Genomic DNA, 103,861 nt, shown 5'->3' on the forward strand with positions numbered 1-103,861 from the left:
CTCCTTGTTGAGGCCGGACAATAGCTTAAATACTCGTTTGGTCTCAACGATCTTGTTGTAGAGTGTGAAATCTTCAGGGCATGTCCACTGATGGTTGTCATAAAGGTCGAGTTTCCTGCCATAACCGAGTCAGAGTGCTGAAATAATGGGTGACCGTAGACTCACCTTGTCGTAACTCATGAAGGATGCTTTCTGTCTCAAATAGTTCCGAGGTATTTTCGGTACTAGAGTAGGTTATTTTAGCGGCTTCCCAAATGTCTGCAGCCGTGGCAAAGAGTAAGAAGTTCTCTCCGATCTCGGTTGTCATAGAGCTGATGAGCCATGACTGGACCATGCTGTTGTTGGTCTTCCAGGTTCTGTAGTTCGGATCGTCTTCCTTAGGAGCCTTTGCTGTTCCAGTGAGGTGATCATCTTTGCCTTTGCCGCATACGAACATCAAGACGGATTGAGACCACGCAAGGTAATTGTGGCCATTGAGTTTGTGATTCGTCACAAATTGGGAAAAGGAATCAGCTGTGTTTGAGTTGGTCATGGTAGATGATTGCGTATCAGATGTGGTGGTATATGCGTGAGCTTGGCCAATTTTGGTCATGGTGTTTGGGTTTTATTTCCCTGCTCTGATACCATGAAGAAATGCTTGAGAAAAAAATTCTACCCATATTATTGATAATTCACCTATATATATACAGGAGTAACACACAAAAGAAGGAACAAACACAAAACCAAGAACTGAAGATCCGAAAAACAAGCTCAGAGAACAACTGACTACACAAATTCAGCTAACAAATTCTACTCATAAAGGACTATCAATTCCACGTTGGAGATGCTTCTGGATAGATTTAGCTTCTGGATAGATTTTCTACATATCCTGAATTAAAGCAACAAGATTCTTCATCAAGTGTGTGGGTTATGAGAATATTTTGTTTAACATAAAATGTAGAAGGTTTAAATAATTGTGTGTATCAGATTTAAATTTTTTCCCAAAATGTTATAATACCTAGTGATAATACGCAGTGGAATATTGTAACACACAAATAAATAACTTAAAACCAAATAACTTAGGATTAATTGTATGCAAGTATTCATGGCAAAATAATCACTAGAGAACAACTTTCAGTTTACAAAAATCGATCACTAGTGTTTTAAAGAAAATCAATTTTCTCAACTATTTGATAAAATAAACTGTTTTTTAAAACAACTACCAACACTAAACGTGCAAGAAAGCAAAAACATGATGTCACTGCATTAACATAACGTGATCTTCAGCCAACACTTTCACGCGTGTTATCTACAGATGTCTCCAACAATTATGGCAACACGTGAAACAAAACTCTTCAAAATAGCAACGTCCTTGTGAATTATCTTCTCTGAGTTTCACAATGTGCAAAAGCGCAACAGTAAGCGGCCACGAAAACTTCCAAGAGAAGAGTCGAAAGCAGAATAATCGAAGAAGCCCTTTCCTTAGCTTACTTATCTTATTTATAGTTTCCTCATCTTTTATGATTTTTTTTTCAAACAGAAGTCTACAAGATATGAAAATCAAGAGTTCTATTAGAAATAATCTCCTTTTAAAACAATAATATCATATCATAAAAATCTTATCATAAATATCATATCTAGAAAGGCAAAACCCTTAATTCAATATTTCATAAAATCTTATCAATAAGGAAATTATATTTAGGGAAAAATTATTTCAAGGAATAAATTATATCTCGGAATCCAAGATTATTTTTCCTTTCAATCTCCCCTTTTTTGCCTTTTTGGACAAAATCAACAAACGCCATTTTTCATATTGATTTCATTTGTTCTCCCCGTGTATATGAGAATCTTTCTCCCCCTGAAAGTGATAACACATATGTGTTGTCAAAATTGTTAGCAACACATGAGGCAATACAAGAGAGAAACAAACATTCACCGCATAACTTTCATGTAGAGCATGAATACATAACATCAACACAAAATATCAAAAACAGAGAAAATTGGTCACAGATAATTATGAGAAATCACTGATCACTATCAGTGTCATCTCCTTCTCGTGTTCCGGAAGGACCAGCCTCATCAGTTTGTGCTCCAGTGTGATCTCTCTTTTTTTGTCCAGAATGGACAACAACCTCCAAGGCAAACCTATAATCTGCAACGAGATTCTCATAGTAGGCCAGATCAGCCTTGGCTCGAACAATCTTTGCAAGGGCATGATCGATTTGGGCTTGGATGGCAGCAGTGGAAATCATCACATATCCCATATGTGCAGTAGTATCCGGAGTGGCTTGAGGGATGTCAGAGACAGTAGATACAGCACGAGACTCGAACCAAGGTAGGTCTATCTTTCGATTGCCTTTGAGAAGGGCAGGAGCTCTTCAGTAGCTCACCTGCATCAGACAGGTGTTCTTCAATGTCTATAATGAAACCTTGAGACTCAAGGATCCCGTAAATCAGTGAGGGGAACGGTAGCATAGACATTTTGAGTCCTTCTTCAACAAATTGAAGTACTGTCTTGAAGACAAGTTTGCCAAAATTGAAGGTACTAGGTGTACCAATGGCAAAAAGATTCAGTGCTTGCTGTCTAGTGACGATGGTGGAATTCGTGGAGGGGTTCAAGTTCCGAAAAACAATTTTATGGAAAACCGAGTAAAAAGATGTCAGATTTGAGGCAGACAACCGATTTGGATTGCCGGAAATTTATTGACGAGGCCTCCTGTAATTATTGACGCTTCATGGATGTCCAGTTGGAGTCCCTCTTCTACATCTGCAGGGGTGTGATAGAAGTTGTTAATCACACTTGGATTGAATTCATACACCCTGTTACAAACGAACATCTTTCCGCACTTCCCAGACCTTTCGTCAGCAACACTTTGTGAGTGATTCGTATAAAATTCAAGCACCGGTTTGCGGAAATATGGCACCACAGCAGACACTGTTAAAAATAGCTTATGAATTTTGAAAAAGGTTACCAGGTTCTATCTGAAAAATGCATCTATATCCGCGTTCTTTTCTTCAAGAAACTCTCTGTTGGCATAGAGAGCCCATTGTGACAGAGCCTGCTCAGTATAGAACTTTGTACTGAAGGCTCTGTCCAAATCATAGTCACTGAAGTCGGTATTGTCCGGGATGTTTTCAACATCTGGCACAACACTTGTACTATCAGAGGAAGCTTCTATGCCTTCCTCAATCATTTCATCAGTTCTCTTTGAGGAGGAATCAATGGAACCTCTGGGGAAATTATCTTCAAATTCTTCCATCATCTCAGGATCAGGCTCTTCATCAGAAATTTGAGGAGCATATGCAGGGGCATAGTGCTTGGCCTTCTTCAAATTGGCTAGCACTTGAGCCAAATAGACTTTGTCCTCATCAGATGAACTGGGCGCCTTTGGTTGAACTTCTGTTTCTTCATCAGTAGAACTTGAGAATTTCTCATCAGAGGAGGAGGATGAGAATGGGTTTTTCACAGTTTTTGTTGTGGTCTTTTTACGGGCCACCAGCTCATAGTCTGCATCGTCTGAATCGTCTCTAGAAGTATTGTAAGGATCAGCAAGTGAGGGTCGAGCTGAGGGCTCACCCTTGTGGTGAAACCTTTTGTTGGGTGTGAGGTCTGAGTTGTAACCATCTTGTCTCTTCGATCGTCTAACAATTGGGGCCGATGGAAATACTTGGTTTATAGCAGCATAATCTGGAGGATTTTCCACATCAAATTCATTCCGCGGCGAGATTATTTCATCAGTTGTTGTGGGAACATGAGCAACATCCTCCATATGTCTCATCTTGCTTCGGATCTCCAGTGGATTGTAATTGTGTCCTGCCATTGTAGAATTCAGAGGTGATTGGACGAAAGAAAAATGTATTTGCGAAAGAATTCAGATAGAATAGCAGGCAATATTTCCGTAAAAATTCAGAGAACATGAATAAGAATAGGGGTGGGTACGGTACGGTATACTACCGTACCGAACTACGGTACCGTATACCGTACTGAAAATATCGGTATGGAATTTTTCCATACTGATACCGATACCGAAAATTTGGTATACCGCACATTCGGTATACCGAATTTTCGGTATGGAAAAATTTCATATCGGTACCGTATCGACACCGAAAATTTTGTCGATATACCGACATTTTTTCGGTATACCGAACTTAAATTTAAAAAAATAATAATAATAAATTATTTTCGGTATTTCGGTATATACCGAAATATCAAAAAAAAATATTTCATACCGATACCGATATCGAAAATTTCGGTACGGTATGATACTGTACTGAAATGTTCGGTATACCGATTTTTTTCGGTAAGTTCGGTACTTTTTCGGTACGATTTTTCGGTATTTCGTTATTTCGGTATTTTTTCCCACCCCTAAATAAGAATGTTAGGTGTTATGGGTTAAAAATAATTCCACACACTCAGTACAACAGTAACAAAATTAAACACCCATCAAATCCTAACAAATTGCTTGATTAATTTCCAACAGTAAAAATTTTAATGGGTGAAAATCTTTCCGAAAATCTTGCTACGTGATTTCATCCAACATAATTGTTTTCAAAAATTAATTCCAGATTTAAACTTCCCATCAGTCAACCCACTAAACCATCGGAAATTATAAAAATTATATTTCTAGCAAAATTGTGTTCTTTACCGAATTTTTTTTGTATAAATACTCATACCCTCTTGATTCAACAATGTTCACAGTAATATGTATATGCATGTCCTAATTATGCCTAACAACAGAATGTAACAGAATTAGAAACATGAAAACAAGTATGTGATATGTTTACGAATGAAGTATTTTTCACTGATGTTGGTAACATCTTGCGACAACAAGTCTAATTCCTAAAACAGTTTTGATTTTTCTACACATTCAGAGACTTGTGAAGTTTCTGAATATAGAAGTGGTAGTTCCCACACTATAGGAACGGTCTTCTTAGGACTCCTCTAGGTAGCTTTTTTCGTTTTCTTTTATTTTGATTTCTGTATTTAATTTAGAAGTGGTAGCTCCCACACTAAAAGAACAGTCTTCATTGGACTCTTTTAGGTAGCTTTTTACGTTCTTTATCTTCTGACACAGAACATATTATAATATCTTTTATTTTTATAAACTTTTCAAATCACTTTTCACGTGAGACAAGGTCATGAAGTACACAAACATCCATCAATTACTTTGTGACCTAATCAGAGTATATAATAACCAAATGTGTTGATGAAACTAAAGGTAAGGAATTGTCAGCACATCGGAAGATTATGTAACATAGTGAAAAACACAACATATAACAGTATGCATGAAAATGTAGAATTTTTAAGTCCTAAGAATGCACATGCATATTAGGTGTTGTCCGAGATGTTACATCCAAGACAACATCCATGAATGATGAGATTGCACACATGCTGAGAAATTTTCTAAGATTGGAGAATATCTCAAAGTCTAATACTTTAGTGAATATGTCAGTCAATTGGTTATTTGTACCAACAAATTCATGTTGATTAAACCTTTTCGACTAGGCCTCGAATAAAACGATGTCGGATGTCAATGTGTTTTATTCGAGAGTGTTGTACTGGATTTTTTGAAATGTCATTTGCACTAGAATTGTCACAGTACACAAATAAGATTTCACTCTTAAATCCATAATCTTCTACCATTTAATTCATCCAACAGAGTTTGGAGCAACAACTTACAGCGGCCACATATTCGGATTCAGCAGTTGAAAGAGATACACAATTTTGCTTCCGACAATACCATGAGACCAAGTTATTGTCAAGTTAGAAACATCCTCCAGTTGTGCTCTTCCAATCAACTAAATCTCTAGCCCAATCGACATCTGAGAAGCCTATCAGGTTGGTGTTAATTTCTTGGGTATACCATAGTCCTAAGTCTATAGTTCCAGCTATGTAGCGGAGGATACGCTTCACAAATTTTAGATGTGAAATTTTAGGATTTGATTGGTAACGAGCACACAAACTGACGCTAAACATTATGTCAGGTTGACTAGCAGTCAAATACAAGAGGCTTCTTATGATGATGCGGTATAAGGTGTTGTCAACATTTTCGGCAACATCATCATTGCACAATTTTTCACTGAGCATATAGGTGTTCTAATGTTTTTTAGCATTTTCATTTGCAAATTTCTTGATCAGATTCTTGTCACATTTACTTTGGCACACAAAAATACCATTATGCATTTGTTTAATTTGCAAATCAAGAAAAAAACTTAACTCACCAATCATGCCCATTTCAAAGGTAGATGACATACACTCAATGAAATTATCAACATGTTTTTGAGAAGATTCACCAAAAATGGTGTCATCCACATAAACTTGACAGATAAGAATTTTACCTTTAGACTTTTAAATAAAAAGAGTTTTGTCTGCTTCAACTCGTTTGAAGCCAATTTCGAGTAAATACTCGGTCAGTCTACCGTACCATGCACGAGGTGCTTGCTTCAATCCATAGAGAATCTTTTTTAACTTGTAAACGTGATCCAAGTGATGTGGATATTCGAATTCTTTAGGTTGTCTAACATATATCTCTTCACACAGACTGCCATTTAAAAAGCACTTTTGACGTCCATTTCATAGAGTTTGATTTTCATATAGCATGCAATGACTAGCAATAGTCGGACTTGCAATAGTCAGACTGACTCAATACGAGCTACATCAGCGAATGTCTCATAAAAGTCAACGCCCTCTACCTTTGTGTACCCTTGAGCAATCAGCCTTGTTTTGTTTCAAATGATGTTTTCTAACTCATCAGTTTTATTCTTAAAAATCTATTTTGTACTAATTATGTTACCATTGTCATGAGGTGGAACTAAATATCACACATCATTTCGAACAAACTTCTCAAGCTCATCATGCATCGCATTTGTCCAAAGCTCATCTTGTAATGCTTCATCGACATTTTTGAGTTCAAATTAAGATACAAAACATGAATTTCTAACCTGGGAGTACATAGAACTCATGCATAGTAACCTGATCATCTTGCGGTAATCAACCTTTTCTTTCTTCTGGGTTTGTATATCTCGATGCACATTTTCAATAATTTGAGATGATGGATGATTTTTCTTGATTTTGTTTGGAGTATTTATTCCATCTTCGATTGCAACATCTGGGGCAACACCTGAATTTTCCAGTGAGATGAAAATTCCAGCAGGTCATCTACGTCATCCTCGACAGTTTTATTTTGCAGGTCTGCATGATCATCAAAAACGAGATTAATAGATTTCATAATAGTCCTAGTTCTAAGATTAAACATCTGATAAGCACGATTATTAATGGCAAATCCAAGGAATAAACATTTATCACTTTTCGAGTCAAATTTTGTAAGGTGATCTCTATCATTCAAAACACAGCACACACAACCGAAAACATGAAAATATTTAATATTTGGTTTATTTCCGATGATTATCTCACAGGATGTCATTGTTGATCCGCTCCTTAAATACAAACGGTTTGTTATGTGACATGCAGTCTTTAGGGCCTCAGGCCAAAAAAATTTGAAATGTTCTTCGAGCTTAGCATTACACTAGCCATTTCTTGAAGTGTTTTATTCTTGCGTTTGGTTATCCCATTTTGTTGTGGAGTTTTCGGAGCAGAAAATTCATGTGACATTCCTTTCCTATCACAAAAGGATGAGAATATGAAGTTTTCAAATTCCTTACCATGATCAGTCCTGATTCTCCCTACCTTCAAATTACGGAGATCAGTAATTCTTGTGACTAAATGTTTAAATGCATCAAAGGTGTCTGACTTTTCTCTAATAAAACTTATCCATGAAAATTGTGAAAAGTCATCGACACACACAAAAGAATATTTCTGTAATGTCCGGTTACTCGTACAAATGATAATAATACGCTCATGTCATTTATTATGTAGTTATTTAGCTCATTAGATTTCATGTGATGATTGAGGTATCAATATTGAGATTGAACGTGATTTTTATATTGTCCATGATGTATTGAGAATGAATATGTGTTTAAATAATGATAGTAAGATGCGTAGATAAAGTAGTGTAATGAAAGTTGGTATGGGACTGCAGGAAATGAGAGGAAAATATGGTACTTCTTACGAGTTTTAGCATAATCATTTGAATATTGATCCACATTGTGTGAGGCCATAACCATTAGAAAGCTAAGATATAATGCTACAACTTTCATGTTTTGGGTTTTGTCCAAATCATTGTGGAAGACAAGCCAAAAGTGCCCCGAAGTGTGTCGTGTATACCGTCATTCCCACACTGACACATGTTAGGAAGATACGCATAACTTTTTACTCCGACCCCAAATGACATGAAACTAGTTGGAGATTCAAGCCAAGCCATAGGGATACAACTTTCATGTTTACCACATTTTCAAATTATGAAGGGAAGAACTGTTTCTAGAGCGATCTTTGATGAAGCAGTGCGCAGAGGCAGAACATGTGGCGCCCGAGCGGTAGAAAATGACTGCCCGAGCGCCGGTGCACTACAAGCCTAGTATTTTTACAGAACATTCCGCCCCCGGGCAGTAGAAAATGACCGCCCAAGCGTCACATTTCATAGGAAAAGATAAGTATCGATTTTCCAAGCCATTTCAACAACACTTCTTCAGCAAGAACTCGAGAGAAACTCATAGAAATCTTCCTCCAAAGCTCCATTCTTCATTTCTTTCATCATTTTGAAGTTAGAATTAAGTTCTCCATCACAAGGAGTTTCTAAGGGTGCAAGTTTTCTTCTCTTTTAGTTGTTCTACATGTAGAGGGATAACTTTCACCTAGTATAAGCAATAGTGACTGAATTATTGATATATTTGATAGTATAGGAGCGAGAAACATCGTCTCAAACCAGTATTCGTACGCTTGGACTGTAAGTTGGCATGTTCTTGAAGTAATGCATGAGTAATATTATGAATTTCAAATGCTTCCCATTGTTTATTGATATATGTACATAGTTAGTATGTTTATTGATGAAAACATAGCATCATATTCCATTGTTATGTATAAATAAGAAAAAAACTCATGAATATTGATGATGAGTGCTATGTTATGAACATGAACATGAACATGAAAGGAAAATGACTGATTTTTACATGATATAGAGCTTGTTGACATCATGGATGGTTTTAAGTCCACAAAACCTATTGGTCAATATATGTTCATGGGGGCGTGGGGTTGCCAAAGGTTGCTCCCTGACGTCCAACACAGTAGTAGCTATATAATAAAGCAAGCACGATAGTACAGGTCAACTAATGAGGCTCAAGTACAAAAATGAATATGAATATATGTTATGATATGACATGGTTTAAAGATTCATTGTTATTCACGACTAGATATGTATGTTCCTTCTACGCATATTGATACGTATAAGTGCCAACTTATTGAGTTTTATAAACTCACGTAGCTCATGTATTATAGGATCAGCTAATGAAGATACATAGGATGTCGGTTCGCCAATGGATGCTTGTAACGTGCCTTACCTCGACAAGAACCTGGACGTCTTATTGTATAGCTTCCGCATATGTATTATTGTAATGCCCGAGATTCTTGGTGATATGTCTGAAATGATATATATATAGTATGAATAAGAAATGCAAGATCAGAAGGGGAGAAATGACGTTGCAAAACTTGAGTTTATTGACAAACTGCCACCGCACCCGCGGTAAGAAACGGACCGCACCCGCGGTTGTAGTTCATGAAATGTGGAAGAGTTACAGTAGCATGAGCGCACCCGCGCTAGGAAGCTACTGCACCCGCGGTTGATGGACAGAGAGTTGGGCATTTTTACAGTAGGGTCACCGCACCCGCGGTCCCAGAGGCAGCGCACCCGCGGTGTATGGCCAGTAGGGTATGAGATTTGCTGCTGGAGGGTAACCGCACCCGCGGTGCTAGACAGACCGCAACCGCGGTGTTGCTACAGTGAGGTCACCGCACCCGCGGTATAAAAGTGAGCGCACCCGCGGTCCAAGCTTCTGGAAAAATTGATGTATATCCGTACACTGAGCGCACCCGCGGTGCAAAAGTGAGCGCACCCGCGGTGTGACGTGCATCATGAAAAATAAGCCACGTTTCCTGGTGTTGCATGCAATATATATATAAGAATTACACGTCTTCCCCTCACAAATTCAGAAATGGGTCGAAGCTTTTGAGAAGAAAATCCTTGCGCCTTTTAGATTGTGATTGTGAAAGATCCGTCCGTTAGAATTTTAATCCGACTTCAGTACTGCGTTCCTATCGATGTAGGCTACAACTGGACGTAAGTTTTGTTACGTTTAAATACGATTTGAAATTACGATATTGTAAGAATTGAACATGAATCATATATGGTGTTTTTGATACAGTAGACATCGTATATTTGAAGTCAGATTAAAGAACAGACTGCTTATGTAATTGTTATGATTTTCAGAGTCGATTTGATTGAGATTCGGTATTAGATTTGTATTATCGTTGAAATTACGAGTTGTATTGATATTGATTATGAGCTCTGGTATTATATCTGTGATGTTGAGATTGACGGGGTTAGCGAGACTGTATTGTTATGCCGTCGAGACATCAGTTGATTTAGATTTATCAGATTCAGTAATGAATTCGATTGTATCATGATATCGTTGATATGGATCAGATTATGTTTGATTTGAGTATTGATCAGAACAGGTTTTGAATTGAGTTGTGTATTGATATATATACTCCTCGATATTGTCATTTCAGATTGATTGACATTGACAGATTCAGATTCCAGACTTTGACTTCGACAGACCGACGAAAGAAAGGTATAAATCAATGTGAATTGGGAGATCGACTGGAGATAGATTTAACTCGAGTTTCCCTAAACCACATACTTGTATGTTATTGTTTTCATACCTATGTATGCTTTGTTTGAGTATGCTGATTTTATTGATGTGTGTAAAAGCAGTGGATAGCAGATAGCTATTGAAGGAGAGTCACTGACAGAGGGGCTAGGTTTTGACAGAGCGATCACTGGCCCATTGCACATTGTCATAATAGGATTGGCAGACATGCCAAGTCTTTGGCAGATCTGCCAAGACATTGGACGTTTGGTGTATCGATGTGCTTAAGAGACAGAGCAGCCTTTATTGCAGACTATTCGATACAGATCAGACCAAAGTCCAGGAATAGGGACGTATCAATTACAACCACCGCGAATATAAGAGATAGGTGGGAGACTTGTTACGTTCTTATTCAGACCGGGATCCCTAGATGAGAGATGAGTCGAGTCTGAGCGATTGAGTCAGAATCTTAGAATCATAGAGTGTGATTCAGAGTCTATATTGATTCATATTTCTTATGTGATACATGTTCAGAGTATGAATTACTGTTTGATATCAATTTATGATTTCAGATTATGATACATGTCTTGATATCTATTTCATGCTTTTATATATGTTGTTATATGAAATGCATGTATACATGATTTATACTGGGATTTATTCTCACCGGAGTATCCGGCTGTTGTCTTGTTTGTATGTGTGCATGACAACAGGTGGGACAGGATCGGGGTCAAGAAGATGATGAGAGAAGATGAGTTAGAGTGGTGATTCCCGACTTATTGTAGACTTGGTTTAATACTTGAAACTTAGTAGTTGAACCTTAGACTAGTTTGAATAATTGTTGTACATGATTGTACTTTTATACTGAGATGTATATTAGTTAAATTCCATTACGTTCCGCACTTACAATTTTAAAAAAAAAAGAAAAATTTTTAGACCATGTTTTATCTTAGTTGATAATTAAATCCCAAAGATGATTAAGAAGATGATTAGCGTCCGGGTCCCCACAACAGGTGGTATCAGAGCGATAGATCCTTTAGATTGAGATAGAAGATAGAATGAGCGGGGTAGATTGAGTTTTCTTTCCTTGCTCGTGATTGCTAGCATGATTTATTGCTTTAATACTTGATTTCCTGAATATCTGAATTAATTTGATAATATATATGATTGAGAATGAATCAGACCCGATTCTTGATCAGCTGTAAGATGATCGGAGGAGGATTGAAACAGAACTGTTATATCTGGTTACTGATGATTTTGATAATCAGATCTATCTCCTCAAGGAATCACAGAACAGAGAAGTATCTTGATTGATCAGATGGATGTGTCAGAAACTCTGATGGAAACGCAGTTACAGAGGTTCCAGTCATTTCAACCACCGATTTTAAGGGGTACTGAGACGTTTATTGATTGCGAAAGTTGGCTAGATGATATAGAGATACTGTTTGATTCACTTGAGTATCCAGAGGAACAAAGAGTTAAACTGATTGGACATCAGTTACGGGAAGTCGCAAAGAGCTGGTGGATTGCAACCAAGGAAGTCTTAGAACAGCGTGGTACAGTGATTTCTTGGAAGATCTTCAAAGTTGAATTATATCGAAGGTTTTTCCCAGCTTCGTACCGAGAGGACAAGAAGGCAGAATTTGAAAATTTGAAACAGGGTCAACTAAACATTGCAGAATATGTTGCCCACTTTTCTACTTTGCTACGTTTTGCTCCTCACGTGGCTGAGAATGATGAAGCTGTGATTGATCGTTTCATCAGGGGATTGAATCCTGAGATATTGACATTGATAAGTGTGAGTCGACCCTATACTTTTATTGATATGTTGAGTAAAGCTAAGAGAGCCGAAGCTAGTCTGATGAGACGGAAAGGAGCTTCGTTTGTACTTCCAACATTGAGACCACATCAACCACCTCTCAGACTTGAGATTGGTGGCATCAGTGGTGGAAAGAAAGATTATTTGGAAGCCAGAGGAAGATAGTTCAAGAGGTCTGGCAGCAGTTTGTCTGATTCCAGTGGTTCTAGCCAGAGTTATACTGGAAGTTTATTGCAGCGCTTGCGGAGGGAGACATCCCACAGAGCAATGCCAAGGAGTACTTGGTAGTTGCAACATTTGCAAACAGCAATGACACTTTGCTAGAGTATGTCCACAAAGAGATTCCCGAAGAATCCAGGGAACAGAAGCATCTGGTGACAGTGACCGAAGAACAGACCCCGGATGCACTTGATGATATAGTGACAGGTAGTTGTTCTTTATGATTATCCTGTATTGGGATTGATAGATACTAGTGCATCCTATACGTTATTTTTGAACGAATTGCATTGATTTATGTATTATTTGTTGAGTACTTATCTGCTGTAGTAGTTTATCTCTTCAGTTGTGGGAAGCGATGTGATATCAGTAAATTCTGTAAGCATCGTATACTACAGTGAGGTGAGAATGAGATTGAGTTAGCTGGTATTGTACTTGTGTGTCTGAGTATGACTGCATTACTGATATGGCTATGCTGATCAAGTACAGAGTTACCATAAACGGATTTTAGAAGATGGTAAGATTCGGACCTGAAATGGCCGAAGAATGAATATAGTACGGTAAGGATTCTAGATTTAAAATTCCTTTGATATCCGTGTTATTTATGATTTGAGTATTTCCGAAAGGAGCAGAGGGACTCCTTATGTATTCAGTTGTTGAATATTTGAAGACGGTATTGAATATTTTGAAAACTGAGATATGGTATACAGAAACTGTTAAAATGTGAATCTTGATTGAGACAAGTTATATTCAAGGCTTGTTATATTCAAAGATGATATATATGTTGATCTTAGCGGAGTGAGATCGTGATTAATTGGTCAAAATTGACGTCAGTGTTAGATATTGGCAGTTCTAGGAGTATTAGCAGGCTATTATCTATCACTGATGTTCTGAATTTGATTTGATATTTCGGTTGTTCAGAATGAATATTTGAAACAGATGGTAGACTGTAGAAATTTGATATTGTGCCAGTTGAATCAGAACTGATTTTGAGAATTAAAGCGACTCAGAAAGTTAATCAGAATGTTCAGAAATTGATATCGATAGTTGGAGCGGGGTATCAATCAGAATATCAGGTATGTGGTACTGTATAGTATGAGAATGATTATCGTATGATGTCAAATGTGTCAGATTTGCACGATAGAATTTGATATCGATAGGCAGAACCGGATACCAGGTAGGTATTTTTTTAATTTATATTATTAACTGATTTTTTTGTACCAAATAGTTCGAATCTGAAATGACAGATAGTGTCAAAAACACACAATAGTGGATTCAGTTTTCATGTTGGTGAATGAGAATGTATGATATTCGAACAGATAGTTTTGACATAGACAGATTAAATCAGTGGTGACAGAATTTGTACTGAAATGTTGACAGAATTTGTACTGAAATGTCTGAATCGCCAATAAATGAAGATAGAAAGATAGAAATCAGAAGAGTTATTACAGAATTGGTATATTTCTGACTAGACATGGGGAGTATAATTCGATGAATTTCGTAAGGAGATCACTATAATACTTTCCAGATTGTGATATAATATGATTGTGATTGACAGATTTTTCAATCTATATCTATTAGTTTGTACAAGATGACGTACAAACATGATCAGATGACAAAGATCGATGTCAAAGAAATGGTCAGATTGACCAGAATGTGAAATATATTATATCAGATTGTGAATTTTGATTGAGTTTGTAATTGTGGCAGAACATACCATGAACTCATTCATATATTATCCACCGACTGACAGATAGCCAGGGTGTACTATACGGATATTGAGAGATATCCAGAGAGCTGCAGTGCTGGATGCTAGCACTAGTTGATATGACATATTGTCGCTGTGTGAATTATTGTACGATAATAGTTATCAGATAACCAGATGGATAATGAAATAGTTACATACGATATATTGTACAGTGAATACTGCAGATGTCTTTGATATAAGAATAATATCTTGGAGATACCTGAGATAGGATCTGATACGGTCAGAGATATGACAAAGAAAATGTAGCTAATTCAGAAGAGAATAAAGATAGCTCAGACCAGACAGACTTAATATGCCAACGTCGGATGGTGACGATTGGTATTTGGGGCCGAAGATTTAATATATCCTTGACTGGGATAAACAGATTTGATAACAGCTGATGATATTGATTTGGTATGAGCTGTTGATTGGTATATACGGATGTTGTATAGCCAGTATTTTGCGATTGATTCGATTAAAATGATTTCGAGTGGTATTATGATTTTATGCTTCTTGAATGACTACTCCGGTCTGGAATTAGAGATCCGTGAAAGGAAGAAAATTTAGAACGAAGAATATTCTACTGTTGCATATACAGTAAAGTCGTCGGGCATTAGAAATATTCCTTGAAAGACAGAATCTGATATGAGATTGAGATTTCAGGATGATTTCATTGAGATTAATTTTACCTCTTTTATATGTTTCGTTTTGATAGCTGAAGTGAATACCTGTGATTTCGAGGACGAAATCGTACCTAAGAGGGGGAGAAATGTAATGTCCGAGATTCTTGGTGATATGTCTGAAATGATATATATGTAGTATGAATAAGAAATGCAAGATCAGAAGGGGAGAAACGACGTTGCAAAACTTGAGTTTATTGGCAAAGTGCCACCGCACCCGCGGTTGTAGTTCATGAAATGTGGAAGAGTTACAGTAGCATGAGCGCACCTGCGCTAGGAAGCTACTGCACCCGCGGTTGATGGACAGAGAGTTGGGCATTTTTACAGTAGGGTCACCGCACCCGCGGTCCCAGAGGCAGCGCACCCACGGTGTATGGCCAGTAGGGTATGAGATTTGCTGCTGGAGGGTAACCGCACCCGCGGTGCTAGACAGACCGCAACCGCGGTGTTGCTACAGTGAGGTCACCGCACCCGCGGTATAAAAGTTAGCGCAGCCGCGGTCCAAGCTTCTGGAAAAATTGATGTATATCCGTACACTGAGCGCACCCGCGGTGCAAAAGTGAGCGCACCCGCGGTGTGACGTGCAGCATGAAAAATAAGCCACGTTTCCTGGTGTTGCATGCAATATATATATAAGAATTACACGTCTTCCCCTCACAAATTCAGAAAAGGGTCGAAGCTTTTGAGAAGAAAATCCTTGCGCCTTTTAGATTGTGATTGTGAAAGATCCGTCCGTTAGAATTTTAATCCGACTTCAGTACTGCGTTCCTATCGACGTAGGCTACAACTGGACGTAAGTTTTGTTACGTTTAAATACGATTTGAAATTACGATATTGTAAGAATTGAACATGAATCATATATGGTGTTTTTGATACAGTAGACATCGTATATTTGAAGTCAGATTAAAGAACAGACTGCTTATGTAATTGTTATGATTTTCAGAGTCGATTTGATTGAGATTCGGTATTAGATTTGTATTATCGTTGAAATTACGAGTTGTATTGATATTGATTATGAGCTCTGGTATTATATCTGTGATGTTGAGATTGACGGGGTTAGCGAGACTGTATTGTTATGCCGTCGAGACATCAGTTGATTTAGATTTATCAGATTCAGTATTGAATTCGATTGTATCATGATATCGTTGATATGGATCAGATTATGTTTGATTTGAGTATTGATCAGAACAGGTTTTGAATTGAGTTGTGTATTGATATATATACTCCTCGATATTGTCATTTCAGATTGATTGACATTGACAGATTCAGATTCCAGACTTTGACTTCGACAGACCGACGGAAAGAAAGGTATAAATCAATGTGAATTGGGAGATCGACTGGAGTTAGATTTAACTCGAGTTTCCCTAAACCACATACTTGTATGTTATTGTTTTCATACCTTTGTATGCTTTGTTTGAGTATGCTGATTTTATTGATGTGTGTAAAAGCAGTGGATAGCAGATAGCTATTGAAGGAGAGTCACTGACAGAGGGGCTAGGTTTTGACAGAGCGATCACTGGCCCATTGCACATTGTCATAATAGGATTGGCAGACATGCCAAGTCTTTGGCAGATCTGCCAAGACATTGGACGTTTGGTGTATCGATGTGCTTAAGAGACAGAGCAGCCTTTATTGCAGACTATTCGATACAGATCAGACCAAAGTCCAGGAATAGGGACGTATCAATTACAACCACCGCGAATGTAAGAGATAGGTGGGAGACTTGTTACGTTCTTATTCAGACCGGGATCCCTAGATGAGAGATGAGTCGAGTCTGAGCGATTGAGTCAGAATCTTAGAATCATAGAGTGTGATTCATATTTCTTATGTGATACATGTTCAGAGTATGAATTACTGTTTGATATCAATTTATGATTTCAGATTATGATACATGTCTTGATATCTATTTCATGCTTTTATATATGTTGTTATATGAAATGCATGTATACATGATTTATACTGGGATTTATTCTCACCGGAGTATCCGGCTGTTGTCTTGTTTGTATGTGTGCATGACAACAGGTGGGACAGGATCGGGGTCAAGAAGATGATGAGAGAAGATGAGTTAGAGTGGTGATTCCCGACTTATTGTAGACTTGGTTTAATACTTGAAACTTAGTAGTTGAACCTTAGACTAGTTTGAATAATTGTTGTACATGATTGTACTTTTATACTGAGATGTATATTAGTTAAATTCCATTACGTTCCGCACTTACAATTTTAAAAAAAAAGAAAAATTTTTAGACCATGTTTTATCTTAGTTGATAATTAAATCCCAAAGATGATTAAGAAGATGATTAGCGTCCGGATCCCCACAATTATAGTGGATTGTATGTCAGGGCAGGGTTTGAAACAAGTTTCACGACGTTTATGATTATATGTATAATGATACAGTGTATATTTGAGTATGATTATATGTATGTATAGATATTGTTGCTTGATTTTGGATTTTACAAAATGTAGGGACATCATGCCCAAAATTTTTATACACTGTCAAGTGATGCCCCTTGTTTGAATTGGTTCATACTATAGGTATATCATTCAAATCCTATTTTGATTACAAGTATAAGTATCATTAATCATGTTAAGATTAGAAGAAGGGTGTGACAATTTCTTACCTCCAAAACTTTCAGCTTTCATAGGATCCATCAGGTCCATGTATAACAACTCAAGACAACGTTTTGTTCCGAAATGTGGCAACACGGGATGTGACACGTGAATTTTCTTACCTTTTTGGCAATCTCCGCACACATATGATATACCAGATCAAGTTAGGCATACCTCTCATGGAATCATACTTGCTCAGATTTTTCAAGGTTTTGAAATTTGCATGCCCCAATTTTTGATGCCAGAGGTCCAGTTCACTTATCTTTGCATGTTTGCAGGCAAGTTCTTCTCCTAATTGATAGCAGTTGTCAAGAGATCTCGTACCTATCATTACGCAAAAAAACTTCACATGTATGTTTATTAAACTTAACATGTAAATTGTAATCACACAATTGCCTAATGCTTATTAAATTCAAATTTAATCCCTCGACATGTACCATATTGTGGAGCTTCGGCAGTCCTTCAACATTCGGTGTTCTTTTTCAATAATCTTTCCTTTTGCTCCCTTTCCATAGGTTACTCTACCGCCCTTTTGTTCAATGTAGTCCGTCAGATGTTCACGTGAACCTATAATGTGGCGTAAGATTCCTTTATCATAGTATCGGTGATCTGCAGTGTTAGTTTTTAATGATGTATACATAAAATTACAACGAATGTTTACCTTTGGTACCCAAACTTTCCTTACTGTAGGTCGATAGTTGGAGGCGTTGCGATAGATGTTGGGCAACACGTTGGACAACATGCGATTTGCTTTGTTGTTCATGCAGTCATCTCTAAGCTTAAAATAGTAGTGTCTGATATGTCCAGGCTTAAAGTAGTAGTAACAAACAAACTTGTGTTTCCTTGTCTTCGGCTTATGAGCAGTAGTTTGTCCTTTTGGTGGAGATTTCGTCATAGGAGTTGTAACTTGAGGTCGTTTAGTTGTGTCAACTTTTTCTTTTACAAAAACAGTAGATTTAGACGATTCTCCAATTTCAAAGATACTGTTTTTGAAATCTAATCCAGCCTTATCATCTTTTCCCATAATCAGCATTGAATCCAGTTTAGATGTACTCGTGTTGAACTTGGTAAGAGTTTCAGTTGCCTTCTTGAGCTCTTCTTTGGTTTTGTACAATTCTAAATCCTTCTTGCTCAAAATCTCCTCGAGTTTGGCAACTACGGACTTCAGCTCTGAGTTCTCCTTTGTGTGTTTAACTTATTTCTTTTAATCCAATCAGCATACAACTCGTTACAAAGTTTTTGCACACTCTCCAGAGTGATTTCATCATCATCAGCGTCGACATCTTCATCTGATCTCAGGGTTTCAGAAGTTATTGAGTTGAAGTAGAATGATTTTGGCAGATGTTGTTGACAAGTATGGCAACACCCAAGTCAACACCTAATGGATTAACTTGTAACAAACATTTTTCTTCCAGGAGTTCAGTCAGGGAGATGTTATTATCTTCTTCATTTGATTCCTCCTCCTCATCATATTTCTCGTCACTCAGGGAAACATTAAGTCCTTTGTTCTTACGGGATTTATTTGCGCATTTGTTGTCAAAGTTTCCAAAACCATGACACTCTCTGCATTGCACAGAGTCATATCTCTTCGGATTAAGCTGGCTCTTTTCTTCATTCTTTTGCTGAAACTGTCCTTCCACTTCAAACTTCTGATGTTTTTTTGGAGCAGTGATGCTAGGGAATTTGGATGGCTGTCCAGTCTTCTTTTTGTCTCTGATCCTCTTCAAATAGTCTTCAAACCTCTTTGTAATATATGAAATAGAGTCCTCACAAAGATCCGACTCATTTTGTAACGATTATGGGCCATTAGGCTGAACCACCATGGGCCTTCCCCAACACTTGAACCCAAGAACTCCAGGCATAAGTACCTAGATTCTTAAAGTGTTGGTACCAGTTGAGACCAGTTGGGCTAGTAGCTCAACTGGTACCAACACTTTAAGAATCTAGGTAATTATGCCTGGAGGTCCTGGGTTCAAGTTTTGGGGAAGGCGAAAGAAACCACTTTCCAGGAGTGGGATATTCTATGAGTGGCGGTGCATGAGCATGGGCCGAGGCTCATGCTAGACTATCCTAATGACCCATGATCAGTAGTGGTGCATGGGTATGGGCCGAGACCTATGTTGATTCAGCCTAATGGCTCATGATCGTTACACATTTACTTCTTGTGACAATTGAAGAAGATCATTATAGGATTCATTTGATACCTGGAAAGCAATAGTCTTACCCTTGTCCTTCTTCTGCATATACATGTTCATTTCAAATGTGCGAAGAGAGCTTATCAGATCTTCCAATGCAAGTTGAGTTTTGTCTTTTGCTTCATCAATTGCACAAATTTTAATATTGAACCGTTCGGGCAGTGATCTGAGAACTTTGCTGACCAACCTTCCATTTGAGATTGGATCACCTAGACTGAAAGATTCATTGGCAATCACTCTGAGACATCAGTCACACTCGATGATAGTTTCAGTTTCTTTCATCCTCAGATTCTCGAATTTTGATGTCAGTATTTTTAATTTTGTTCTCTTCACACTTTCAGAACCTTCACGGTGCTTCTGAAGGATTTCCCAAGAATCCTTAGCCGATACACAGTTTTTAGTCAGGCTGAACATATTAAGATCGCTTGAGGTGAAAATATCATTTAAGACTCAGCAGTCCACTCATTTTCAGGCTTTATCAAGGTATCACCATCTTCATCTATTCTTTTCGGTGGACTCCAACCGCTGACTACACGTTGCCACACTCGTTCATCTATGGATTTAATGTATATTCTGATCTTAGCCTTCCATAGACTGTAGTTGGATCCATCCAAGACAGGTGGTCGAAGTGCTGCGTTTGCAAGTAACGCGTCCATTGAAAAGAAAGTCTGTTAAAAAAATAATCAGGATCAACACTTAGTATATCAAGAGACCGCTCTGATACCACTTGTGGGTTACATGTAATATTTTGTATAACATAAAATGTAGAAGGTTTAAACGATTGTGTGTATCATATTTAAATATTGTCTCAAATTTTATAACACCTAGTGACAAGACGCAGCAGAATATTGTACCACACAAATAAACAACTTAAAACCAAATAACTCAAGATTAATTGTGCACAAGTATAAATATTTGCGCAATATCCCGGGGTAAAATAATCACTAGAAAACAACTTTTAGTTTACAAAATCAATCACCTGGTGATTTTAAAGAAATCAATTTTCTCAACCTTTTGAGAAAATAAACTGTTTTCTAAAACAATTACCAACACTAAAACGTATTAAAGAAAGCAAAAACATGATGCCAAAAATTACAGTAACAAAACGTGATCTTCAGTCAACACTTCCACGTTTGTTGCCTGCAGATGTCTCCAACAATCACGGTAACACGTGAAATAGAACTCTTCAAAATAACAACGTCCTTGTGAATTATTTTCTCTGAGTTTCACAACGTGCAAAAGTGCAATAGTGAGCGGTCACGAAAACTTCCAAGCGAAGAGTCAAAAGCAAAATATTCGAAGAAGCCATTTCCTTACTTGTTTATCTTATTTATAGTTTCCTTATCTTCTAGGGTTTATCTTCAAAAGGAAGTCTACAAGATATGAAAATGAAGAGTTCTATTAGAAAAAATCTCCTTTTTAAACAATAATTTCATATCATAAATATCACATTAGAAAGGCAAAACCCTTAATTCAACATTTCATAAATCTTATCAATAAAGAAATTATATTTAGAGAAAAATTAATTCAAAGAATAAATTATATATTTGAATGCAAGATTATTTTTTCTTTCACCGAGGAAAGCTGGAAAGAGCAATTATTCCCTCAAATGATGAAAATTATACTTTTATATTGAATTTACGTATCAAGTTTAAATATATATTTTGTTTCAGAGATCATGCTGCCCTGTTTTCATATTGAAGTAAAAGCTTTAAACCGGAAAAAAAAAATTTGCATGATAAATTTCAGCATCATATGGCTAAGATATTGGTTGAAAATAAATTAACCAAAACTTTAAAACTTCAACATATAAAATTCGACAATTTCATCTTTGCTAACATGGAAATATAAGTAGTCTTTCACTAGTACAAATAATATTATTTTTAAACTAATACTCTTTTTTTATTACAACACGCGAGGAGGGGGGATCGAATCCGGAGAGAAGAGCAAGCTAATACTCATTTAAAAATAAGAAGTTACTCATTTAAAAATATAAAGTATTCAATAACATTAAACAAATGTGCATCAAACATCGTCATCACAATCAATAACATTAATCAAAGTAGCATACTATTTATCCCTCCATACTTGAATTGAACCTTTAATTTTCATTGGCAAACAAATAAAACGTCAAATATAATTTGTAAACTTAATACTTAAATGTGAAAATATTAGAATGTCTCGGAAAAGTACTCCCCACCACGAACCGCCCATTTTTGTCAGCTTATCTCACCTCAGTCTTTCTCAACTGCATCGATGAAAACTAATGAGTTTAGAGGCTGATCAAGTAATTTTAGATATATTAAATCAATCATAATAAAATAAGACTTGCACTAACTGTTTTCCTTAAAACTTTTGCATGCAAAATATATTTTTCCTCTCATCTTCATATAATAAAATAAGACATACATTATACATTTTTCCTCAAAATTTCAACAGATAAAAAGATATTTTCTTCACTTTTATTTTATTTTTGAAATTAACTCAACACATTTTCTAAAATATATATCATTCAAACCGTCAACTTTTCTTCAAATATTTTTGCAAAATGTTGCTCATAACTTTTCCGTCATGGTCATAAATCTTATAGCCTAACTCCTTATAATGAATCTTCATATTTTCTGGTATAATCACTAGAATATGGGTCTTAAATTTCTACCTTAACTTCACATAATAGATAGTTTTTCTGGTTTAACTCCCCGAAACGGATCTTATTTTCTGGTTTAACCTCCCATAATGGATCTTAAAGTTTGGCTGGGCACCCGACCCAAAGGAAGACATCTACACAATCGTAAACTTTATCAAAACTTTGCCATGAGTCATTAAAAATCCTTTCAGTTTTCTTGTTAAAAGTGTAGGTACATGCTGCTCAATTTTTATTTACACATGCAGTCCCCTTTCAAAATAATTCATGCATGCTACTCAAAAACGTTAAAATTTACACACGATACCTCAAATATCTAATTCACCTATATTTTTGAAAATAATATTTTTCTTTAAAATTCTACAAACGATTTCTTCTTTCACAAAAATTCAACTCGGTATCTCGAAAGTAATGCACTCTTTTAGAAATGTTTTATTTATGAAAATTTATTGCACTCATTAGAAATAAAACTTTCCAGCACGCCACGTTGCAGGGACTGAACCGTGACTTGACAGGAAGACGAGCTCGGCGCCACGGGCGAACCACTTTCGCACTTCCGACCCTCCCCAACTCACGAGGTAGCCTCTCCCCTTCCTGCGCACTGCCCCCTTGCGCGAGCCAGTCAGTACCTGTGCATCACTTCCTCGTACATCAAAGAACCCACGCACACACACCCGAAAACTTTATGCACACATCCATACATATATACTCACATACACAGAAATATGTATGCACTGGAGATGCTTCCAAACACAGATTTAAACCCTTAATGATTCTCACAGATCGTATATATCTTTTAAACAAAACACGATCCATCGAAACGTAATATGTTTCCATCCATACGTCAAAGGAACAGGGAAAACTTGTTTTTAGAACTTCAGTAGATGCTGGGGGATGATCTCGATGAGGAGACGATACCATGAACATTATCAAATGCTTCAAAATTGCTAAAAAGTTTGCATGAAGGGGATGTTCGGGAGGTTTTCTATAATTTATTTTGTAGAATTAAAGAGCTAGGTTTTCTATAATTTATTTCTATAATTTAGTTTGCACGAATAATAATTGTAGTTCGATCCATATATAAAAACTCAAACCAAAGAACACAAGATGAAGAGTTTCTTCACCAAGATTAGTCGGACAAAACTTGGATACCCGAGATATCAAAAACCCAGAAAAAAAGCGATCGTCTGAGTAAAAAAGTTGCATGAAACTCAAATTCAAACTCAAATGCAGACGAAATTAAATTGATTTTATGTTGTGCAGAGAAGCATACAAGAGTGATATTGATTCGGCTCATGGGATATCTCAAATGAAAGGGAATGGGATGAGCATATGTGAGCCAGAAACAATATCACACCATGTTTACTTCTCTGAATGGATTGAATTAATTAAGACTGCTGCATTGTATCCTTATTTATAGGGAAAAAAGGGATAAATGGCGAGCTTCCATGCCAAATAAACGTAAGGCAAAAACTTGTGTGATACGGTCACACTTATCGTATTTTATGAGACGAATCTCTTATTTGTGTCATCCAACCCTTCTCACAGATACATGTTCGAGATGCCGTCTCAAGAGAACTATTCTAAACGTAAAGAAAATATTTTAATTTTTACATGTTAATTAATGATCTTTAATTAATTATCCTATACTTTATTTATTATTTATACCAATTTTACACGCGCACATATGAATCACGACACATTTTTTTAATTACAATGAAATTAAGGTTCTTCGTTGGATATAAATTTAATTTTTAGAATATGTTATAGTAGTCTCATAGTTTAAACTCAAGTTATTTATATAAAATAATTTTACAAAGATCTAATTAATTAACAATTACAATTAAATATATTGTTAATCAAATTTAATAAATGGTATTTTGGCTAAAGAAGTTTTATGTGTAATAATTATCTCTGGTGAGAAGAGCAACTGAAACATGACATTTAAAGTGTTGTACAATTAAAAAAATATTTGGATTATACCAATAATATCAGTTATAACTTTTAATGAAACAACAAGTATTCGATCATATAATAAATATTATTTTTTTACTTTTCCAGTAGGAAAAAATAAGAAGTTTTGTGATAGATAAAATAAGTATTTTCAGGATATATAGTTAAACTTAAATTTTCTAAATACCGACAGCTTGATTGGCTTAAATCTTTCCCTCACATAGGAAAGGCGTGGACCCATGTTAAACAAATTAGACAACCCGCCCCACCACAAGTTGTAATACTTTTTTTAAAAAAAATCTAAATCTTCCGTACGAAAATGTTCACATTTTTCTTCTCCACTGGTTGACACTTGACATTGACAGGATTTGGTGGGTCGCATTTGGAAGTTTTTGTTATTTTAAGCAGATAATAATTTGGTGGTTTGAGCAAATTAGCATCGATTAATTATCTAATCCATATATCCAGGAAGCTGATCGCTTCTGATTCATATCTAGTGCCAACATCCATAATCAGGGACGAAATATCATGTTAGAACATTTTTTTTCATAATTTATTTAATTTGTTGATAACGAACAAAATTTATCGCTGTGAAAATTACGAGGATCGACATGCCCGATCAGGTTGTGGAGGCTTGGGGGCAACGCCCCAAAAGCTAATCAGAAATCACACAATCTTTCGCAAGGGATAAGACAACTTTTTTGGAAACAACACCTTGTTTCATGATTAGTTTTCATGAAAAGTGCATTGTTTCATGAAGAGTCACATCTGTTCTGAATCAAAATTTTGTTTCTATATATATGGAATCATTAGTTCAAGAAATACATTCAGATTCTGATTTGATTTAGTCACCCACAAATATAGAATATCTTCATTGTATCCTGAAAGAAATTTTTTTATATACAGAATATTTCCATTATATCATAAGAGAACTTTTTTTATATCCCTGCGACTAAAGCGAGAGAGAAAAACATTTCTTAAAAGAAAAGGTTGTAAACGTGCCTTGAAGTTTATTTATTTAGATTCAAAATATTCTCTCAACATATCAAACTTGAGACTCAAAATATAAGAAACACTTCTCGAACAAAAAACCGAAAAAAAAAATCAAATTATTGAAGAAATATGTAATCATCACCACAAGATATTTACACGAACATAGTATGAAATATCACATAAATCATCTTCCGACACACTTTATCTGAGTGATTAATGTTTTTTTTTTAAATAAAAAGCTTAAAAACTATTAACCTAAATAAAGAAGAATGAAAAAGAATGGACATAAAATTGACACTTTCACAATTATTATAGCTAGCCTATGAATTGGAAAACATATATATAGGTAAGAATATTTGCAAATTTGAGTATCATTAATTAGTGGTTATTGCATGCAGTCCCCATGTGCCACTATTTTTACCCCATTACAGATTTATCGAATCCAATCAACACACTATAATCTATTAAAATAATACATAGGGTAAATCTTGTCACGTTATTTAAAGATGATCGCAATCTTCTTCCTCAAAAACATAAATTCCATTTCTTGTTTAAATATTTTTACTTTATCCCAACAGTACTATAAATGGGACATATCTTTTGCAACAGTAAATAAAAGTTGTATTGGTCATATATTTTTAATTGTTTTTATGGAGTTTAAAAATTTAGATTTTATGGAGTTTAAAAATTTAGAAGTATTCAGTTTAGATTTTTATATGTTATATAAAGTTTATCGATATTCAATGTAAACTTTTGTATAATTTTAAAAACACAAAAAAAATTTCATTGTAAGCTACCAAAATAAAATGTCAAAAAATGTCTCTGATTTCATCTAAAGATTTAGATGTACATTTAATTGAGAAATCTCACAAACTCACATACTCAATACAGACTTTAAAAAATAAATTTCATTTTTTATCATTGTAATACCCGAGATTTAATATCGTGTTAAATTACGATTATTGATTTTAATCGAGACACAAAAGGAGATTTTATGTGGGAATTGTTGGTGCGAGGACCGAAGGTCTCGCGCATATGCGCGAAGAGTAGGCGCGCATATGCGCGAGCTGTGCGAAAGCCATAATGAGAGACCGAGCATTGGGCGCACATGCGCGACCTCAATACGCGCACATGCGCGAGAGGTCCAGAGAGTTGGGCGCACATGCGCGACTTAGATTCGCGCATATGCGCGAGGGTACCCGAGAGTTGGGCAAAATGAATAAGGGCCTCGCGCATATGCGCCGAGTAAGGGCGCGCATATGCGCGAGCTGCCGTGAGCCAAACGCGCCGAGACATATTGTCTCGCGCATATGCGCCGAGACAGGTCGCGCATATGCGCGAGACGTGTTGCGTCAAGGAATGAGCCACCCGTCCTATGCATGCAACGATAAATATATATATATATATATATATATATATATATATATATATATATATATGTTACATTTCAGAATTCAGAAACAAAGAAACGAGAAAAGGTTTCTGAGAAGTTGTGAAAAATCCTTACGCCTTTTGTGAGAAATCCGTCCGTCCGATTTTAAATCCGACTTCATTACTGTGTTCCTATCGACGTAGGCTCCAACTGGACGTAAGTTTTACTACGTTTTGATATGTTTTGAAATTATGATTTTGTCAGAATTGAATGTAATTCATATATGATGTTCTTGACATGTTAGACATCATAGAATCGAAGTCAGATTAAGAAACGGACTGATTATGGAATTGTTATGATTTTCTGATTATATTGATCTGAAATCAGACAGATTTGGATTATGGATGGATTACAAATTGTATCGGATATGAGTTATGATTTGTAATTGATGTCTGTTGATATGGTATTGACGGGGATACTGAGATTATGCTGTTATGCTGTGATTGGAATTAAATCCGGATTAATCAGATTCAGTGTTGAATTGAGAATGGAATATTGATATTATGATTCTCAATATGTCGTTTCAGATTTACAGAGACAGTCTTGAGTTCAGAACTGATATTGCTGCAGACCGAGACTACAAACGAAAGGTATAAGTCAATGTGGTATTGGGAGATCGACTTGAGTCGGTTCAGACTGGAGTTTCCCTAAATCACATACTTTACTTTATTGCATTGATATTTGCATTGATTTGATTGATGTACTTGTTCTCTTGAATTATAGATAGCAGGTATTAGACGAGTAATCTTGTGACAGAAGTGCCTGATAGTGGCGGGATCGCCACGGGCACATTGCACGATGTCACAAGATAGGATATTGGCGATAGGGCCACAGTCCATGACGGTTAGGTCAGGACACTGGATGTTTGGTTATATCGACGTGGATAGAACTGGAGTCTTTTCTATTACTGTTGGTCAATATAGGAATACCCACATCTGGAAACCGGGATCCCTAGACTAGGATTGAGTCTAGTCTGAGTCGTGGAGTCACGAGCATTGTCGACAGTTTGATATTGATTATGTTTCAGCTTTTGATATATATTGCTGTTATCTATCCATGTTTTTATGTTTAGCATATGATTGCATGTTTCGTTGATTTATACTGGGATTATATTCTCACCGGATTTATCCGGCTGTTGTCTTGTTTGTATGTGTACATGACAACAGGTGGGACATGATCAGGGTCCAGGAGATGAGGAGAGATCGTGATAGAGTGGAGACTTCGGACTTTGATGTATATAGGGTTTTGGCACTTGATAATTAGATGTTGAACCTTAGTCTTTACTGATTTGTAGACGGTACAGGACTTGTACTTTATTTTATATTGAGTTGTATATTAGTTTGATCTCACTACTTTCCGCATTAAAAAGAAAAAAATTTTATGACCCTAATTACTTGATTAGTAAATTGATCCTGATGACGATTAAGACTTGATTAGCGTCCGGGTCCCCACAATCATTTATATATTTTTCTTTTTATTTGTACTTTTTAAAATCATATTTTTCTTATTGCTAACAATAGTTTAAAATCAAAATTATTAGTATAGTTCTTTTTTTTTTTTTTGGAGTTTCAGTTATATTTATTAAAAATTCAAAAAAAATATAATATTTTATTGACCTATAAATTGAAAATAATAATTATTTTTAATAAATAAATTTTAATTTTTTTATTAATTATTATATATCATTTGATGTTTAATTATTTTACATAATTTTAGTTAATTTCTATCTTGATTTTGATTATAACTCAAAATTCTGTCACATGAAATTTTTTCATTAACTTGAATATCTATATGTGTGCGTATGTAATGCATTGTTTTAGAAGTTTATCCACACATATATAAAAATAACTATAATAAATTAAATATATTAACATTTTATAAAGTTACACTAATTACAAATATTTTAACATGCTTATTATTTATTTTCAGATACAAATAATTGTCTTGTTTATTTTTTTATTAACGTTGAAAATTATTTTTATGTATTTTTTAAAAATATTAATTATTTAAATAAACATGTTGAATTGACTTGAATAAGTGAAGTTTAATTGCAATAAATTTATTACTCTTATTTATTGTCGGCAATAAGCAAAAAATATTATATTGAGAGAGAGAAATATTTGAAATAAATAAAAGTTATTCACGTTCAATTGTTAATTCAATTTTTTTAAAAAAAAAATCACAATATTAAGTTAAAAAATTCATAGAGTTCTATGAAAAAATTTACAAATCTTAGTAAAAGTTATGCAAAATAAATTTACAAGATTATATGAAAATCTTTAAAAATCTGTGAAATTTTGCAAAAGTTGGTAGAAATCTAAAGTCTGTTATTTAAAAAAAAATCAACAAATATCTGCAATGAATACACCCCTAAAGTTTATTAGCTCAAGCTGATTTGTTTACTTAAATTTGATTCAAAAAATTGAACTCAATTATAATTTAAAAAACAGTAAAATTGTAATTTTAGTCATATATAGTTTTCGTTATCTGTTTTGACAAATTTTTTATTTTTGATATTTTTATTCATTTTTCATATGAATGCTAATGTGATATTATATACATCAGTTGTGGGAACCCGGACGCTAATCAGTTCTTAATCGTCATCAGGATCAATTTACTAATCAAGTAATTCGGGTCATAAATTTTTTTTCTTTTTATTGCGGAATGTAGTGAAATCAAACTAATATACAAATCAGTATAAAATAAAGTACAAGTCATGTACCGTCTACAAATCAGTAAAAACTAAGGTTCAACATCTAATTATTAAGTGTCAAAACTCTATATACATCAAAGTCCGAAGTCTCCACTCTATCACGATCTCTCCTCATCTCCTGGACCCTGATCCTGTCCCACCTGTTGTCATGTACATATACAAACAAGACAACAGCCGGATAATTCCGGTGAGAATATAATCCCAGTATAAATCAACGAAACATGCAATCATATAAACAAATATAAAGCATGTAACAGATAACAGCAACATGTATCAAAATCTGAAACATAATCAATATCAGGCTGTCGACAATACTCGTAACTCTACAATTCAGACTAGACTCAATCCTAGTCTAGGGATCCCGGTTTCCAGAAGTTGGCATTCCCATATCGACCAGCAGTAATAGAAAAGACTCCAATTCTATCCACGTCGATAGGGTATCGATCACCAGTAATAGAAGAAGCTCTGATTCTATCCACATCGATATAGTATCGATCACCAGTAATAGAAGAAACTCTTATTCTATCCACATCGATATGATATCGATCATCAGTAATAGAAGAGTTACGATTCTATCCACATCGATACAGTACCGATCACCAGTAATAGAAAAAGCCACATTTCTATCCACATCGATAGCCAATCATCCAGTGACAGACTTTGGTACTATCGCCCATACACTATCTTGTGACATCGTGCAATGTGCCCGTGGCGATCCCGCCACTATCAGGCACTTCTGTCACAAGATTACTCGTCTAATACCTGTTATCTATAAATCAAGAAAACAAGTACATCAATCAAATCAATGCAAATATCAATGCAATAAAGTAAAGTATGTGATTTAGGGAAACTCAAGTCTAAACCGACTTAAGTCGATCTCCCGATACCACATTGACTTATACCTTCCGTTTGTAGTCCCGGTCTGAAGCAATATCAGTTCTGAACTCAAGACTGTCTCTGTAAATCTGAAATGACATATTGATAATCATAATATCAATGTTCCATTCTCACTTCAACACTGAATCTGATTAATCTGGATTTAATTCAAAATCAACGGCATAGTGGTACCATCTCAGTATCCCCGTCAATACAACATCACCAGATAACAGTTACAATCCATAACCCATATCCAATACATTCTATAATCATCTATAATTCAAATATGTCCAATATCAACCGATATATGTCTGAAAATTCATAATAATTCCATAATCAAGCTGTTTCTTACTCTGACTTCGATTCTACGATGTCTAACATATCAAGAACATCATATATGAATCCTATTCAATTCTGACAATGACATAATTTCAAAGCATGTCAAAACGTAGCAAAACTTACGTCAAGTTGTAGCCTACGTTGATAGGATTACAGTACTGAAGTCAGATTACAATTCGGACGGACGGATTTCTCACAAAAGGCGTAAGGATTTTCAACACATATACAGGAACCTTTTCTCGATTCTTCTCTTTTCTTTCTACTGAAGGAAACAAACGTATATATGTATATATATATATCCTAAGTTGCATGTTTCAGCAACGTGTCATTTTTTTCATGAATCTCGGTTGGCGCTCGGGCGGTCATATATTTCCGTCCGGGCGCTTGCTCGGCGCCCGGGCGGTTGAAACTTACCGCCCGGGCGCGAGGGGTTCTGCCTCCCGATTATCCCTTGGCGCTCGGGCGGTCAAAAACTACCGCCCGGACGCGAGGGGTTCTGCCTCCCGATTATCCCTTGGCGTTCGGGCGGTCAAAAACTACCGCCCGGGCGCCACATCTTCTGTCCGAAGCATACACTTGTTGCATAATGGCGCTCGGGCGGTCAAACACTACCGCTCGGGCACCACTAGTTCTGTCCACCACTTGTGTAACTCCATATGCATTGCTCAATCTGGTCTCGGGATAGCCCGGATATAATCACATCAATTCATAATTAATAAATCATATCAGATTAATAGAATCAAAATCTAGGGCATTACATCAGTGTTACATCACCATCATGTGGTAACTAAATTATTAATTAGACAACATAATAAATTGAAACTTGATAATATAGAGAATCGTAAATGCAAAATAAATAAATAAATAAATAAAGACATTATCAAAATTGTAGATAAAAAAAAAAGAATTCTAGCTAGCACAAAATAATGTATTTTGTCCTTGTCAAAAAATTGGAATTTGAAAAATCAAATAAAAATGGTTTATTTTGCATCCTCAAGCTAATTACATATTTGTTGGATGCATTAAATATTTTTAATGGATAGAGCAATAGAAACATGTTGTTCGAGCAACTATATTAGATATAGTTTAAAATATTTAAGTTGTACCATTATCACTAGTTATAACTTCAAAAAATCATGTGAGACGGTCTCACTGGTCAATTTTGTTATACAAATATTCTAATTAGGTCATCCATTAAAATATATTACTTTTTATGCCAAAATTATATTTTTTTATTGTAAATATTACATGGTGACTAGTCTTACGAATTAAGATCCGTGAAACAGTCTCACAAGAGACCTACCCCACAACTTTTGGTAAAACCACAATCACTTTAAGTAGTGTTTGGGAGACTTCTATGAAGCACTTTCTAGATTCTAGCTGCATGAAATGATTTTTGAGTGTCTGTGAATGTCAACATCAGCTTCAACTTTTATAACTTTTATATCAAAAGCTAGAAACAAAAATGTGATGTTTTTTCTTGCTTCTGCCATTTATATTATTAAAATACTTATTATATTACATTTATTTTTAAAATTTTTTTTGCATTTCCATGAATTTTTTTATACATATTCTGTGGATTTATACAAATTTTATCATTTTTTATTTTTATTAATATTTTTTTTTCAAACATTCATGTAATAAAAAATATATTAATTTTGATACAATATTCATAATGTAATAATGATTATATAAAAATTTTCTCGAAAAACTCAAAACTTTAGCCTGCATTAGCTTTAAACTTCTATTTCCAAATATTCTCTACTTTAATTTCTCGCTAAAGTCAAAATAATCTCTATAATTAATAACTTTTAAATAAATAAAATCTCTCCAAAACACTACATTAGTCCCACAATATCTAAATCATCTAGCTCACCTTGGGCTATTTTAGGTGGATAAAATTCAATTCAATACATTTTAATTAAACATATAATTAATTTAATTTTATAGGATAAAGAAAAACAGCAACCATCCCTGCTTTTATTCCCCATCGGTCCGTTCTGAACTTAAATCCGCTCTTTCGAAGAGAAAGGAAAGCAGTAGCACATACGTATGGAAGATATATATGAGAAATTGCAAAAACTCACAAAACTCACACAATCTGTTTCATAGTTGAATTTTTTAGATGAATTTCATACCCGAAAAAATATTATTTCTATATCGAAAAATTATTTTTCGCTCTAAATATGGATCAGACGGCCACTGATATATATTCATGAGACCATCTTATAAGAGTCCTACTCATAATAAATATCTGCCTTAGATGGAGAGAATATATATATGTCATGTTTATCGGTAATTCTTATGTCTCAATCAATTCACACATGAAACACAATTATTTTTTATTTATCATGATTTTATGAGATGATTGGTTGTTTTCGATTTATACAAAAATTATATTCATATATAGATTTATACACGATGAGGAACACAAAGAACGTCTTCGTGAATGGACCACGAATAATGTCTCATATCGGCTAATTGCAAACTGCATACTTCGGTCGATAATGTTTGTAATATAATACATAAATTTTTTTTATACAAAAATTACCAAAATATATGTATAAATAAGACCAACATGAAAATTGCATACAATTTCTTTGTAAAATATCAAAATCACTGATAATTTCTGCGAAAAATAAATATGTGTTTAACCCCTATGTTTCTTAAAAAAAAGTTCAAATAACATCAATTTCATAATTTTAGATGTACTCATTTTTCACACTTCCAATATTGCGTAATTCACGTTTTATGTGATCGAATGCATGAAATTTTTTTATTAAAATTGTACGATAAATTTTTTTACAATTAAAATATAAATTTTTTGCAACATTATTTTATGAAAAATGATCAAAGAAATAAATTAAAACACGACTTGGCTAAAAAAAATAAAACAGAAAAGTAATATGATTTATATTCATTTATACTAATTATATTTTGTAGTATATGAGAAAATATGATGAAAAAAATTTTGTATACAAAAGGGGTTACAATTGTATTAATATTTTTATAGGGAGATTATGAGCATTTTTTTAAAAAAATTATAGGAAATTAATCGCCTGTTTATTTCACATGGAGTTTTTTGTTTTTGTTTTTTTTTTTTAAATAAATTTCACAAGAAAGTAACTAAGTAGCACTTCACATACAACTAGCCAGAATGAGGTGCGAGAGGTGATGTTTTTGTTTGTGTTTGAAATTCAATTAATTATACACCATCCGGTTAGCTAATACAAAGAAAAATAAAACATGCGAAAGAAAGAAAACAAAAACATGTGTGAGACGGTCTCACGGGACGTATTTTGTGAAACGAATATCTTATTTGGATCATCCATGAAAAATTATTACTTTTTATTGTGAATATCGATAATGTTGACCCGTTTCACAGATAAAGATTTGTGAGATCGTCTCACAAGAGACCTACTCAAGAAATAAATATAAGGATCCTTATATTTATTTGGTCGAGTAAACAAACCTATAAAATCGTCTCACAGAAAACTTAATCAGTTATTGCAAACTTCACTTCGAATTTAACTTTGCATTTGAGTTGATAGATTTTATTTGGAGTGTGAGATCTAATTTAATGGTAAATTTCAAATGACACTATTTTAGATGTATTTGAAATCCACCATATTTATTATTGAAATCGCATAACTAAATATCAAAATGGATTTGAAATTCCCTCCAATTTTTCACATCCAAGCAAGTCAAAAAAATTTAAATTGATTGATTTGAAATTTATAGTATCAAATACATAAATTCAAGCATAACCTTAGCGAAGTAACAAAATCAAATTCAGACTTCATCAACCAGCCTTGGATTTGCATTTTGCTGGTAAAAGCCCAAACTACGAAACTTGTGGGCCAATAAAATAGAATTTATACGGCATGAAGTCGTGATTAAAGTCGATGCGCTTCTATGTTCTAATCTTCACACGACTATTGATCTGCCCTACAGTGTTCTGCAGTTCCGTCCGATTTTCCGGCATGAGAATTTAGATCGAGGCGAAACGACTGAAATTTAGCTGTAGCTTTGTTTCACATATACGAGTAGGTTCAAAATTATTGCGTTGCATTCGTGTAAATAACATGGAGGATACGGTACAGGAAGCGCTCTTCGAGACGCGCCGCCACGCTTCGAGACCGTTCTGTTCCAATTATCCTCCGCAGCAACAGGTACTATCTGTAGTCGCTTGTGAGTACCGAATTATCTTGATTTCGATAAGATTATCTTCCAATTTAATCGGTTGAAATTTGATTGCTCAAGCTAAATGAAGATGCTAGCAGAGGGAGTTTACTTTCGTTCCTCCCGTTCCGAGGTGAATTCCATTTTCTTCGGGTTCAAGAATTTATTGATTTGATCTATTATGATTTAGTTAAGAAAAAATTCCGTGCCTGAATTGAATTTTGCAAGATTGACATGTTTTTTTTTATCTACACTATCAGACGTCATTGCATTTTAATATATCATAGAACGCTCAATTAAGTACAGCCAGTTTGCAATCAGTTAAAAAGGGTCATTCATATGTCAATTTAAACAATCCCAGCAGCAATAATAAAATCTAACACCTCGTCGCTCGTCATGTAGGAAAATTGATGGCTTAGTTAAAATGCATGTCTGTGGAGTTTGATGACCGGCCTATGATTTTATTTCTTTTCCCGTTTCGATAATCTATTAAAGGTATTATTGTGGGGATGTGTTAAGTCCTAAGAAGTTGCTTTAAGTTATGGAGTTGTTTGAACTCTGCTTCTGAATGTTAATCCTGATGGAAGACTTGTGCTTCAGCATGAAAAGATGTTGGAAAATACACAAGTGAGTTGCTATTGCTGAGACAAGGATGAATATAGTATAAGTGAGTTATTCTTTGAATAACTTGCTTATGGGGGGGGGGGGATGAATATGGTATAAATTTTTCTGCCTTGTACAGATCTCAGCATCAAAATGTGCAGTTGTTCCAATGACTTCATTGTCATAGTCCTTGTCAACAGAACAAAGAGTTCTTAATGGTGCCTTTTCTTTCGACTGAATAAACTATTTGAGTATGACCGGGTGCTGAAGATGAATGAAAATCTGAAATAATAAAATCATGTAATCTTTTCCCGTTTGGTTCACGTTCCCTTAACTGGTACACACTACAAGTGACAAGATCCTTTACACATTGATTAGTTTCAATGTGTTTATCTGATCAGCTGTTGGACCACATCTATTCTTCATTGTGCGATAAAAGTTGCATTATTTGTGTCTTTGTGGTGCTTTTGTTAGTCCTTATTCTGTTGCATTTATTTTCTTATATTTTACTAAGGCATTACACAACTTAAAGAGAAATGGAGCGACTATAAGCAACCGAGAAGACCAAGAAGATTAGCGTCCTTGTTTGTGTCTGAAGAAGGTGATTATGTTGCTGTAGCTTCCAGAAATCAAATTACAATTTTGCAGAAGGATGATGATTACCAGGAGCCGGTGGGAATTTTCCATTGTAAGTTATACTGGTCTCTTGAATAAATGTTGAATGGTTGTAATTTCACGATAAAAGTTCTAGATGTATGCCAGTTTTACTTCAATTTCTCTTTAAAAATAGAAAAAAGTGTATTTTAGCTATTATACCAAAACAGTATGGTACTTTTGTTCCATCTGAAAAGAGCTTTAAAAATCCTTAATTTAGTATTTTTTCAAACTAAATAACTTTATTTCGAACTAATCTTTTCAAACTAAATACCTTTATATCCAAACTCTCCCATGATATACAGGAGTGACTAGCGAGAGTGAGTGAAGTCATGGAATTTAATGAGGTGTACTTGAAAAATCTTCAAATGGATAAAAAATTGTAGCGTGATTTTTGTATCTTGTGCTATGTTACATCCGTTGGAATGATTTCACCTTTTTTTTTAATATTTTGCATGCATCGTACTTTTGATGTTGAAAAGTAAAGTCCAGACGTTTAATTAATAGTTTATTTTCCCAACCAGACTCATAGTCATTTCTCAGGTTGGAGGAATCTTTTAGGGCCGTACTTCTGTATAATCTTAATACCTTAAATTCAATCACGATGAACTTGAGATGAATATGTGTTTTTTTTTTCACAATGAAGTTGGATCTCTTTGTGCTTAATGAACCTTCTTCTCAATCTGATTATAATCAACACCAAAAGCAGTCTATCTTCCTGAAAAATCTCTAGTTTTATGTGCTATCATTGAGGGCTATGAAGGGTCAAAATTTTCCTTGAATTCTAAGTCCTCTTCAAACTCATGTTACCGCATTAGCCTCTCCATGCAATGGCAGAGCCAGACTTTTAAATAAAATATTTTTAAATAAAAATAAATAACAGTGTGTGAAATTTATAAAAGTTTTGACGGTATCTATGTAACTAAAAATGTTAATTTACTTTTTTTATACATAAAAATTACACAATGAAACAAATCACAGCATAACTACTCGTATATTGTAACAAATCTTATCGTTTAATAAAATTTTATTTATATAACCATATCATTCATATACAAAATAAAAGTATATTTTATAAATAAACATACCATAAACACATTATTGTGCGGAGGATATCTGTTTAGTAATAATGAATTTGTTTGTAATTACGCATATGATTTGATAAAAGATGTATGCCTTTTGTTAATCATTTAAAAATCTTCCATTGTTGCTTGTGCATATTAAGTTTTATTTACATTCTAAGATAATTTATGTAATAAGTTAGATAAATTTGTAGTATTATTCTATCGAAGTAATACAACGTTCCTGATTTTTCAATTGTGTTATTATTTCAATCACATTTTTACATCCATACAATTTTTTGGGGGGTGTAAAATAATACATAATAGGATTATGAAACAAGAAATTAAAATTCGAAAGGTGGGCATTTGCACACCACACGATAGACTGGCTCCATCATTGTCTCCATGAAATCATTGTAGGATGATCTTTGCAGACCTCCAATGGTTTTTTATCTGTCTGGAAAATATTTAATATGTGTGCTGGTTTTCCATGTGCAGGTGGGAGTGCTGGCACATTTACATGCGGAACTTGGTCCGAATCTCATGAATTACTAGGTGTCGTGGATGATATGAATACAATCTACATTATCAAAACAAATGGAGAGGAAATAACTAGAATTTCCAAGAGGCATTTGCATATCACCTTGCCTATTGTTGGTTTGATAGTGAAGGATGATACTTATGAGAAATCGTCCCCCTTGTGAGCTTATTTAACTGGATATCTTTTCATATTATTCATTACATTCAAATTTGCAACTTGCAACTGATAAACCTTCCCATGAGTTCTTGCATTTGAGCAACATAATATTTTTTCAGGTGCTCCTTCACTATTTTTCTTTTGGATGGTTCATTTCATGATATTGAGATCTCTAAGGATCCAAGTGCATCCATTTTCTCAGCACAGGCCTTGAACAACACATCGATGCTAAGGCGTCTTCCGGATGTCTACTGCTGCGATTGTTGCCCAAAACTGTCTTTGCTTGCGGTAGTCAGCAGCACTGGAGATATCCAATCTACATCTAACAAGAGCTCTGGTATTATTTTCACTCCTTTTCTCCACTCCTTGTCCTTATGACATCTCACAATTTTTATTTTCGTTTGTTTATTTCAATAAGATACTGGACTTTTGGCAAGCAATTGTTCAAGGTAGAACTGGAGAATTCTACACAATATCTCAAGGTTTAAGAAATTATTATGGCACTATTTTTTCTGATTGTTTCGAATTATAGACACTTAGCTGTTAGAGGAACTTTGAACCATCAGAAAGAGTTGCTCATAGTTTGTGTACCGTCAATGGCTTTGACATGGTAAAAAGCAAGGCTCTAAAAAGTGTGAAGCGTGACGATCAAGCTTTACAAATTCAAGCGGATTTAGTACGAGGTCTAGTCAATTAATAGATTAAATAACATATACACACATAAATTTTAAGAATAAATGCATAAATTTTCATGTTATCAAAATCATAAGTTTCTAAATGTCAAAGTGTGGGAAGTAAAACATTTTCCGATCGTTGTTAGGTCAAGTATTGTCTCTTCATGGAAGGATTCGACACAAATTTTATTTCGATGTATATAGGGTTTTTTTTTAAAAAAAAATCAATATTACTAAATATTTATTATTTAAAAGAAGTTTAAAAGTTAAAATTGCGTTTTTTCACGCTTTATACGCTTAATTAATATGGTCAAACAAAGGGGTTACTGTTTTTTTCACGCTTTTGTTCGAAGTGAAGCTTTTCCCCCACACTTTGCACTTAATCACGCTTTTTAGAACACCGGTAAAAAGTGACAGTCACTAGTTATGTTTGTCTGGAAATAGATTTAGTACAATTTTTGAACCCTCAGAAATTCTTGGTTAAAGTCCTTGTGGAACTTAGGTACCATTCCCCCCTCCCATATCATGTGCTCTTTCTTTGGAGAAAAAGCAATGTCGTTAATGTTATATATATGAATATATATGTATATATATATGTGTGTGTATTTAACTTATCTCACCTTTTCTTTTAGGATCTTGCACTCTTTCTCTATGGCGAAGGGAAAAAAATTTACAAATGGAGCCATTAGTGTTTTTGAATTTTGAAGGATCATATTCCATACCTGAAATATACCATGCTCAACTAACTTATCCAAAGATACTATTTTCACCGCACAGAAAATTTGTTGCTACCCTGGACACGGAAGGATGCTTGTTTACTTTTAAATTTGACGAAAAAAGTTGTTCTCTATCAAAATTTTTTGTTGGTGAGAGCCACGACTTAAAGGTGATGACTGAAACATCAAGCAGCGGGGCAGAATTTTTTCCTGATGTTGCGGATTTTACCTGGTGGACTGATGATATAGTTATGGTTGCAAAAAGAAATGGCACCATTGCCATGGTTGGCATTCTCAGTTGTGTAACTGCATCAGAAGAGGATTCTGTGTATTCAATGCCCATTTTAGAAAGAACAAAGCACTACCCTGGACTTGTTTTTCTTTTAGATATTACCTCGCGAGAAGATAGCTTTAGATCATCTGATGCAAAGGGTGCTAGCCTTTTTGAGAATGCCGTGCTTGTGAGGCCTAATCAATTTGATGTTTCCAAGCTAGAATGGAGCTTAGTGTCATTGGTAAAAAGATCTGTTTTCGAAATCTATGATAAGATGATTAATGACCACAAGTATCAGTCTGCTGTTGATTTTGCTGATAGTCATGGACTGGACAAAGATAAAGTGCTGAAGTCACAATGGTTATCTTCCATCCAAGGACTACATGAGATAAATACTATATTGTCCACGATTAAGGACCAAGTTTTCATACTTTCTCAATGTGTAGACAAAGTGGGACCAACAGAAGATGCAGTGAGGAATCTACTTTCCTTTGGACTCCGCATAACAGACTACTACAGATTTTCTGAGTCAGAAGATAATGAGTGTAGGCAAGCTTGGGAGTTTCGTCTTGTGAGGCTTAAGTTATTACAGTTCAGAGACAGGCTAGAGACATTTCTTGGGATAAACATGGGCAGGTGATAATATGTGGTCACAAATTACCTTTATCTTATGTTTTGTAATTCATTTGTATAATTTTTTATCTGTGGTGCGAGAAACTTCATTCGCTATGTTAAGGTTTAGTTTTCTCAAGCAGGAATTTGTTTTGCTTGTAATATGGCTTACATAATCTGTTTTCATATATGCAAAATGTAATTCAAAATCATTTGGTTAGGATTTTGTCATATCATTAGTGATTGGGGTCTAAATTTTCACATTGTCAGCTGAAACATATGGATAAATCCTGAGAATTTGGGGGAGTCTGACACAGTCTCCTTATGAACCTCAGATAATTTTCCCTTAATGTGTTTCTGAAAATGTGATTGTCATGGAGTAGCATTTAATTCTTGGGCTACTTGTCCTTTTCATCCTTTTAACTTGTCAATTGGCTTGGTTATGACTTATGAAATGAAAGAACCAGGTCTTGCATCATTGAAGTTTTCTTTTCAATTATTACATCAAGAATAAAGATGAACACGTTGCTGTTTTTCATCCACCATTCATTCTATATGGTTTACAGCATTCTTGTGTTTTCACTGACTTGCAGTTTAATGACTTAGCTTTGCAGGTTCTCTATGCAGGAGTATGACAGATTCCGTGATTTGCCTATTAATAAGGTTGCTTTAGTACTTGCAGAAAGTGGGAAGATTGGTGCCTTGAATCTTTTATTTAAACGACATCCTTATTCTTTGATTCCCTCCATATTAGAAGTTTTAGCTGCTATACCTGAAACAATTCCAATTCAATCATATGCACAACTGCTTCCAGGAATTTCTGCTCCTTCAACTGTTATCCTTCGTGATGAGGATTGGGTTGAATGTGAGAAGATGGTATCATTTATCAACATTTCTCGTAGTAAGCATGAGACTATCCAGATCATGACTGAACCCATTCTTATGAAATACGCAACGTATCAATGGCCGTCCATTTCTGAACTTTCTTCTTGGTACAAGAAAAGAGCTAGAGAAATTGACGAGTTCAGTGGTCAGATAGACAGTTGTATGCATTTGGTTGATTTTGCGATTGATAAGGGGATCCCTGAATTGCAGCAATTTCGTTGGGATATCTTTTACTTGCAGCAACTTATATACTCTGATGAAATTGAAGATGAAAGAAACTTTTCTTTGAGCCTTGCTGCTTGGGAACAATTACCAGATTATGAAAAATTCAAGTTGATGCTAATGGGTGTCAGAGAAGATAATGTAATTTCTAGATTAGACAAAATGGCACTTCCATTTTTGCACAAGGTTCTCTCATTGAACACATTTTCTGAAGATGAAGGTTCATCTGGTTGTCTGGTGCTAGATAGGGATGTAGATTCATTTTTGAACAGATGGCTGAAGGAAGTTGCTGCACAAAATAAATTAGAATTGTGCTTAATAATAGTTGAAGAAGCATGCAGGGGCTTTGTAAACAATCATTTTTTCAAAAACGAGACACAATTGGTGGACTGTTCTCTCGAATGCATATATTTATGCACTGATGTAAATCGGTGGAGTACCATGTCTGCCATTCTGTCTAAACTTCCACAGATGCAAGGTAAATTTCTAAGGAAAACACTCTTTAATGGTTAATCACGTATAACATTTTACTTATAGTCTTGACCGGGTGTATGCATGTCAATCTCAAATATATGTGCCTTCCGTGTGTGCATTTGAGTACTTCAGTGGGAATTACCAAGTACTTAAGATGACCCTAGGCTGGTATTGTGGTCAATTACTCCAACCCTTTTCTAGAATAAGTTATTTTGGACAATAGCTTGAGACTTTATCTAAATTAAAAATAATGATATAACTTCTGGCAGGATGAGCTGTGACTTTCCTGGTTTTTCTTATTTCTTTAACTCAATTAATCCCAGTTTACCAAATGAACAAAGTAGAAGGTTTAGTTTAATCCTCTAGTTGATAACAATGAGAAATTAAGGGGCGATGAAAGTAGAAAATCTTATTTTGATCTGTGAAAATATATGGGAAATATAGCATTTCATTTGTTTGCAAAAAATTCTGAATCGGTAGTTTTGGATTGTCTTAATATAGTGCTATAATATTTAAGTTTTGATTGAATGTTGAAGTGCTGAATATCACTGAATGTGTTGACAGATCTTGCAGGTGAAGATATCAAGCAAAGACTCAAACTTGCGGAAGGCCATGTTGAAGCAGGGAGACTTTTGGCGTACTATCAAGTAGTTCTGTTGCTTGATGTCGATTAATTTTTTCTTGGTGTTTTTGTCTGTCAGTGTTAATAATTTTTCCTCTCTTTTTGATATTCTTTTTTTTTTTTGTGGATACTGAAAAAGGCCAATGTCATTTATGTGTCTTATGTTGTCTGCACTCTTATGTAGTGATGCCTTAAATGGATTCTCTCTTTCTAACCTGTAAAATAAATTGTTCTGCTCCATATCACCAAAGAAAAATATTGACATCTATTGGTATTGAAGGGAGTGATGGAACATGGAATGCCTTAGACGGTCTTTTCTGTTACAACGAGGAAAATTTGAAGTGAAAAGAGGAATATACAGTGTTGTCTTGATTGTGGTGCATGTTTATTACTGATCTTCATATCTTAATACAGGAAAACTGGACTACGAAGTGAGTTTTATGCTTCACTCGGCATATTTAGATCTGCTCTTTAAGAAAATTTTTGCAATGCTGACCTTTATAAAGAGAATACCTTTGTAGAGATGTTCATGCCTGGGGACAATCGGTTTATTCATTTTTACATGTCATTATATCAAGTGCATGTTTTTAAAGAATTTTTTTTTATTCGTGATCAGGTTCCAAAGCCCATAAGTTTTTTCCTGGATGGATGCATAGATGAAAAGAGTGCAAAACAAATTATTCGGCTCGCACTTTCCAAATTTTCTCGTTCACAGCCAGGTCGAACGGACCATGATTGGGCGAACATGTGGCGTGATTTACAATCCCTGCAAGAAAAGGCATTTCCTTTTCTAGACTTGGAGTACATGTTGATCGAGTTCTGCAGGGCTTTGCTTAAAGCTGGAAAATTTTCGCTAGCAAGGAATTATTTGAAAGGAACCAGTTCTGTTGCGTTGGGAACAGAGAAGGGAGAAAATCTAGTTATCCAAGCAGCGAGAGAGTATTTTTATTCAGCACCGAGCCTTTCTTGTCCTGAGGTAAGTCTTAATATTGCTTCCTATTAACTGGAAAGTACCATGGGATGGATTTAGTTGTAGATTATTTGTTAAACAATTTAACATTGTTGTGTAAATTAATTTCATTAGTCTTATCTGGAGTGAACTGCTTGTATGAGGCATAAAAGCAGCACACTTTATAGTGTTGGCTGGTGGGATCTTGTTGAGCACCTTCAACTGTTTATCATAAAACTTTACGAAATTATTGCAATAATCAGGGTGTTCTGGGTTTCTCATATAGCTAATTAGCACAAAAATTCAACTTAAACCAATGTGTTCTTGCTAGTGCTGCTATTTGCTACTCTTCTGGCTGCTCCAGTCATGCATTATTTATTTACTGAATTTTAATTTATTCCATGATACAACATTTCCTTTAAGCCTCTTCTTTTGCAACCTCCGAGAGTTAAAATTGCCTATATTGTCTATTCCTACACCTGCTTTTAAAATAATTGACCGAATCTTCTGGAATTTATATCCAGATCTGGAAGGCCAAGGAGTGTCTTAATATTTTTCCTGGCAGCAGAATTGTCAGGGTAGAGGTTGATGTCATTGATGCTGTTACCGTAAGACTTCCAAATCTCGGAGTCAACCTTCTCCCAATGGCATTCAGGCAAATCAAAGACCCTATGGAAATCATTAAGTTGGCAGTCACAGGTAAAACTGGAGCTTATCTAAATGTTGATGACCTTATTGAAATTGCGAAACTTCTTGGACTGAGCGCACAGGAAGATATCTCAAATGTTCAAGAATTGATTGCAAGAGAAGCGGCATTTGCTGGAGATGTACAGCTGGCTTTTGATCTATGCCTTGTGCTGGCCAAAAAGGGTCATGGTTCCGTTTGGGATTTGTGTGCTGCAATTGCCAGAAGTCAAGTCCTTGAGAGTATGGATTCAAAATCCCAAAAACTGCTGTTAGGTTTTGCTTTGAGCCATTGTGATGAAGAATCGATAGGGGAGCTACTCCATGAGTGGAAAGATCTCGACATGCAGGATCGCTGTGAAACTTTGATTACGTTAACTGGAAGAGAACCTTCGGAATTTTCAGAACAGGTTTCCTCCCTATAGTGGTAGTTTCTCGGGAACAGTTGATGCCAGTTTTGAGGATCAGGAAGCACAGTTTGCTAAGGTGAAGAATTTTATTTCAATGATGGCTGAAAATATTTTCTCGGAAAATGGATTGGATTGGGAGTCTTTTTTTAGAGAGAAAGGGAAACTTGTATCGTTTGCTGCATCATGGCTCCCATTATTGCATGAGTTGAGCGAGGAGGCAGAATTCGGGAAAAAAATTGCTTCAGATTCAGTTTCTTCATACCAAAATGTTAGCACAAGGACAAGAGCAGTGGCGACTATTTTATCGTGGTTGACAAGGAATGATTTTACCCCAAGAGATGATTTAATTGCCTCACTGGCTAAATCAATCATGGAACCACCTGTTTCTGATGTGGATGATGTTATAGGGTGTTCTATTCTCTTAAATCTTATAGATGCCGTCCGTGGAGTTGAAATAATTGAGGAACAACTGAGTTTTAGGGGAAGCTATTATGAATTTTCCAGCCTAATGAACATGGGGATGATATATAGTTTGTTGCACAATTATGGCATGGAATGTGAGAATCCTTCTCAAAGGAGAGAGCTGCTGATGAGCAAGTTCAAAGAGAGACACAAATCACTCAATTCAGGTGATCTTACTGCCTATAAAACCAGTGAAAGACTTTATTGTAGAAGAATTTTTTTGGTGATAAGTTTTCATTTATCTTCTAAATACTTTTCTTTTGAAATTTATTATAATTAACCTCTCTTTATATCAAATACAGATGAATGGAATAATGTGCATGAAGCACAATCAACATTTTGGAATGAGTGGAGGGTCAAATTAGAACAACAGAAGCATCTAGCAGATGAATCGAGAGTCCTGGAGAAAATAATTCCTGGTGTGGAAACCTCTAGATTTTTTTCTGGAGACTTGGATTATATACAGGGTTCTGTGTTCTCACTTATTGACTCGGTTAAACTGGAGAAGAAGCATATATTGAAGGATGCTTTAATTCTAGCTCATACCTATGGCTTGGATCACAACAAGGTTTGCTTATGTGCTGTGTAGTAAGTATAAGCAGTTAAAAACTTTAATATTTTGACATCTTGAATTTTTTTTTGGTCATTGTTGATTTCAGATGCTTCTGTATTACCTGGGTACTATACTTGTTTCTGAGGTTTGGAGTGTTGATGACATCATGGAGGAAGTTTCACATTTTAGGGAAGAAATACTTACTTCTGCTGGAGCGGCCATTAAAGTTATTACATTGTCTGTCTACCCTGCATTGGATGGGCGCGACAAGCAGAGGCTTGCATTAATTTACAGTCTCCTCTCTGACTGCTATTTGCGGCTTCAAGAGTCGCTAGAATTACCTTCTGCCATTGAGCGAAATCAACCAAGTGCCTTTGGGCTTGCTCAGTTTTGTAAAATTGTTGAGCAGGAATGCACTAAGGTCTCTTTTATCAAGGACTTAAATTTTAAAAACATTGCTGGATTGCAAGATCTGAACTTGGGTTGCTTAAATAGTGAAGTTTGTTCTCAAATTGATGAAAATAACTTGGATGTATTAGCTACAATGGTTCAGAACCTTGCTCATATATATGGTGATACAGCACCTGAGGGTCTTTTATCATGGAAATATGTCTACGTGCATTATATATCGAGCTCGTTGGCAAATCTAGAAGCTATAGCAGAGAGGGAAACTCATTTTCAGTCGGCTGAAGATTTGCTCATCTTCATAAATGAAATTGAGCTGACATATGATGCTTGTGGAAAGCATATTAGATTGGTTGAACATCCAGGTGTCTTGGACATAGTGAAGCGCTTTTTTACTGCCATCTTCCCTGCCCATAAAAAAATCTGGAACTTTCCTTTCGACTCAACTGGGAAAGTGTGTCTCGTTAAACTTATAAATTTCTGGCTCAGATTGATGAATGATATGGAGAAGTTGGCACTGTCGGATATTTCAGGCCAAAGGTTTTGTTCTAAATGTTTAGCGATGTGTCTTGAAGTTTTCTTGAGTTTGCTGGACGAGGAGATGGTATCTCCTAATATCGGTTGGGCCACTGTGCTTAACTATGTGGGTTATGGTGTTATATGTAATGTTGCTGTTGAAATCTTTAATTTCTGCAGAGCGATGATTTTTGGAGGCTGCGAATTTGAATCCATCGATCGCTTGTTTACTGAAGTCGTAGCACAACTCCCACCTGGATCAGAGTTGACAGAAACGGCTCCCAAAAGTTTTCTTAATGTTCGAGATCTTCCAAACCTGTATCTGAGTATATTGAAACTATTTTGCAAGAATTAACCATTGGGTCCAGCGAAAATCGGAGTCTACATTACTTGCTATCGTCTCTTAGTAAACTCAAAGGAGACTTGGGCAACCTAAGGAACGTTAGGCTTGCAGTTTGGGATAGATTGTCGATTTTCTCCGACAACTTGCAGCTACCTAGTCATCTTCGAGTGCATGCCTTGGTGCTCATGCAATTTATCTCCGGTAGAAAAAAAAATCTCGAATTGCGGTCTTTCGAATGGCCAGCATATCTTTTGCCTTGGGAAGGATGGGATGATATGCAGGATCGAACTGCAAATCCTGAGAATTCTGCTGACGAACCAAACGCGAAAGACGTTTCGATTACCCTGGTGGCCCTTAAATCTTCACAGTTGGTTGCAACGATCTCGCCTAACCTGGATATTGTTCCAGAAAATATCCTTTCCGTGGATTCTGCTGTTTCCTGCTTCGTAAGAGTGTCAGAATCAGCCACTACTGCATTGCATGTAAACGCATTGTTGGATGTGTTGGCCGAGTTGGAAGGGCTCTTTACGACTCAAATAGATGAAGGTGCTTCTGCTGAGGTGGCTGATGCTGCAGATAACTGGACCAACGATGACTGGGACGAAGGCTGGGAAAGCTTTCAAGATGAATCGACAGATAAAGAGACAGAGAGAAGCAACACTTTATCGATCCATCCCCTGCATATTTGTTGGTTGACGATTACAAGGAAAATGATTACGTTGTCCAGCCATAACGGCTTATTGAGATTGCTCGATCAAAATTCAACAAAAAGTCATGTCATGTTACTGGATGAAGATGATACTCGTAATCTGACCGAAACTGCAAGAGAGGTGGATTGCGTTCTGGCTCTTAAATTGGCGTTAATGCTTCCATACAAAGCAATACAGCTGCAGTGCTTGGATGTCGTCGAGAACAAGCTCAAAGGAGGCATACCAGATAATTTTACTCGGGACCATTTCTTCTTTGTTCTCGTATTATCTTCTGGAATTTTATCCACTATAATCACCAAAACCTCGTACGGTACCACCTTTTCTTTCCTTTGCTATATGGTTGGCAACTTTTGTCATCGGTATCAGGAGACTCGATCATCAAGTACCAGACATGATGGCATCATCTTAGGTGAGAAAAACAAAGAAAATTTCGATTCTTTGTTCGTGAAAATTCTCTTCCCATGGTTTTTATCCGAGCTTGTGAAGGCAGATCAGTCGTTTCTAGCAGGAATGATCATCACACGATTCATGAACACAAATGCTTCCCTTAGTTTAATCAACATTTCGGATGCCTGTCTTAGAACATATTTGGCCAAGAACTCCAAGAATGGGAATCGACCTGGGAGCAAACGAGCTCATGTGATCCGTTGTCGAATACTATTGCCGGTTTGGGAAGCAATTTAGGGAATTTGATCCAATCTGCACTTTCTTTACTTCCAACTTAGACTAGAACTAGATAAGCTTTGTGCATGACACATTTTTTGACAAGTTCTGCCTAGAAAACGTTGCTATTTATTTATTTGTGGTGTAGACCATGGGTCTTGTACAAAGATGAGTTTGTATTTTCATCGAGCTTGAGGGGTATAAAATTTGGTGGTTAATTCAGACATTTAAGATTGTGTTTTTAAAATAACATAAAATCGGTTTTCCGTTTAATTTGGTTAACCGAGCTTTAAAAAACCGAACCTTGGTTAAAAATTCAAAAACCAAAAATCATCGGTTCACACTGAGTTTTTTGTTTCGGGACGGTTAACCGGTTAACACCTCATTATTAATCATTGCTTCATTATATAGTAAAATACTTTTCTTAAAACAGACAACCGAAATAAGATATATGTCTCACAAAATACGATCCGTAAAACCGTCTAACACGAATTTTTGTCATAAGATTTTATAAATACCTTGAAAAATTAAAAATTCTTTGATCTTAAAACGTCATCCAGCTAAAGAGAAAATAGGTTAATGTTCACTAATATATGAGATTTTGTCTTGTTTTATTTGAGAAGAAAATGATTTTATTTATTTTTAGATAATTTTTTTTTTAAAAAAAGATTTTATCCAACGATCCAGATATTTGTAATAAAGGGCTAAGATGGCGAGTGATGTAGACTCATAATTTATATTTTCATGTTAAAATTAACCACCGCAATACCGCAAATAGATTGCTTCATTCCTCTACCACTTCAAATTCTTTTAGAAACCAATGCAAAATAATCAAGAAATGGAGAGATTGCCAGCAGATCTTTGTATCAAGATTTTAAGTTTGCTGGATCATCAAAATCTCGCAACTGCTCAATTGGGTTAGTGTTATAATTCTCTCTTCTTTCTTGAACTGTTAACTTTTCCTTGTTCTTCTGGATTAATTTGGGGAAATTTTTTTACTTGAATTCTTGTTAAGATCTGATCTGGGTTTCTTGTCCCATGCATATTTTGTAACAGTTGATCATTTTGATTCTTGTTTGTTTTCATGAATTGGAGTAACAGAATCTTTTGATCCAACTCACAGAGAGCTTAGATTCTTTGATAAAAGTCAAAGTGGATAAAATTCTATCGATTTATGTGGAAAAACAGGTCCAATGGATTAACGGTTCCTGTACATTTTTTATATTCAATTTGTATGCTGAGCACACAATTCATGGCTTTTAAGGATAGAAAAAGTTTTGTTTCCCAGTTTTGTGGATTTGCTCCACTCCTCAACCTGACTAAGAACTCCTCGAAAAGATAGTAAAATCCAACCAATTAAATAATGTGTGTTATATACATGCATACGTTTGTCAAAATCACTTGATTCTTGATACCTATAAAATAATTTTCTATCAGTAAAATGATTCAAGGAAGAAGTTTGGTTTGTGGTCTAAGTGTGCAGGAAATGGAGAGACTTGTCTATGGACGACAAGCTATGGTCTAACCTCTTTAAGGAAAGATGGGGGATTGATCGTGCCACTTTTTATGAGCCCATAGATTCAAAGTCTTGGAAAGATGTCTACATTGTCCAAGATCGTTGCGACCGAATAGGATTGTAAGCAAAGATTATAAGTCTGATTAGCTCATTTAGTTTGCACACTAAATCGCATTTGCATCAGGGGAATAAAAATATCTTGTTTTTTCAGGGGATTGAAAATTATAAGGGAAGGAAGCAATTATTTTTTAGTTCATCAAGGTGAAATTCAACGACATTTGGGTTCTAGACGAAAAGGGTCACGGGAACTTGAATGGTTTGATCTGGAGGATGGCTATGGAGGACGAGAGGAGGAACCATGTTCAAGTATCTTGGACAGGATCCTTTTTTTCATTGGGGACTTGGAAGCTGCTTCAGTTGATTTAAAAAGAAGCCGGTTGATATAAAAATTGCTGATTTTGGTATATGATTCTTTTGTTCAAATTTGTATTGGTTATCTCTAAAACATCTAATGTTTTTTTTAAAAAATCCCTAAATTACCACTTAATTACTCCTTTTACTACTGTAATTATCAATTCTTCTATATGTTGAGTTTTGTTACAAATTGTTGATACCAGAGTATGTATTTTAAGCTAGTGTGGTTGTTTTGGTATAATATTATGGTGCATTTGAATAGAGGGATTTGACACAGTACTTGAATTTTGCTTCAGTTGTGAGACTTAATTGCCCCAGCGACCATATCTCTCGGATTAAGTTAGGTTTTTTTTTTTTAATCAACAATGGTACTTTCGATGAATTTACAGAGATTTAGAGAACTCCAACCTGTGTATATAAATCTGAAACACAATATTCAAAGAGGTATAGCTTCGATATTTTTTTTTTATAAAAAATATTGATGAAAAAGTAAAGAATCACCAAGAAAAGACCGTCCACCAACTTACAACAAAACCCGCAAGACAAACACAATAAGATAGTTTGTCGAATCAGCTACCATGCGTAAGAAGATAAGATTGATCTTTTTAAGACAAAAACACAAACATTGATGTAATCAGCTAGAGGACACGATGAATTAATGGAAGGGGACGAAAAGCACCAAAAAAACAGCCACCTAGCCCCCTCCCGTGGGTCTTCAAGGAGACTACAAAAGCAACGAGAAGTGCATATTTCTAACAGGAGTTAAAATGAAAAACATGCAAAGTTACGTAATTTTGCTAAGATGAAAGCAATCTACAAGTTATCTAATGATACGACGAATCGAAAGCAACACTATGATCACATATCTGCTAATATGACAGCCATTAACCAACCTGTATATGTTGTCCCTTGCATAATCAACAATCAGACATCGGTTGGCTAGTTTTAAATGGAACGAACGAATGCACCTAAAATTACAACTACGAAGATTCGTAATACAAGTTGTGCTCTTGCACATGCCAATCAATGAATAAATCCCATCCCAAGCTAAAAAAATATATATTCAATTATGAATCCAAAAACCCGACTACATCTACGTTGTATTCAAATCGGAGTTCTCCCTCTCATTCATATACATGTCCAATTTCTCCATAGAAGCCTTCCTACTACTCCTTGCCCTCAATAGTCCATACAAGTTCTTGATCTCCTTCATTGGATGTATACCATTTTGACCATCTTTTGCCACCACGCCGGAATCCAACAACTCCTCCGAATCCCTACCCGAGGCCGACCCGCTCAGTCTTCTCCCGACCCGACTCGCCAAGTTGCCCTGCAAAGCCGTGATAACAGTTTTCAAAGCACGGGTCGGTGAGCCTCGGTTCGAGACCATGATCTCTCCTATCTCAGCTGGGCTCAATGTCGCCCCAATCTGAAAATTTTCCTCCACTTGTGAGAACAATTTGTGATCTTTGAGCCCTAAATGGCTACTAGCCAAGGATTTAAATGCAGTGAAATCGCAGAGGGGGAAATGAATGTGAACGTCGATTCTGCCGGGCCGGAGAAAGCTGGCGTCGATGTTTTCTTTGCTGTTCATCGTGAAAATCATGACCCTTTCTTCTCCACAGGAAGAAATGATCCCATCCATGAAGTTAAGGATCCCAGATAAGCTCAGGGCCGCCGATTTCTCGCCCAAATAACGGTCCAGGTCCTCTACCACGAGCAGAGACTTGTTCGTCGTTTGCAGCAAGAGGTATTTTAGATCCGAATCGCTTGTGATTCTATGCAGATCGATTTCGTAGATATCGTAGCCCAATAATTTGGCCATGGCGGCTACGAACGTGGATTTTCCCGTACCCGCTGACCCGTAGAGTAGGTAGCTTCGCTTCCATACCTTGCCCGCACGATGATAATGCTGCTTGGATTTCAGAAAATTATCCAAATCAGACTTGATTCTGGTTTTCAGATCCGAATCCATCACGATCGTCTCCATGGTGGCGGGATGCGTGAAAGATGTTGATCTCCACCGTCCGTTTCTGTGAACTTCGGTATCCACGTTGACGAACAATCTCACCTCTTTCCTCTTCTGCTCGATCTCATCGAACACTTGATGAATATGCTGGAAGTAAGGGACCAAAATCCTGCGCTTATCGTTCCTCCGCATCTTCAAATCGAGAGATTTCGAGCCACCTTTCTCGGAGTTCCCCACTTTCCAGTAAACTCTGGCGCCGAGAAAGTTGTCGGTGATTGTTTGATTATCGTCCAGAATCACACTGATTTCGGTGGATTTGGAACTCGAAAAAAGGTTGGCGTAATCGGAATCTTCAACAGCGGGGAGAGAATTCAGGTACGTGTATACCTTCCTGTACAGCTGATTTTCCTGCATGTTTTCGTTGAATTTGGGCACCCTGTAGAACTGGTAAACATAGCACCTATCCTCCAAAATTCGCCACAGTTTCTTCAGGGCGTAGATTAAGCTTGTTTTGAACAAGAATCTGAGACCCACGCCCAGTAAAATAATCGAAATCAACAAAATTCCAAGATTTGCGAGTAACATGGTTGCCAATTTGAATGAATGAATGGCGAAAAAACCCCAGATTTTGGGTTAAACCAAGAAATTGGAGAGAATAATCCAAATCAAAATTTAATATGACGAGACTTGGTGGAAGAGAATAACTATATACTTGAAAGATTTGGAGGAAATTAGGTTTGAAAAATCTGGAGAATCAATATAGCCGGCAGGCAGTTGCTGTGGTCAATCTATGTGAAAACGCGACTGCAGCTGTTTTTATACGACTAGGATGAGGATTTATTGGGGATACTACAAATCCATTCTTTTTCCCAATTTACTCCTGCCTACCCTACTCAGGCAAATATCTAAATAATGTATTCAATGATTATAAATAAACAGAGTATGTTTTTTGTGAGACAGTCTCATAAATATTTATTCATGAGATGAGTCAAACATGTTTATATTTACAATATAAAATAATATTTTTGACATAAAAAATAATATTTTTCATCGATAACTCAAATAGAATATTCATATCATAAAATTGACATGTGTATGTAAGTCAGGAGATATAGCCCCTTTATCTGTTCCGTCAAAAAGAGTTACCTGAGCTAAATGAGTAACTACTGGATGAGTTTTTGTGAATAGATTATATATATTTTTCATGTTGTTCCATATATTGCATCACATTAGAAAATGACGTACATTAATTTTTTGACTCGTGTCATGACATGATAAAAGATAAGATGATATATCGAAATATAAGAGTAACTTACATATTTTCTAACTCACATTGTGTAAAACTTAGCCTAATACGAGACAATAACACGAGAGATTAAATATATTGACGAGTTTGAATGATTTATGGTTGTTGATATTTATTGTAATATTTTTTTTCAACTTAATTTTACTCCCCAAAATGGAAATTTTTGCTCGATCAAAGGGCACAAAAAATAAACGCTAAAAACTATGGGGACAGCATAAGCCATTTTCGGCTGAGTTAGTTAGTTCAAAAAAAAGATCGATCGAATGTCACCATGTTGGGTGAGTGGAAACAAATGAGTCATGACATCCGATGCTACTTTTACATAAAAAAAAAAAAAAAAGATAATCGATGATTTCAATATTCTGCCTCCAAAGGAAAAGTGTCCATACGGTGGATCCAAAGGTGCAGTGCATTCGGGTTCGTGGGATCCACAGCCCTTCACTCTCGGGGGACGGACTAATTTTTGGGTTAGGGTGAGCTCCGATGTAATCTATTTTTTTTTTTTTTTTGAAGAAAAAAAAAACTAGTTTTAATGTTATTTTTTTAATAGTTTCACAAATCACATTTCATTCTCATCTATTGGTTGATTTAGTAGATTCCAAAAAGTGATGCGATTTTGAGGTAAAATTCGATAACGCTAAAATTATGGCGAATATTTAGTTGTGATTATCTGAGTTGCGATAATATTGACTCATGATATGTATGAATTTTTGAGTTAAGATATTTAATTTAAAAATATTTTGTTGCGGATTTTGAGAAAAATAATTAATTAATTGAAATATTTGAGAATTATTGATATTGTAATTAGTATTGTGCTTGCATTGTGAATTTTTTAGTTAGAATAACATAACTTTTGAATAATTATGAGATTTGAAAAAAAAAATTCTTTGTTGAAATTTTTTGAAATAATTGAATTTTTCTTGTTAGATAATTCAGGGAATTTAAAAATAAAACCTATAAAATTATTTTTAAATCAAAGGAGCACATATCGACAAGTAAGGAATATGGATCAATTACAATCTATGGTTAGTAAGATATTGATTTCAACCACAATAACTGACCAAACTGAATTAATTTGAAAAATCGATTCAGTTTATTCGGAAGTTCGATTTTAGTTTTTGAGTAAGTCTCTCGTGAGACGATCTCACAACTCCTTATATGTGAGACGTGTCAACCCTACCGATATTCACAATAAAAAGTAATACACTTTGCATAAAAAGTAATATTTTTTCATGGATGACCCAAATAAGATATCCGTCTCACAAATACGACTCGTGAGACCGTCTCACACAAGTTTTTGCCTTAGTTTTTATAATATTGATTAATTCGATTCAATTTTGATTTTTAATATAAAACGTTAGTTAACTAAACCAATCGAACTTTTATTTTAAAAAAAAAATTAATATCATTAAATTTTCTAAGAATATAAATATTACAAATTTCTAATAAAATTTTATTGGATGATAGAATTAAAAATAAAAATATAATTTTTTTTTCGCTCGAAATAATCGCTTTTTTCAATTTGATTCGATTTTTTGAAAAAAAATCTGATTAATTTGATTTTAAAAAATTGGTAAATTTTAACGAACACTCACACCTCTATAACTGTCTAACACGAAAACAGAACCAACCTCAAATATTTTTCCTGACTCAGTCCCAGCTCCCCCGTCTACCACGGTCAAAGTTGCAGAAAATTACAAATATTGATTGGGGAATGGCGAAGGTCAGGCGGAATTCATTTATGTCAGCGAATAATAATCAGTTAATTATCAAATACAGAAAATATTTCACGGATAATTTTAAAATTTTTTCGCGTAAATTTCTCATAATCGTTTAATAAATAATTTATTACGTAATTGAAAAGTAGGCACGTACATGAAATTGCGCGTAAATGTAAGGGAAATGAGAGTTTACGTGGTATATTTGAATACAATTAGATGTCTCTTATTTCTTTATTTTATATTAATCTTGAAAAAAAAAAAAGAAGTCGTTTTCTGAGTTAATTTAGACGTATATTTAACTTAACTCTAAATAAAACGGACGATGATAACGGTCAAATCACCCCCATAGACTGCATTTTTGCAACTATTGATGTCTCCAAAGGTTAATTAATGGATAAAATTGATAGATAATATCATAATTTGCTGTCTTGTTCTCCGTCTGCATCAGGGCAAAACCAACCATTTCACATATTATGTACATAATTGATTTTCCGAGCATTTATTTTGAACACCTATGTGAACATCGTTAATGTCACGTCTACATATTAGATGTGATGTTAGCACCACTAAGCTGGCATCTACATATTGAATGCAATGAAATTGTACATCTAATACGGGAATGTCACATCAGTGGAGCTCATATAGATACTCACAATGAATGTCAAGAAGATCATTTGAGTCGAGATAGGGAAGAAGAATTGGTCTTTGAGGCTTTATACTTGTTTTAGTTCCGTAGTTTTTCAGTCGATGAATCGCTTAATATCTATAAAATTAATTAAGAATATATTTTTTCAGTGTACAAAATATTCATTAATTTGTTGTTGATTATTTATTGCATAATAATATAGACAAGAAGAATTGACCTTTGAGGTTTGAAGTTGTCATATTTAAATGGTCTGTTGGATGAATATCTTGAGCCATTATGGACCAACTTGTTCTATCTCAATAAATATTTTTCAAAGACAACTGGTCTATATTTTATTGCATTTGTATATTTATATGATTTATGATGCGTATTTGTACGATTACAAGTCACCAATTATATATTTTCTCTGTATATTTTGTACGATATTAATATATATATATATATATATATATATATATAAGTAGACAAAGTTTGCCCAACTATGGGCTTAAGGTGAATTATTCAATTAGATGTTAAAAGAGTAGGTCTCTTGTGAGACGGTCTCACAAATTTTTATCTGTGAGATGGGTCAACCCTACTGATATTCACAATAAAAAGTAATATTTTTAGCATAAACATTAATATTTTTTCGTGGATAACTCAAATAAGAGATCCGTCTCACAAAACACGACCCGTGAGACCGTATCACACAAGTTTTTGTCATCTTAAAAATATAGTATTAAATTTAAGCTATTATTATATGATCGTCCGAAAGTCACGAGCTCAACTATTTAATATTTTATTTATATTTTTATTTATGTGAAAAAATTATTTAAATTTTAAATATTATTATAAATACTTATTATGTCAATAATATTTATATTGATAACAAAACTCGAAACTGAATATTTTAAAGAATAGTGAGAATTTAAAGTAATAAATCTCAAAACTATAATCGAAATTAAGTGAAATGATATTTCAGGAGTTCATATATTCGATTTATAGTATAATTTTTTTTATTTTAACGTATATTTTATTAGTAGATTAAAATCAACAATCAAAATCGAATATATTTTCGTTTGATTAGAAATTAGATTTTTACTATTTTTCGATCAAGTCGTCAGTACATTTGCCAAACAAACAATAATTTTATAATTATATATTGTCAATATCGGTATATATGAAAACACTCTCTGAAAAAAACCATATTCGAATACATTCATCTAAATACAACACAAGAGAATTAGAACTTATTTATTTATACGATTTAGTCGATGGCCTTTTTCAGAGAGTGTTCATATGTATTGATATTATTAAAGTTTTAAATGCCTAAGGAATAAACAGAACACGATTTTACTAATAAACAAAGGCTTGAGAGCTCGCATTATTGGACTGCCAAACCTAGCCTTTAAGTCAATCTTTCCGGTCCATAAAAGCAATTAAAACTTAAAAATCCTTTTTGTTTTCTGCTTATTGCGATTGCGTTGGCTTTCGTCTATCACCCATTTCAACGGCCAATATTAGCCCCAATAGGACAAATTAATGAAGTACTTTTTTACGGGAAAAGGTGTGTAATTTCATCGTACAAGTTTATGTTCTACTCTCTTAACTTTAAAATATCTAGCATATGATTTATAGATTTTTTCAAATGTAAAATTATATATTTGGTTATGTATATTTGTTTTATGGTAATTTTGGTCTTTTATGTCAATGTTTTCATAAACAAAGTAATATTTGGACCGATCTATTTTTAAAAAATGGTTCAACCGGTCGAACTGATTGTTGTGTTTAGAAACTTTAACGATCTTGATTTTGATGATAACAAAAATTTTTATTGTGTTTCTAACATATTTACTCGGATGTGAACTTACTAACTCGAGATGGAAACTGAAACTAGAATTTAGTCAAACTGAATATGTGACGAGTTGCAATTTTTCGCCGATATCTCACAGCTCGGTGATACAAATGACCAGCTGCCAGTATGAGTAAACAGAAAGCTCAAAGACTTCTAGTTGATCAATCCCTTGGAAAAGAAGGTGTGACGTTGGAGTTGTTAACAACTCTTTGAACATCCATAAAAAAATCGTGTCTATTTATTTATTGCATTTATTTATCATTTCTAATATTTTAAAGATGGATTGTTGAAGTATTTTATGCATTCTTCAAATACCAAAATATTTCATACAAAGTTTTTGATAAAATACTTCAACCAAAATGTTTTTACTCATTCAACTTGCATATATTTAAAATACTTTACAAAATGTTTAATCGGTTTCTACGAAAGATTATTTTGAGTGTATTTCATTTGGTTTGAAAACCATATTAGATTTAATTGGTGTTCAATATTTCAAGAATCGAGCTATTGTAAGTCAATTATTATCCCCCAATCGATCTTATTTCGGGTTCAACCGGATGGTCGGATCGGAAAATAATTATATCATATAAAATAATAATATAATAAACAATGTATTTAAATTTTAAATATTTTACATGTGCATATAAATAATAAAAATATATTTATTAAAACTTATAATATAATAAACAAACATATAATCAAATATAATTATGTCTATATTTTTTAGACAAAAAAATAAATTAAAATAATCTCTAATACTACTAAAATAAAATTGTTGACAAAGTTCAAAATCCAAATAATTGTAATTATATATAACAAAAATTAAATTTCAAATATAAGAAATAAATTGTTTAAGGAATATAAGAAAATAATCAATTCTAAAACAAAATAAAAAAGGGTGAACTGGTTGAACGGTTATTAACCGATTCACCGGTTCACGATTGATCGGACTGGTTTTTAATTGATTTTGACTTTAAACGCATTTATTAGACTTGGTTTGGACCGGATCCATGATATGTTCTCGATCAAATCGGTCGATCCGGTCTGATTTTAAAATGATGATCTATGTTATCATGTTTTATTATTAATTTTGTATCTATCGATTTTTGACAATTTTAGTATTTTTTCATTGGAAGTACTGATGCGGGACTACAAGTCTGTGTCACATCAGCGTCGTATTGGTGCCTATCAACAGAATGTCTGAAAAAATGCCTAATTTGTCAAAAACAAAAAAAAAAACTAAAGATAGCGGACTAATACTGAAATTTTGCGACGTAAAAAAACCAAAACCTTATTGATGTCCTAGAAAGGCCCTGGTCATCCTCAGACTCGGGCAGGAAGGGGTGACCAAAAGCAGGACCAGATTCCAAGTTGCTCTCGGAAAACTGAGTAGAGTCCGGTTAGAAGATAGCTAGAGTTTAGATCACTAGACCAGGGTTCATCTCGCCCGATCAGGGCCAGGGTTTAGTCACCCGACCAGGTTTCATCTCGCTCGATCAGGGTCAGGGTTCAGTCACCCGACCATAGTTCATCTCGCCCGACCAGTGCCAGGGTTCTGTCACCCGAGCAAGGTTCATCTCGCACGATCAGGGCTAGGATTCAGTCACCCGACCAGGTTTCATCTTGCCCGATCAGGGCCAGGGTTTTGTCACTCGACCAAGGTTCATCTCGCCCGACCAGGACCAGGGTTCAGTCATCCGCCAAGGCTCATCTCAATTAATCACCAACAAAGATTTTTCTAGATCAGGTTGCTTCCCACTTGGGCTGATCACAAGAAGATAGACCCATGATTATTAGTCAACATGCTTCAAAATCATTAGCATGACAATTAACGCCCATGGCAATACCAAAAAATTATGGGTCGCCATAGTAATGAAAAAGGACAGGGCATGGAAGCCATTAGAGGACATGGCATGTACATATGTCTAATCAAGAACAATGTTCATGCATTATAATCGAGGACATCTTTTCTCCTATAAATACCCAGGTTTGTTCATTCTTTTAAAAAAGGATATTGAGTTATATTCATTCAATAAATTCTCTGTCTGCTTAGTAAACCACGTACTGACTTAAGCGTTAGAGTGGCCACGACGAAAAACCTTCTGACACCCTATTGACATGTTCTTTTTGAGTATGTGCAGATTGTCTGACCCGAGCTCATCCTACCCTGTCAAGGGTACTCACAGGCCAGGCCAGGCTCATCCTACCAGGTCAGGCCACCCGAGCTCATCCTATCAGGCCAGACCAGGCTCATCCTATCAGGTCAGACCAGGCTCATCCTATCATATCATCAGGCCAGGACAGACCATCCGGGCTGATCCTATCAGGCTAGGCCTGACTCATCCCACCATGTCAGGACAGGCAGACCACTCGGGTTCACCACATCAGATCAGGCCAGACCATGCCACTTGGCTAATCTCATCATGTCAAAAATCTTCATAGAGAAATAACATTATATTTGTTCGGTAGATTGTCCACCCAACTCAATCAATCTACTCGGGCATCATCACTCACATAGACAAATATATACACGAATAAAATGCAATTTTTCCTTTTTTATAATGTTATTTATGGTTTGTTACCTAAAGTATTTCGAGATTCCATGTAAACAAGAAGAAAATAGAGCCAGCCTTAACCGAGAATAATGAATAGTGACCGGGCCAGACGAAAATTGAACGTCCGCAAAATTGAGTGTTGGCACTCGTCAAACTTTTGAATGTTGACAAATTAAACATTAAACACGAATGTCAACAAATGAATATTATCGAATTTTCTCGGGACTAACTGCATCCCCTCTTTTTAAATACAATTGATTTTACACTTTGATTGTTCAAGTCGCGCCGATCCAATTTTCTCTGATGTGCTAGACTTTAAAGTTTCGATAGTATAGGTAATTTTAATTATTAAAATCTTTACTTCGCATTCTTTAAAGTCGTACGCAAACTTGAAAAGTTTTTTTGTATTAGCCCATCACAAAACTACTGTGACGTGATTTCATGACTCAATTTTGTTAGATCGATATTCTATTTGGGTAATCAATGAAAAATATTACTTTTATGTTAAAATTATTATTATTTTTAATTATAAATATGAACATTATTGACTCATCTTATAAATAATATACGTGACGCCAGTATCACAACAAACGTATTCTTGATTCCAGTTGACAGAGAGACCAAGGAAATGTCAAATATGTGACGTTGACATGGTTCAAAAAGTCTAAGAAAAATGAATAATGGGCATGGCTTTATGTTTTGGTTGGCCATCACATCCCACTATCAACGATTCTCAATGGTATATTCGTACATGATGAGATACAAAGAAACCAAGAGTCCGAGTTTAAAGGTGGAAATTTTGAACTAAAATTTTACAATGGTACAAAAACTAATTTCTTCTTGATAGTTTTTTCTTTTAAAAAAAATCTATCCAGCTTCGTAATACAATAGATTCTGCATTTATTTGTGTTCAAGCTCAAATTAGATCAACGGCGGCCTAGCTCAATGAGCGACTCAACTCCTTTAGCCCGACTGATGCCCAATCCTACGCGCATGTAAAAACAACCCCGCCACGTTCAAGTCTAAAGAAAGAAAATATATGGGAGAAGTGAGAAAAATCAAACTGTGTATAAGAACGAGATGCAAGAAATTACAGTCCTCTCACTTAAACAAAAGTATTTTTAAAATAAACAAACTTCATATCCAAAATACACTATAAGATCCTGGTAAACTTCATGAATATGCCATAATCTCATTTTGCGTGTGTAGAATATGATGTATGCTTTCAAGAAACAAAACCAAATATGATTACCAGTGTTATTCATCTGCGCATAAGGCGAATAAAACTGGCGGAATATAAAATGCGAATGAAAAGGAGACGATATAAACTTGCTTTAAAATGAACATTTATTGTTCGTGAATCAATGGTATATCAGTACAGTAAGGTTGAATGAGGGTGTCCCTAGAATAGTTGGAAAGCAGCTGAATAACAAGTAATATGCCATTCACAAGAAATTAAGGTCACTGTCTTCATAGCACCACAAGCCATGGCAATACCGGTACATCATTTGAAAGACAAAATCATAACTTTACATAGCTGGATTGGAAACGGATTTTTGAGGTGGCGTCACAGCGAGCTTAAAATTACCTCATGGTTTTAACATAACTAGCCTCGGCTAACAGTACTCAGAAGCAGCCCAAGGATAAGAATTCTAGCTGTAAGGTTAAAATCCTCCGTCCAGTCCAGTTAATCCTGGTAGTGAAAAAAAGAAGAGAAGAAAAATGGAGGGTTAAAAAACAAAAAAAGGAAATTCAGTAGAATTGACACAAGATGATGGGGTAGCGAAGAAAGATCGAGATTGTGGAGAAGTGAAGTCCATGTGTGTCAATAAATCTCAGAAATCGAATGGCAATATTTAAAAACAATATCCAAAAATTAATTTTATAGGCAGGATTGTACAAGTAATCAACCTAGTGTAAAGTTACGGGGGTAGCAAATGGAAATTAAGGATCTTGAACATCTGTCTGTAGGTTCAAAATTTGAGAAACCACAAGCTTAGAAAGCTCATTAATGGCGGCTTGGACCTGATAATTGTCTGATTCTCTTTGTGGTGACCATCCTGATGATTGTGAGTTAAATCGGCTATATTCACTTGCAGCAATTTTTGTTTTTGTGGTTGTAGCAATGACCCTCTCCAAGTCTACCCCTGATAATGGCCTTGGCTCCTGAAAACAAGAACATCGCCAAGATGAGAGAAAATGTTTGACATGAAGCTCAAAATACCAGGGATCTCAGGCAATAGGTTAATTTTCAAGAATTCAAATGTAACGTAACATTTAATTTATAAAGTCGAGCATGCCACACCATGGGTTCTATGCAAAAGAAGAAACCGACAAGGTCCTTATTAAGTTACAAGGTCTAACTGCATGAAATATTTCATTAGAAGGGAAACCTTGAAAGGAACTCTAAAATTACATCTTCCACAGAACTTTTAAAAAAGAGCTCAGAGTAATGCTGAAGGGAAATGAGTCTGCAAGAAAGATGTACAATAAAGCAATAAAATAAATTACTGACCGAAGATGTTTTTCCACTCATCTCATCATCAAGTAGTTCTCGGATAGGAAAATAGGCTGCTTTTTTGCAGAGCTCAAGAAGATCTGAACCCGTGTATCCATCACAGAGATTGGCTACGCGGTCATAATCAATGTCATCTTCTATTTTCTCATTCTTCAATATAACCTTCAATATTGCAGCCCTTTCCCGACGATCAGGAATCCCAATTTCAAATGCTTGAGGAAGTCGTCTAAGAATTGCTTCATCGAGTTCCGATGGACGATTGGTAGCAGCAAGTACCATCACCTGGGCGTTCCCTGAATCAACAAAAACATGTAATTTCAACTAAAAGAATCATTCAAGTACTTACCAACTAAAATTAACACATCGGAGACACCGTATTTTTATGAGATTACGGAAAAACATACTATCAGTGGTGAAACCATCCCATAAAGCCATAAACTCAGTCTTCATGTTTGTAAGCGCTTCATGATCAGTAGTCTTGCGCTGGCCCAAGAAACTATCCACTTCATCAATGAAAATAATAGCTGGCTGGAGTTTGTATGCCAAGGTGAATACAGCAGCCACTGCAGATAAAAACCAAGTGTTCAAATCTAACGAGCACTAAACACAATATGCAATTTATTTGCTGAAAGTTCTGCAATTTGTATAAGACCTGAATAATCAGATAGCTTTTCTGTTATAATGTATAACGAAACACGTCTCATTTTTATAAAGAAAAACATCTTTGTAATAGATAACAATAACATCCTCTGATCCACAAAACCCATAACACAAATTCTTTCTTTCACCCATTCAAATAAAAGGGTTTAAATTTTCAAAATCCTTCAAATAGTTGTGATTAATACAGAATATATACTATACTATTCAGCATTCGTTACCATGACAAATATATTGCTGAACTGGAACATGAGAACCCATATTTCACAATTGCTTCAAAGTCACAAAGAGCAACCGAGTATTAAATTGTATTATGTTAAATACATTTGCTACTTAAAAGCACGACTTCAAGGTATTACGCACTAATCAGAATATGTCACATGATAAAATATACTGATGCATGGAATATACGCAGACGAGGCGAAGTAAGAAGAACCTTGACCGATGTTATTTCCTATGTACACACCTAGTTTCTGTGCATCACCAAACCATTTGCTCATTAGATTTGATATTCTCACATTGATAAAAGCAGCTCCAGACTCTTTTGCGATTGCTTTGGCAAGCATTGTCTTCCCAGTGCCTGGCGGCCCATACAGCAAAACACCTTTTTGTGGGCAAAGAAGCTTCCCATGAGAAAACAGCTCAGGTCTTCGTAGAGGAAGAATAACTAGTTCATATAATGATTGCTTAATGGCATCCAATCCCCCAATCGAGTCAAATTTCACATCAATATGTTCAGGGTTGACCACATCACAAGCTACAACATCCTGTATTTCATTGAAACAAAAAAGAGATAATCAATAAGCAAAGCATGTATACTTAGACATACCTAGCACGTAACTAATCTCAACAGATGAAAATCAAGGTAGTCTGAATCATCTGACCATAAATCTATTATAGGTTCAGGTTAAAATTAATCACATTTGCACAATGGAGCAGCAAAAGAGTACAGAGGATGAGAATTATTGCTCTGTTTAGCAAAGAAAATAGACACGACTATTTCAAATAAGAATAAATAATGGATTATTTTCTCCAAGATTAAAATAATGCATCATCATCATTACTACAGTAGGAAGGTAAATTCAAGCCAAGACCAGATGGGGGATTCTCATAATATTTACTAAATAACAATAATAAAATCAGCACTTCAAATACGCATGGAAATCCACACTAAAATCATCCCCAGCTCAACTTATCCATGTCAAAGACTCAAAAGTCACACCAAAAAAGTCAACCCACATTAAAGGATTCTCAATCACAATATTTTTTGCTTGTAACGTCTGTAACACTAGATGCGTTAAATTTCTTCAACAATTGTCTGTGGCTGCTACTTGCACAATACTTAACAAGGCAAAAGATTTATATAAATCACATCCATACAAAGCGATTTAGAAACTTGTGATTTGGCAAGATATTTTGTCACGTGAAAGTTCCATGTTATTTATTTAACAAGGAATTTCAGTATCTCTACTTCAAATGATAAAAATGTCGTCAAAATCACATTTATATGGAGATTTTGAAACACAATTTGGGAAGATAGGATCATGTCATGTAAAAGTTTCTACAAAAACACCTTCGGAATCCCAACTTCAAACGAGCATATCCCACAAAAATTTCTATAATTCGGGAAGGTAGGATCTTGTCATGCAAAAGTTCTATAATAATTACCTTCAGATTCCATGTCAAACAAACATATGGCAACAAAAATTTTAGAAACCTTGCGGTTGGTTTCAAAACTAAAAAGTAAAAAAGATAAGAACATAAATAGTGCCAGAGATATCAGAATGCTCAATGAAGAAACATCCGATAACACCAAAATCATAACCGTACAAGGACTTTCCTGTATAGAACAACAACACTTTCCACGAATTCAACCTCTAACCGAGATAATAACTACACTTTCACATACATGGCCAAGTTTCCGCAGCAATTACGCTTAGGACAAACCGTAATTATTACCACTAAATTATATAGTCGTCATTGTACTATAACATTCCTAAATCTAAATACATAATACGCATAGAAAAACAGGAAAAAAAAATCTCACAAAAGAGTACACCAGCAGAAAGCAATTAAGAAAGTTCCCCAAATCTCGAATCAAAAAAAAAGAAAGAAAGAGAAAAAGCCATTATAACCTCGTATTGATTTGTAGGCAGAAGAGGTCGGCCCAAACGCTTCGCGAGTTCCTTCTTCTGCTCCAGAGCTTTCTTGGAGGCTTCGTGATTGGGGTCGAGATGTTTGAGTCCCACGACCAATACCAAACAGCTAAGCGCGGCGCTCGCGGCGTATAGAATCAATTGTTGCAGCAACTTCGTCTCCGAACCACTTCCCATTTCTCCTTTTATCGAATCCCAATTCTTGGATGATTTTGGAAAAGAGAATCTTAGGCAGATTAGAGAAGATGGGTACCTTTTGCTCTGGGCCTACGGTAGCATTCAACGGAAATCAAACCGCCGTGCGCCATAATTTTCAAGGGCAAATTTGCTTTAAAATAAAATAAAAAAGTTTGTTTATAATTTTGTTTTTTAATAATTATCTTATATTGTATTTAGGAATATCGATTTGAAATCGGTTATATAATGAAAAAAATTTATATTTTACATATTTATACATTAATTATATATAATATAAAAAATTTCAAATAACATCGTTATCGTTGAATTTGATATTATATCATAATTAATATAAAACACTACAGTAAATATCAAAGAAATGAATTTGCAAGTCTTGTTAATCTAAAACAAAGAATATATATTTGAATAAGAAAAATTACTATTTTAGTCCAGTTTTATATTTTAAGTTGTCCAGTTTTATATTTTCGTCATATAATTTGCCGGTGTTTGTTTTCATGTCATAACTTAGTGAGGTTTATTCAATGTAGAGATTTAATGACTTTCAATGATTTTTTTTTAAAATGATAGATTTATGTGGATTTAGGTAGATTTTTATTGACTCTTATAAAATCTCACAGATTTATAAACAGAATTTCACGGATTTTTGTAGACTTTTTGCAAGATTTTGGTAGATATTTACAAATTTTTTGATTAATAGTGCAAAATTTGTACTTTTATGAATATATATGTATATTTATATATAATTTCTTTTAACTAATAATTATTTAATATAAATAACATCTCCATTTTGAAATAAATTTACTTAAAATAGTTCGTCCAGATAAAATAACATTTTTTATGACTTAGAAATAACATGATACACCAGTGTTAGCGGAAATTAACGAGATCCATCCGTAATAAAATATATGAAATTTCATTTCTCAAAATATATATAAACTAAATAATTAAATACATACATTTTTTATGTGCATGTGTGTGTTTAATTGTAGACGTGGATGAACAGATGGGGGGTTGAACCAAGACTGAAAGTAGAAAATTCATCTTCTCCGAACAAGAAATTAAAAACAACATTGACTGTTCGATGTCCAACAAAATGGTTTTGTCTTAAATTGTTCCATAATTTATTATACAAACTAAATTTAACGAATAAAATTAAATTAATCCAACTTATAAGATGTTCGAAAATTGAATTTAAATTATAATTAATTTGCACAACAGCTGAATTTAATAAACGCATGCAAAAAGAATTTTATGTCCCACTTGAAAGATTAACAAACTGAATCAGATTTATATACGCTTTAAAAAAAATAATTGATATATCAATACTATGTTGCTTAAAAGACTTGCAATTATTGGATCCCAGCATGTAAAAGTTGATATAAAATTAATAAATTGTAAAAAAAATTAATAACATCTTATGTTAATGTAAGTATCCGCAACTAATATTATGAGAAGCTTAACCCTGTTTCTTATAGAAAAATTTGTGCAGAACTGTGCAGAAATATATGCTACATGCGAAAATAAAATATTAAAAAGTAGGCACCGTCAATCGACTCCTTGTCTTTTCTCTCTGTTGATCTTTTTGTTCAATTTTGCATCCAAGATTTTCTTCGTGAGTTCAACTTCAGCTTGCTGGAGATCCACCCGTTCCGCCGTCTTCTCCATCATGATTCTGGCGACTTCATCTCTCTCCTTCTCCTTCTTCGTATCGACATCTTCGTTCAAGATCTCTTTAACACCAGATCTTATAGAAAACGTCGACTCCACCACTATCATTGTACCGACGGTGATGTAATAGTACTTCATCTTTTCATTCCACCGTGACTACGATTTGCGACTAATCCATAGCAGCTTCAGAGTCTGAAATAAACCCATTTGATTTAGTGGGGTGTATTCAATGTAGGGATTTAATGACTTTCAAAGATTTTTTTAAATGGTAGATTTATGTAGATTTGATATATTTTTATTGACTCTTATAGAATCTCACACATTTATAAACAGAATTTCATGGATCTTTGTAGTTTTTGCAAGATTTTGATAGATATTTACAAATTTTTTGATTAATAATGCAAATTTTGTACTTTTATGAATATATATATATATATATATATATAATTTCTTTTAACTAATAATTATTTAATATAAATAAAATCTCTATTTTAAAATAAATTTACTTATTTAAAAAGTAAATTAGTTTAATATATGGAAAAAATCACAATTCTATTTAACAAAATCAATATTTTAATCCTCGTGTCTATTCAACATGCATAAATAATTAAAAAATACTTGAATCTGAACCCGAAAAAAATTGGGGATCCCATCCCCATTTCGGTTTTTCCCCACGAGACCCCAAATCCGTGGGAAAAATTGTCATCCTTAACCCCTTCTATGTCCAAATATATTTGTTTAAAGCAGAGAACTACATTTCCATCAATTTTATTAAATGGAGATTCATATCCTTAAATTAATAATTGAAATATCACTATTCTATCTCAGAAAATGGAAAAAAATATCACAACTCTAAATTAATCTTCAGTATCATATATCATCAAAATCATCATCCCCTCATTTTTTTAGAATTATATTTGCTAAGATTCGAAGCTATTAATAGAAAATTTGAATTTATTTTCATTATATATTTATATTTTAATATTTTTCTTATTATCGTTTGAAAAGTAAATCATATACACTACTGATAAAATTCTATATATATTGAACATTAAAAAGTTACTAAATTTGAATAAAATATAATTACTTAAGTATAATATTATTTTTCAATTCAATTGACTATTATTATAAGGTTATGAATAAATTAGATTCATATCGTGCCTAACTTCTTCAACTTTTTCTTTTTTTTGTTAATTAAAAATAATAAAATTTAACATTACAAAATAGTGAGATATGAGATAATATATAATAATGAGATAGTAGTAACAATGGATGTTCTCGTCCTGTTTTCTATGATATTTTTAGAGTTGGATTTTTTAGCTTGTGCTCGCTAGGGAATTTTTTTTTATTTTGTTATTGTTTTCTTAGGTTATAATTTATACTTGTAGAGATAATCTAGAGGATATTCTGCAAAATATATTAGGATGGAGTTTTGTTTCATAGCTTGTTTATAGTTTCTTTTGTGAACTTTTCTGAAATTGAAAGTTCCCACCATATGAATGCACAAAATTGTGTTCTTGTTTTATATCTAGGGTCTGCGTCTGCTGATACTTTACCTTTCCCTCTTAGATTTTTTGTTTGTCTTTCTTTATCCGAAACCATTAAATTCATCGAATATGGTTTAATTGACAATGACACATATGCCGAAAATTAAGTTCATTTTATTCAAGTAAAAATTCATTCGAAAAAAAAAGAAAAAAAAAGATCACGATGCTTATAAAATAAGATGAAAAAAATTTGTTGTTACAACCTTAATATATTTAAAAACGTCCGTATTTTAGAAGATGTGACATTTCTGAGTTGGGATTTTTCTTGTAAATTTATAATTTATCTCGAATACGATATTTTCCAAACTCGAGAATTTAAAGTGTGAATAAATTATAAGTGACGGTAGAAATTTTTGCAATATTATTTGTTAGATTTTGGGAAAAGTTAACCTCACGAGAATTAATTTATAGATAAATAAATTATCTGTCCAATAGAATTGATTAAATAAATCAAACCTTACCAACTAATTACTCCGTATTTTATTTTACATTTTACCTTTGCTAAACATTTTTAGCATTTTTTTTTGTATAGAAACAATAAAACCCCGATGCTTTGTTTGTTTCGGTAAATGCATGCCCTATTTTACATTTTATGATTATGTTTATTATTAGTATAATGAGTAGGTTTCTTGTTAAACGGTCTCACGAATATTTATCTGTGAGACGGGTCAATCTTATCGATATTCATAATAAAAAGTAATACTCTTAACATAAAAAATAAAATTTTTTTCACGGATGATCCAAATAAGAGATATGTCTCACAAAATACGACCCGTGAGACCTTCTCATATAAGTTTTTGATTATTATCATACAAAACCAAATCTTTTAGATTTTTTTTAAAGAAAAATATGTTTTCTAAGAGATTGAATTTGTGTTGAATTATTTCTATGAAAAAATAATTTTTCTAAAACAAAAATAAAATTACTTCTGTATTTTTCAAGAAATGCTTAAAACGAAAATAATATATTATGAATTATTTTCAAGTCGGGTGATATTAAAGTAGCCCACGCTTTTTGTGTCGAAAAGATGATGGGGATTTGGAACTAAACAAAGTTGACTGCTGGAACAGAGGTTACGTGGGGACACAAGAATTTTCCAATCGGCTTTCATGGAGTACGTTTTAGCCACACACCGATTAAAAAATAAAGCCAACAAACAAACAAAATGATTAGAATAAACCTTTACAAATCCAAGTTTTCAGCTAATCGCATATTTTGTCCTTCCAGTAAAAAGGATATTTTTTTAGTTTAAAGTTTCGGTCCCTGGAGTTAAAGATTCAAGAAACCACGACCATCCATTTGCGTATGAAACGAGAAAGTGTGTGGTTGTTTTCAGAGTAAAAAGGCAGTCAAGAAAGGAAAGGTAATGGAAAGCGCATCTCGTAAGCACCCAAAACAAAAATGTGAAAACTTTGCTGAATTTAAAGTGGGATTGTATTTATTGCGGTTGTAGTACAAAATTTAATGCTTTATTCGGATCGTACTACCACTACCAAGAGTTAGTACATGGAACAGTCAAAGTTTTTCAGTATTTAATGGTTATTATTTTCTTGACCGTCTGATATAACAGTTTGTGGAAAAAATTCAAGTGGGTTTTTTGTTAAGTGTCGAAAAATCCGTACTTTTGTTGGGTTTTGGAGGAGAAATTCGTTTTCAGTCATCATTTGATTTCGAGGAGCAAAAAACAACTGGGGTAATATAATTAGTTCTTCAATCATACATGCGATGAAATTTACTTACGTTTGTAATGTGTTAATCCCAGTAAAAAGTGGTATTTTTTGACATTCGTACCAAGTTAATTTCGACATTTACTAAACATTTTTGTGAAAAAAGCAGACAAAAACTCGAGTACGGCTTAGAAACGGGGCGCTGAGAGGGTTTTTGGCCTACCTTTCTTTGCCTTGTTTTCGGCATATATTTTAGCTTCACTATGCCAACAAATAATGGGATAATTGTTTAATAAAAGCAGGGAAAGTGATAGAATTGCTTCAAGATGGTGAGCAGTGACCATAGAGAAATGGAGGAAATGGAGAATCGAGATTTGGAAGAAACGAGAGGCCAGGCTGAGGAAATGGATAAGATTCCTCCATGGAATAAACAGATAACAATTCGAGGAATTGTGGCTAGTTTAGTGATTGGGATTATTTACAGTATCATAGTAATGAAGCTCAATCTTACGACTGGACTAGTACCAAATCTCAATGTATCAGCCGCACTTCTTGCTTTTGTGTTTGTAAGAACATGGACAAAGATTCTTCAGAAGGCAAATTTCGTGACGACTCCGTTTACTAGACAGGAAAACACAATCATTCAGACTTGTGCTGTTGCTTGCTACAGCATTGCATTAGGAGGTTGGAAACTCCAAATCTTGAAATTAGTTTTTATTTTCTAGGATATGGGATTTCTTTATGGACAGGGTCGGATCTCAGAAATGGGTGATTTGATGCTTCAGGGGTGAAACTTGTATTCTAAAAAGAAATACATAAAATTTCAAAACTTTATAATGTTGAGCTTTGTTTTATTTGGTTATGGTCTAATCAGGTGGCTTTGGATCTTATCTTCTTGGGTTGGACAGAAAGATATTTGTGCAGGCTGGAGTTGATACTGAAGGGAATTCAATTGGGAGTTATAAAGAGCCTAGGCTTGATTGGATGATTGGATTTCTTTTTGTTGTTAGCTTTGTGGGGTTGTTTGCCTTGGTTCCTCTACGAAAGGTATGCTCGTGATTGCGTCATGTGATTTTTTGCCCTACCCGATCTCCGGTCGTTGAATTTCTTGAAACCGCCCGTAGCACAAGATGTCTTATTTTGTTGATTTTTTTGTCATCTTTGAAGTCCTTATTCATAAATTTCTTTGATCAATTGTAATAGTAATTGTCATTGGCAGGTTATGATTATAGACTATAAATTACCTTACCCTAGTGGAACTGCAACTGCTGTTCTTATAAATGGATTTCACACTACTAAAGGAGACAATGTAGCAGAGTAAGCAAGTTAAAATCTTTCCATTATGAATACAGATGGAGTCGAGATTTTGTATTTAAGAGTGGCAAGTAAAGTTTCATGGGAATTTTGTTACTTTCTCATGGGATTGAAGAGAATGCCTCTGCTCTTTCAAATTTCAGGAAACAGGTTCGCGGATTCATGAAGTTCTTCTCACTTAGTTTCATATGGAGTTTCTTTCAGTGGTTTTATTCTGGTGGGCAAAATTGTGGATTTGTCAATTTCCCCACATTCGGATTGAAATCTTGGAAACAAACGTACGTAGGGAACAATTTCTTTGCAAGTTTATGTCTCAATATACATAAATTCTTCAATCAGAGGTGATTTGAAATTTTTTTTTGGCAGATTTTACTTTGATTTCAGCATGACATATGTAGGAGCTGGAATGATTTGCTCCCACCTTGTGAACCTTTCTTTGCTTCTTGGAGCAGTGCTTTCTTGGGGTGTAATGTGGCCATTGATAAGTGAAAAGAAGGGAGAATGGATCCCTATAAACATCAAGGAAAGTAGCATGAAGAGTCTAAATGGTTATAAGGTTAGTTCACAAGAAATCTTTTATTTGATTAACGATCTATTATTTACTTGATTCCGAAAATCGGATGAATAATTTTGTTTTTACGCAGGTCTTCATTTCTATCGCTCTTATTTTAGGTGATGGTCTATACAATTTTCTCAAGACGCTCTTGTTTACAGTCAGAAGCATGCATGCTGCATTCAAGAAGAAGAATGTTGTCATACCAGGCAAGCTGCTAAGATTATGGTTTATTCTAAAATCTCAGGAGAGAGACTGAAGTTGTAAGAATGTTATAATTTTATTGCATTGAAATAAAATATGTTTCTTACATCAGTTTCAGACAAGGACGAACCATTGGACGCTTTACAAAGAAATGAAGTATTCACAAGAGAGAGCATTCCTATATGGGTAGCATGTGTCGGTTACATGCTCTTCTCTATAATTTCTGTAATTATGGTCCCAATCATGTTTCCTCAGCTCAAGTGGTACTATGTTGTTGTGGCCTATATTCTTGCACCAGCTCTGAGCTTCTGCAATGCTTATGGTGCTGGTTTAACTGACATGAATATGGCATATAATTATGGGAAAGTGGCTCTCTTCGTTCTTGCAGCCTTAGCCGGGCAAGACAATGGGGTAGTCGCAGGACTCATCGGATGCGGCCTAATTAAATCCATTGTTTCCATATCCTCGGACTTGATGCATGATTTGAAAACAGGGCATCTCACCTTAACATCCCCTCGATCCATGATTCTTAGTCAAGGTATTGGGACGGCCATTGGATGTGTGGTGGCTCCTCTCACATTCTTCCTCTTTTACACGGCCTTTGACGTGGGGAATCCCGATGGCGAATATAAAGCTCCTTATGCACTTGTATACCGAAACATGGCAATTCTCGGAGTGGAGGGCTTCTCTGCTCTGCCTCAACACTGCTTGCAACTCTGTTATGGTTTTTTTGCGTTTGCTGTGTTGACTAATCTTTTGAGAGATGTCATACCCGATAAGTTCGGAAAATGGATTCCTCTACCGATGGCCATGGCGGTGCCATTTCTTGTGGGGGCTTATTTTGCAATTGATATGTGTGTGGGGAGTTTGATTGTATGTGTGTGGCGTAAGGTCAACAGTAAGAAGGCTGGTTTGATGGTGCCAGCAGTGGCTTCAGGTTTGATCTGCGGCGATGGATTGTGGATTCTTCCGTCGTCGATACTTGCTTTAGCTAAGGTTCATCCTCCAATTTGTATGAACTTCTTGCCTGGAAAGAGCTCATGAGAAATCAGCAAAATTGAGAAGTGCCTAAAGTAATAATTGAGATGGGAATACTGAACAATTTTGGCAATCATAGAGATTAAAATGAGAGCAAATACGAGAATAATTTTAGGTAGTTGAAAAAAACTAGTGCTACTTTGACTTGTAGCTAGTGGTACGGAAGGTTACCTAAACATGAAGTGTATGCATAGTTACACATGTTTCGTCTATGTGAAATAATATTCATTCTTATAAATATTTATTTTATTACTATTACCATTTAAGGACGTTGTAACCATTGTGTCTACAAGATTCAGTCTGATTATGATAATGCCAATTCTTTTACGCTCAAATATAGACCTTGTCAAGCTCAGCTACTTGTTCAAGCCCGACCTAGAAAGAAAGAAAGAGTGGCAAGACTTCTCAAAAATAGAGTTTCATCTTGAATTTCAGATATCAATTTATCATTTATCAAGACTTCAAAGGATGGCAAGAGAAGTAAGAAATATTCATGACTAATACGACCTTCACATCGGACAAACTTCTTATTTAGGTACAAGACAGATGCGAGTGGTCTAAATCAACTTATGTGTGTCATTCTCAAAAAAAAAAAAAAAAAAAATCACGCTCAAAACATGTTATGATCGACATGGCATGTGCCATAGAAATCACACTTCCAAGTTCCAAGCCAGGGGACGTGTTAGGATCGGTTATATATAATCAAATGCCTTGAAATGCAACAAGGATGTAACAAAACATGAGTGCACCTAATTGATCAGCGACAGCACAGATAATATCACTAAGAAGCACGTTAAGTTCATCAAAACATAAACTACAGGCACGAAAAACATGAAAATTTTGAAGGGAGAGAAAAAGGCATGGTAAGAGGACATTGAAGATAGAAAAGGTGGAAAAGGAAAGTAACATCAACAAGGAATTAGCCAAAGGTATTTCGCCAAATTTGATAGATTCTCCGTTTTATTCTCCAGTGTAGGTGTATCCCCGTCAGCGGCAACTAGTCTTCCAGACTGAAAATCCTGAGATACATCACAAACAGTGCAAAAGTAAAAGCACCTAGAGGATTCCAGGATGATAGTTCCCCATGTCCTAACAGATGGTATCTGCTCGATGTGTTGTTGCAGCATAGAACCACACTTGGGGTCAGTTTTCTAAAATGCATCAGTCCCACTGTAGATTCAACTATATCTGTATAATAGTGTCATTTTCAGAATATAAACCTTTTCCCAACGAAAATAACACCAAAAATTACATAACAGATATAATGAAACGATAAGAGTGAGAATAGGTAAAAGAACAACCTAAAGGTCCTAAACTACATTACAATTTTCCTTGCATAAATTCTCACACGGTAAGACTCTTCTTGAACAGTGAATAATTGTCCCAAAAAAAAAAGAACTGTGAATCCGACAATTTGCATTTTCCAAGAACATCAAATAGACACGGTCTTCCCAAATCCCAACTGATGCATTTCATTACGCAAAAGTGAATAGTAGAATAATATTTACCTCATTCCTTCGAGCTATAAGTACATAATTTCTCTGTATATAACATGCCAAAATGGCTGTAAGCAAATGACTGAACCTTAATTTAGTCTATAAAATAGTATTTCATTAAATGCCCGCGGAAAAACACGGAAGACACGCGCCCACTTCATCAAAATGCCGTCTGATACCCTGGTAAGGGCCCGGGTCATCATTAACCAGGGATATCAATTGTAAAGCCCAGAGCAGAAGCCTTCTTCCCGGGCAGTCATCATAGCCCGGGCTCCCATACAAATACCCGGGTAACCAACTACCCGGGCTACCTCGAGAATTGAACCACACTCGAGTATGATTGATACATGCCGTCTAATCTGTCAGAACAACTTGGGCTTGGAGTGTCCTATAAGTCATCAGAAGCTAGAGTATGGGCAACCGACTTGCCATACTTAGTAGGTGGCACTGGAGTCGAGGTACCTACCCCATTTCCTTCTATAAATAGTAGGTATTAATGTCATTTAAGGATTCTGAAATCTTTGAACTCTAAGCATTACATATATTTTCTCTCAAATATTGCTTGTGTTCATCTTAAATTTGCTGACTTTAGCATCGGAGTGGCTACGTCGGAGACCCCTCCGGCACCAATTCACGATTTCCTTTGATTGTTTGCAGGTGTTATCGTAGTCATTATCCTCACTCAAAATTCCTAAACATTATAAATTGTTGATCTGATCCGTTGGAGCCACTTACCCGACTCACCCATTTCAGCGTGATTACATCATTGGCGCCGTCTGTGGGAAACTTGAGTTCAAGACGTTGATATGGCTCGTACAAGAAAAACCAACCAAGATAATTCTCGCGCCCAGGATGATGGAGGGCAGACTTCAAGACAAGTTGGTGTTAATAACACTGGACCAAATCTCATTACTTTGACCCCGGAAGAGTTGCAAAAGATTGTATCCAATGCCATAAAGAAAGCTATGGCCAGGAAAGAAGCTTCTCATCATGTTACACCACCCGGGGATAGACAGGAGCATTAGCAGGAGCAGGAGCAGGAGATGAGGGAGGAGGAGCTGAGAGGAGAAGATGAGGAATCCAGCGCCGGGTCCAAATCTCCTACTGTGGCGGAAGAGTTGTTGGAATTGAGGCAGAAGATGAAGGTGCTGGAAGGACAGTTGGAGAATCGGGGCACTTCCCGGGCAGTCACCAGGGGATGCCCGTTTGCTGAGATCATTGTCCGGGAACCTCTTCCCGGGAATTTTAAATCAGCCAAAATAAAGGATTATGATGGCAACGCATACCCTGAGGAACACTTGGCCAGATTTGAGAACATGGCCATGTTGCACTGCTACACGGATAGAATCAAGTGTAAGGTGTTCCTGACAACATTGGTGGGCTCAAAGGTGGTTTGAAGGTTTGGCTCCTCAAAGTATTAGTTCTTTCAAAGACTTCCAAAAGGTGTTCTCACACCATTTCAGTAGCAGCAAAAAGTACAAAAAGACTGCTTTTAGTCTTTTCGAAGTCAAGCAGAGCCCAGAGGAGAGTTTAAGGGCTTATATCAGAAGATTCAACAGAATGGCTCTGGATGTTCCAACTTGTGCCACTGAAACAAAGATTACCGCATTCACCCAGGGCTTGAGGGAGGGTGAGTTTTTCAAATCATTGACTAAGAAGGTGCCCGGGGATTTTGAGGACTTATTATCCTGGGCAGAGAAGTATATTAACATGGAAGAGGCTCAGAAGCAGAAGAGGGAGGCTGTTAAGAAGGAAAGAGGAGACCGGGTGTCTAAGCCCGAGGAGAGGGGGCAGAAGAGGGGTAATTCGGGGCATTTTTCTCAGCACGTGCCTCTGAAGATTGCCCGGGAAAGGGAAGTGCAAGAATGCAGTAGAGACCTGGCCCCGGACTATCAATTATCATCGCCAAAGAAGAGAGGATTTTGCAATCTCCACAAAGTGTGTTATCACAATACTGTGGACTGCAAGACACTGAAGGGAGATTATGTCTTACCTTCCGCCCCGGGACCCAGTCACGACAACAAGAGATCAAGATTTCCACCATGGACATCTCGGCGCCAGGATCCAGTGCCCGGGGAGGAGGTATGAGGAATAGTCCGAGGAGAGAGCCCGGGAGAAGAGAAGAGCCCGAGCCTGAGAGAAAAAAGAATTCGCCCCCTGCCACGGGGTTGATTAAAATGATATCAGGAGGCTCCACTGATGAAGATTCCAACCGGGCGAGAAAATCAAGGAGTAAGAGGGAATGTATGGAGGTAGAGGGGACGAGGAAAAATGAGGCGATGATCAGCTTCGGCCCGGAAGATTTAAATGGGGTGAATTTACCCCATAATGATGCCCTGGTGATACAGGCCCGGGTGGCAAATTATGACATTTTGAGGGTCTTTATTGACTCGGGCAGTTCTGTAAATGTAATTTTTAAAGATGCATTTGTACTGATGGATTTGCAGGGTTTTCACCTGAAAGCTGTGGAAAGTGCCCTCTTTGGCTTTGCTGGCCATGTGGTCTACCCGGAAGGGGAAATTGTCTTGCCACTGACCCTGGGCTCGCAGGATCTCAAAAAGACATTGATGACTTCTTTCACGGTGGTATACTCCCCATCATCATATAATATCATTCTAGGGAGACCGACTTTGAATGAACTGAAGGCTATGACATCTACTGTAACGTACCGTACTTTTACTACTTCAAAATTTGCGGAAAAATTAAAAATTTTCTTAAACATAAAATTCATACAGTCGTTACTTATCATTCAACATAATAATATTTAAAATCAACATCCCATACTCAAATTTTCCAACAAAGTACTTATTCCAAATTATCTCACAACCAATATAAAAACATAATATTTTAAAGTTTTCATAAAACATAAACATAGTGGTCCTCGGGTTTAGCCTTCCGCTCAGTCCAAGCCTGCCCCTTGGTCGCCACCTCCTGTCTCCTCATCAACATACTCACCTGCATCGATCAAGTCTAGTGAGTCTAAAGACTCAACACGTATAAACTGGAATAACGAGTACTACATAATAAAATCGCATGCAACTTAAAAATAGAACATACATAACTTCAAACTTGAACTTGCATAATAAACTTGAAACTTGCATAATAAATTTAAAACTTTCATAATAACCTTAAAACTTGAACATACATACTTTGAAACTTGAACTTGAATAATAGCTTGAACTTTGCATAATAACTTTGAATTTTGCATAATGACTTTGAACATACGTACATACATACTCTGACGTGCCATCATCATAAACTTTCATAAACATACTGCATACTTGAACATACTTGAACATACGTAACTTCATCATTTTCGTAGAGGATGTTTCAAAGCAAGTGACCCTTAACATAATAAATATCTGATCAGACAAACCACAGTACTGGGCTGACAGGGACGTATCCACTGCCACATACATGAGATCCCTGTTCATAATTTAACAGGCCAGTTGATCCACGTTCATAATTTAACGCTTCACAACCACGATCTAACCCGTTCATAATTTAACGGGCGGATTGGTCCCCGTTCATAATTTAACGCTTTCCAATCCTAACTTCAAACCCGTTCATAATTTAACGGGGTGGAGAGGTCCTCGGCCACGTTCACCGACTTCCAAACCCATTTACTTTTGGTCACAAGACATTTAGCATACCTCAAAAACTTCAAATATTTTCTTTGCACGTCATACATACTTACTTAGCGCTGAGGGATTCGTTGGATGTCAATCGTGTCGTTGCTGCAACATACTAACATGAATTCATAAGCTTAACGTGTACAACTTAAACGTAAAAGTCATGCTTAATCTCAAGCTAAATAATTTCTTAGAACATTCTATAATTTCTCACCACTTGACCTTGTAAAACATTAATGTTAAATCATACCATAACACCTCAAACCAAACCTTAAGTGATAAAATATTTATCCCAAAAACTGAAGCTACACGGACCCCGTACCCAGGTCAGGCCCCGGGTCTGTGTAGGTACTGCCTCATATGTGTCATGTAAAAGAAGGAGCACGGACCCCGTCCCTAGGTCCGTGTACGGGTCCGTGTCTGTGCGTTTAAATATGTGTCGAAGAAATGAGAAGGCACGAACCCCGTGCTAACCTCCGTCGTCCGTGTCCGTCTGCCCAACGAATTATTTGATGAAAATTTTATGACATGTCTATTCTCCCGATTAACACATAATGCATCAAGATTCCACACTATGAGACCATTCTAGGACACCATAACAATGAACTAAACTTTTATAATCACCCTACAATTTATACGACCCAAAAATACTGTCATTTATATTAAAGTTTATTTCTTACGACTTCTTAATAATTCAAGCTTTTAACGACATGAATCGAAACCTCAAAAATACTCTAAACATCATTACTAACTTTCTTATATGCAGCAACGATCACCCATCGATCCCCAACAAAGCCTGCAGCATAAAAACTTCAAGAACACATTAAAATTCATAACTTTCTTGAAACACGATTTGAGCAGTCATACAAAAAACATCATAACTCACTCGTTTTTAATCCAAATAACTCGAAATTTATATCAAATCGAACGTATCGAAAAGATCTACCTTTTTGTAGTTGAAAGTTTTCTCAAAATATGTACCAAAAAATTGCAGTTTTCGAAAGAACATCAAAACAGGAATTTTCGGATCTAATTTGAGCAGTCATACTAAAAACACAATAACTCACTCGTTTTTAATCCAAATAACTCGAATTTTATATCAAATCGAACGTATCAAAAAGATCTACGTTTTTGTAGCTGAAAGTTTTCTCAAAATATGTACCAAAAATTGCAGTTTTCGAAAGAACATCAAAACAGGAATTTTCGGATCTAATTTGAGCAGTCATACTAAAAACACAATAACTCACATCGTTTTTAATCCAAATAACTCGAATTTTATATCAAATCGAACGTATCAAAAAGATCTACGTTTTTGTAGTTCAAAGTTTTCGCAAAATATGTACAGAAAAATCTCAGTTTTCGAAAGACCATCATAACACGAAATTTCAACTCCAAAAATACTTCCAAATACATTCGGTAGATTTTTCTGCTCAAACTTCTACATCATACATACATTTTTATGCTTAAAAACAACTTAATACATAATATGACATGATCGATGCAGCAAGAACAGATTATACGTGCCTTTTGATATTTAAAAATACCGTAACGACGATACCGAAGCGGAGACGATACGGAAGACGATCCGGGACTAACTTTGCTCGAATTTTTCTTGAATAACCTCAACCAAAAGATGCTGGAATATTTCAAAGGAAAAAAAAGATGGACGTGCTCTTGGAAAGACAATTTGATAAAGAAAAGTGGAGAGGAACCAAAAATAATAATGGAGAGAAGAGTTTTTAAAAACTTTCTTTTCTCCTTAGTCAAATAGGTTGAATAACATGTGTTTTGTTTTGTGTGTATATGTAATATACGTGTATATGTATGTGTAAAGGTGTGAGTGTGTGTGTGAGTCAATTTGTGTGTGCTTGCATGTTTAAATAAATCATTTAGTAAATGATCATTTTAAGGATTTTAAATTAATATAATAAAAATACTAATTAATCAATTAGTATACTAAATAAAAATGATGATTCTCTACTAAAAATAATACATCCTTAAATTAATAAACTTTAAAAGTTTAAAATTCTAAAATAACTTAATATTCAAATTAGGCTTTAAACTTCATAAATTATTTAAAAATGCATCAAGCCTAACCTAAAATAAAATACCACAATAATATTTACTAAAATCGTCCCGGTCTCCTTTCCTTGATTCCGCCTCGAATAAACATCTGAACATAAACTCAAGAAAACATTTTAACGTACATTAAATAAACATAAATAATTAAAATAATAAATTTCATAAATTAAATGAAAGTATGCATTAAAATATAAAATACATAAGGAATTTAATAATTTGCACGCACGTGGTTCATATGGACTTAAAATTTTCGGGACTTCACAATCTATCCCCCTTAATTTGAATTTCGTCCCCGAAATTCGCTAATCCTCAATAATCCAAAAGTTTAGATTCTTAATTCTAGTATTCTAAAAATCCACGCTACCGCTGCGCTACTCTGATAAATATTTAAGTCTTATGTTGTCTTACGTCTCTTCAATCCTAATTAAATTTCCTACCAAAAACCTCGTTTGCGATTCACAACTTAAAATGACTTATGGAGACTTACTTTTACTTTACTATGATCTTGACTTCTAACTTTTCTCGTTGTTCCCAGTATTAGAAATGAAGGTTCAAGCTTATCGTATTTTACTTTTCTTATACTATACTCGTAATGTTCATCGAACTAATACATTAGCATCAATGCAGTTTAGCCTAAGAAATCTTAGCACCAAAATTTTTCTGATCAACTTTTATCCACGCCAATACACTTAAAAGTTAAATCTTATCTTACCTCATAATAATATTGGCCTACAACTCTTGAATCAATTCTTTACCTTACAATACCACCGTATGTAACTTAGTTATTTACAAATACGTCCCAAATATAAAATTGTTGTCAACCTTTAATTTCGAGCAAGGAATACAACAAATATAAAAGTCTATAAGATTTTTAAACAAAATAAATTATGACATCTCATTATAATAATGAGATATGATATACATAATTATTTAAACATATCTAATATTATATACACCATATTTTTACCATAAAATTATACAAATACATACATATACCAACGGTCATAAAACGGTAACTAACGGCTAGTTTTTTTTTTTTTTTTTCTCTCTATAAATACCATCTCACAAATACATTCAATCACTCCAACTTTCTCTTCTCTTCTAAAACTTATTCTTCATCAAATTTTTTTTTTTTTCCGAAGAAAAAGAAGATGGCTTTTGCAAAGTTATTTTCAATTATTTTAGTTATTATATTTACGATTCTTGTATTTATCGGAGAATATCCTCCTCATGTTTTTTCTTTATTTTTACGATTACTTGTAATTGTTGTTTATCCATTACTTTGTATTGTAATATTCATTAATTAATAAAATGCATCGTGATTTGTCGTACCACCATGGCAAACTTTTAGATTTCTTACTAAAAAAAAAAAAAAATCTTAATATTCATTGATTGATAACTTATGTTGAACACCACTAATTCTCTTTTGTATTTATTTCACCCACAAAAATTTCCGTACTAACAAATATTTCATACATTTTAAATTCAACTTGCGCAATCCAAATAGTTTTAGATAACATAATTCCAACACACATATTTACTTATTCCCAATTTTCTTAATAACTTACAAAAAAAAAATTTCTCAAAACCAGATGTCTACTTAAATCTTTTCATACATCTATCAAGTAACCTAACCATCGATCATAGTCAACTTTCTAGAAAATAAAATTCCAACAAAAGTATAGTCCTAGCTGTTAAGATCATTGATAAAAACTTATAACACATAAATCTTAAGTTCCCAAAAATTTTGCTAACTTATTGTCTACTCTTATAACTTAGTTAATTGAGCAACTTTTACCTCAAATCGTTATCATTTTAAATTCTTAATTTGCCGCAACATTAATTCACTAGCGCCTAACTTTCGAGCCAAATATCAATTCATCTTACAACTCCCTTGATTACCATTTCTTATAATATTATAACCCAAATACTTCAATGTTCTAATGATCTCTTCGAGCTTAAATCCCCGAGATTTCTATCATTTAAACCATTCAATTCTCATTTACCGCTAAACTAGTTCTCCCAATTTCTTAAAATTGTAGCATAAATTCTTAATTTCCTAAAAAAATTTACCCAATTGTCCTAAATTTCAAGAATTCCACAATTACCCATAAGTTGTGGGCATTCTTAATTCCATCTTATAAGTTTCTCGTAACATAAAGTTCGACAATCTTAAGCTTATTAAACCCAAAATCAATTTCCATAACATGTCTTACATTTCTATTAATATTTAAAATCCCAAGTGTTCCTCAAAAGTTCGTATTTAATCCTCAAAAATTTCGGACTTTGCAATTTGGCCCTTAAAGTTCCCAAAATTTATATTTTTGGCCCTACAACTCTTTGAAATTTGCATCTTCATACCCATAAATTTTTCGACTTAACCCCATTAACCTTAAAATTCTTGAACTAATAATTTAATCTCAAAATTTGGTAAATTCGAAAATAATCCCTTAGAATATTGCTTTGCACTTAGGTCTTTAAATTTTCAATTCGTGCAATTCAATCCTTAAATCCAACTGGAAAGACATGCATCCTAAATAAATTCTACGTCTTTATATTTCTAAAGATCGTCGTAGTCCCGAACCATTAATCCTTTAATGGAGTTCTAAAAGAATCAACTCAGCTAACAACCATGAATCATCAGAAATTTCTTATAAAATCTACAAGTCCCAAAAGCATTCATCATTATCAAGTTTAACTTATGACCCACAAGTATAACATCAGTACTATTAACCAAAAATTAATATAGACAAATCATTTTCAACTTTTCCAAACGCCCAAAAATAAAATTCTTACTCATGTCCAAGTCCACCACACCAACATGCAAGAAATTAATTACTTTCTCATTTCATGTCATAACATTCATAAAAATTTTAAAGATCCAATCTCAATTCATAATGACAAGTCAGCCTGTACTCTGAAACGTATGTCATGTAAACATACAGGTAATAGAATTTAAAGCATACACATACTGAAATCATGACTTGATGTTCATTACTTAAAAGACTTTAAAACTTACAGACTTGAGGTGTGACTTCGTGAGCATCTTGCGACTGGCAGTAGGCATAACCCTTTACAAGAACATCGCTCTGATACCAACTGTAACGTACCGTACTTTTACTACTTCAAAATTTGCGGAAAAATTAAAAATTTTCTTAAACATAAAATTCATACAGTCGTTACTTATCATTCAACATAATAATATTTAAAATCAACATCCCATACTCAAATTTTCCAACAAAGTACTTATTCCAAATTATCTCACAACCAATATAAAAACATAATATTTTAAAGTTTTCATAAAACATAAACATAGTGGTCCTCGGGTTTAGCCTTCCGCTCAGTCCAAGCCTGCCCCTTGGTCGCCACCTCCTGTCTCCTCATCAACATACTCACCTGCATCGATCAAGTCTAGTGAGTCTAAAGACTCAACACGTATAAACTGGAATAACGAGTACTACATAATAAAATCGCATGCAACTTAAAAATAGAACATACATAACTTCAAACTTGAACTTGCATAATAAACTTGAAACTTGCATAATAAATTTAAAACTTTCATAATAACCTTAAAACTTGAACATACATACTTTGAAACTTGAACTTGAATAATAGCTTGAACTTTGCATAATAACTTTGAATTTTGCATAATGACTTTGAACATACGTACATACATACTCTGACGTGCCATCATCATAAACTTTCATAAACATACTGCATACTTGAACATACTTGAACATACGTAACTTCATCATTTTCGTAGAGGATGTTTCAAAGCAAGTGACCCTTAACATAATAAATATCTGATCAGACAAACCACAGTACTGGGCTGACAGGGACGTATCCACTGCCACATACATGAGATCCCTGTTCATAATTTAACAGGCCAGTTGATCCACGTTCATAATTTAACGCTTCACAACCACGATCTAACCCGTTCATAATTTAACGGGCGGATTGGTCCCCGTTCATAATTTAACGCTTTCCAATCCTAACTTCAAACCCGTTCATAATTTAACGGGGTGGAGAGGTCCTCGGCCACGTTCACCGACTTCCAAACCCATTTACTTTTGGTCACAAGACATTTAGCATACCTCAAAAACTTCAAATATTTTCTTTGCACGTCATACATACTTACTTAGCGCTGAGGGATTCGTTGGATGTCAATCGTGTCGTTGCTGCAACATACTAACATGAATTCATAAGCTTAACGTGTACAACTTAAACGTAAAAGTCATGCTTAATCTCAAGCTAAATAATTTCTTAGAACATTCTATAATTTCTCACCACTTGACCTTGTAAAACATTAATGTTAAATCATACCATAACACCTCAAACCAAACCTTAAGTGATAAAATATTTATCCCAAAAACTGAAGCTACACGGACCCCGTACCCAGGTCAGGCCCCGGGTCTGTGTAGGTACTGCCTCATATGTGTCATGTAAAAGAAGGAGCACGGACCCCGTCCCTAGGTCCGTGTACGGGTCCGTGTCTGTGCGTTTAAATATGTGTCGAAGAAATGAGAAGGCACGAACCCCGTGCTAACCTCCGTCGTCCGTGTCCGTCTGCCCAACGAATTATTTGATGAAAATTTTATGACATGTCTATTCTCCCGATTAACACATAATGCATCAAGATTCCACACTATGAGACCATTCTAGGACACCATAACAATGAACTAAACTTTTATAATCACCCTACAATTTATACGACCCAAAAATACTGTCATTTATATTAAAGTTTATTTCTTACGACTTCTTAATAATTCAAGCTTTTAACGACATGAATCGAAACCTCAAAAATACTCTAAACATCATTACTAACTTTCTTATATGCAGCAACGATCACCCATCGATCCCCAACAAAGCCTGCAGCATAAAAACTTCAAGAACACATTAAAATTCATAACTTTCTTGAAACACGATTTGAGCAGTCATACAAAAAACATCATAACTCACTCGTTTTTAATCCAAATAACTCGAAATTTATATCAAATCGAACGTATCGAAAAGATCTACCTTTTTGTAGTTGAAAGTTTTCTCAAAATATGTACCAAAAAATTGCAGTTTTCGAAAGAACATCAAAACAGGAATTTTCGGATCTAATTTGAGCAGTCATACTAAAAACACAATAACTCACTCGTTTTTAATCCAAATAACTCGAATTTTATATCAAATCGAACGTATCAAAAAGATCTACGTTTTTGTAGCTGAAAGTTTTCTCAAAATATGTACCAAAAATTGCAGTTTTCGAAAGAACATCAAAACAGGAATTTTCGGATCTAATTTGAGCAGTCATACTAAAAACACAATAACTCACTCGTTTTTAATCCAAATAACTCGAATTTTATATCAAATCGAACGTATCAAAAAGATCTACGTTTTTGTAGTTCAAAGTTTTCGCAAAATATGTACAGAAAAATCTCAGTTTTCGAAAGACCATCATAACACGAAATTTCAACTCCAAAAATACTTCCAAATACATTCGGTAGATTTTTCTGCTCAAACTTCTACATCATACATACATTTTTATGCTTAAAAACAACTTAATACATAATATGACATGATCGATGCAGCAAGAACAGATTATACGTGCCTTTTGATATTTAAAAATACCGTAACGACGATACCGAAGCGGAGACGATACGGAAGACGATCCGGGACTAACTTTGCTCGAATTTTTCTTGAATAACCTCAACCAAAAGATGCTGGAATATTTCAAAGGAAAAAAAAGATGGACGTGCTCTTGGAAAGACAATTTGATAAAGAAAAGTGGAGAGGAACCAAAAATAATAATGGAGAGAAGAGTTTTTAAAAACTTTCTTTTCTCCTTAGTCAAATAGGTTGAATAACATGTGTTTTGTTTTGTGTGTATATGTAATATACGTGTATATGTATGTGTAAAGGTGTGAGTGTGTGTGTGAGTCAATTTGTGTGTGCTTGCATGTTTAAATAAATCATTTAGTAAATGATCATTTTAAGGATTTTAAATTAATATAATAAAAATACTAATTAATCAATTAGTATACTAAATAAAAATGATGATTCTCTACTAAAAATAATACATCCTTAAATTAATAAACTTTAAAAGTTTAAAATTCTAAAATAACTTAATATTCAAATTAGGCTTTAAACTTCATAAATTATTTAAAAATGCATCAAGCCTAACCTAAAATAAAATACCACAATAATATTTACTAAAATCGTCCCGGTCTCCTTTCCTTGATTCCGCCTCGAATAAACATCTGAACATAAACTCAAGAAAACATTTTAACGTACATTAAATAAACATAAATAATTAAAATAATAAATTTCATAAATTAAATGAAAGTATGCATTAAAATATAAAATACATAAGGAATTTAATAATTTGCACGCACGTGGTTCATATGGACTTAAAATTTTCGGGACTTCACATCTACCTACCACCAGAAGATAAAGTTTCCTGTGGGAGCCCGGGTAGGAGAGGTCCAGGGGGATCAAACTTCTTCCTGGAAATGCTATGTGGAGGCAGTTCGAGCTGATCAGAGCAAAACCAAGAAGGAAGGGAAGAGAGCAAGGTTGAGTGAATTGGGAGGAAGAGCGGTGGAGGAAGGGGAAGTGCATTTTGTAGCAGAGGAGGAGCAGGAGATGGTAGAAGTCGGACCAGGCTAGCAAATCCGGGTGGCTCGGGACCTCAGTGTATCCACCCGGGTTAGTTTGATTAACTGTTTGAAATCTAATATTCATGTGTTTGCCTGGTCCCAACAGGAGTTGACAGGGATTTCCCCCTGATATCGGAGCACCAACTGAACATTCTCCCGGGATCTCACTCGGTGAAGCAAAAGAAGACACTTTGGTCCTGAAAAGGACGAAGTTATTGATGAACAAGTGAAAGAACTCCGGAAGGCCGGTCACATCAGGGAAATTCAATTCCCTACATGGTTCTCGAATGTGATATTGGTGCCCAAATCTACCCGGAAGTGGCGCATGTGTGTAGACTTCCGCGATTTTAATAAGGCCTGTCCCAAGGATCATTATCCTCTGCCCCGTATTGATCAATTGGTGGATTCCACATCGGGCTTCGAATTGCTGAGTTTCATGGACGCATACCAGGGGTATCATCAAATCCCCATGGCCAAGAGTGATCAAGATAAAGCCAGCTTCATCACCTCGGGAGGTACATTTTGTTACATTGTAATGCCTTTCGGGTTGAAGAATGCAGGGGCTACTTACCAGCGTCTGATGAACAAAGTCTTTGAGAAGCAGCTGGGCGAAATGTGGAAGTTTATGTAGATGATATTCTGGGCAAGTCCTGGGAGGTTGCGAGCTTTATTGTTGATATGGAGGAAACTTTTGCCACTCTCGTGCATTACGGGATCAAGCTTAACCCTGCCAAGTGCATCTTTGGTGTAAAGAGTGGCAAATTCTTGGGATTCATAGTGACAGATCGGGGGATCGAGGTGAATCAGGAGAAAGTCAAATCTGTGCTAAGTATGCCATCTCCCCGATCTATCAAAGAAGTGCAGAAGCTGACTGGAAGGATTGCTTCCCTTTCTCGATTTATTTCCCGGTCAGCGTTCAAGTCTTGAGGAAAGCGCAGCGATTTGGATGGGATGAGAAATGTGAACAGGCCTTCCAGGACTTGAAAGTTCATCTTGCGGAGCTCCCTGTATTGGTGAAACCAGAGCCCGGGGAAAAATTATTTGTTTATCTTTCTACTACGAAGCATGCTGTCAGCTCGGTTCTAATAAAAGAAGAAGGCTCTGATCAAAAGCCTGTCTACTATGTCAGCCATGCTTTAAGAGGCCCCGAGCTCCGTTACAGTGAAATAGAGAAGGTGGCTTTGGCCTTGATCATGACCGGCCGGAAGCTACGACCTTACTTCCTGTCACATCAAATAATTGTTCTTACAAATAGCCCTCTTGGCAGGATCATGACTCATTCAGAAGTATCCGGGCGGATGATCAAGTGGGCAGTAGAGTTGGGAGAATATGACATTGAGTACAAGCCTCAGGTTGCCATCAAAGCGCAAGCCTTATCAGATTTTTTATCAGAAATGGTTCAATCCGAGGAGGAAGAAGTATGGAGAGTATTTGTGGATGGGGCGTCTAGCCTTGCTGGATGTGGAGTAGGGGTTGTAATAATATCTCCCCCGGGAGAGAGAATTAAATTAGCACTAAGGATTGACTCCCGGGTAACTAATAATGAGGCTGTTCTTGCAGGTATCCGAGCTGCCCGGGAAGTTGGAGCTTCCCGGATTATCTTGTATTCTGATTCACAGCTCATCACTCAACAAATAAAAGGTGTTTATGAAGCCAAGGATGACAGGATGCTCAAATATTTACAGCTCATCAAAGCCCAAGAAGAAGGTTTTGCTGATTGGAGTATTGAACAAATACCCCGGGAGGAGACTGGCGAGACAGATGATCTGGCAAAAATGGCTGCTACTTTGACAAGAGTTAGCACCCGGGAGGTTCTATGTGTTTCCTGGCTTATCCTTACCACCGAGGAAGAAATATTACCCGAGCCCGAGGATTCCTGGATGGACACCCCTTATCAAGTTCATTGTAAATAATGAACTACCCAAGGACAAAGCCCGAGCTCAAAAAATTAAGAGACAGACTCCCAGGTTCGTTCTCTTAAATAATATCTTGTACAGGAGATCATTCCAAGGACCTCTTTTAAAATGTTTATCTGAGAAAGAGGTAGATTATGTCCTCCGAGAGATTCATGAAGGGTATTGTGCTGAGCACCTCGGAGGAATATCTTTGGCTCGGAAAACAATGCTTGCCGGTTTTTGGTGGCCGACTCTTAGTCAAGACTCTGCTTGAGTGGTCCGAGCTTGTGAGGGCTGTCAACATCATTCAAATTTTCATCACAGACCGGCCACTCATGAAGCCCATTTGGGCATCTTGCCCTTTTGATCAATGGGGCATGGATATTGTAGGTCCTTCCTCGATTGTCCGGGCTCAGAAAAAATTCTTGTTAGTAGCTGTTGATTACTTTTTCAAGTGGGTAGAAGCTGAGCCCTTGGCAAAAATCACTGAACAAGAGGTATTGAAATTTCTATGGAAGAATATTGTATGCCGGTTTGGAGTGCCTAGAAGACTGATCTCGGACAATGGGAGACAGTTTCAAGGCAAAGGAATTACGTCATGGTGCAAGGAAATGAAGATCACTCAATCTTTTACCTCTGTTGCATATCCTCAAGCTAATGGCCAGACATAAGTTGTCAATAGAATTATTGTACAAGCATTGAAGACAAGGCTACAAGGCAAATGAAACGATTGGGTGGAAGAATTACCGAGTGTTCTTTGGGCTTACAGAACTACTCCCCGGGCACCTACTCAAGAAACTCCTTTCAATCTGGTATATGGTTCTGAAGCAGTCCTCCCAGTTGAGATCGGGCAAACCTCTTCTCGGGTAGAATCTTACCCGGACAACAATGATCAGGCCCGGGCTATGGAGTTGGATCTGGTGGAAAAAAAAAGAGATCGAGCTTTCATTCGAATGGAAGCATATCGAAGCTGGGTCATGAAGTCATATAACAAAAAGGTCCGGATCCGAGATTTACAAATGGGGGATCTAGTCATGAAGAAGGTCAACCCTGCTGGGGATGTTGGGAAGTTGGAAGCACGGTGGGAAGGACCTTATAAGATCACCCGGAAAGTCAGCTCGGGATCCTTTTATTTAGAAGATGCTCAAGGACATCCCCTCAAAAGGCCTTGGAATGTTATTAATTTAAAGAAATACTATTCATGACAGATGTAATTATTTGATGGACGAAATAAATGAAAGATATATTTTCTCAGAGAGTGTTATGAATGTTTCTGTTATCATATCCCGGGAGTTACTAGGCCTCGGTTATTAAAAGCATAGGGCACTACACCCTAAGCTCGGGGCACCACACCTCGACCATTCCCAAGTCTCGGGACATGCTCCCCGGCCCAAGGCTCCACACCTTGGTTATTTATAAGCCCAGGGCACTACACCCTGGCTCGGGGCACCACACCTCGACCATTCCCAAGTCTCGGGACATGCTCCCCGGCCCAAGGCTCCGCACCTTGGTTATTTATAAGCCCAGGGCACTACACCCTGGCTCGGGGCACCACACCTCGACCATTCCCAAGTCCCGGGACACGCTCTCCGGCCCAAGGCTCCGTACCTTGGTTCTTAAAAGCCGGCCCAAGGCTCCGCACCTTGGTTATTTATAAGCCCATGGCACTACACCCTGGCTCGGGGAACCACACCTCGACCATTCTCAAGTCCCGGGACATGCTCCCCGGCCCAAGGCTCCGCACCTTGGTTATTTATAAGCCCAGGGCACTACACCCTGGCTCGGGGCACCACACCTCGACCATTCCCAAGTCCCGGGACACGCTCCCCGGCCCAAGGCTCCGTACCTTGGTTATTTATAAGCCCATGGCACTACACCCTGGCTCGGGGCACCACACCTCGACCATTCCCAAGTCCCGGGACATGCTCCCCGGCCCAAGGCTCCGTACCTTGGTTCTTACAAGTCCAGGGCACTACACCCTAGCTCGGGGAACCCGAGAAATACCCCTTTGAAGTTCAGATTTAAATCTCTACATCTCAAGTGTCGGTTAAAGTATGGGGTTATTTATTTATCATATGGACCGGGACCCCGGGTATTGGTTTAGGAGTTACCGGTTTCTCACACTTAGAAAGTTTCATGAGTTATTATGTTACCCGGGTTGTGGAAAAATTTGTCAAAAACAATGTTAAAAAGGCAAGCAATGGAAAGAAATAACATTTCATTATAAAGCACGGAGGCAAGAACTACAAAGGGAAAAGTACAGAGTAAATAACAATCCTATTCTAAGTCTGCTGCGCTGATGGTTCCCCGGCCTCCTCGGGAGTCTTCTCAGCCTCTTTCTCGGCAGCATCATCCTTGGGAAGGGAATCAATGGCCCTGTCAATATCAGGAAAGCCCTCCCTACCTGCTGGAATAAGACCTGCTTCCTCAAACTGCTCCTGGCACTTCTCAAAGCCAAATGTGAAGTATTTATACGCCCTATCTTCAACAGCTACTTGGAATTCCGCCGATTGAAGGAAAACAGTCCTCCATTCCTCATGGGTCAGCAGTAGGAGTCTGAGCTTATCCTCAGCAATCTCAGCCCGATGTTGCTGAGCACTGGCCTCATCCTCGAGATAGCTAATCCGGGATGCCAGAAACGCAGTTCGCCTCTGAGAAGCCTCCTCCCGGGCTATGCTGTCATCTCGGGCAAGCTGAGCCGAGGCCAGTTGCTGGTTAGCCGCTTCCAGGGAAGCTTGGAGGCCGTCAGTTTTCTCTTCATGAAGTTTCTGAACCCGGACAATCTCTCCTTGAAGATGGTCATGAATATCCTGAGCTGTCCGGGCTTGCTGACCTTTCTTTGTGGCCACCGCTGCCACCTCTTCAAAGGCCGAAACTAAAGAGGGAGAAAGGGAAGAAGATAAAAGCATGAAGCTTACAGACAAAAGACGGTTGGATCCCTCCAAAAACTTCACACTGGCAGAAGTAGTCTTCAAGATTGCCATCTCAGCAGGGCTGAGTATCTTCTTGAGGCGCTTAACACCAGTGGCAGTAGCTCCCTCAAAGAAGATATTAGCCTGGGAGAGCTGATCGGTTGAAGGGGGCTCTTGGCCGGGTTCTTCATTGGACTGGGGGAAGAGGAGGAGATGGAGCAGATTGGGAGGTGCCCTGGTCACCCTCGGGGAGGTCTTCAAGAATGACCAGCTCGGGTTCCGCAGTAGCTTTTCGTTTCCTCTAATTGAGAGGAATGAAATCTTAGATTCCTCCAAAGTTTCAGTCATCGCCCGGGAAGTGTTATCCCTGAGGGGTGTCTTCCCGGGAAGCTTCAGCTCTTCGGGCTGCCGCCTCTGCAGCCCGTTGCTTCTCTTCTTCAGCAGCTGCTCGGCGAGCTGCCATTTCCTTTTCTCGGGCTGCCTTCTCAGCTGCTCGCCTTTTAGCAAAAGCTGCCTGCATCTCGGAGTTATCTGCATAAAGAAGTGACAGGGTTATAGCAAATTAAACAAGCAAGATAAGAGAATAAGGAAACAAAGTAGAGAAAGGATGTACCGGGTTGAGAGCCCGAGCCAGCCACCTCGTCAATTACACGGTCCACGGGATCCTCTGCCCGGGAACTCAACCCGTAGGCCACTAAGTTCTCTTCTGAGATAAGGGTGGAAGAAGAGTACTTACGCCCCTCCACCAGGGTTTGACTCACGAGGAAAGGCTCCTCGAATTTGTAGGATTGGGGAAGGGAAGGTTGTTGGGGAAGGGAAGGGAGAAACCCGGTCAGACAGGGTAGAGGACCCGGGAGTTGGATATAGAAAAAATTTCCTTTCCACCCCTTTTGAGAGGAAGAGATGTCATCGAGAAATCGGGCGTTTAGCCGGGATTTCAGGGAAAATGCATTATCCCCAAGCCGACAAGAAAAGTAATAATGAAGGATGAGGAGGGTGACGAGAAGATTATTCATCTTAAAAAGGACATAGGCCGAGGCTATAATCCTGAAAGAATTGGGATGAAGTTGATTGACAGGAACGCCAAAAAACTTAGCAACATCGATATAAAAAGGATGAACGGGAAATCGAAGACCATTCCTAATCTGGTCCCGAAAGAAAGTTGTGTACCTGGGAGGAGGGTTATTGGCTCTATCAGAAGGCCCGGGTATCAAGATAGAAAAAATGGAAGGAATATTTCCCAAAGCTCGGAGTTCCTCGTCTGCCCCCGAGCACAAGGTGCTGCTCATAGAGGAGAACCAAGGAGTGCCCGAGATCTCGATTGCTCGAGGACTCGTGACCCGGGCTTTACCCTTACCCTTGCTCTTGGCAAGAGCTAGGGCCCGGGAGTGGCTAGAAGAGGAAGGTTTAGAAGAAAAAGGTTTAGTTTGACGGGCCACTGGTTTTTAGAAGGCTGGGTAATGGAACGGCGAGGGGGAGATGAGGAAGAATCGGAGCGAAGTGCGGAGGACTCAGCACTAGGTGAGCCTCGCACATTCGCTCCTGAGGTAGAAGAAATTTAATGAGACATCTTAAAGAAGAAAAACTTACAAATTTGTAGGGTAAAGTACGGTGGAAGATCGTCGGAGCTTGAATGCTTTGCACAAAGGAGCGTCGAGAAGGAATTTTGCAAGAGCTTCGCAGGAGATTTGAATTTGAAAGTGATTTTTGTAAAATAGGGCAGCCAATACTTATAGAAGGAGGGAGTTGATCTGCGCCGTTGATTTGAATCAAATCGGATGGTTGAGCTGAACTTTGGAAATTGTGCGGGTATACAAAGGGACACACGCAATTATTAAAGTGTCAAGACTTATCGGCTCCTCGGAATGCGAAACGTTCCTGACCGTTGGAATGGAAGGGCACACGTCATTATGACACCACATCAATTGCCCGAGAATACAAAACAGCACTTTATTCTAAGCCCGGGAGATATGAGGCCCCGACGCTTTATTCTAAGCCCGGGAGATATGAGGCCCCGACACTTTATTCTAAGCTCGGGAGATATGAGGCCCCGGCATTTTATTTTAAACTCGGGGGATATTAAGTCCTGGCATTTTAGTTTGTCATTTATCAGTTATTGTCAGTTAGTCTTATGTCAGTTATTTTATTCAGTTCATGATATATATACCAACTGATAAAATTAAATTCTTGCAGCAAAGTAAAAAACAAAGATAAACTAGAGAAACGTTTTATTCATTAAAAGTAATAAGCAAAGAGTACATTGAAATATTCTTCCTCAACGGCATCCCTCAATTTGTTTAACCAACTGGTTAAAACTCCGGTGGAAGCATTGACAAAACTATCTGAATCTGCTATATTCTTCAGGATCCTCCTCTCCTTTTTAAGCATCAGTATGTAGACACCTTCGTGTATGAAGATGTCCACACTATCTGCAATGTGGAGGCTCCGGCGATATTTCTTCATGAGAGCCACCTGCTCAGGAGTGGGAGTTCCCTCTACATACTGAGAAGATTCAAGCTCATACAGCTCTTCCCAGAATGAAGCACTTTGTGGAAGACTTCATCCTCCAGTTCAGTCTTTCGTTTCTCCAGAGCTGTTTCCATGAACCCTTCCGCCATATCAGGAGTCTTCAAACTACTTGAACCTGCCATTATACTTCTCGGATAATAATTTGCTAATATGATTGAGAAATAGGTGGGTTACTATGTATAGGCGATGGGAATCGATCTCGGTCGTTGACTTAAACACACGTGGACGATCAGGATGCGCCTCGGAAATTGTAACGGGTGTGTGAAGGGACGTGTACGCATATCAATGTGTCAGACTTATCTGATTCTCGGAATACGGAACGATTTTTCGGCGGGAAGTTAATGTTAAGCGCATGCGTCATAATGATACCCTACGGATTTCCCGAGAATACTAAATGACACAATACCGAAAGCCCGGGAGATGTGAGGCCCCGCATCTCATCCTCAACTCGGGTTGTATCAGACCCCGGTATCCCATTTCATCTATGAAATATTTGAAGACCCGATGCTCTTATTCGCTCTGAATTATATTTCAACAAAATAACAAGTATGACTGATCGGGACAGCGAGTCAAGCTCTAGCCCGACTATTTTAGGGATGGGTGGTGATACCCCGGTAAGGGCCCGGGTCATCATTAACCCGGGATATCAATTGTAAAGCCCAGAGCAGAAGCCTTCTTCCCGGGCAGTCATCATTGCCCGGGCTCCCATACAAATACCCGGGTAACCAACTACCCGGGCTACCTCGAGAATTGAACCACACTCGAGTATGCTTGATACAGGCCGTCTAATCTGTCAGAACAACTTGGGCTTGGAGTGTCCTATAAGTCATCAGAAGCTAGAGTATGGGCAACCGACTTGCCATACTTAGTAGGTGGCACTGGAGTCGAGGTACCTACCCCATTTCCTACTATAAATAGCAGGTATTAATGTCATTTAAGGATTCTAAAATCTTTGAACTCTAAGCATTACATATATTTTCTCTCAAATATTGCTTGTGTTCATCTTAAACTTGCTGACTTTAGCATCGGAGTGGCTACGTCGGACACCCCTCCGGCGCCCATTCACGAGTTCCTTTGATTGTTTGCAGATGTTATCGTAGCCATTATCGTCACTCAAAATTACCTAAACATTATAAATTGTTGATCTGATCCGTTGGAGCCACTTACCCGGCTCACCCATTTCAGCGTGATTACATCACCGTCCAATGCCAATGGGCCCATGAATCTGCCTAGTGATACTGTATCCAAAGTCAAATTAAGTGGTTTGGAGGTTAGTTCACAGGAAATCAATCGATTCGCACCTCGTATCTACGAACAAAATCTCAGCAGCAAATTTCTGCCCTGCTTGGTGCAGCGAGTGCTTGTAAGCCGACCTGAATGATCATCATACATCAACACCACTGATATGCACACATTTTTTTTCATTTCTGTAAACAAGATCAATGGCCATGCATTCGGTTTTATTTTATAAACAAGGTATCTCACCCTCGGTCATATGCGACACAACAAAAGGTCCTTTTACTTAATCTTGGAGGCGCTGTTGAATCTTAAGTTAGCAAACTTTAATATCTACAGAGCAACAGAGAGCCACAAAGCCAGGAACTTTCTGCAGTAGAAGGCTAGATCAAGGGTGTTAGTGAACCGTTTTCTTGCATTCAAACAACCGTTAAAACTCCCTTGCTATTGTGTTAAGAATTGATTTACTTTTACATATTTAACGCCGACTCCAACTATCCCGGTGTATAGGCGGTGATAGCTCTTTTTCTAAATCTCAACGAACTTCATTTAGTCTCCTAATCAGGTCTACGATCAAAACTTTGTTACTCGTGTAAACTGCACTAGAAATTCACATGAAATTTGCGTCGAAATTGGATCGCCGGACAGCAATGTGGTGTCACGGCCTTGTGCTTCCATGAAGATGGTAGCTGATTTTTTAATGGAGGGTGAGAGAGTTTTTGTGCTGTCAAATTTTTTATGGGCAAAAATTATGTTATTTCATATAACTCAATATTTATAAGTTTTAATTGCTGATCTAATCAGGACTTTTATTGAATCAGGATTATTCAAAAACTTTAATGTATGTATATCCCAATCTTGAAATATCATGTATCGTTAAATTATGATCAACTTTTGATAATACAATATGCATACACATATATACATATCCATCGGTAATACACGCACGTGTGTCGGTGTGTGTGTGTGTGTATATATATATTTATTTATTGATGTTTTAAATTAAATAACTTTTTATTTAATTACTCAATTTTTTTAATTAATTAATCTATTTTAGACTCTTTTAGAATGTTCAATGTGAATTTTGCATTTAACATCCACTACTATTAATTTGCTATTTAATAAGTAAATTTTAAATTTACTAAATAAATAATTGTGTACTCGTTATAACCCCAATCGATATTTAGATAGCGACAATATATTGAGGATAGAAACCGCGCTCACACAATAAAAAATGAAAATTTCTAAGGATAATTTTCCACCAAGACATTTTTTACAATAGGTCAGTTTTGTGAACTTTTTTACTACTACAGACATTTACACTCTCATCACTTAATTAGTAGTTAAGCTAACTTTCACAACTTTCATTATATGAAATCAACTTATAAACTTCTTTATAAATATTATGTTTTATTTCCATCAAACTACAGTAGCCAAATTCAACCTTGAATTTGACTATCTCTACGGAAATACATAATTAATTGGTTGTGTGACTCTTAATTGTTTAGGAATACAGCTAGTCGTGAGTTCACAATTTCATGTGATTCAAAATAATATTTATTCTTATTTGGGTTTATTTTAATTACTCATTCTTTTATTCAACACCTTGATCAAGAACGTCAAAACTTAAGTCTAGTTGCACCCATTAGATCATGCAAGAACCTTGAGTTATGGTTAACGTTAGTATGGTACCTTCAACTCATATATTCCAATCAAATCTACCACCACTGGTATATCGAGAGTAGCAAATGAATTCTATAACGATGTAATGTATCTATGAGTAATACCGGTGAAATGATATGTGCAACTGAGGAAACTCCTTGCAAAACGCATATGTCTTACTCCGACCAGAGATTCCTTACATTATTAATTCATCAAATCATGTAGGATATCTCCTCTCATAGGTAAGCTGTGAATCTCCGACTACAATGCAATGACTCCAACGCATTTTGAAACTACACCTAACTTCACCACGTGATGACCTTCAATAGAGTTGGTAAATGGATCAGAATGCATGCTAATACGTAGAGTCTCCACATTGTCTCGAGTCAAATGACTAACGGTGTAACCATAACCACGAACAATTCCACTCGATGATAACCACCAGGAAAATCGAGGGAGAGTTGTTCAGTGCTTCATAAAATGATAACTCATCTGTATGAATGGACATCTCCATGCACTTACCGATAAAACATGTCGTTTATGGCACAAATACTAGTATCAAGCTCAAGCGATATTTAAACAGTTGAATCGACTAATAATCAGTGTAAAATATACAGTACGGTTCCTAATGCTTTTCATGATCTTATGTTGAGAGTCAGACCTCGTGATATCTATTATATATTCAAGAACTTTACTTATACAACTTGCATGGATATTCAGATAAAATAAATGATAAAACTAGATAAAAATATTATTAAAATAAAGATTATTTTTCATAAGAATCTACAAAACCTGAACTACAAATTGACTCTCTTGACACTTACTCTAACATCCGAAACATAAAGTTTCTTTGATCATTTGAGGCTATACCATGCTCCAAGCGCAAGAATATAAGCTTAAGATTCCACCGTGTACAGTACAGTAAAAAAAAAGTGTTGGTAACAAAATTTAACCTCTCGGCATCAAGGAAGGTAGCATTCATGGAACTAAAATCCAGCTCTGGTTCACATTATTGGCTCCTAAAATTGGAAATAATGAAGAAGATATACATAATTGCATAGAAATAGTCATTATTTCGATTCCAAGGCAAACGCCATATCATACTACACCTTTTTCTCCAAACATATTCCACTCAGTTTCACCCAATCATCATGATCAAAACCGAAAAAAGAAGGGGGAAAAAGGAGAAACATAAATTATAACAAAGGGGAGTGTCAGCAATATTATTACTCCTTGGCCATCTTTCAAATTTTCTTTTTGATCAATCAATCAATCAAACCTGTTTTCTGAAACACCGCATTTCGAACGCGGCGCAGGTCCCTTCCCTTAAGCGTCCTCCCCACGCCTTCGAAAACCGAGAAAGTCACGTGCGATCGCGCCACGATCAAGTGAGGCGGCACCATTTTCTCATCTTCCTCTTCCTCCTCCTCCTCCACCTCATCTAACCTCTTCAGATCACCATCACCGTCATTAATTTCATTTAAGTTGTCGCTAAACTTGTTCGGCCAGACAGGGATGCTAACCGGAGCCGAGTGGTGGAATTTCACCTGAACATTATCCGACCTCGGCAACGCCGGGATTATCTTCGATTGACTGCCGACAAGGCGGCGATGGTCATCGCCCAGGACGGCGGAAATACCAGATTGAGGTGTACCAAAGTGATTGTGGCGGCGTCGATCGTGCATGAACGGTGGACAAGGGGAGGTGGAATCGGAGAAGGAAATTGAATCGGGCGACGGGAGGAAGGACCAAACGACGTCACTTTCGAAGAGCTCGAGCGGAGGAAAGGCCGAACGAGGCCGATGGAGGAAGTCGCCGGTCGTGTGGGTGGTGCTGGGAATCAACCCCACCATGGCTTCCCCCACCGATATATATAGAAATATTAATATTATTATATTAGACGACATGACATATATATAGGAGGGGAAGCACTGCAGGGGGGACAGGTGGAGGCGGTGAGCTAATGCCTCGTTGGAAGATACCCATCACCAACACCACACGACTCACATAACACTAGCCACTTTTCCTTCCATACACGTCAGTCACTTAAAGTTTAGTCTATTGATCATATTTTTATAAAAATAGTCGAATTTATTATAATTGATCAAATATTCATTGACTCGGAAATTTTCTCAAATACAATATTTCTATTTTTTTTGTTCGAATTTGTTATAATTGAATCTCACATGGTATCTGAGATCTCATTTGAAACATAAAATCTTACTACAGTATAGATTATGAGTCATCAGATTTCACATTCTAGATGTTCAATTTATTATTATTATTTTAAGTTGTAAGGTTATTTGTAGTTTTCTTAGTATAAAATCTCACATTTTTATTTTAACTTAATGTTTATGAACACTTATAAAATGAATGGATTGAATTAGTTACCATAGAACTATTACTCATGTTACTTTTCACATAATTGTTACACTATTTATCTTTTAAAAATATTTTATGTTTCAGCTCATACTTGAAAATATTATTTTAGTTGTGAAATTAATAGACAGAAAAATCATTATTCTCCAAATATATAATCAATAAATAGGTGCTAAAAATATTAAATTAATTTCAAAAAATATTTATCAAACAATTGACATTATTATATAATAACTATCTGATGTAGCGATACTAATAATTATAATTAATAAAATGATAAATGTAAATACGTAAGTCAACTAGTAGAGTAGAAACAGACTCAGAACTTTTTGGAAGTAAGTGTTTTCTCGGTCAACTATGTTATTTTAATCAATTTGGAGAATGACAAAAACTTGTGTGAGACGGTCTCAAGGGTCGTATTTGTGAGACAGATATCTTATTGGGGCATCCATGAAAAAGTATTACTTTTTATGCTAAGAATATTACTTTTTATTGTGAATATCGGTAGGGTTGACCCGTCTCACAGACTGTCTCACAGATTAGGATCCGTGAGACGGTCTCATATGAGACTCACTCTTGGAGAATATAACATTCATTTCAACAAATATGATGATTTTGCAGAAACTTCAATACTGTCGATAGAAGTCGAGAAATTTAAGAGTTCCGTTCAACTTTCTCTCCTATGAGCTCTTTTTTTTTATGCTAATGTTTCAGACATTTCTGCCACAAATTTTGATGTTTTTTTTTTTAATGAAATATAACATTCATTAAAAGATAAAAAAATGGTTGTTCATGTACAAATATACTGGGCATCCCCAAGAGATACTATACAGACAGAAACATATTAATATCACACAAACTAAATTAATGTATGTAGGACATCACTAGTTCTTGGAATACACATGAAAATGTGGATTTTGATTTTTTTGATAATTCTATCCACATGTATATCTTCCTCTTCAAACAAGATTTTGTTCCTCAAGTTCCATATGTGATAAACTGTTGCAGCTAGTGTCGCACATCGCATCTTCGAGATTGTGGAGTTGCCTATGTAGACACTACAAGAAAAAAAACATTCAACAACGCACCTACGACAACGGTTTTAGTGTAAAATCGTTGTCGTAGACTTTTAACAACGATTTTAGTGAAAACCGTTGTCGTATAGCATTTTATTTAAGCAAACGACAACGTTTTTTTATTAAAGCGTTGTCTTGTGGGGGTCAAAAGACAACGGTTTTCTAAAAACCATTGTCTTTGAGTGTTTTTCAAGGGTTAAAGACAACGGTTCTATAAACCATTGTCTATTAGCGTGTTAGCGAATTTTTTGGACAAACAACAACGGTTTTATTGAATTGTCTATAAGAGAAGAAGGGAGTCTGGGTGAATTCAGTGCTCTGTGTTCAGAGAGTTTTCCCGGTGTATCGAGAAGAAGAAGACACTGTTCTGTTATGTATATAAACAGCCCTTAACCGTCTCATTCCATTTAATCCAGTTGACTTCAAAGATACAAGGCACTGCCGTTGGATGAAGTCCCCTTTAGCTATGAGTGATCTCAGCCGTCTGATTAACTTAATGAGACAAATAACTCTTCACAATTCTCCACATATTTGGCTCATTTCAGTGATTCCAGATGTATGTTCCCATATTCAGGACCTGACAATCATTCCTCCATTTTGAGCAAACTCAAGGCATCCTTGAGCTTGTTCACTGGAATAACTTTAGTTAACATATCAGCGGGGTTTACATTTGTGTTGATCTTTTTGACATTAACAAGTTCCCTTGTGATGATTTCTCTCACAAAATGTAACCTCACGTCAATGTGATTTGTTCTTTCATGGAATACTGCATTTTTAGAGAGATGAATTGCACCTTTGTGAATCACAAAAGAGTGTAACGGATTTCTGTTCATATCCCAGTTCAGTGACGAAGCCCTTGATCCACAATGCTTCCTTTACAGCTTCTGTGAGAGAGATGTATTCAGCTTCGGTTGTTGACAAGGCTATCACATGTTGCAAACTTGATTTCCAGCTTACAACATTTCCTTCAACCGTAAAAACATATCCGGATAATGACGTTCTTTTATCAAGGTCAGCAGCATAATCTAAGTCACAGTATCCTATGACACCACAGGTTGATTGTTGGGATCGAGAGTAAACCAATTTCAGCTTCTTGGTCTCTTTCAAGTATCTTAGCAACCACTTCACGGCTTGCCAGTGTTCCCTACTTGGCTTGCTCATAAATCTGCTAATTAAACCCAATCCATATGCTATATCTGGTCTCGTTGATACCATGGTGTACATAATACTTCCTACTGCATTTGAATATGGTACATCCTTCATGCAAGTATGTTCTAGTTCAGTATCTTCCTCCTTGATCGACTTTAGCTTGAAGTGTGCACCAATGGGAGTGCTTACACTCCTAGCATCTTTCATACCGAAAATGTCCAATAGCTTACATATGTATCCTTCTTGGGATAGACTCAGAGTTCTTGCAGATCTGTCTCTGATGATATCCATTCCTAAGATGCGCTTGGCTGGCCCGAGATCCTTCATATCAAATTCAGAGTTAAGGAGGTCCTTCAATCTCTGTATTTCCTTCAAGTCTTTACATGCAATGAGCATGTCATCTACATAGATTAGTAGATATATATGTGACTTGTCTAGAAGTCTGGCATAATAAACACAGCTATCATATTTTGATCTCTGGAACCCTTGGCTCAAAATAAAGTCATCGAACCTCCTATACCGCTGCCGGGGAGATTGCTTGAGACCATAAAGCGATTTGTGCAGTAGACAGACTTTTCCAGCATCATCTTGTTGTACAAATCCTTCAGGTTGTGTCATCAGTATCTCTTCTTCTAATTTGCCATGTAAGAAGGCAGTCTTGACATCCAATTGTTCTAATTCCAAGTCGAACACAGCAGTGATTGACAATAGAATTCTGATTGAGGTATGCTTTACTACAGGAGAAAAAACTTCATGGTAATCTACACCTTCCACTTGAGAGAATCCTTTTGCCACTAATCTGGCCTTAAATCTGGCTGCTTCTACCCCTGGAATCCCTGGTTTTCTTTTGAATACCCACTTACTACCAATGACCCTTTTTCCTTTTGGCCTATCAACAAGAGTCTAAGTGTGATTTTTATATAATGATTCGAGTTCCTCATTCATGGCTTTTCTCCAGTTGATCCAGTCCTTGCTCATCTTGGCTTCATTATAACTGGTTGGTGCCTCAAGCTCAATTAGATCAGCCACATTCAGAGCAAATGCTATGAACTCATCATTTGCAAATCTTGGTGGCTTCCTAATCTGTCTTCTAATGCAATCTCTAGATAAAACATAGTCATCTAGGGGCTGAGTATAATCATAATCGATCTGAGCTTCCTCATCTCTCTGGACTTCTTGATCATTAGTGTGAGAGTCTATTTGGGGCTGATTCTGGCATATTTCATAGGTATTTTCAGATTGAGAGCAAGTGCCTACACCAAAGTTTTGGATCCTTGGTTTTTCTGCTTCAGTGTTTCCATCCAAATTTTGAGAATTTACCTGTTTTTGGAGATTCTGCTCAGCTTGTTTAGAGTTGGCATTT

General features: G+C 35.9%; 5 protein-coding genes and 1 long non-coding RNA gene across 15 annotated transcripts; 3 read left to right on the top strand and 3 right to left on the bottom strand.

The window, feature by feature from the left end:
• The first annotated feature begins 34,877 nt into the window (after nucleotides 1-34,877).
• LOC142540394 (MAG2-interacting protein 2) lies at nucleotides 34,878-48,551 on the top strand. The gene is given in 14 exon segments (XM_075646519.1): nucleotides 34,878-35,126; nucleotides 35,218-35,269; nucleotides 36,254-36,427; nucleotides 37,953-38,154; nucleotides 38,271-38,488; nucleotides 39,458-40,451; nucleotides 41,042-42,012; nucleotides 42,573-42,655; nucleotides 43,247-43,606; nucleotides 44,104-44,685; nucleotides 44,687-45,302; nucleotides 45,438-45,703; nucleotides 45,795-46,944; nucleotides 46,947-48,551. Coding segments are annotated over 14 exon segments (7,155 nt in total). The 5' UTR covers nucleotides 34,878-35,039; the 3' UTR covers nucleotides 48,347-48,551.
• A 506-nt stretch (nucleotides 48,552-49,057) lies between these two features.
• On the top strand, nucleotides 49,058-50,360 carry LOC142540412 (uncharacterized). The gene is made up of 3 exons (XR_012819088.1): nucleotides 49,058-49,242; nucleotides 49,802-49,961; nucleotides 50,053-50,360. It is a non-coding gene; the product is annotated as an uncharacterized LOC142540412 (long non-coding RNA).
• A 733-nt stretch (nucleotides 50,361-51,093) lies between these two features.
• Nucleotides 51,094-53,183, bottom strand: LOC142540403 (AAA-ATPase At2g46620-like). The gene has a single exon (XM_075646532.1). The coding sequence runs from the start codon at nucleotides 52,807-52,809 to the stop codon at nucleotides 51,349-51,351; it is 1,461 nt and encodes a 486-aa protein (XP_075502647.1). The 5' UTR covers nucleotides 52,810-53,183; the 3' UTR covers nucleotides 51,094-51,348.
• Nucleotides 53,184-61,596: 8,413 nt separating this feature from the next.
• Nucleotides 61,597-65,948, bottom strand: LOC142540419 (uncharacterized). 2 transcript variants are annotated; one of them, XM_075646548.1, is made up of 6 exons: nucleotides 65,597-65,948; nucleotides 63,928-64,228; nucleotides 63,209-63,367; nucleotides 62,802-63,097; nucleotides 62,198-62,452; nucleotides 61,597-61,979 (listed from the first exon to the last, which is right to left on the bottom strand). In XM_075646548.1, the coding sequence occupies exons 1-5, from the start codon at nucleotides 65,792-65,794 to the stop codon at nucleotides 62,231-62,233; spliced, it is 1,176 nt and encodes a 391-aa protein (XP_075502663.1). In that variant the 5' UTR covers nucleotides 65,795-65,948; the 3' UTR covers nucleotides 61,597-61,979; nucleotides 62,198-62,230. The 2 variants fall into 2 exon arrangements, with proteins under 2 accessions (XP_075502663.1, XP_075502672.1); XM_075646557.1 differs by having other exon boundaries at nucleotides 62,312-62,452; nucleotides 65,597-65,947.
• A 4,289-nt stretch (nucleotides 65,949-70,237) lies between these two features.
• Nucleotides 70,238-74,061, top strand: LOC142540431 (metal-nicotianamine transporter YSL2-like). Of its 6 annotated transcripts, none has more exons than XM_075646606.1 (8): nucleotides 70,238-70,393; nucleotides 71,000-71,381; nucleotides 71,572-71,744; nucleotides 71,917-72,014; nucleotides 72,155-72,289; nucleotides 72,378-72,567; nucleotides 72,656-72,773; nucleotides 72,881-74,061. In XM_075646606.1, exons 2-8 carry the CDS (start codon nucleotides 71,024-71,026, stop codon nucleotides 73,810-73,812), a joined length of 2,004 nt encoding a protein of 667 aa, XP_075502721.1. In that variant the 5' UTR covers nucleotides 70,238-70,393; nucleotides 71,000-71,023; the 3' UTR covers nucleotides 73,813-74,061. The 6 variants fall into 6 exon arrangements, with proteins under 6 accessions (XP_075502721.1, XP_075502701.1, XP_075502692.1 ...); XM_075646586.1 differs by lacking the exon at nucleotides 70,238-70,393 and adding an exon at nucleotides 70,579-70,723; XM_075646577.1 differs by lacking the exon at nucleotides 70,238-70,393 and adding an exon at nucleotides 70,581-70,723 and having other exon boundaries at nucleotides 70,867-71,381.
• A 94-nt stretch (nucleotides 74,062-74,155) lies between these two features.
• Nucleotides 74,156-99,857, bottom strand: LOC142540457 (uncharacterized). 4 transcript variants are annotated; one of them, XM_075646637.1, is made up of 3 exons: nucleotides 99,174-99,849; nucleotides 98,848-98,913; nucleotides 84,196-84,412 (listed from the first exon to the last, which is right to left on the bottom strand). In XM_075646637.1, exons 1-2 carry the CDS (start codon nucleotides 99,799-99,801, stop codon nucleotides 98,873-98,875), a joined length of 669 nt encoding a protein of 222 aa, XP_075502752.1. In that variant the 5' UTR covers nucleotides 99,802-99,849; the 3' UTR covers nucleotides 84,196-84,412; nucleotides 98,848-98,872. The 4 variants fall into 4 exon arrangements, with proteins under 4 accessions (XP_075502761.1, XP_075502735.1, XP_075502752.1 ...); XM_075646646.1 differs by lacking the exons at nucleotides 84,196-84,412; nucleotides 98,848-98,913 and adding an exon at nucleotides 74,156-74,181 and having other exon boundaries at nucleotides 99,174-99,847; XM_075646620.1 differs by lacking the exons at nucleotides 84,196-84,412; nucleotides 98,848-98,913 and adding an exon at nucleotides 74,244-74,994 and having other exon boundaries at nucleotides 99,174-99,857.
• Nucleotides 99,858-103,861: the final 4,004 nt, after the last annotated feature.

Source organism: Primulina tabacum, chromosome 1 (genome assembly GCF_025594145.1).
Source record: "Primulina tabacum isolate GXHZ01 chromosome 1, ASM2559414v2, whole genome shotgun sequence".
Taxonomy (NCBI): Eukaryota; Viridiplantae; Streptophyta; class Magnoliopsida; order Lamiales; family Gesneriaceae; genus Primulina; species Primulina tabacum.

What these genes read in the sequence shown, in the direction of transcription:
- LOC142540403 (XM_075646532.1), bottom strand. Translation starts at nt 52,809, where the DNA reads ATGTTACTCGCAAATCTTGGAATTTTGTTGATTTCGATTATTTTACTG.
- LOC142540431 (XM_075646606.1), top strand. Translation starts at nt 71,024, where the DNA reads ATGGTGAGCAGTGACCATAGAGAAATGGAGGAAATGGAGAATCGAGAT. An exon ending in AAAGGAGACAATGTAGCAGA is followed by an intron (nt 72,015 to 72,154) that starts GTAAGCAAGTTA and finishes TTCAAATTTCAG; the next exon opens with GAAACAGGTTCGCGGATTCA. An exon ending in AGAGTCTAAATGGTTATAAG is followed by an intron (nt 72,568 to 72,655) that starts GTTAGTTCACAA and finishes GTTTTTACGCAG; the next exon opens with GTCTTCATTTCTATCGCTCT.
- LOC142540457 (XM_075646620.1), bottom strand. Translation starts at nt 99,801, where the DNA reads ATGTCGTCTAATATAATAATATTAATATTTCTATATATATCGGTGGGG. An exon ending in TGCGGTGTTTCAGAAAACAG is followed by an intron (nt 74,995 to 99,173) that starts GTTTGATTGATT and finishes ACTATTATACAG; the next exon opens with ATATAGTTGAATCTACAGTG.
- LOC142540419 (XM_075646548.1), bottom strand. Translation starts at nt 65,794, where the DNA reads ATGGGAAGTGGTTCGGAGACGAAGTTGCTGCAACAATTGATTCTATAC. An exon ending in TGCCTACAAATCAATACGAG is followed by an intron (nt 64,229 to 65,596) that starts GTTATAATGGCT and finishes AATGAAATACAG; the next exon opens with GATGTTGTAGCTTGTGATGT. An exon ending in GGATGGTTTCACCACTGATA is followed by an intron (nt 63,098 to 63,208) that starts GTATGTTTTTCC and finishes TTGTTGATTCAG; the next exon opens with GGAACGCCCAGGTGATGGTA.